The 144,179-nt window shown below is 43.7% G+C and overlaps 3 protein-coding genes across 8 annotated transcripts; 1 reads left to right on the forward strand and 2 right to left on the reverse strand.

The window, feature by feature from the left end:
• Positions 1-16,832: 16,832 nt before the first annotated feature.
• LOC138794834 (interleukin-22 receptor subunit alpha-1-like) lies at positions 16,833-33,957 on the reverse strand. 2 transcript variants are annotated; one of them, XM_069973736.1, is made up of 6 exons: positions 33,831-33,957; positions 30,886-31,070; positions 28,082-28,236; positions 24,747-24,885; positions 18,841-18,977; positions 16,833-18,378 (listed from the first exon to the last, which is right to left on the reverse strand). In XM_069973736.1, exons 1-6 carry the CDS (start codon positions 33,944-33,946, stop codon positions 17,887-17,889), a joined length of 1,224 nt encoding a protein of 407 aa, XP_069829837.1. In that variant the 5' UTR covers positions 33,947-33,957; the 3' UTR covers positions 16,833-17,886. The 2 variants fall into 2 exon arrangements, with proteins under 2 accessions (XP_069829837.1, XP_069829838.1); XM_069973737.1 differs by lacking the exon at positions 33,831-33,957 and adding an exon at positions 31,318-31,399.
• Positions 33,958-50,016: 16,059 nt separating this feature from the next.
• On the reverse strand, positions 50,017-75,060 carry IFNGR1 (interferon gamma receptor 1). Its single transcript, XM_069975008.1, has 7 exons — positions 74,822-75,060; positions 62,713-62,821; positions 60,933-61,102; positions 55,112-55,269; positions 54,270-54,426; positions 53,304-53,428; positions 50,017-50,843 (listed from the first exon to the last, which is right to left on the reverse strand). The coding sequence occupies exons 1-7, from the start codon at positions 74,913-74,915 to the stop codon at positions 50,457-50,459; spliced, it is 1,200 nt and encodes a 399-aa protein (XP_069831109.1). The 5' UTR covers positions 74,916-75,060; the 3' UTR covers positions 50,017-50,456.
• Positions 75,061-80,743: 5,683 nt separating this feature from the next.
• On the forward strand, positions 80,744-94,590 carry RSPH3 (radial spoke head 3). Of its 5 annotated transcripts, none has more exons than XM_069973741.1 (10): positions 80,868-80,889; positions 83,350-83,521; positions 85,687-85,774; positions 86,319-86,460; positions 86,820-86,965; positions 87,975-88,178; positions 88,264-88,426; positions 88,850-88,936; positions 90,483-90,572; positions 94,398-94,520. In XM_069973741.1, the coding sequence occupies exons 2-9, from the start codon at positions 83,409-83,411 to the stop codon at positions 90,557-90,559; spliced, it is 1,020 nt and encodes a 339-aa protein (XP_069829842.1). In that variant the 5' UTR covers positions 80,868-80,889; positions 83,350-83,408; the 3' UTR covers positions 90,560-90,572; positions 94,398-94,520. The 5 variants fall into 5 exon arrangements, with proteins under 5 accessions (XP_069829839.1, XP_069829842.1, XP_069829840.1 ...); XM_069973739.1 differs by lacking the exon at positions 80,868-80,889 and adding an exon at positions 81,227-81,316; XM_069973740.1 differs by lacking the exon at positions 80,868-80,889 and adding an exon at positions 81,232-81,321.
• Positions 94,591-144,179: the final 49,589 nt, after the last annotated feature.

Genomic DNA, 144,179 nt, shown 5'->3' on the forward strand with positions numbered 1-144,179 from the left:
CACCTCCTTCGTCCTCTGCGCGTCTCCTCTCCCGGCACCTCCTTCGTCCTCTGCGCGTCTCCTCTCCCGGCACCTCCTTCGTCCTCTGCGCGTCTCCTCTCCCGGCACATCCTTCGTCCTCTGCGCGTCTCCTCTCCCGGCACATCCTTCGTCCTCTGCGCGTCTCCTCTCCCGGCACCGCCTTCGTCCTCTGCGCGTCTCCTCTCCCGGCACCTCCTTCGTCCTCTGCGCGTCTCCTCTCCCGGCACCTCCTTCGTCCTCTGCGCGTCTCCTCTCCCGGCACCTCCTTCGTCCTCTGCGCGTCTCCTCTCCCGGCACCTCCTTCGTCCTCTGCGCGTCTCCTCTCCCGGCACCTCCTTCGTCCTCTGCGCGTCTCCTCTCCCGGCACATCCTTCGTCCTCTGCGCGTCTCCTCTCCCGGCACCTCCTTCGTCCTCTGCGCGTCTCCTCTCCCGACACCTCCTTCGTCCTCTGCGCGTCTCCTCTCCCGGCACCTCCTTCGTCCTCTGCGCGTCTCCTCTCCCGGCACCTCCTTCGTCCTCTGCGCGTCTCCTCTCCCAGCACCTCCTTCGTCCTCTGCGCGTCTCCTCTCCCGGCACCTCCTTCGTCCTCTGCGCGTCTCCTCTCCCGGCACCTCCTTCGTCCTCTGCGCGTCTCCTCTCCCGGCACCTCCTTCGTCCTCTGCGCGTCTCCTCTCCCGGCACCTCCTTCGTCCTCTGCGCGTCTCCTCTCCCGGCACCTCCTTCATCCTCTGCGCGTCTCCTCTCCCGGCACCTCCTTCATCCTCTGCGCGTCTCCTCTCCCGGCACCTCCTTCATCCTCTGCGCGTCTCCTCTCCCGGCACCTCCTTCGTCCTCTGCACACTCTCCTCCTTCTCCTTTCGGTGCAGGCAGTGTTGGACAAGGACATGGCCTGTGCCAAAAGATGAAGGGAGAACGAGGAGAGCACATCAGCTCCTCTGTGCCCCCAATTAGTTTTAGGCCTTCCTCTGTGTCCCCCAATCAGACTTGTGCCCTCCTTTGTGCCCCAATTAGTTTTTTTATGCACACACACCCTCTCTGTGACCCCCAATCAGTTTTAGGCTTTCCTCTGTACACCCCAGTCAGTTTTAGCCCCCCCAATCACTTTTAGCCCCCCCAGATATATGCCCCTCTGTGCCCCCAATTAGTTGTTTTATGCCCCCCCTCCTGTGCCCCCAATCAGATTTATGCCCTCCTCTGTGCCAGATATATTTTATTGGCCCCTGTGTCCCCAATTAGTTTAAAAAAACAAAAACAAACTTCAACTCACATGTCACCTGTTCCCTGGCAGCATTCTGGTGGCAGCGCGTGTCTCCTCCCCCGACACCTCCTTCATCCTCTCCGCGCTCTCCTCTCCCGGCACCTCCTTCGTCCTCTGCGCGCTCTCCTCTCCCGGCACCTCCTTCGTCCTCTGCGCGCTCTCCTCTCCCGGCACCTCCTTCGTCCTCTGCGCGCTCTCCTCTCCCGGCACCTCCTTCGTCCTCTGCGCGCTCTCCTCTCCCGGCACCTCCTTCGTCCTCTGCGCGCTCTCCTCTCCCGGCACCTCCTTCGTCCTCTGCGCGTCTCCTCTCCCGGCACCTCCTTCGTCCTCTGCGCGTCTCCTCTCCCGGCACCTCCTTCGTCCTCTGCGCGTCTCCTCTCCCGGCACCTCCTTCGTCCTCTGCGCGTCTCCTCTCCCGGCACCTCCTTCGTCCTCTGCGCGTCTCCTCTCCCGGCACCTCCTTCGTCCTCTGCGCGTCTCCTCTCCCGGCACCTCCTTCGTCCTCTGCGCGTCTCCTCTCCCGGCACCTCCTTCGTCCTCTGCGCGTCTCCTCTCCCGGCACATCCTTCGTCCTCTGCGCGTCTCCTCTCCCGGCACCGCCTTCGTCCTCTGCGCGTCTCCTCTCCCGGCACCGCCTTCGTCCTCTGCGCGTCTCCTCTCCCGGCACCTCCTTCGTCCTCTGCGCGTCTCCTCTCCCGGCACCTCCTTCGTCCTCTGCGCGTCTCCTCTCCCGGCACCTCCTTCGTCCTCTGCGCGTCTCCTCTCCCGGCACCTCCTTCGTCCTCTGCGCGTCTCCTCTCCCGGCACCTCCTTCGTCCTCTGCGCGTCTCCTCTCCCGGCACCTCCTTCGTCCTCTGCGCGTCTCCTCTCCCGGCACCTCCTTCGTCCTCTGCGCGTCTCCTCTCCCGACACCTCCTTCGTCCTCTGCGCGTCTCCTCTCCCGGCACCTCCTTCGTCCTCTGCGCGTCTCCTCTCCCGGCACCTCCTTCGTCCTCTGCGCGTCTCCTCTCCCGGCACCTCCTTCGTCCTCTGCGCGTCTCCTCTCCCGGCACCTCCTTCGTCCTCTGCGCGTCTCCTCTCCCGGCACCTCCTTCGTCCTCTGCGCGTCTCCTCTCCCGGCACCTCCTTCGTCCTCTGCGCGTCTCCTCTCCCGGCACCTCCTTCGTCCTCTGCGCGTCTCCTCTCCCGGCACATCCTTCGTCCTCTGCGCGTCTCCTCTCCCGGCACCTCCTTCGTCCTCTGCGCGTCTCCTCTCCCGGCACCTCCTTCGTCCTCTGCGCGTCTCCTCTCCCGGCACCTCCTTCGTCCTCTGCGCGTCTCCTCTCCCGGCACCTCCTTCGTCCTCTGCGCGTCTCCTCTCCCGGCACCTCCTTCGTCCTCTGCGCGTCTCCTCTCCCGGCACCTCCTTCATCCTCTGCGCGTCTCCTCTCCCGGCACCTCCTTCATCCTCTGCGCGTCTCCTCTCCCGGCACCTCCTTCATCCTCTGCGCGTCTCCTCTCCCGGCACCTCCTTCATCCTCTGCGCGTCTCCTCTCCCGGCACCTCCTTCATCCTCTGCGCGTCTCCTCTCCCGGCACCTCCTTCATCCTCTGCGCGTCTCCTCTCCCGGCACCTCCTTCATCCTCTGCGCGTCTCCTCTCCCGGCACCTCCTTCATCCTCTGCGCGTCTCCTCTCCCGGCACCTCCTTCGTCCTCTGCACACTCTCCTCCTTCTCCTTTCGGTGCAGGCAGTGTTGGACAAGGACATGGCCTGTGCCAAAAGATGAAGGGAGAACGAGGAGAGCACATCAGCTCATTCAGTAGAACTGGAGAGCGATAGGAGGTGGTGAGGGGGCATCCAGGCCTAGTCGTCTAATGTGGCCCCTATAGCTATGACACTGGCTCTCACAGATGGTGACTGCAGAACATCGCAGAACGCTCCCACACACCCCTGACCCTGCAGACCGTTGCATAACACCATTCCTACAGACCCCTGACCCTGCAGACCGTCGCATAACACCATTCCTACAGACCCCTGACCCTGCAGACCGTCGCATAACACCATTCCTACAGACCCCTGACCCTGCAGACTGTCGCATAACACCATTCCTACAGACACCTGACCCTGCAGACCATAGCATAACACCATTCCTACAGACCCCTAACCCTTCATAACATCCCATAACAATGCAGCCAAAGACCCCCTGACCCTCTATAACAGTGCAGTCATAGACCCCCTGACCCTCCATAACAGTGCAGCCACAGACCCCCTGATCCTCCATAACAGTGCAGCCACAGACCCCCTGACCCTCCATAACATCCCATAACAGTGCAGCCACAGACCCCCTGACCCTCCATAACATTCCATAACAGTGCAGCCACAGACCCCCTGACCCTCCATAACAGTGCAGCCACAGACCCCCTGACCCTCCATAACAGTGCAGCCCCAGACCCCCTGACCCTCCATAACATCCCATAACAGTGCAGCCACAAACCCCCTGACCCTCCATAACAGTGCAGCCCCAGACCCCCTGACCCTCCATAACATCCCATAACAGTGCAGCCACAAACCCCCTGACCCTCCATAACAGTGCAGCCACAGACCCCCTGACCTTCCATAACAGTGCAGCCACAGACCCCCCTGACCCTCCATAACATCCCATAACAGTGCAGCCACAGACCCCCTGACCCTCCATAACAGTGCAGCCACAGACCCCCTGACCCTCCATAACATCCCATAACAGTGCAGCCACAGACCCCCTGACCCTCCATAACATCCCATAACAGTGCAGCCACAGACCCCCTGACCCTCCATAACAGTGCAGCCACAGACCCCCTGACCCTCCATAACAGTGCAGCCACAGACCCCCTGACCCTCCATAACAGTGCAGCCACAGATCCCCTGACCCTCCATAACATCCCATAACAGTGCAGCCACAGACCCCCTGACCCTCCATAACAGTGCAGCCACAGACCCCCTGACCTTCCATAACATCCCATAACAGTGCAGCCACAGACCACCTGACCCTCCATAACATCCCATAACAGTGCAGCCACAGACCCCCTGACCCTCCATAACATCCCATAACAGAGCAGCCACAGACCCCCTGACCCTCCATAACAGTGCAGCCACAGACCCCCTGACCCTCCATAACATTCCATAACAGTGCAGCCACAGACCCCCTGACCCTCCATAACATCCCATAACAGTGCAGCCAGAGGGTGCTTACCTCATGTGTATCATATTTCACTGCACAGAAACTGAAAACACCTCATAAACAGCCCCATAGTGTGATAACACAACAGCCAGCCTGACAGGATCCTCTGTGGTGAGAAGAAAGCCCGGGAACTGCAGACTGAGATTAGCTCCTCCCACACAGGAGTCTGGTCACATGGGCATGATGACATCACAGGGCCTTTAGCCCACTTGGAAATAGCATCTACCATTCCTGCTGCTGTATGTAACAGTTACAGTGCAGGGCGGGCCGGCAGACAGGCAGGGGGCGAGCGGGGGGTAGGATGGATGGGTAAATAAATTACTTACCCATCCAGATGGCGCCCCCTGACGTTTGGCGCCCTAGGCCATCGCCTACCCCTGCCTACTCTTTGTCCCGGCCCTGGAAGTGATTACAGTGCAGTTACTAATGACTCACAAGTGACGTCTTCTCCGATTGCCGTCGCTCACTTTTTGCTTTCTTCTCCATCTGGCCAGACTTCTCCGACCACAACTCGTCTGCAGGTGGGCAGCTGGGGGTGACTGGGGTGGCAGGGAAGCAGCTGGGAAGCAGCAGGGAGGGGCAGCTAGGGTGGCAAAGGAGAAGATGGGGGGCAACAGGGGCAAGGGGAGCAGCTGGGGTGGCAGGGGTAGAAGATGGGGGGCAGGAGGAGCAGCTCGGGGGCAGCTGGGGTGACAGGGGGAGCAGCTGGAGTGATAGGGAGAAGCTGGGGGCAGGGGGAGCAGCTGGGGGGCAAGGGAGAAGCTGGGGGCAAATGAGAAGCTGGGGCAGGGGAGAAGCTGGGGGGCAGGGGAGAAGCAGGGGGTGCAGGGGGAGAGGCTGGGGGTCAGGGGAAGCAGTAGAGGGGCAGGGGAGCAGCTGGGGGGAAGGGGATAAGCTAGGGGGTGGGGGGAGCAGTAGGGGGGCAGGGGAGAAGCTGGGGGGCAGGGGGAACAGTAGGGGGGGCAGGGGTTAGCAGTAAGGGGGCAGGGAAGCAGCTGGGGGTCATGAGGTGAGGCTAGGGGTCAGGGGGATAGGCTGGGGGAGCAGTAGAGGGGCAAGGGGAGCAGTAGGGGGTCAGGGGAGCAGTAGAGGGGCAGGGGAGCAGCTGGGGGAGAAGTAGGAGGGGCAGGGGAGAAGCTGGGGTTCAGGGGGAGCAGTAGGGGGGCAGGGGTTAGCAGTAGGGGGGCAGGGGAGAATCTGGGGGGCAGGGGGAGCAGTAGAGGGGCAGGAGAGCATCTGGGGGGCAGGGGAGCATCTGGGGGGCAGGGGTCAGCAGTAGGGGGGCAGGGGGGAAGACGGAGCAGCCGGAGGGCAGGGGGAGCAGAGGCAGGCTGGGCAGGTCACGTCACCCCCTAATGCAGCTTTGGGGCCGGGTGAGCTTTCAGCACACACAGCCTGTATCACAGGCCGGAAGCTCATAGCTGCAGCCCCGTGGTCCCGGACTTCTCCCCTGCTCGAGGGCGCGCACATATGACCGTCATAGCCGAGCAGTGATGAGGCTCGGGCATCGCGGGGCTGCAGCTGTGAGCTTCCGGCCTGATACAGGCTGTCTGTGCCGGAAGCTCACCCCAGTCCCAATGCTGCACCCGGCGATCAACCCCCCCCCCCCCCCCCTCCCGGGGGCGGCGCGGACTTGGCACCCATTTCAGAGAAAAAAAAAAAAAAAAATTATATATATATATATATATATATACACGACTCTGTTTTTTCTGAGAAATGTGGTAGAATCACATCAAAGAAAAATACTAGAGCTGCACATGAAAGAGGCATTGGTTTGTCTGTTTTAGTCAAACTCCCACTAACATGTTTTCACTTCCTATGTCTGAGAGAAAGTGAGAAAACACATCTATTACCCACATCCTTTCTTCTAACCTCAACCTGTAAACAATAAAACATTTATTATATAGAATTTGTGTTAACATCTTAGGCTATGTTCAGACACCGTGAACAATCGGCCGTTCCGTGGTACTTAAGTATCGGCCGGATGATCTGTCATCCGGTCATCTGATCATCCGGCCGCAGAGCTCTAGTGCGGGCGCATCAGCACGCGCCCGCATCAGAGCTTCCCATAGCACACAGTGAAGCGAGCGGCTGGAGCCGCTCACTTCACTGTGTGAACTGACAGGGTTTCCTACGGCTGCAATTCATTGAATTGCGGCCTAAGAAAACTGACATGTCAGTTATTTTCGGCCCTGTGCCGGATCCCAGTCGTAGCGCATACGATGTGTATACGCTCCGGCCGGGATCCCATAGCTGAATAGGCTATGTTGCACTCCCCACAATGTGCGGCCATTGTAGCCTTATGGTGTATCTATCATCTACGTTTTCTAAATGAGCTATCCTGTGTGTACATGAGGAATAGTATTATATCTGACCATTAAATAACTTCCCCTGCTTACCTCAGTCTCAGCTTTCCCTGACCTCAGCTCTAAAGTGGATGGAGATTAGCCTCTATGATGGTTTCTAGCAATGCTCCGGGCCTATAATAAAGGTGTACTCCGGGCAGGAGGCCTTTCTTGAGTATCAATGTTTCTATTTAAATAAAATGCTTCCTGCCCAGACTATCCCTTTAAGAGAACCTCTTAGTAAATCCTGCGGAGTGATTGGGGATGGGGCTTAATTTAAGACCAGGGTACAAGTATTCCAGTCTTAAAAAAAGCCTTATAGACATTTTCGTGACAAGCAATATAATGTTTCCCAGTTGCGATTCTTAATAATAGAACAGGTTAAATTACCTAGGAGGGGTGTAGACTTGTCCTCTATTATGTAGGGAAGCGTGCTGGATTCACACCTTACAGACCTTGGGATCTAGGGGTCTTAACTGTGTCTGCTTTAATATGATTTACATTGCTCTTTTCTCTTTCAGACAGGGTAAACCATGTGAAGGGAACACTGAAAATTGGTATGGTGTTCTGTGTATACTAAGATGTGACGTGTTATGTCTTTAACATTCAGACAATATATTTATTGTTATTTTTACTGCACACTTTTTTCCATTATCCATTTAACACACTTTTTTCCATTATCTCTCCAAAAAAGGGTTAACAAAGGTCAATCAATTACAATAACAAAACGTTAATTTTGTCCCAACCAAAAACAGACCTCATAGGGCTATAACAGCAAAAACAAAAAAACAAAAGGGGGGGGGGGGTACGATAAAGTTAAGAAAATTGCTTGATTACTAGGGCTCAAAATAGGCCGGTCACTAGGGGACTAAATAATCCACAGTATTTGTGGCTGTAAGGTGTGGGGCCCTCTTGGGATAACCATTTAAAAAGTGTCATGTATGGAACATATTCTGTATAATACAACAAAACATTAGAAATTAAAGTGACACTGTCACCCCCTTTTGTGCATTCTGACATCTCTACACAGGTGTAAAGGGTAAATTTAGCAGTTTTCATACCTTATTTCATATCATATGTCATGGTGTTTGTTCAAGTAAAAAGTCATCTTTTATCAACAGCAGATTGTATTAAGTGGGCGTGGCCTCGTGGCATTAGCGCCACTTAACCCCGCCCACAACTGCACAGTTGGTGAGGGGGTGGGGCCAACTGTGGTGTTGTGGGCGGGGCTAAGTGGTGCTAATGCCGCAATGCCCCGCCCACTTAACACAAACTGCAGTTGATAAAAGATGACTTTTTACTTGAACAAGCACAATGACGTATGATATAAAATAAGGTTTGAAAACCGCTAAGTTTATTCTTTACACCTGTGTAGAGATGTCAGTATGCAAAAAGGAGGTGACAGTGTCACTTTAACTATCTTCCATTAAATGGTTAAATCTAGTATTGCTTATGTGCATTTGTCAGCTGTTCTTAACTTAACTCACCCTTTACACCAGGGGTGGGGAACCTCCGGCCCGCGGGCCGCATCCGGCCCCTGACACCTCCGGATGTGGCCCGCGGCTCCCCTGTGACATGCGCCGCTCTGGAGGAGAAGGAGCCGACACACACGGCATCCTCCTGTGTCTGTGACAGCTGCCAGGAGGATGCTGTGAGTGCTGGCTCCTTCCCCTCAGAGCGGTGCACATCTTCTGACTCCTGCCCTCCTGTGACGTGCGCCGCGCTGGTGAGGCAGGAGCTGGCACAGACACAGGAAGATGTGTTGTAATGCCGGCTCCTGCCTCACCAGCGCGGCGCAGAGCAGCGCACGTCTTCTGACTCCTGCGGGCCGCACGCGATGACGTCATTTCATCGCGCGCCGCCTGCAGGAGAAGACCGGCACAGAAGAGAGGAGGGAGAAGAGGACCTGGACAGCGTGGGAGCGGAGGAAAGGTGAGTGGGATGTTTATTTTTTTCATTTGGGGCAGACACTGTTAACTAGGCCACCAGGGACATGACTGGGGGGGGGGGGGCGGGGGTAACTAGGCTACCAGGGACATGACTGGGGGGTTAACTAGGCCACCAGGGACATGACTGGGGGGGGGGTAACTAGGCTACCAGGGACATGACTGGGGGGTTAACTAGGCCACCAGGGACATGACTGAGGGGTTAACTAGGCCACCAGGGACATGACTGAGGAGTTAACTAGGCTACCAGGGACATGACTGAGGAGTTAACTAGGCTACCAGGGACATGACTGAGGGGTTAACTAGGCCACCAGGGACATGACTGAGGAGTTAACTAGGCTACCAGGGACATGACTGAGGGGTTAACTAAGACCAGGGACATGACTGAGGAGTTAACTAGGCTACCAGGGACATGACTGGGGGGGTTAACTAGGCCACCAGGGACATGGCTGGGGGGTTAACTAGGCTACCAGGGGCATCACTAAGGATTCAAATCAGGTACAAGGGGCATCACAGAGGGTTAAATACAATAGCAGGGGCATTAGGGGAACAATACTTTGCCTTGTTCGGGTGCTGCAAACCCCCGCTACTAACTGCCGCGCACGGTATAACATTGAGTGCGGCCCTCGAATGATTTTATTAAGGCCCGACTGGCCCTCGACATGGAAAAGGTTCCCCACCCCTGCTTTGCACAGTCGATACCATAGTGTAAGTTAGGTTTTGGCCTGAGAACAAAACAAACAGGAAAGTAGAGAAGAGCGAACCTCGAGCACGATTCGGTTTGTGTGAACCTGAATGTGTGGGATTTGAATACCGGTGCCTGAAGAAGCTGGATGCAGCCCTAGGGAGGCCTGGAAAACGTGGATACAGCCTATTGCCTATGGCTTCTTCATCCAATGGTAATGAAATGCTGCATACTGGGGGTCGCTGATCTCTAAATTTAAGTAAATGAAAAATGGATCCTGCATCCAATAGTTTTTCATTTTTTTGGGTGGATTACACTTTTACCTTAAAACTGTCATTTACAGGAATATTAGGCTTTTACCTTAAAGGGGAACTATCAGCAAGTGTAACCTCAGTAGAGAGCGGCTAACAATCTGTGTTTTACTGCAGATGAGCCTTTCTTTTTTCTCTCCTTCTCAAAGGGGTGACTGTCCTGAGATAAGAAATCCATGGCGTAGGCAAGGGGGTTACTCCTGTAACTCCAGTTACCCCAGGGTTAGGTTCACCAGTACATGACTGCTGTAGTCTTTCACACTGAAAAACAGGTGTTATCTCTTCTCTAGCCAAAACAATACTCCTAGTCTCCTCTGCCCTGCTGGCAGGAACTAGACCCTCTGAACAGGAAGCCCCTTACTTATATAGGGCCGTGTTACAGGAGCTGTAAGTGTGAGAGAGTGTGTAACAGGCTAAGCCTTCCTTCATAACTGCAGCTGTGCACAGGGGGAGTGAGACACCTAGTGGCTGGAGTAGGGCACAGCAGCTACATAACCTAGCTGTGACACCTGACAGAAACACTTTTACCTGGGTGTGTGAAGAAAAAGAAAAGCTCTTAGTGGGACACTACACTATGGCCTTTTAAACATGAGGAGAAAAAAAACCAAAAGCGCGAAAGTGAAAATTGGCTCTGTCCTTAAGGGGTTTTAAATAACTAAAAAAAAAACTGTCATTTACGGGAATATGGAATGATTGACAGTCAGATTTCCACATATCAGTTGTCTGTGTGTTTGCGTATTTCTCCCTGCCGTATTGAAATAAGGGTAAAGCCAGAGCCAATCTATACTGGGTTATACAAGGATCAATGTATTGCCCCACAGTCTCATCAACACTTAATTATTAATTGTGCCTAAATATTTGTGCAGATTTTCTTCTATACACGTGACATTGCTTTACATTCATAAGGAAATAGCAGCCATACAAAGCTGACAGTAAATATGTAACCTACTCCAATAGGTCAGGAATAACCTGTTTGACTAGTTTTGTATTCACCAAATCACAGCATAATCTGTTTTGACATAACGTATAAGATAATCGTTTAGAACTTAATATGTCCTAGGTAAGATATTTACAAATATTGTAGCATTCCACTAAACGAGTAAACTAAGGAGTGTTAGGGTATGTGCCCACTACGGAATCCGGACAGAACACCCGTCACGGAATCTGCAGCTCGCACCCGCTTGAGAAATCTGAGGGCCACCCGCATCTCTGCTGCTACCATAGGCTTCATTCTATGGTTTCCCAGATTCCGCCGTCCACCCAAAGAACGAGGTGGTTCATTCTTTGGGCGGACGGCGGAATCTGGCAAACCATAGAATGAAGCCTATGGTAGCAGAGTCCACAAGCAGGTGTGAGCTGCGGAATCCACAACAGTTGTTCCGTCAGGATTCCGTAGTGTGCACATACCCTAAAAGGGGTGCCGAATAATTTTTTTTAAAAAGCATTGGTGGGCCCCCACTGATAAACTGCCATCCCAGTCCCAGACCTGTCTCTTCTCAGTACCCCTTTTGACAGTACATTCAAGGGTATACTAATGGAACTGGCTCAGTTGTCCCTCTGCTAGATCGGCGCTCGTTTACTGGGCCTATTCCACGGCCCCAATGATCGTTTAGCGAGGGCTGCAGAGACATCGTTACCGATGTCCTTGAAGCCCTTTCAGCAATACATTACCTGCAGGGCTTCTCCTGCGCTCCCTCTTCCTCCTCTGGTCCCGCGGCGTAGCATCAGCTTTGGTGCGGCCTGACTGAGCTGTCAGACCGCTCAGCCAATCACTGGCCTCTGCGTTTCCGGCCAGTGATTGGCTGAGCGTCTGACAGCTCAGTCAGGCCGCTCCGGAGCTGCTGCTGCACGCGGGACCTGGGGAGGAAGACGGACCGCAGGAGAAGCCCTGCAGGTAATGTATGCTGCTCTGCTTGAATCATCGGTCGCCCCCACGCACCGCTATTCCACCGTAGCGATGCGTGGGTGGCGAACGATGATTTTAGGTTTGAACCATCGGCTGATCGTTCTCTCTATTCCACCGAGCAATAATCGGCCGAATGGGGCCGATTATAGCTCCCGTGGAATAGGCCCCTAAGGCTATGTTCACACAATGTTTTACAGCCGTCTCTTTAGACAGCGTTATTTTGATGCCAAAAGATGACTGTCTTTTGAGAATTACAGCTGCAAATAATGATCCAAAAACACAGACTAAAAAAACAACAGTGTGTGAACATAGCCTAAATTACTTACATTATTATCATATTATCAAACACAATAAAAGGAATAACAAAAAAACACAAAACAGTAGAAGAACAGAATATGCAGTAGTGGTGTCAGAAGCTGACGCCTGCTGTCGCTCCCGGCTCCTGGCATCAACCACCAGCAGCAGCGGAGCGTGCCACTGGCTGCAAGGATGCGCCAACATCCTTAGTTACCAGCTCTGCTGGTCAATAGGAACACGCAGACAGCGCCCCTGGTTACCAGCACCGCAGCCGGGGCCAGGTCACTCCCTGGCCGTGGTGCTCAGCTGTCTCCTATGTGTATATTGCTGACTGGCAGTCACTACTCAGCTTTGGTTATCGAGCAAGGGGCTGGAGTCCCTGTCCCAATCAGGGCCTGGGGCCAGGACTTCAGCTCCTATACACTACTACCCCCACCATGTCTAGTTGCCTGCTTAAAATCCTTCTTTTAGGACAGCCTACACTGCTTCATCTTTAACCTGAGAGCCTGGACCTCGGTTTTGTTTATTGTTTATTCTCTGCTTTCTGACTTTGTACTTCATAGCCCAACTGTTGCCTACCTGGTTTGCTGACGTTGCCTTTATTGTGTATTGTGTGCAGGGCCGGGACAAGGAGTTTTGGTGCCCTAGGCACAGAGGGCAAATAGCGCCCCCCCCCCCACACACACACACACACACACACGTGCAAAAAAAGACATATATACACATTTTTAAATACAATAAGTTCAGGTTCACACAAACATAAAATCTCGATAATTGAATGCTGATGGTTGGAGAAGATAGATGCATAGGCTGCATCCATCTTCTCCAGCTACTAGGATTGTATTGTAGTATTAATTATGCAACTCTGTGCCACAGATAGTAGTTGGGCCAACCCCTGTGCTCCCCTATAAAGTCCCCACATAGTGTATAATCCCCACATAGTATAGCCCCCACACAGTGTATAGTGCCCACACATAGTGTACAATCCCCACACAGTATAGCCCCCACATAGTGTATAATCCCCACACAGTATAGCCCCCACATAGTGTATAATCCCCACACAGTATAGCCCCCACATAGTGTATAGTACCCACATAGTATAACCCCCACAGTGTACAGTGCCCCCACATAGTGTATAATCCCCACACAGTATAGCCCCCACACAGGGGCGTAGCTAATGTCTCCTGGGCCCTGGTGCGAGAGGCCAACTTGGGCCCCCCCCCTCCTTTCAAGACCAAGTGATGCTATTGGTGTGTGTATATATATATATATATATATATATATATATATATACATACACACACACCAAGACAGATATTACCACTAACACCAGCATATTGGAAGAGAAAGTATTATCACCCTACATATTATCGCCATACTGTTACCGACCAAATCCTGTATACTGAGACCTATATTACCAGTAATACCAGTATATAGGAAGGAAACATTACCGCCACACCACAACCACTACCATCACCACCATATTGTTACTGACCAAATCCAGTACACTAAATCACCTCATCCAGTCATATAGAGGTGGCCCCAGCTCTACACAGGCTCTATACACCATATACATTACAGTGCAGATATATCAGGTGACTCACAGGGGGACGTCTTCTCTGATCGGAGTTCTTCCCTTTTCATCTTCTTCTCCATTTGCCCTGGGCCGTTATGAGAACTTCTCCGAGCCACGAATCCACAGAATCTGCCAGACAAACATATTAGTCTCCTCACTCTGGCACCATCCTCATCTATATACACACTGCACATCTGTATTGTCCCCTTTACACACTCCTTTAGTGGGTAGCCTGACTCTATGTGACCCCCTAATAATATATGCCCCCCTCTGTGTATTCCCTCTCCCCCTATGTTGCCCCCCCCAAATAGATGGCCCCTCTCCCCCCATGTTGCCCTCCTTATAGATGGCCCCCTCTCCCCCCACCCTCCCTTATAGATGGCCTCCTCTCCCCCCTCCATATAGATGGCCCCCTTTACCCCCTCCCTTATAGATGGCCCCCTCTCTCTTTACCCTCCCTTATGGATGGCCCCCTCTCCCCCCACCCTCCCTTATAGATGGCCCCCTCTCCCCCCCTCCCTTATAGATGGTCCCCTTCCCCCCCCCCTCCCTTATAGATGGTCCCCTTCCCCCCCTCCCTTATAGATGGTCCCCTTCACCCCCCCTCCCTTATAGATGGTCCCCTTCACCCCCACTGCCTTATAGATGGTCCCCTTCACCCCCCCTCCCTTATAGATGGTCCCCTTCACCCCCCCTGCCTTATAGATGGTCCCCTTCACCCCCCCTCCCTTATAGATGGTCCCCTTCACCCCCCCTCCCTTATAAAATGGTCCCCTTACCCCCCCCCTCCCTTATAGATGGCCCCCTCTCCCCCCCTCCCTTATAGATGGTCCCCTTCACCTCCCCCCCTCTCTTATAGATGGTCCCCTTCACCCCCCCTCCCTTATAGATGGTCCCCTTCACCCCCCCCCCTCCCTTATAGATGGCCCCCTTCACCCCCCCTCCCTTATAGATGGCCCCCTTCACCCCCCCTCCCTTATAGATGGTCCCCTTCACCCCCCCTCCCTTATAGATGGTCCCCTTCACCCCCCCTTATAGATGGTCCCCTTCACCCCCCCCCCCTCCTCCCTTATAGATGGTCCCCTTCACCCCCCCTCCTCCCTTATAGATGGTCCCCTTCACCCCCCCTCCTCCCTTATAGATGGTCCCCTTTCCCCCCACCCTCATAGATGCCCCCCTCTTTCCCCCCACCCGTACAGGCTGATAAAAAACAAAACTTAACTCACCTGACAACGCGCTCCCACGTTGATCCTCACTCCTTCGGTCTGTCCCCGGCTGCTGCGCGGCTGCCGGGGGTGTCGCGTCTTATCCCCGGCAGCGCGCGCATCCCAGAGCTCCCTGCACGCCGGAACCGGAAGTCAGGGCCCAAGGCGCGCAGGGAGCTCTGGGATGCGTGCGCTGCCGGGGATAAGACGCGACATCCCCGGCAGCTGCGCAGCAGCCGGGGGAAGACAGAGTCGGACTCTTGTGACCGCAAGCAAAACAATGCTTGCGGTCACAAGAGTGATTGAAAGGGAGGGCCTTGCGGGGCCCTGAGGGCCCCGCGGGCCCCCCTTTGTGGCGGGCCCGGTCGCGGCAGCGACCCCCGCGACCACGGTGGCTACGCCACTGCCCCCACATAGTGTATAGTACCCACATAGTATAGCCCCCACAGTGTACAGTGCCCACACATAGTGTATAATCCCCACACAGTATAGCCCCCACATAGTGTATAATCCCCACACAGTATAGCCCCCACATAGTGTATAGTACCCACATAGTATAGCCCCCACAGTGTATAGTGCCCACACATAGTGTATAATCCCCACACAGTATAGCCCCATACAGTGTATAGTGCCCCCACAGTGTATAATCCCCACACAGTATAGCCCCCACATATTGTATAATCCCCACACAGTATAGCCCCCACATAGTGTATAGTACCCACATAGTATAGCCCCCACAGTGTACAGTGCCCACACATAGTGTATAATCCCCACACAGTATAGCCCCCATATATTGTATAGTGCCCACAAAGTATAGCCCCCACACAGTGAATATCCCCCCACATAGTGTAGCCCTCACAATGTATACCCCCACATAGTGTAGCCCTCACAATGTATACCCCCACATAGTGTAGCCCTCACAATGTATACCCCCCACATAGTATAGCCCTCACAATGTATACCCCCCACAGAGTGTAGCCCTCACAATGTATACCCCCCACATAGAGTATAACCCCCAAATAGAGTGTATAGCCCCCACATAGTGTGTAGCTGGGGTCCCCACACAGATACTGTATAGCTGCACCCACAATCAGCCGTATATGATGGAGCTGGGCAGGATGCTGCAGACTGGGGACTGAGGGAAAGGGGGCAGCTGCACTATAGTACAGTATAGGACTCCCCCATGCTCTTTCAGGTATCTGGGCATGACAATTAATCTTTCACTAAAAAAACTTGGAGGACTGGAGAAGAAGAGCATGCTGGGAGTACACAGTATGGAGGTGGGGGCGGAGCCTCATACTGCCGAGATGGGGCTGCTTTCTGCCAGGGACAGAGAGACCATAGACAATGTGCAGGTGATGTCCTGGTAGCTGTTAGAGCGGCTCCTGAGCTGCAGTCTGTGGGTTTCCTGTACAGACAGCAGCTCCAGGACCAGGCTCTCCTGTGTGCTCTGTGTCCTGGCTGCTCGGCCTCTGCGGTCTGCAGCCTCACTTCCTCCTCACAGACCGAGAGGAGGAGCGGAGCCTGACACTGTCCCCTAATATCCTGCTTGCGGCCTGCTCTCTGCACACACAGCATCAGATGAGACAGATGAGGAGGATCATATTCCTCATCTGTCTCTGTGGAGGGGATGGGGCATGTTGGCTGGGAGAGGCTGTGGGGGAGGGGATGGTGCCAGGCTGCAGGGACATGCAAGGAGCTTTCTCCTTGCTGTGTCACAGAGGCTGAGTGAGTGAACTGCGCCCCCTGTAATTAACCACCAGATGGCGCCCTAGGCCATCGCCTATCCCTGCCTACTCTTTGTCCTGGCCCTGATTGTTTGTCCTGTCCTTGTCTTGTGTGTCGCACCTAACTAGAGTAGTTGCAGTCTTCAGGTTGGGGCTGGCCTGTTAAGGAGTGGGCTTCCTCAAAAGGTAGGTAAAGTTGGTGGGTGCAGCATGGGGGTCTCCTGCTGTCCTTGTGTCTGTTTGTCTTTGACCAGTCATTACAAGAAGTGATATTTATGATATATGTAACCTTTTGCCACATCTTTCTCTGGGTATAAAATACAAGCACTGACTACAAAAAGAAAGTTTACGTATGTGAAATGTTTCAAAACAAGTATAATCTGTGAAGTCTTATTACTCAAATGACCGAAATTCTAGAATGATTGATAAATGTTGTTTGTATTGAACGTACAGCAATAAAACAAGACAAACACAATATTAAGAACAGTTTAAGGCTATGTTCACACACCGTCAAACTGATGGATGTCATTTAACAACAAATAAGGGTCAATATTTGAAAATAACCAATTATTATTATACCAGCTGTTAAATGACAGCCATCTAATAAAAACAGAGGTCATTTCAGCGCTGTGTGAACTTAGCCTTTACATGAGAAATACAAGTTATTAATAAAAAAAAAAACTAGATCAAAATAACAGTGTAACATTCCACCAAAAGCACCATCATGATTTGTTCCAATATAGTATACTATGGTTTTACATTTAATGCTTCTCTCGGTCTTCTGTATATAGTAGCTGACAATCATCGCAGTCTTTAGGCAGTGTAATTGTACCAATGATAATGAAATCTCTATGCTTACAGGTGGTTTCATAGTTTCACTCAGGATAATACCTAATCACATTGAGACCTTTCGATAATAGGTACCTGAATATATTTATAGGATTATGTGAGCGGATAACTAAGTTCAACAAAATATATTTTCCAAATATTAAGGTAAGGAGTCACTAAGGGCCAATTCATATCAGGCTTTCAGCTTTCCGTCTGATCTAGTGATGAGTCAACTTGCTGAACCTGAACACATGGCATTTGACTCCTGGTGGCTGAAGAAGTTGGATGCTATAGGCCATAGGCTATATCCATAAACATGGATAAAGCCTATGGCCTATGGCTGTATACATGTTTTCCAGGACTCCCTATGGCTGCATTCAACTTCTTCAGCAACCAGTATTCAAATACAGATTGATCGGACTCAGGCATGCTCCAGTAATTAATAAATGACAGCTGAAGCATATTTTCAAATAGGTCTGATCAGCTTTGTGACAGATGTAGAAATATACAGGATGTACTTTTGATATATAAGAACATAGAAAAACACATCTCGTTCTCAATCGGGAAGATGCCTACTTTCATTTCAAGAGGTGTTGCTATACAGAAGTTGCTGATCATTTATGTATGCATGATTTAAATTGTCAACCTGACATAAACATGAGTATCTTGAATGATGGCAAAATTCCCCACTGGTAATTGAGTTGTTATAATAGCCTATATCTTCAGATAAATGTGTACAATGTGCGCACATTTCTAGCTGGGTGTATCTCGCCTGAGATGTGATCAAAACATTTGGAGGTTTTTCTGAAAAAATTTTTGATCCATAAGTTGAGTTTCTTAGTTCCACCATTTTGTCTTGGAGAATGTTCTGATCAATGTCCTTCTGTCTACAGTTGACGTAGTCTTTTCTCGGAGTGTTAGTAGAGACATAGCGCTTGTTTTGTGGAAGTTCTTCAATATTTTTATCAGATGCAAGAATGTACTTAGAGGGCTCCCCACCTTCAGATTCTGAGGGGGCCATAAAGGTAACAACAGACTTGTAGTCACTTGGTTTTGTTTTCTTATTAGGTAAAATCTGTTTAAAGAAGAAGCAAAAAGATGTACAGTTATATATATTATACTTATCCTGTGTGGTGGTTGATCCTATGTGCATGGCTATTGGCTTTTTAATAACTTTTGAATCATGTACTTGATATAGCCTTTAAAGTGGTACATTTGCTTTAAGTCCGAACGCTCAGCATTTGATAACCAGGGGCTGAAGAAGTTGGATGCAGCCCAAAGAGTCCCGGAACACATGGATACTGCCTATGGCCTATGACTGTATCCATGTTTTCATTGACTCCCCAGAGCTACATCCAACTTCTTCAGCCACTGGTTATCAAATGTCGGATAATCGGACTCAAGCATGCTCCAGCTGCGCTCCTCTCTATTGTTCATATGGTCTAATAGAACATTTGTAAAGGGATTGACAAGATGAATGTTGTGTAATTTTGTTATCTTTACGTTTAACCCATTGCAGCATGTTCTTTCATCTTACCAGATTAGAGGGAAGAGGTGGCTTGGGATAAAACACATTTCTGTGCAGAGCAAGGTAAAGTGTCAGAATAACAACAGTCACCAGAGAAGCAACAACAGCCAAAATGGACCCTGTGATGACTTCTTTACTTACTATGCCTGTTGAACATAAAGTAATACAGTTAGTAATAGTATACATATATGGATTACAAATTGTTTAGACTGCAAACAATCACATCTAAAGGCCCCATACACATTATATTTGCACTGGCCCACAAGTATTGATACTATCCTCAAAGGTAAGTGGGAACCAGCTATCCCATGCGTTCTGCACCCCTGGACAATCCCCCCTTGACGGAACCTGTAGGGTTACTGGTCCCCACTTACCTTTGAGGACAGTATCTATACTTGTATACTTTTTACACATTGCTATATTTACACATAGTTTTTCATATTTACTTTTTTTTGTGTTGCACAGCTTTTGCACTTGCACTTTGAATTGGAATATAAAATAATTTTTGGGATGCTGTTGTGTTTGCACTATTCATATTGGTCTTTTACATGTATACTGACAAGCTGCACTGTTTCCTGTTCCTCTGTACCATATCATGGGTGTAAGCAGGGATTACTGGACCTTAAAGGGGTAGTGCGCCGCGCCGCCCCCCCCCCCCCCCCCAAAAAAAAACAACAACATAGACATACACAGAAAATATACTTACCATCCCACTGGTGATGATCGCCTCTCGAATTTTCCGCTGGTCGCGTCCAGTAAGCTCAGCCAATCAGGGCTGAGCAAGCTGGAAGCCATGTACAGCGCTCCAGCCAATGAAAAGTCTTTTCCTCTCCCGATCACTGCTGAGGAAGACATCGAAGAGATAGGAGACCAGGACTGCTCCCTGCTGTGACAACATTGACCCAAGATGGTGCCTGGAAGAAGAGGGCGGGGTCGACAGTGTCTTGGTATGTATACTTTATTTAACTTCAGGGGGGAGGGAAGCTTATTAAAGGAGTACTCCAGGCACCCCCTGTAAAATCTTAACTCCTCACACACTGGGGGATGGTTACTGGCTTCCTCTCTGTCACATTTCTTCCCACTCTGGGTGCTCTAGCTGCCCCCTGCACTGTTCTCTGTTGCTGCTGATTACATCTCCAGCTTCCTGTTTGGACCAGTGTCTGTGTGCTGCATATTCCTACAGTCCCCACAATGCCTTGTTCCCCTGGCCTGCCTCTGTAAACCTCCCACCTCCTCCTCCCACCAACAAACATGGCCACAACCCCGCCCCCCACCCCTAGCTCCTCTATTCCCCGACTCCCTCCATCTATTCCCCTCCCACTGCACAGCTTAGTCCACTACACAAGCAGTAATGGTAAATACTGACAGCCCAGCCCCCTTATTTGGGTGTCCAGTGAATAAAAACTGCAGCCATCATTGTCTACTTTTAATATGGCATGATGCTGAGGGTTGTGGTTGTGCAACCTGGAGTTGCACAGCTTTCAGAACTACTACCACCATCATTGTCTCTTGGACAAGATGCTGGTAGTAGTTCTGAAAGCTGTGTTACTCCAGCTTACACACATACAACCCCCACCATCATGCCATGCTGATACTTGATGATGGTGATTGTGCTTATGAAGCAGAGGGACCTCGGACACCAGATTCAGCTATAACACATAGTCAAGCAGCTGACAGCAAGCAGCAACATCTTTCAGGAGCTTTGAAACAAACCCTTTCAGCTCCAGAAAGATGTTGCTGCTTGCTGTAAGCTGCTGGACTATGAGTTATAGCTGAATCTGGTGTCCAAGGTCTCCTCTGCTTCTCAGTCATTCTGGAGGAGAATCCTGTAGCATCAGACACCAGTGATCTCCTAGCAGGTATCTGGCATTGAAAGGGTGCCAAATGCCTCCTATCAGATCTGTGACATCTGATGCTGCAAGCAGCTGCCCATCTCCAGGATGACTGAGAAGCAGAGGAGACTGAGATCTTGCAGAGGAGGGAGCCCGACAGATAATATAGTATGTATTGTAAAACTGGGCGGGCAGAGGAGGAGTAGGGCGGGCAGAGGATGTGTTGAGGGGCGGGTTTCCCTGTGACAGAGAGGAAATACATCACATCTCAATATGGCACCTGTGGAACAGCATTGAGTCGTGATGTGTTTCCTTCTTTCTGAACTACAGAACCTCCTGTGGGACTTTGATTCTTTAAAAAACGAGTAACATTACAGCTGTCCTAATGAGTGTAAATGGCAATGTTATATAACTTTCCTTTGTAAGTGCAGTGTTAAATTATGTAATTTGCCCGGAGTACCCCTTTAACACACATTACAAAGTTATATAACTTTGTAATGTGTGTTAATTAAGCAGAAAAAGAAAAACGCCACACTACCCCTTTAAAGGGACCAGTGAAAAGTTTATTGCTCATTTTTAAATGTTTATGCGGTGTAGTCTCTTTGTAATTTTAATAAAGATATTGTTATTTGTATTGGATGTGCAGCCCTTGTATCCCTTTTTTGCTTTTTCTTAGTTTTTTTTTTATATTCTGTTTTGAGCAGGAGGGATAGCACTCATTGCTTTATTTGTGGTGCTCACCTTTTCTTTGCATGTCAAAAGTTATTGATCACAGTGGTTCTCCTTGCTTAGACCCACTGTGATCAGGAGATATAGCAGGGAGAAATCACGACAGCAGCACAATCCACTCCCCAACCATATGTCCATAACGGCCAGTTCCGACAATGTAAGTCTATAAGGCTACATTGTCCCAATTAGCGAGCAGCCAGGGAGCAGATCACGCTGCTGAAGGCAGGCTCTCTCCCTGGTTATATCTCCTGATCACAGAGGGGCTTAGCCGTGATAACCGCTGTGATCAATAACTCTTGACATGCCTAATGACTTCAAATGCAAAAAATAGTCAGCACTCCAACACCTTAGTTAAAACTATGCAGTTTGCATGCCACTGTGCCTAAAATATAGACAAAAACAGAAAAGTGCAACAGCAACCTGCAAGTGCCAGCACTTACCGCACATACCCTCTTCAGAGTAAACAAAATAAAAGGCTGTTCTTAAGATTTTTAAAAATCTTTGCTAACTATTTGATCTTCAGTGGTTGACATTAAAAGAGGAGTCTGGCCAACACAAAAAATACATTGCAGATCAGGGGTGTGAAAACATAAAGTTTGTATACTTACCCATCCCAGTGCCCCTACAGTGCCGCCTCACCACCTCCCTGACTGTCGTTGGTCTCCAGTTGCTTCCAAGTCCCGTTGTCGTCACAACAGGAAGGGCCCTCTCAGCCAGACTGTAGCTGTGTTCCACTCCAGTCACTGACTGGCCGAGCTGTCATTCTCAATTTGTAAGATGGAGGAGGCTGAGGGGGGGGGTACTGGGAGCAGGGATGCGGCGCTGCGAGGGTACAGAGATGGGTAAGTATCCATTCTTTATTATGTTCCCACACCCCCTGCACTTTTCCTTTAACCCTAATAAGAAATAGGTTAGATGATCTTCTGGCAAGTTTAATAGAGGTGATAGTGGTCATAGTCCACGCGATTCAGCATTTTTTTCACTTAAAGATACGCCGTAAACCAGTACTCCAGCCCTCAGTTGGCGTAAGTTTTCGGCTGTGCGCACCAGAGCGCACGGAATTTATGTAGAGGCAGTCCGCCTCTACATAAATCTCTGTAGCGCCAGAGATGTGGGGACATTTTTAAGTCCGGCGTAAAAAACATCGGACTTAATAAATGTCCCCCTAAGAGTTCACATTAGGTATTCTGCATTGCAATCGTTCTGGAGATAGCAACCTTCCTATTCAAAATAAACAATCTCAGGGGTGTCAAAGAGGATTGATGAATCATGTTTAATTGCATCACTCTATTACTGTAAGCTTTTACTTAGACTAGACAATTTTTAAATGTGCCAAACGTATCAGGCTGTTTGATAAATCTGTTGCACTTAAAGACTGTCTAGTTTTTTTGGTGCAAAGTTTACACCATCTATTACTTGGCTTGAAGTCTTTCACAATTTTCAGCCAGATTCAAGTGTATTTTTTGGTGCAAAACAGACCACCGCACATTTTTTGCATAAGCCACAACGCTTTTTGTACCAGGTGGAAAAGTGTCTGAAAGTGGTGGAAAAGTGTTTAAAATGCATAATAAAAGTCCTGTGCGCCACTTTTTCAGCCAAAATTCTGGCGGAGACACATTAGTAAATCTGGGCCATTGTTCTGATATTTTGATTGAATTGTAGGAATGATTGACTTCCATTTGAGGCTCTGCTTATACGTGGCATTCTTGTTGCATTTTTGCCACAATTTTCCAGTTTATTTGCTGTAAATTGTGCAATTGCTGTGAATATTTTTGCTGAGACTTTGCCAAACCCCCTTCAAAAATGGCAATATTATCTTACTGTAATTGTGCAAATGCAAAAAAAAACCCCATGTGTAATCCCAGCCTGAGCACAGGTGATCACTAGCAATTACAGCGCAGGTAATGAGCAGCAGCGATACACACTACAGTGAAAAAAACAGCATTCTAATGCACTTCAGGCCTTGCAGACTTTTATCATAGTCATAGTAAGTATGAGTAGAATGCAGGGTCTGAAATGCGTTAGTCAGGATGTAATTTTTCCACTGTAAGTTATATTTCTGCATGGTTTTGCACTGGGGCCTACCGGCTTTAAGTTACCCCTCTGGATTTTAAAAAACTCAACAAAAGCTTTATGGTTGCAATTGACCTGCCAGGATATATAAATAGGAATCTGGTAGTGCTATACTTTCAGTAACTTTCACTAACTGTTCTGTCAGCAATTAAAGAGGTTATCCAGAAATAGAATAGATACTTTTTTGCAAAACAGCTCCACCCCTGTCCCCAGGTTGTGTGTGGTATTTCCACTCAGCTCTATTTACTTCAATAGCTCTGAGCTGCAAAACCCAAACTGAGGACAGGAGAGGTGCTTCTGGAAGAAAGTGGCCATGTTTTTCTAAGCCTGCAAAAACCCTTTAAAATGACTGTTTCATGAGCTACAGTACATCGCTTTAAACTAAACACAGGAATTCCGGACAGTACAGAGTGTCACGGTTCAATGTGTCCATCATTCACATGACTGACCTCTCTGAGCGCTCAGATGGCTTGGGAAACACTGGACTTCCTGTTTTTTGACTCTGAGAAAAAAAACTGTCAGAAAAAAGGAAGTGCATTGTTTTCCATGATAACTAATATTAAATATAATAAAATAACTTTATATCACATCTATTGTTTATTTAGTTTTGAAAATTATAATGACAGTGACACTTTAACTCTCTGCTAACTGAATACACCCTATTCATAAATCTCCCTCAATTAAAGGGGTATTCTCAGCTGCCAAAATTACCTCTTTACAGGCTTCTGGCCTGCTTTTCCTTCCTGCTTTGGGTGAAGGACGGGAACTTCCACATTCATTGGCTGCTCTGGCCAGCAGCACTGTGATCCCCTGCACCCTTCTATTCTGTATTGAGCTCTGCTATTCTGTGTACAGCTCTACTATGCCAGTTCCATCCTGAGAGCTCCACGGGGCTGGGAGCTGTCAGTGTGAAAATGGATTACTGCAGATAAGTTGGCCTGGCAGGGGAGCCAGACAACATAGAGCAGTGAGGGGTGGGTCATTAGCCCGGCCACCCCATAACACAATGAGGGGGTCGGGAACCTAGACAACAGCTGTAACATGACAGACAGCTCATAGGAGGGACAGACAGCTAATAAGTTAAATAGAATCAACTGAATTTTAATGACCTACTGTTTTAGATATATTAGTTGTGATGAGAATACCCCTTTAAATCAATGATTGAGAGACTTCTCTGAATGATTATGTATGTAACATGACACTCCTGCTGAGCGATCAGATGAGATAAATTGCATATTAGTAGTTTGCCCCCCCCCAGGTGCCTAGTGACCATCATAATACCTTTTATCTCCACACATTCATTTGGACTTGAGCTACTTGTGATTTCTCCAAACTTCATGTTTACATTAATACAGTAATTCCCAGGAACCAAATTTGTAATATTCCATGTTTTCTCTTCTGTGTATTCTGTCTTAATCAACTGGAACACATAAATATAACAATGCTTAACATTGCTTTGTTCTGATATCGTAGACATAATTTATTTAATATTTCAATGTATTTACATCATCATTATTATAATATTTGACCTTATATAATGACATTTTACTTATCCACCAAACACAATGGTAATATTCCTATTACGACCATTACTTTTCACAGTGGGGCATATTTATTAATACAATGTCACAGGTTTTCTGGTGAAAAGAATAGTATTTGTGCTCACAAAATTAATTAAACCCCTGTCCCTTTTTTCTGCCACTTACAGATTTTAAGTGCAGTGTCCTGGTACCTGTATCCCAGACAGTATAACCTTGTCATGTGGCAGAGGAACATCTTGCTAGGTATCTTAAAACCATAATACTGACAGTAAAAAAATGTTTTTATATTGCTGGAGATGCAAACGTTCTGTTATTTTGCTTGTCACATTGTGAAACTTTGATAAACCAGCAAATGTGGTATACTAAAAGTGTAAGGGTTAACATTGCTGTTTATTTACCACACTCAGTCGTAACATGCCAAGGAAGTAAAGAATTTGGTCACATGACCTTCCCACAGGCAGCTTCAGGGAGTAGTCTCTGAAGATCAACCCTTTCCAGGTTAGAACCAAACCTAAATACAATCATCTCTCCGCCCATGGAGATGGAACTTTTTGTTAGTCCAGGCATGACCTAGGGAGAGACTACACCAATCCATATCACCTCCTGTTTGCCATGCCAAGGCCCACACCAAGCCTTAGGCCTAGTCAATTTCAGGTTTAGGGAACCAGGAACTCCAAACCTTATCTTCCTGCCCTAAAACAATGGGTGTTATTTTGCAGTGCATCCTGTGTGTATGGGTGTACACTCTGTTCTCTCTTCTTCTGGTATATAGTCACATAGTAGTATACCTAGAGTGGCCACACCTATGTAATTTGGTGGTGCTCACTTTGTTCATTTTGGCTTGAGTTTCCAGTTTCCTGTAACCTGCTAAAAGCAAGAAACATTCTCTTCCAATTGCTACCTTAACCTAAGATAGATCTGGGCTGTTTACATAGCGTAGCAAATCCAACATGCAAAATCTTTCTTTTCATGGACATTTGAAGCCAGAGGGATTGGGAAGGGAAATAAAAAAAAACCAAACACTTATAACCACCCCTCCATTAGCCCCTGATCCATTTCTCTCAAGTCCCTGGTGGATATGCCCTGTTGACATCTTGCACCTGACTAATCCCAGGGGTCAGTAGTCAGGTGCGAGAAGAAGTGCAGGTGACCACTGAACCCAGCTTTTGAGCTACAGTGTACTGTGTACAGTGTATCTGTGGGGCTGGACCAGGAGTAGAAAAATGTGTATTTTTTGTTTTGAAGCCAGTGAAACCTCAATTAAATGGTTTACCTATAGCATTTCAGAATAAAACACTTGTGTCCAGTATAAACTGCATTGTATTAAAATCTGAGAAAAAAGCTTATAAAATACAGGCATCAGCTATGCTCTAATCCTTCCAGATTTAAAAACATCCAGGCTCAAACTCATTTAAACATACAGCTAATATTGTATATATAAGATCTGTGCGCCCTCTGTTGGTGAAAGTACTATAATGCAACGCAATAAAATCCAGAAACTATACAAAATATAAACAAGTAATCATGACCAAAATAAAGTTTGATACCATAATGAGCAAGCACCCAAGGGACAAGCTTTTCTGTTACCAGCTGACTATGTTCAAGCCATAGAAGTAAATGGGGTCAGTGCCATCCATGCACAGGGTGTCAATGTATCTGTTCCTTAAAAACTACAATCATGGTACGTATGTGCCCTAAGAAGTGTTTTCTCTTTGTGCTGAGTTTGTCTTTATAGGCTTTGTGCTTAAGAGGAATTAGAACTTTTAGCAAAAAATGCAATAAAAAGAAGAAAGCATTATTTGATGCGAAACGTTTGATACACCAGGTGTGCGCCTGCACTGATACTTTCCTCCCTCCCTGCAATGCTTTAAAAATAAATGCCAACCTGTCAGGAATGTGCTGTAGCCTGGTGTGAACTGGGCCTGGTTTTTGCTTCTGTGTGACACGCCTGATTACTTCTCAGCTTCTGGCAATGCAAGAGTTACCGCTGAACTCTCCCAGCCTTGATTGCCGCAGCTGAGCAAGTATGTTTGATTAATGTTCTTCTCTACCTGTCTGTACCTGGAGGATCAGAGCGCCCGTTCAATGGGAATCCGGACTGGGCTCTTGATCTTTATAAAAGAAAGCAGAGCCAGTCTCTCAGTGCTGGCTATTTAGGTTCATACCCTGATCCCAGCTCCCCCTGTCTATTCCTGCGATCCCCGTTCCTAATTCCTTTGCTTGCCTGACCTGTTATCTGACCTTCTGCCTGACCTCTGACTATCTGATTGTTTACTGATTTTGTACTGCGTTGCCCGTTTTGACTTTGGCTTGCTGACTATCCTTTGTGTTTGTTTGTCTGTCTTGTTCTGTGTTTCATTAAACACCAAAGCAGGGACCGCCTTCATGGTTGTCCGCGGCTACCTAGTGCCGTTTGAGGCAAGTAGGTAGAGACAGTGGGTGGGCTCAGCCTTAGGACTCACTGTCATGTCTTGTCCCTACCTCCCCGGTCCTGACAACCTCTGCAGGTACTTTTTGGGTGAATGCTTTCCTTTTTTATTTCTAATATTTGGGTTGTTCTCCGGTCCTCCTATCCTTGTGGTGTTTACCATTGGACTTGTATTGCGTCTTGCAAGTAAGTGGATGCAAAGTGCTGGTGCCGGTCATTAATGCTACAATAGACATCAGTCAATGGAATATCACTGTGTGGTTACAGAGGTTTTGATGCTGTGTGACAGGAGAGCTGACCATACAATGCGAGCATCCCCAGGATTCTCTGCTACTGAATGTGGACACACAGCAGCTGTACACATGGGCAGTGAAGGGAGACATCTAGTGGCCATATGTATAATATTTAATGTAAACATAGAAAACCCAACCCCTGTTGAATCCTTTAAAAAAAATTACAACAGTGCCTCTGTAACATTCTATGATTCTTTGATGCTTTGTAGTTCACCTTTCTGAGTGACTTTAGAAACTCTCATGAGTTTAGTTATATAAGTTTATGTAATTTTGTTGCAGACCTGAAAATCTTACATATGGAAGCACAGTCAACTCTCTCTATATATGTATATAATGTCATATGCCAGCCCTTACCTTTGATGAAGAAGACAGTTTAATAAAAAAAGACATTTTCTTCCAATAGTTGGTGTCGGCATATTTGATGTTATATAACAGCAGAGGGGCAGTGATATCCACGAATATAGTGTTTAATAAAGGTGTCAAAGTCACGGCCGGGGCACTAATGGTTGCTAAAAGAAATAAGATGTGCCCGATTAGTCAGACATTCAGAACAAATTCAGGGCACAACTAAAACATGGAATCTGACTGGATGCTAAGAACAAAAAAAAACTTAGGGAGGAATTTACTAAACTGGTGTAAAATAGAAATGGCTCAGTTGCCCCTAGCAACCAATCAGATTCCACTTTTCATTCCTCACAGACTCTTTGGAAAATGGAAGGTGGAATCTGATTGGTTGCTAGGGGCAACTGAGCCAATTCTATTTTACACCAGTTTAGTAAATTCCTCCCTAAGTTTTTTTTGTTCTTAGCATCCAGTCAGATTCCATGTTTTAGTTGAGTTTAATAAATCTCCCCCTTAGTATTTATATCACACTATGCTTGCCTATTTGTGGATGTATTGGAAATCTACCAGTATGGAAAGATTTCAAAGACTCACAACATGGCTGTGTATGTATTTATTTTGCTCCCATTTATTTCAATGAGAGTTGTATAAATATGTTTTCAAATATTCCAAACCAAGATTTTGTTCTGAACTTTGCAAAAAGTTTATGCAAAGTTCGGTATGAGTTCGTAAAGATGCCAGTCGCACATCTAAAAAAAATGGTATGCTCACCTGTCCGTGCTCTCCAGTGTCTCCAGCTGCCTCCAGCCTGCTCAGCCAATAGCTGATTGAGATAGGAAAGCATAGCAGCCAGTGATTGGCTGAAAAGAATGTCACTCTTGTCTCGAGATTACTATTCGTAATAGGTACTAAAATGACTACAAATAAAGCAATGTCAGAAAACTATTATTTGATGCTTCTTGCAGGAGCGCTTCTCTACAGACAAACACAACCCGCAATCCAGCTCTAGGACCCAGAGTCATCAAAGAAGAAAACTGTAAACTGTAATGCACTGTACAGGCATTGTTTATTAGGGGGCACTCTGATGGCAGTCCTAGTTATTGGACTCAATCTACTGAAAAGGTTTACATAGGACACACTATATATGTGAGACATTCAATTGGTACCAGTGTTTATGATGTACGTTATTTGTGGAAGTACATTTTCTGTTATGGGGTGAGGCCTGTACTTCCACATCGCATAGAGATTTATTAAGCTCATCATATAGTATTACTGTCTCTACTTATCTATGTTATCGGAATTACTCCTTAACACATCCATATCTAGACTGGAATATCAGAAGGAAAAGGATACTGGAAATGATTAACCAAACCAAGCTACACTTAGTAATAGTAGTGCTGATACACTACAGTGCAGTGTTTGCATAACATGTCATTTTATGGTACTTCCTCTGCTAACAGAAAAAGATACTGGAAGAGGTTCTTTTTTTTTAACGATTAATTTTTGTTTAGAATTCATGAACCAAAGAAGGTAAAATCAGATGTGTACCACATACATATATGTAAAGGAGAACAAAGTGAAGTGAAAACCAATCGTCAGCACTAGTAGCAAAAAGAAGCGTTCCAGCACGAAATCCATAAAAAGGTTGGCCTTTATTGTAGTAGAATCCAAATAAAATTACAGCATGGATAGTAGAAAAACATTCCCACTAGATGCGTTTCGGTGGTAGGCCTTGATCACAGCATACGCCTCTTAATGAATCCGGCAGGGTAATTGGGGGCGGGGCCTAATTTAATACCGGCATACCAATACGCCGGTCTTTATGAATATCCCCCAAGGTGTCTATTAAGTTGCTATGTAGCAGCTGGGACCCAAAAGTGTATAAGAAGAAAAATGTAAAAGAAGAAATGTTCACACACAGAAAAATAAAGCAAAATACAACAGGTATAGGTATAAAACGCAATGGTATTTTGAATCTCACAATGTGTTACACTAAAGGGTACAGAAAAAAGTCAGTCTGAGCTCACATTGTAAAACCAAAGACATTTTTTACAATGTGTACCCAGATGACTGTTTTTTCAATAGACTTTACAGTGGGACTCCAGCAAAAAAAAAAAAAAAAACATTTTTTTTTTTTTTAAATCAGCTGGTCTCAGAAAGTTATACAGATCTGAAGTTTTCTTCTATTTAAAAATATCCAGTCTTCCAGTACTTATCAGCTGCTGTATGTCCTGCAGGAAGTGGTGAATTCTTTCTAGTCTGACACAGTGCTCTCTGCTGCCACCTCTGTCCATGTCAGGAGCTGTCCAGAGCAGGAGAGGTTTTCTATGGAGATTTGCTACTGCTCTGGACAGTTCCTGACATGGACAGAGGTGGCAGCAGAGAGCACTGTGTCAGACTGGAAAGAATACACTTCCTGCAGCGCATATGAAGCTGAAAAGTACTGGAACAGTAGATATTTTTTTTTAAATAGAGTTAAATTACAAATCTATATAACTTTTTGGAAAAAAATATTTTTTGCTGTAGCACAATATTAGAGTCAAAATATGGCTGCGTTTAACACCTATATGTATTTCACTGTGTGTGAAAATAGCCTCATACTGACATGCTAATAGGAAGCTTTCTATTGACATGGATTATTTATTACTAATAGTTGTAGAAGTAAAATTCTCGGTTGAACTTTAAAAATAGTTTATTTCAAATTCCTTACTACCTTTTCCTATTATAGTCCAGGCTTGTAAGGTAACATAGTACGGAATGAATAAAATACCCGCTTTATATATCTTACGTAAACAATAAAGATTTCATGAACTCACTTTCTCGTAAGGTTTGGAATTCTTTACTCTTTTTCCATGAAGATGTAGCGTTGTTTGTCTTCGCTCTCACTCGGGCAAATATCTTCTCATCTACATGCTCTTTCTTCAATACTTCGGCTGTCATATTGCACAAGTTCTTACTTCTTTCACAGCCTGTTTTCTTTTGCCACTCACTTTCTCCATATCTTGAAAGTAATAAAAGAAACAGTATTTATAATCATGCATATTGTATATTTTGAGATATTTCTGTAAAACATGAATAAAGAGGCAGCATTTCATTCATTAAGTTCGCGGCTATACTAACAGCACCGTAAGGGATTGTTTAGATATAGTCTTTTAAAGGGAATCTGTCTCTAGTTTCATGCTGCCAGTGGTTCAACAGGGTTCCCTACTTTACCTATTCATTATTTAGGGTTTTTTACATATCCTCACATTTAACTCCTTCCCTCCTCAGCCACTTTATGTTTTTGCACTTTTGTTTTGTCCTCCTCATGCTTAAAAGGCCATAGCGCTTGCTTTTTTTCAACCTACAGACCCACATGAGCCCTTATTTTTTGCCACACCAGTTATATTTTGCAATGACCGACTTGCAATGAAAATTAAAACCTTTAAAAAAAAAAAAAAAAAATGAAATGTTTAAAATTGCTCTATTAGGTGTGGGTCTATGAGGTGTCACTTTTTGCGCAATTATCTGTACTTCCTATTGGTACTTTGTTGCATATGTGCAACTTTTTGATTACTTCTTTTATTTTTCCTGATTTGATGTGACCAAAAATCTATGATTTTGCACTCTTGAGGGTTTTCTCGTTTACGCCGTTTACCATGCTAGATCAGGAATGTGATCATTTAATAGTCCGGGCGATTACAGACGCAGCGAAAGCAAATATGTTTATTTATAAAATGGGAGAAGGGGGGGTGATGGGATTTTTTATGTATTAAAAACTTTTTTTCCTACAGTAGCTTGAAGTTATAACTGAACAGATCTCTTAAAGAGATTGATGCTGTACATATGTAGATGTACTGAGATTAGTGTTTTATTACAGTGGGCTGCTGGAGCCCATAGTTATCAAGTGCCGAGCCAGGATCAGCATAATTGCTGTGCTGAGACCTGGCCTGACAAGGATCGCCCCTCTGCAATCACGATCCCGCCACTAGACCCCAGGTGATGGCTGTTTCAGGTAATTTAAATGGTTAAATAGCCAGCACGGTGATCAGACCATGCTGGCTAATAGCCGCAGTGCCGTACAGAGACGGCTCACGTTGTGAGCCCTCTCTGTATCCCCCGTAACTAGGGATGGTCCGAACCCTCCGAGGTTCGGGTTCGTATGAACCCGAACGCTCGGCATCAGATCCCCGCTGTCTGCCCGCTCCGTGGAGCGGGTGGATACAGCAGGAGGACCTCCTGGAAAACTGGGATACAGCCTATGGGTATGGCTGTATCCCAGTTTTCCAGGCGGTCCTCCCGCTGGATCCGCCCGCTGCACGGAGCGGGCAGACAGCGGGAATCATTACCGAGAGTTCAGGTTTGTACGAACCTGAACCGAACTCGGTTCGGACCATCACTACCCGTAACCCATGAGGACATCTCCTGACATCAAAGTAGGTGAAGGGGTTAAAGTAAGAGAGCAACAAGCTTATCGCTTACCGAGCCTATTACACGGCTCAATGATCGGGAAGCAAGGGCTGTATACATATATATATCCTTAGCCATGTCCATGCAGCCCTTGCTGTATATAGTAAATAATAAAGTAATACTTAGAGAGCAATAAAGTAATACTTAGAGAGCAACGAGCTTATCGCTTACCGAGCCTAATACGCGGCTCGATGATCGGGAAGCAAGGGCTGTATACATATATATCCTTAGCCATGTCCATGCAGCCCTTGCTGTATATAGTAAATAATAAAGTAATACTTATCTCTCCAAGCTCCCCGGTGCCTTTCTAGCTTCTCCCTGATCATTGCAGCTACTGCTGACACTGCTCAAGCCGTCTATGAAGTGACAGGCTGCTCAGCCAATCACTGGCCAAGACAGAAAAGCACCACAGCTAGTGATTGGCCTGTCACCGCACAGGTGGCTTCAGACGTGCCAGCAGCGGCTGCAGTAAGCAGGGAGAAGCTACCACATCTGGTAGAAGTTTGTTCCAAGCATCTACTACTCTTTCAGTAAGGTAATATTTTATTACGTTGCTTCTGATCTTTCCCCCAACTAACCTCTCACTGTGTCCTCTTGTTCAGTCTATTTCTAAAAACACTTCCATCCTGAACCTTATTTAGTCCTTTAACATATTAAAAGTGTAACTATAAAATAATATATCAATTTAGTCTTAGTTAGCTTAGGCCATGATAAGAATGTTTTGCAATATACATCAATAATCTAATATTTTTTAAAACATTTTTTTAAAAGGTGAATGTCCTCTCAGCCCTGTGTCTGCCTCTGCCTTACTTTCTCCTGGAAATCCATACAGTGGCTAATTAGCGGCTTGCAGATAGCAGGCAGCCCTTACACTATATGTAAGCCCACAGTACAATAGCCTCCCCTCTTCCCCCTTCATGGACTTCACTGTGTGATACTGTATGCTGAGGCACTGTATCTAATCCCACTGTGTGTGATACCATCTGCTAGGGCTCTGTATCTAATCTCACTGTGTGATACTGTATGCTGAGGCACTGTATCTAATCCCACTGTGTGTGATACCATCTGCTAGGGCTCTGTATCTAATCACACTGTGTGTGATATCATCTGCTGGGGCTCTGTAACTAATCCTTCAGCCACCCACAAATCCACTGAACTATCCACTAACACTTCCAGTCTCAATCCATATTTTTCTGAATAGTCTGGACTCAATAGCAATAGACCTACTGGAAACATCTCCATAGTTCAGAGGAAAATAAAGTAAGCAATGCCTTTCCTTTGAGCCCAATATATATGTAAATGAGATCCATACATTTTGTACTCAATGTCATATCTACAGGTAGGTTGTCCATCACATGTTGTTTCCCAATGCAATATTGTGCAGAAGTCTAAAGAGCTGAAAAACACCCTCACAACTTCCAACTCCATGTGTACAGAAGTAAGATCTAAAAGGAAAATAACAAAAGAAGAGTTACAGAAACAGGTTCTTTTTATTACCAAGCCAATACTTATTAATGCTCGTATAGTCAGTTACATAACACAATGTAAGAGGTCTACAATATCCAGGATAAATATGCACAATACAAACAAAAGGATGCAATTAAGTGCTATGACATATCTATAGTTTCTCAATAAAAAAAAGTCTTCAAAGACATGTATTATATACAATTATTATGTGTATACCATACAAGAGATCAACCATAACATTAAAACCACTGACAGGGTAGGAAGCGATGTTATATATTAGGCTGTGAAAGATCAGTTTTTAAAGGGGTTATCGGGTACGGTACAATACACGTTGAATCATCACCCCTCCTAGAGATTAACAATTCGTTCCATCCTTGTTGATATTTTATTTTATTTCCTTCCACTAGTTCTGAGCTGCTGCTTTCTGCTAAAGACACAGAAAACTGTGTGTGAGCTGTTTACTCCATCTCTGATACATAATGCCAGAAGTTCCGATAATCCATTCCCTTGCACACCGTCTGTACTGTATATGCGAACTGTGCATGAAACTTGGGAATAAGACCTTACTCATCCTCAGTTTGGGTGTGGTGTTTCTCAGCTCAGCACTATTGAAGTGAATAGAGCTGAATTGCAATTCCATACAACCTGAGGACCGGGTGAGGCTGTTTGTGCAAAAAAGTAGCTTTTTTTTTTTAACCCTGAATAAGTCATAACATTAAAAAAACAGCCTGAGGAGCTTTATATTTTAGGCAGATTTATGCATCTGCTTCTCGATTTAGACAACAGTTTTGTAGTAAAGTATAACCTGAAATTAATTCAGAATGATGCCATTTTGCTTCCAATTATCCCTTAGCAATGTTTCCACATCTTTCTTCCACTCTTCCCTTTATCCATGTCTTATACCCAACAATAACATTTACAGCTTAGAAACAACCCTCTTTTTACTATTTATTACCACTAAATATTTAACCACTTCTGAAAAAGTTTGAAGACTACTTCCCAGATACATTCCCAGTACAATAGCTTGGCTTTAAACAATGATCAGGCAGTATAAATCTGGCAGACTCCCTCTAACTTTTTGACTTTACTGAGGACTTTTACCGAGGGAGCAGAATCTGCATATCCCCTTATTCCTATGCAGCTAGGCATGTAGCATTATAGCGACACACAGACCATCTCTGGGCAATGAATAAAGCAAAGCCAATCAAGATATACACACTTAAAAGAGTTTAAAGCCTCATTCTTATTAGATGAGAATTATTCTTATGTTCCCACCTGTCAAAATGATCATTGTTTTCATTGGACAGCAAATAATAGCCGTTATTTGTCATTAAATAATATCTGTCCGTCATTTTAGCAGCATGTGAACAAAGCATTAAAGGGTATATCCATCACTCCAAAATTTATTATACATAACAAACATGTTATCTTTGTGCTTCCCTGGTGTCCCATGGCGGTCCCCGGGGTCCCTCACTGTTTGTAGCCACTGTTAACTCCGAGACGAGCCTGTCTCGGCAGTGATGCCCACTCAACCAATCGCTGAATGAGACAAGACAATCACTGCCAGTGATTGGCTAAGCGGGCATCACTGCCGAAACAAGCTCGTCTTGAAAGTAACAGCGGCTACAGACAGCGGGAGGGACAGCGGTGACCGCATCAGGACTTTTGTGGAGTGTGGAGAGGTAAATATATAATGTTTGTTATGTATACTAATATGGCAGCAACATTTTTTTTGTTTAGGACTCAAAGGTTATTAGAGTACATCAATATCAGTCACACAAAATAAGGGCAGGCAATAACACCAAATAAAATATTGAGGTAGAATAAATCAATAATCCCCAGATTCGTGGTAGAATAAACTAACTTTTTTAGCAGACAAAATGATATTAAATAGATGAAAAGTAAAAAAAATACTTACAGCAACAGCTCCACATACACAGTTGTAAGAGCCGCACCATCTTGCTGGTAGCTGTATTCTGCTCTCAGGTGTTTTGCATGGCAATTTTACTTCTCTCTTAGTTAGCATAGGAAAATAACTTCTCCATTTTAACCACAGATGTTTTCTTCATAATTGTGCATTCTTATCTCTTAGGTGGGCAGGCCTTCCCTTTTTAAAGGGATTTTTTTCCCTAGAAGCACAGACTATGATATTAACTTTTTTTCATTGAAACTAGAGGGTACAATGAGGCTTGTGTTGCATGCTTACCATGTTACATTGCAAGTAGAGATGAGACAATTTACAATAATAACAAGGCAAATGGCTTTGTTAGCTCGCCAATCGGCTCATCAGCCTGCTGCCTTTTAACTCAATGCTGCTTCATGCATCAGGTGCCGGAAAAAGCAGATTCCAGTCCTGGGAAACTTCTCCCAGTTTCCCAGGACTGGATTCAGCTTTTCCATTCACCCGGGGAGGAGCAGCACTGAGTCAAAAGGCAGCAGGCTGATGAGCCGATTGGAGAGCTAACAAAGCGATTTGCTTTGTTATTATTGTAAATTGGCTCATCTCTACTTGCAATGTAACACTTTTGCAATTAATCAAAATGCAATTATAATTGAGCTGGCACTTTTTTCCTAGATAGTCATGTCCCCTGAATCATACCATAGTTAGTACATACACAAATAAAACCACAACATTACACCACCATAACATTACACCACCTGTCTAATATTGTGAAGGTCCTCCATATGCTGCTTTAAATAACGCTGATCTATTGAGGCATGGAGTCCATAAGACCTCTGGAGGTCTTCATGCTTCCTGTGGTCAATAGCACCAAGGTGTTAGCAGCATGCATATCAAAGCTTAGCTTTTTCTTAATAGGGATTGTTCATGGAACAGATGCTTAGAACATTTCCACCGGAACCAGAACTTCTGTCAGCAGCTGCGTCAGAAGTTTAGTAGACTGAACTATGACAGGTATGCTTTAACAGTGGCAGGCTAAATGTACCCTGGGCTGTCCAGCCTCCCTGCTTCCAACTCCCCCGCCTCGTGCAAGTGGGCTGACATGGTACCCTCGGTGCCTCATCCCTTGTGCAGTTCCTCTATAGTAGATGGCCCTCTGTGTTGTCCACCTTTAGTAGATCGCCCCCTGTGTAGTCCCACTATTGTAGATGGTTCCCTTTGTAGTCCCCCTCCAGTAGATGACCCTTGTGTAGGTCCCCTTTTAATAGATGGCCCCTTGTGTGTGCAGCCCATTGTATTTCTCTCCCGGCACGCGCTGTCCTCTTGTCTTCTGGCACAGGCAGTGGCTGTTACAGACAACATGCACTGACAGATGGGTGGGACTTCCACACGCAACGTGTAGCGCACACCGCCAGTGTCGGAAGATAGAAGAGGACCAGGAAAAAAGGATGTATGTAATAAGGGCAAAGGCACACCAGGGCAAAGTTCAAAATCAGTATAGAAATCTTTATTTAACAAACAATGAAAAATAAGCAAAAGAAACACTTAGAACAGTTAAAAACACTTAAAAGACAAAACAGGGAGCCATGATTGTAATCATGTTCGCAGGGCCTGTAGGGAAAAAAAAGATAGAAGAGGACAGCGCGTGCCAGAAGAGCTGCAGCAATGGGGAAGTATGTGGAAGTTGTTTTCTTTCTTTTTTTTTTATATTTTGATGTGGGCAGTTTAGACGGTCGTGGCTCCCACAGGAGCCTCTGGGCCCCAAGCGGCCAGCCAAAGCACCCACATAATAATCCACCTCTGTGCTTTAAAGTCTATTGACACCTGTGCACTGACTTTTTTTAATCATTTAAGTAACTTTTTAGTCTTCATTAGAAATTTTCTATCCTTTAACTGCTACTCAGATTAAAATAGATAAGTCTGTCAGACTTACTTTTTGCTTACTAAGTGTGAGAGATAGGAGGGAAAGTAGATATAAGGCAGTTTGCAAGAAAGAATCACATGAGCCTTGTACACATGTACACTGTGGAGGTTTTCAAAGAGAAACTAAGCACAATTTTTAATAAAGGCCATATGAAGGCCAGCGCATAAAATAAATTTTTTATTAACATTTTATTAACATTGCAATAAACATACTTAAAAAGTTCTTAAAAAACACACAGAGTCTGAATGTAGTGATTATACTTAAAAGCAACCAGACATGGAATGTACATATAAGCTGTACCTAGATGTCATACAGAAATACAACACAGGCAATGGCAGCTATTTGGTTAGCAAATATACTGTCTCTGGAGAACAATTTACCCTGCACAAAACCATAGCCACTTGTAAACCAAGCAAGGCTGACCAAGACATACACACACCAAAGATACTCCCATTCCTAAACTGCTGCCCCTTGATCCCCCCAACCACACTCAGCGAAGCACCAACCGGCATCAGTTGGGTGTGTGAGCTAGCCATTCAGATCATATCTTATCAAATTTCTTAAGGCAGTTTCTTTTAAGATATAAGGCTTTAAAATGTAACTGTCATTTAATTTTTTATTGCAGAAATCAATAGTTCAAACTCTGTAAGGCTCTGTTCACACGGAGCAAAACTAGCGGAATCCCACCAGCCTCTGTGTCATAATGAAAGTCTATGGGAGGCTCGCACGCTTCCTTTCTCTGCGCTGAAAAATGGAGGCACGGGATCTTCCTATAGACTGTCTTATGACACGGTGGAGAATTCCGCTGCGGAATTCCGCCAGTTTTGCTCCATGTGAATGGAGCCTAATAGGTTTTATTAGGCAAGAAAAGCCTCTTTCTGTATTAAAAAAGCTGTTTCCCAGCCTCCCCTACATACTTCTTTTCTGTGCATTATCAGGCAAAACTGTCTACATTACAGAGGAGCAAAGTGAAGACAGATTTGCTATGGAGGGGGGAGGGGTCGAGGGGGATGACTGAGCAGGAAGAGGACAGAGCCAGCTCTTGCAGTTTGCAGACTGTCTGAGCACATAAAACGCTGGATTCAGAGGTCAGAAAGGTTAGTGCTGGTCTGGAAACTTGGTGACAGAAGATTGGAGGGTGTTGTTTTGTATAGGGCTGACATTTCTCCTCTCTGTGTTCACTCATCCCCCTTGACCCCTCCCCACTCCATAGAACAACTCTTTTGCTTAATAAAACCTATCACAGAAGTTCTTAAAATTGCTTGCACTATTGATATTTATTGTTTTTTGAATTGAAATGAAATTTAAAGTGTATCTGTAGTTATAATTTTAAAAATCTAAATCAACAGTGGATGTGAAATGAAACAAGTTTGCAATTTACAATCTTTTTTTTTTTCATCATGCTGTAAAAATAAGCTGAGCTTACCAGAAATCCAGGCCTAGTCTCCTGAAGGCAGATTTTCTGACCAGGCCAGTACAGAGAGTCACGGCTCAATGTGTCCATCAATTACATGACTGCCTTCTCTCTGTAATGGCCTAGCAAACACAGGACTTCCTGTTTTCTGACTCCTGTTTTTTGAGAAAAAAAGAGTCAGAAAACAGGAAGTGTCGTGTTTTCCATGATAACTAGAAAAAAAAAATAATGAATGTAAATTGCAAACTTGTTTTATATCACATCTACTGCTGATTTAGATTTTGAAAGTTATAACAACAGTGACACTTTAAATGACAATTACACTTTAAAAAGAGAAATGTAGCTATTTACTAGTTTTTTCCATTGAGAAAATGTGGGAGTGGCGGGTTATTTCCTGGCACAATAGAAAAAAAAAAAGAGAAAAATTTCTTTTGTATGTTCAAAATATTAATGTGTCCATGATTCCCAAAAGACAGGCTTGAGGCGACAGTACTCTCGAAAAACTGAAGTGTTGATTAAGGAAGAGAAGCACTGAGAACCAGAAGACCCCTTAGCAGGCAATGACAGCATGCAAAAAACTGCCTCTCTGTTTGACAGCAGGAGCAGGTGTCAGTCGCTGACAGTCTCATGCGTTTTAGTCATGGTGGCGTAAAGTAAACAGGACTTTGTATTGGATAAGGATATCACGCATGCTAACTACAGTGGAAGAATAGCAATCAGTGACATCTTCATCCATCCTATAGGAGGACATAAATATTGGTCAGCGGTTTGTTCAAGTCCTCAGTGTGTAGCAGAAGGTCAAGGTAGAAGGAAGAAAGCATGACAGAAGTAGAACCAATCTCAGCCCGCACCACTTGACGCAATTGTAAATACCCGAAGAGCTGCATTGTAGGGAGATTTAGTTTAGCCTGTAAATGAGAGAACTAAATGAAGTGTGCAGGGTTTGCACACTTTGAGGCAGGAAAGGGCCCTAATAGTTCATCACCAAGTGGTCCCTAAGCCTTTGTAAAAGCAGCTTTTCCATAGGGGGGTGAGTATTGAAGCGTGGAACTGTAGACCCCCCCTCACTAACCAATGAATGGAGGTAGACTGTCTCACTATGGCTTCCAGGGATTATATGACAAGGCCAAAAAAGGAGGGGAAAAAAGGGCACGATTAAAATTTAAAGACATGTCCAATTAGGCTGTTACAATGGCAGATTTGGGGTCTTACAGAAGCCCCTTTTGCCAGTGTAACCCCACAATTATGTCATGGGTTGATGGACTAACAGAGTAACCCACCCCTCTGTCGAATACCTTAGCTGTTGTAGTCACTGTTGACCATAATGTGGGGGAAAATTCATCTCTTATCCTGGAGGTGGGGCAGGACTGTCAGTGCACCCTCAAGATCACAATAAAGATGTGGTGTGGGAGGTACCAACTGATTGTGACATACATCTTTGGTGCTGGTTGAGAATGTGTTAAAAAGGTTGTCTGGGATTAGATCATTGCACCTGTCCGCCAACAACTCAGCACATCCACTTTTAATTGCATCATAAACTTAGATGTTATCATAGCACACCCTCATACTGTTATCTTCAGCGGGAGGTTATTTATGAATTACGGAGATTTTTAGATGAGTAAATTACAAATCAATATAACTTTCTGACATCAGTTGATTTTTTTGCCAGGGTACCCCTTTAAAGAAAATGTACTCATCAATGGCTATATGATGAGATCTGTAAAAGTTTTTACTGACATAAATGTGAAATATATTACTGTTGTACAGTGAACTGGAGTAATATATAGGTGTTTTACATATGTCAAGAACCCCACACCTGCCTCACCTGATGAACACACAGCACATTGTTTCCATTGCAGAAAGAATTTATGCAAATATTATGCTTTTGTCTATTCATGACTCCCAGCACAATAGCATACTGTTTACAGCCATTAACTTCCTGTTATTACACGGAATTACAACAACATGGAAAATACTAATAGATAAATTATAAAAGCATGTCATTCCCTCCGTACAAAGAATTCTATGCAAACCTTCATGTTAATATGAACAACGGCTGCCTCAACTGGTCTTGTTATACTGGATTTTAGTAATGGTATGGAGTAGGGATGGTCCGAACCGAGTTCGGTTCGGGTTCGTACGAACCCGAACCCTCGGTAATGATTCCCGCTGTCTGCCCGCTCGGCAGGTTCGGACCATCCCTAGTATGGAGGTATCAGTCAATAGATGGCAGTCATGGTGATGGTCATGGCATGGTGATAATTTGTTTCTTATATACAAGTATTATTGGTAATATTGCTCTTAGTTTACTAGATTTGGTCAATAACAGTGTGACCTAAGGTGATAGTATGTTAACGATATATACATATATATATATTACTAGAAAATGTACCCAGCGCTGCCCAGGTATAAAGTGTCAGTGTGTTAATTAGATTTGTTCCAAGGTTGCCCAGGAGGCCAATCTATACCCTTGTTTTTTATTGTTTAAGGGGAAATCACCAGGAGCCCTATATATCCCTTTACACGATATATACCCCGACAGTTCTGCACTGTTTATGTAAATTGTAGGTTAGAAATAAACTAAAAACTTTAAACATCCTAAATTCCTAATAGCCAAACTGAGATGTCATGTGATCAGACTGTATACAGAGCCTGGTTATATACAACTTTGTCAGTGTTATATACAGCCTGGTTATATGCAACATTGGCAGTGTAATATACAGCCTGGTTATATGCAACATTGGCAGTGTTATACAGTATACAGCCTGGTTATATACAACATTGGCAGTGTTATACTGAGCCTAGTTGTATACAACATTGGCAGTGTTATGCTGAGCCTGGTTATATGCAACATTGGCAGTGTTATACAGTAAGGTGTAATCCTGCATCATCATAATCTGGCCCCACAGCTCTCTCCTCAAGGCTCTTGACATCCCCCCCGAAGCAAGCTGGAGCGGTGTGTGCAGCGTCCAGAGTCGTGAGGAGAGAGCTGTGCCCGGCAGCAGCAGCACGCGCTGAACACACTGGAGGGGAGCCTGCACCATCTAACAGCGGTCTGTGCGGGCGGGATGATGGGAGCCTCTGTCAGTGTAAGTTACGCTCCGGCCGCCAAGGGGGTTAATTTACATACTTGCAGCTGGATGTCAATCTCTCTGCGAGTATGTAGTGTTATAGGGTTGAATGACACTGGATCCGCAGAGGATTTCGCTGCGAATTTGCAGAGTGAAATCCGCTGTGGATCTGGTAGGTGTGAAGGCACCCTTACTGTATTTATTTCTGTGGAACTGTTCTGAGGAAGCTGGCCCTAGTAACCAATCAGATTCTAGCTCCCTGTGAAAATGAAAGTAGTAATCCTATCGGTTGCTAAGGCTTCCAATTGCCGTTTCTGCTGGAGACCTGCAGCACTAATTATATCACCTGTGTGTGCAGTGTGGAGATTCTCCCATTCATCTCTATGGGGCGCTCTTCCCTCTCCCCCTCCTCTCCTGTACATCTGGCAAGGACGGGACCTTCGGACCACCCTATGTATCTGTGGGCCAAATTTGGGGTCAAACGGTTCAGGCGTTTGGAAGTCTATACAGGACAGACTTTCATTTTTATGATTGTGTATATATATATATATATATATATATATACTTCACAAAAGGTTGGAGCCGCGGTACCACGATGTGGGATGCACAGTCCTCAGGGGATTCGACCCCTATCCCCAACGTATCCAAACAAAGCAAGTGAAGGACAGCATCTCCAATGCAAAAGTGCTCTTACTTTATTGTGCCAGTTTGCATAAAAATTACAACGTTTCAGCTCTCTACCTCGAGCCTTTTTCAAGCATAAAACATGTGGTATACATCGCCATTTTATATAACACAGACCCAATCACCATAAACTACCAATTAGAATCAGACCAATCATTACAAGGTGGGCGGATCATACCGGTCCGTAACCTATTACGGCCCATATCCATAGGTCATAATTCAATATTACAATTCACAATAAAGTATATATATGTTCAGACCTCATATCCAACCCCACTCAGGCATCCGATCCTTCCACGATAGAATCACAATCCATCCCGATCAGCGACACTGGACCCGGCACTCAGCGTGTAAACAAGTTCACGGAGGTTGCGCACTGCATGCAGCTTCATTGGAGAAGTCCCACCGTCACGTGTTCTCTAGGCAGCCCTCCCATATTGTCATAGCAACAAAGGACGCTTACTCCGCATCTCATTTCAAGCGGGGCGCCATCTTGGTTTCCGCACTAACAGACAGGAGTCATTCAGTGTATCGAACATTTCCACAATGTATTCCTCCAAATAAATACTTGTCACAATATGACTGATGTAAGTCCACTCGGCAATACTGTACCCGGCACTCAGCGTGTAACAGATTCACGGCAATTGCGCACTGCATGTAGCTTTATTAGAGAAGTCCCAGCGTCACGTGTTCTCCAAGCAGCCCTCTTACATTGTCATGGCAATCAGGGACGCTAACTCCGCATCTCATGTCAGAATAGGGCGCCATCTTAATTCCACAATGACAGATGGAAATCATTCAGTGTATCCAACACTTCCACGATGCATTCTTCCAAGTAAATATTTGTCACAATACGACCAATGTGCCTCATTAGCCTTAGTTAAAGTTCATATACTCTGGCAAATTACCGTGTACGCAGTGTCCATGGTAGCCGCTAGTACATACGCGTACCAATCCAGGTATCACCCCTGTTAATATAGATAGAGTTTTTCTCTTCACTCTCCTGTGTTTACCTCCGTTAGTTCGTCCAGCCCCCTCTCAAGGGACCCCAGGATGTGATACGGGTCATACGGTAAACAGTCATATTGGGTCCATGTTGTAGTGATAGTGATTTCTTCTTGAGTCTCTCTACTATCCTATATCTTGTCTTTCTACCTTTTCTTTGAATACATGGTTCCCTACTTACAAAGCTGTCCACTATATCCGCTATTTTAAATTGTGATTTTAATATGTCATTTTTATGTTTTTTTAGAATGGACCACACACGGAGCATTGGATTCCTAACCGGGTGGGATACATATCCAGACCGAATTAGATGCACTGTTGATTCCCGTGACACTCCAACTTTGATGTGCACGGGGTTGCAGCGGAATGTGTAAAAATGTCTTACAACTATCACTACAACATGGACCCAATATGACTGTTTACCGTATGACCCGTATCACATCCTGGGGTCCCTTGAGAGGGGGCTGGACGAACTAACGGAGGTAAACACAGGAGAGTGAAAAGAAAAACTCTATCTATATTAACAGGGGTGATACCTGGATTGGTACGCGTATGTACTAGCGGCTACCATGGACACTGCGTACACGGTAATTTGCCAGAGTATATGAACTTTAACTAAGGCTAATGAGGCACATTGGTCGTATTGTGACAAATATTTACTTGGAAGAATGCATCGTGGAAGTGTTGGATACACTGAATGATTTCCATCTGTCATTGTGGAATTAAGATGGCGCCCTATTCTGACATGAGATGCGGAGTTAGCGTCCCTGATTGCCATGACAATGTAAGAGGGCTGCTTGGAGAACACGTGACGCTGGGACTTCTCTAATAAAGCTACATGTGCAGTGCGCAATTGCCGTGAATCTGTTACACGCTGAGTGCCGGGTACAGTATTGCCGAGTGGACTTACATCAGTCATATTGTGACAAGTATTTATTTGGAGGAATGCATTGTGGAAATGTTCGATACACTGAATGACTCCTGTCTGTTAGTGCGGAAACCAAGATGGCGCCCCGCTTGAAATGAGATGCGGAGTAAGCGTCCTTTGTTGCTATGACAATATGGGAGGGCTGCCTAGAGAACACGTGACGGTGGGACTTCTCCAATGAAGCTGCATGCAGTGCGCAACCTCCGTGAACTTGTTTACACGCTGAGTGCCGGGTCCAGTGTCGCTGATCGGGATGGATTGTGATTCTATCGTGGAAGGATCGGATGCCTGAGTGGGGTTGGATATGAGGTCTGAACATATATATACTTTATTGTGAATTGTAATATTGAATTATGACCTATGGATATGGGCCGTAATAGGTTACGGACCGGTATGATCCGCCCACCTTGTAATGATTGGTCTGATTCTAATTGGTAGTTTATGGTGATTGGGTCTGTGTTATATAAAATGGCGATGTATACCACATGTTTTATGCTTGAAAAAGGCTCGAGGTAGAGAGCTGAAACGTTGTAATTTTTATGCAAACTGGCACAATAAAGTAAGAGCACTTTTGCATTGGAGATGCTGTCCTTCACTTGCTTTGTTTATATATATATATATATATATATATATATATATATATATATACATATACATACACACACGCACAGACATACAAATATATTAGGGATGGTCCGAACAGAGTTCGGTTCGGGTTCGTAAGAACCCGAACTCTCGGTAATGATTCCCGCTGTCTGCCCGCTCCGTGGAGAGGGTGGATACAGCGGGAGGACCGCCTGGAAAACTGTATATATATATATACACACACACACACACACACACACACACACACACACACACACACACAGTGGTGCCTTACAAGCATAAATCGTTTAGGGATCATACTTGTAATTTAAATCAGTCTTAAACCAAAGCAAATTTTCCCATAAGAAATCAATGAAATGCAGAAAATTGGTTCCACACCCTAAAAATAATGATTTTTTTTAATTCTGAATAACAAGTAAAACAAATGAAACAAACATTCAGAAACAGCTGAATATGTTACTGTACAGTATGGCAATCAGCATGTGGAGTATAATGTATAGTAAGTGCATAGACCTGAAAAAACTGCAGCAGTTTGTAGATTTATAAAAGGGTTATTAAACGGTTGTGCTCTCGCAAACTACAACTCCCAGCAAACCCTGAGGGCTTCATAAGTGTTGGGCCTCCAGAGATTTATATTAAAAGATTCAGGGAGTTGTGGACACAGATCAATCCAGGATAGAACTGGGTCAGCATGCCGGGAACAATCCTTTCTGGGATGCACAGCTATCTGACCCCTGTCCCTGGAGCTGAAGGCGCTGGATCTAACTTCTGATAACTTCTTTGTTTATAACTTTTGGACCACAAGAGATATTGCAAAATTGATTGCAAAAATCGACTTTTAAGACAATTGTCTTCTTTGATATGCTACATGACCATCTTCCCATTGGAAAATTTTCCCTCAATCCAATATGGCGGCTTTAAAGATGACGGCCATGTTCCGAACATTACTCTTTGGGGTATTCAGATATGTAATTATCCCTTTTGTCTCTGAAATAAAGTTTCCAATATATTGTTTGCAGCAGGACAGATGCTCAGATAATAGACCTAAAGGTCAGATGTATGCTTCACCCACGGAAGGCCTCCAGCAGTCTAACCTAGCATTTAGAAAAAGATCCACCTGTTTATTTATGGCAACATTTATAATAGACTATATTATTACAAGCACATACTATGCATAACAATCAGAATATAGGTTGTTTAATAATAATAATAATAATAATTAGGGATGAGCAAACTTGAACCACAAAGTACGAGATTGTGCACAAATCCTTGGTCCGTTGTTCAGCAATAATTTTTGTTGAATCAGCAAATATGTATCACCATTGCCCTGGCAATCCCATCCATGCCCCAACGGGTGATTGCTCAGGCTGGTTATTGTGAGGAGAGGTTGGGGCTGCAGGAAGTTTACTAGCTGCCCATTTCAGGGCACAACAGTGGGTTCATCTGTGCTGATGGGCTGGTGCGTGTCAGAATGTCAGCAAGGAGGGGGTGAATAAACATTTGCAGACTCAGAACACGCTGTTCACACTAGGGAAAGGTTTCTAACGTATGCAGGGATTGAAAGGACAGAAAAAGTTTCCTAAAATAGTGGAATTGTCTGTGCTGAAGAGATGGTGGCTGTGAGATCAGCAGTGAGGCAGGAGGAGAAGTCTTGTCAAGTGTATTTCCCCCAAAAAATGCTGCATGAGAGTAACTACAGTGGGGCAAATGGAAGAGAGTTTGGGTTTTGTTAAGTGTATTACAAAAAAAAGTCTACGCTGCATGAGAGTAACCACAGCTTCATTAATGTTTAAGAGTTACATGACTAGTATAGTCAAAACCTGGGTGAGATAGACCTTTACTGCATTGCTACTAGTTCAAAATCATGGATCTCATAGTTGTACGGTGTATTTAAAAAAAAAAAAAAAAAAAACAACATATATATATATATATATATCTATACACACACACACACACACACATACATATATATATATATGTTTGAACATCTAGTCATAAAGTGCAACATGGCCAAAAGTAGCAGTAAGGGACGAGGACGTGGGCCTAATGATACTGGGGCGGAATATGGCTGATGTGGTTTTAATAGCTTCAGAATATTCTTCATTCCATAAATAGTTTTTTAGTCTTTTGAAATATTTTCACAGACCACTAAACATGTTTCACTATTTTGTGGATCTATGGAGTCTTTTTGCCAAATTGCCATTTTTGACACACACCAAGAAGAAAGAGGGATCTGTGCTAACGTCACACACCAAATTGACGTGTTACATTTGTGGATTTTTGTCTTGTATTTTTATGTATACCGAAATTCCCTACGAGTTGTGTTCAAGTATTTTAAAGGAAATCAGGCATCAGATAATGTTACGCGACTGCAGTAAACAACTGGAGTGTCTATGCCACTTCTTGAAGGAGCTTACATGTTATCCACCCCCCATATTAGTTTCTCCTCTTGTTTCCGGCAGTATTACACGTGTGTAATGGCGGCTGATTGTTGTCTTCTATTACACGAGGCGATTATCGGCCGGTAATGGCCGATATTCGCTTTGTGTAATAGGGCCTTGAAGTCTTTCACCATCTACAGCTCCTTTCCCTTGGTCATAAGTATAGTGCAGTTTAATCTATTTTAGTGCTTGCAGCCTAGCACAAGATCGCCATTCAGGCAGGGACAGAGGAAGGCTGTGAGTAGATCAGGACTCAAACTAGCCCCCCATCTCCCTTCAAGTAACAGTACATTTGTATCTTGTCTACTCAATGAAGCAGTAAGGCTCCGTTCCCACTGAGCAAAGGTAGCGGAATTCCGCAACGGAATTGTCCGCCGCGGAATGCCGTTAGCCTCCCGCTCATAATGGGACTCTATGGGAGGCGCGCGCTCCTGCCCTGTCCGCGCTGAAGAATGAACATGTTCATTCTTCAGCGCGTACAGAGCAGCAGCGCGCGCCTCCCATAGACTCCCATTATGAGCGGGAGGCTAACGGCATTCCGCGGTGGACAATTCCGTCGCGGAATTCCGCTAGCTTTGCTCAGTGGGAACGGGGCCTAAGGTGGACAAGTCCTGGGAGGCTTCCACAGAGCCCTCACTCTCAAACCCAATGGGCGATACAACAGGGTGGGCACCCAGTGCATCTGATGAAGGGATAACAGTTTTTACACTTCATCTGTTGGGAGTAGCTGCGCCTTTTTATCCTGCTGGAATTGGGAGAGGAGGACTGCATCCCACACCACATTAAGGGCTGATATGGGTGCCACCCCACTGTGAGGACAGATCCGCATTTGCCCTATTCATCCAACACAGTCCCCTGGCTGGACAGGGGTGTATAGGATCATTGAAGGGACAACAACCCACCCCCCAACCCATTTTGTTATTAAAGAAAAAAAAAAAAAAGGTTTCAATGGCAGTGTCCTGCTGCACACTGAGAGGACCCGTCACCCCCCGTGCCGGGGTGACAGGCTCCCGGCCCCTATACTTACCTCATCGTGCCGGGTCCCGCTTCCTGAGCCGGTCAGGTGACTGAGATTTCAGCGCCCGAAGCCCGGCGCGCGCTCACAGGAAAGTCCGATGCCCATAGAGAATGACGGAGCATCGGACTCTCCATTCATTCTCTATGAACATCTGACTCTCCTGTGAGCGCGCGCGTCGGGCTTCGGGTGCTGAAATCTCAGTCACCTGACCGGCTCAGGAAGCGGGACCCGGCACGATGAGGTATGTATAGGGGGAACTAACAGGGAGTTGGGAGCCTGTCACCCCGGCACAGGGGGGTGACAGGTTTCCTTTAAAACACATATGAGTGGTGGGTGGGAAGTTAGGCTCCAGCACACAGGCGAGCAGCAGAATGAAAATACTTAAAATGCTTAATATGGCAGGCACTTTATGCAGCAGCTTTGCCATGTCAGCTCTGCACCACCAGGTTCAGCAAATGCGACAGGCAAAGGCGCAGTTGCGGTCTGTGTCTACAAGCATGACAGCCCCACTGACTTACATTATGTGGCTGTTTGGTTACATGACAGGGAGCTGGGAGAGAACGTGCTAAGCACGGACTTCTCCCAGCTCATTCTCCTATACACTTAGGCATTGACCAATAAAAATTTGATCGTACCTTTGTGGGTGCCTTCCTTCATCCAACTCTCATCACCATTTTTCTGCTATGTGAAGTTGCCACTTGCAGGTTTAATTTATCACTTTTTTTTTTTTTTTTTTTTTACTGTGCCAATCTAAAAATTTGATGAAAGGCCCTTTCACATAGTAGAGATTGTTTATTTTTGGCTGACCTTTTGAAAGCTACACATACACTATATACAGTAAGTGGCATTATGCTTATTTGTCCTGGTTGGCATGACAGCCACCTGACACTTTCTTCTAAGCCACTTTGTGCCATGGTTACTTTACACCAAAATAAAAGCACAAGCCACTAACAATTTTGGCACATTGTACGGCTGCTTCTTGCCAGGCACTTTTACAACTGTCTGGTGGAGTATAGAAGTATCTAAAACACACAATAGGCAAAAGTAAATCAGTTTTATATCCAGAATTCTAGTGCATTTTGCTTACTAAATCTCCCCCATAATTCTTTAACAAAAAAAATTTACTTGCAGGAAGAGCAAGGTGTAAGATGCATGTTAATGTTAAAAATATATTAAAAGAAAGGGGGGAGAAACATATTCGCCATAAGTCAACAATGTAAGTGCATACAACCAACCATTTTGAAGAAAAAAGGCAATATCAAGGGAATGGGCAAATGCGGTTAACCACTAATGTTATATAGGTGCAGTCTTCATTTTGTCCACATAATGATGCGGTGCCACTGAGGACTTGAAAGCTATTGTGGTTACATCAGAAGGGCTATGTATATTACTCCAAGCCCTGGGAAGCAGTGCATGTAAGGCATACCCAGATTTCTAGTTCTCCACATTCAGTTTGATGAAAGCTGAGGTCTTTTATAGTTTATAAAGGACAATGTGGCTTGTCATATCCAAAGGAGTTTGTTACTGGTTTAATGTCTTTGATTGGTTCCTGCTCGGTAACATCATTCCCTTTTAGACATACAAAGCTAGAATCACTATTTTCAGTGCGATAATAGTTGTTATTGCTGGTGCTTGACTCTTCTGTTCCAGTCTGGTCTTCGTCTGCTTTCTGTTCAGTTTCGCCCACAGAGCTATGGTATTCCTGATCACGGACTTTGAGGTCCAAATCATCACACACATTCAGGTCCTTCTCAGTCTCCTCTGGTGACATTTTCTGTTCAGGTGAACCGGGTGGAATCACACAGACTTCATCATACCCGTGCACTTGATTTGGCAAATGTGTAATCACAGCTCTTGCAATGCTATTCTGTAAAATTAAAAAAAGATTTATCCAATATCAGTATGTTTAGTAATGTGTGCAGTAGAATAGAGACGCTGCACATACTGTAACTGGGAACCTGAAACAAATAAGAGCCTCAATGCCTATTTATAGTTTATGTTCCTGGTAGATATGAAGATGCATCTCCTCTTTATAGAAATCTTTAAATGGGCACAGTCAAAAAAAACTAACAAACTTTTGATATGTCATTGGTTGCAGTCAGAAGAATGCTCCAGAGGAAGTTCCCGTGCTTCTTCCCACTAATTTTCCTGATTGGACAGGTCTCTAATACAATAAAAAGGTAGTTCAGCAAAAAAGCTTTTCTTTTAAATAAACTGGTGCCATAAATTTGTAATTTACTTCTATTAAAATATCTCAGATCTTGGAAGTACTTATCTGCTGTATGTCCTGCAGGAAGTGGTGTATTCTTTCCAGTATGACACTGTGCTCTCTGCTGCCACCTCTGTCCATGTCAGGAACTGTCCAAAGCAGGAGCAAATCACCACAGAAAACCTCTCCTGCTCTTTCCAGTCTGGAAAAAAATACACCAATTCCTGCAGGATATCCAGCAGCTGATAAGTACTAGAAGACTGCAGATTTTTCAGGAAGTAAATTACAAATCTCTAGCAGTTTCTGGCACCAGTTGATTTCAAAGATTTTTTTAAAATTTTTTCTACCCCTTTAGAGTCCATTCACACAGAAAGATTATCTGCCAAAGATTTGAAGCCAAAGCCAGGAATGGATTTGAAAAGAAGAAAAGTCTCAGGCTTTCCTTTATGACCTGATCTCTGTTTATAGTCTATTTCTGGCTTTGGCTTCAAAACTTCAGATAATATTCTGTCAGATAATCTTCCTGTGTAAATAAACCCTTAAAGGCGCAGATATCTACAAAATTTTTTGAGCAGGTAGTACTTTTATGGGCTGGAAAAATCTTATGATTGTTGTGCAAAAATCATTAGGCGCAAATGCCTTGATAACTAAATTTTTTAAGCAATTTTTGGGCTAAAAAAAGCATGTCAATTCTTTGCACGGAGCACAAGCCCTCTCATAGACAACCTATGGGACACGGAGGCAGGCGGCATTCCGCAGCGGAGAGATCCACCACATTTACTCAGTGTGAACACACCCATCGGGTAGAGGGAGTACTGCTGTGCAATTTGTTGCGCAAAAACTGAAAAATGAGGAATAATAAAGGCAAGAAGGGTGGGATGCTTAACCCCTTCAGGACCGAGCTGATTTTCATTTTTGCGCCTTCATTTTTTCCTCTCTGGGTTTAAAAGGCCATAGCACTGGCATTTTTTTTCACCTACAGACCCACATGAGCCCTTATTTTTAGCGACGCCAATTGTATACTTCATTTTTCCATAAGGTATGCCATGAAACCAGAAAAAAAAAAATTGTGAATTTTTTTTTACACCATTCATCCAATGGGGGATTTGAATTTTTTGCAATATTCTGCAATAAAATGAGCAGTTCTGCAACTGTTTTGGGTCAGAAACAGATAGGAGTGTTGGGGTGGAAGGACTGTTAGAAAGAGCTGAGGGCAAACAATGCATTCCAGGATGTGTATTACTGAGGAACCAGGAGGTACAGGTAAGAAATAATGAACTTAGACCCTCAAAACAAATGGATTTTTAATGGTTTCATAACTGGGACACGTAAATGCCCCACATTACCTCATACTCATATTTCCCCGAGCTAAAGATGTCAGAAACTGGGCCAGAAACAGGCAGTGGGGATTGACACCGATGTACTGCACATCAGGCCCAGTGACGACGTCAGAGCTCTGGGAAATATACGAACAGCCCCCACAGTGATGCTGCAGGTCCTGCACAGTGATTGCTGACAATTTCCTAGTTAACAGGTAATTAGCATATGGAACGGGAGAAAATAAAATTATGTTTTTGGGGGTTAGCTGGAAGGGTGAAACTTATGAAGGATGTAAGGACAGACTGACATGTTATTAGCCACCATTTCTAGCTTAACACCCCAAAACGCGCCCTACGGGAGTGACCTAGACTATGTATGCATTAGGCTGGCACAACCTCTCTGTCCCTCCTCCCCGCCCTCCTCATCTTTAGGAATGCTCCAGGCAGATTGCCTCCTATTCCTCACCTGTGTCAGCCCGGCACATGGGCTGGATCGTTAAGGCACCTGTGCAATGTTCAGCATGGAGAAAATGTTCCAGTGGCATTCCTAATGATGAAGAGGGTGGGGAGGAGGGACGGAGGAGGAGGTGCAAAGTTAGGGCACAGATATTCTAAGCCACGCCTGTTGGGCACGGGGCTGCAAGGTCAAAAGTTGTTTTTTAGGACAATAACTGCATCACCTGCCGAACAGACCCAGGACAGATCTTGGATTAATAGCAGCTATCCGGTTTGGTGGTTGGGGGGGGGGGGGTCAGATTGTGGGAACAGAGTCGCTTTAATACAAAAAATACAAACTTACCAATGGTGGTGGAAGCATGGATTTGGCTGATAGTTTTTTCTTTATGATAAAGAGAAATAAAGCAAGTAGAATAATCACCACAACTGCAATGGGAACAACTATGGCAAATATTCTGTTAGAAACACCTAGGGGGGAAAAAAATAAGATTACCTTTCAGACATTGTTCAGGATTTCTATAACTATGCAGCATATTAGCAGTTTTTCGTCATATATATTAAGATAGATAGATAGAATAGATATTTTAAGCTGCACACAGACCAGAAGATGCCTGTGCATAATGTTTTATTAGTATATAAATTAAGGTTAGAGTATATGCAGGCAGAAAGTCCTAACTTTAAAGGGGTACTTTTTTTTCCCCGTTCAAATCAACTGGTGTTGATAGATTTGGAATTTGCTTCTATTTAATAATCTCCTGTCTTTTATTACTTATTAGCTGCTGTATGTCCTGCAGGAAGTGGTGTATTCTTTCCAGTCTGACACAGTGCTCGCTGCTGTGATTTTCTATGGGGATTTGCTACTGCTCTGGACAGTTCATGTCATGGACAGAGGTGGCAGCAGAGAGCACTGTGTCAGACTGGAGAGAATACACCACTTCCTGCAGCTGGTAAGTACTGGAAGGATAGATAGATTTATAAACATAACTTCCCAGCTGATTGGAAAGAAAAAAAAATCTCTGGAGCCCCCTTTAATGTATTCACAGCAAGATGCATTATTTCAGTCTTAGCACTCCCATACTCCTCTGACTTGCAGAGAGCTGTGGTATCCAAATCTGCTCTTCAGGGTCTACCAACACTCTACACTGTTGTATTAATAAGTAAACTATGTGAGAACAGCATGCATGGCCTAAGCTGTGAGTCTGACTGGTTCCCCTGCACGCACATTATGGTTGGAAGACTGATGAACACTCATTTATCGACATGTAATATTACAGTGTAATAAAAACAGCAATACATATTCATATCTTACCATTAGATGGAGGTTCAATATCTATGCAGATTTCTTCTGATTTAAGTATAGTCATAGGGAAGTCGTCAGATTTACCTTGCGCTGAAAAACAATATGTATTTTGGTTTGAAATTAAAATCTGGGCACTGCATCCAATCATATCACATTCATCTGTTTCCTGGAGTAAAAAAAAAAAAATGAAAGACAAATTTTTTCTTCCTGTCTGTAATAGACAAAGGCATAGTATACATGAATGTAACATTTCTGGGACAGCTTGTTACGTCCCTCACTAGCACCAGGCCCCCCATTTTCTCCTAAAGCCGTGAGCTGGAACAAGTCATTGTCATTTATTCTGCATTAGTCACAATAATTGCAGTGTATTTTTCATTACAAATTATGTAAATCAGAGAGGAAGTTTTTAATCAGCTGACTACTCCAAACCTTCTCTCTGTAATTTTTAGATCACAAAGCAGCTGCTGCATGTCCTGCAGGAAGTGGTGTATTCTCTCCAGTCTGACACAGTGCTCTCTGCTGCCACCTCTGTCCATATCAGGAACTGTCTATAGTAGGAGAGGTTTTCTATGAGGATATGCTACTGCTCTGGGCAGTTCCTGACATGGACAGAGGTGGCAGCAGAGAGCACTGTGTCAGACTGGAAAGAATACACCTCTTCCTGCAGGACATACAAATCCGACTGATCATGTGACACAGAGCCTGGAGAGGACCACGCTTAGCGTAGTCTTCTCCCGGCTCTCCCTCCCGATCTATCAGACCTGGAGTGATCAACACTTTTGACTTTTCCAAAGTTTTGTGTAACAACAGTGACGCTTTAAATGTATCTCCCAATTGTGATTTGTTAATACCGTTGTTTTATTTCCATAAGATATGTCATATAAAAGGTCTCCCAAATAGTCTCCTACGTTCTTTTTCCCATCAACTTCAGGCACGTGTGGGAAAGAGACATCGATCAATAGAAACTTTCCTTTAACAGATGCATTTAGTTTAGGAGGCCCAATAATACCTGAAAAAAAACAAAGAAAAAAAGGATATTTGTATAATTTGAAATTCCTTTTTCACCAGTGCCCAGTGCGAATCCTATCCCGCCAGTCCCAGTCTTTGTAGTAAAAAAAATTATGAATAAATAAGCATTCTTCCCAAATGTCATGTGACCCCCCCCAAACAAACAAATAAACACACACTGAATGGCTACAAACAGAGACTGGCTGTAGCAGTCACATAATCATGTAAAAAGGCAGGGAAAGCGTCAGAATAAAAGCAGCATGACAGCCCTACAACATCCTTGGCTATTTTTCTTTTTAAAGTTTACATATTTCCTTAAATCAACAAATCTAAGCAAGGTGAATGAAGAAAAAACCTGTAATCCTGCTTATATATTGGCCAGAAACACCAGATATTTTCCATGGAGAACCCCTCTGCTGCCATCTAGTTGCTGTTAAACATCACTACATTGCTCCTCGTTGATTGCATGTTTTGAGCTGACCTCTAAAATCAATGTTAATCGTTCAAGTCTTTCAGTGTAAACTCTCATCGTCAGAGTATATAGATATGAATGCAATTACAAATATTTACAGAACATGTATGAACGAATTGCGATCACATTAATAACTTTTCATATGGCTTTATCCTCTTGTTTAAAACAAGAAAAAAAAAATCACTTGTTTGCTAAACAAGTGATTTATCTGTACGTGTAAAAAGACCCTAAGGGAAGCTTCACACAACGCATTTGCAGCGGATTTGACGCTAAGAATTTGCAGCGAAATCCGATTGCAGATCAGATTGCCATGTATTTTCTATGGTGGAGACACCGGGACATCCCGCTGCGAGTTATGTATTCTCATAGAAAATACATGGTAATGGATCCACAGCGGATTTCACTGCGAATTCGGAGTGTGAACTCCACTGTGGATCAGTTATGTGTGAAGCCCAACACAACATAAGTAGCACCACCTTTTTTCACCCCCCCTTCTTAACCCACAGTAAGACAACATGTAAATAACGTACTCTTATCATCTGTCTCTACTGGCAGTTTTTTTGCTTGAGAGGTATGGGGAAAACCTCCAAAGACAAAAACACAAAGACAACCGAGATCAGTCTATGGACACTATTGCATGGGGCAATTATCTGCCCAATCAGGCAGATAATAAAGACAATAAACAGCTGGGGAGTTCATCATCGGCTGATGACGATCTTGCAGTAAGTGTGAAAATGGGCCACCAGCCACACAACACTGCGCGGCCAGCGGCTAATACGGCAATCTCTTTTTTGTCCCCATCCTGTTAGTTTCCAGCTAAATCGAGTTTGCCCGGGCAATCATCAGACAGAGCGACGGCAGCAGATCGATGCCATTTCAGTGTGTTGACTGATCGTCGGCTGATCGTTGTCCTCTATTACACAAAACAATTACCGGCCGTAACGGGCGATAATCACTTCCTGTAATAGGGTCTTAACACTGTTTTTTGACACACTATAACAATTAGGTGACAGACACTACACCAGTGATGGCTAACCTTGACACTCCAGCTGTTGCAAAACTACAATTCCCATCATACCTGGGCAGCCAAAGCCATATCTTTGATAGTTCAGTCATGATGGTAATTGTAGTTTCGCAACAGCTGGAGTGTCTAGGTTAGCCATCACTGCTCTACACTCTACTACAGACACTACACTAAGCTCACAAAAGCTACATAAACATCTGCACTCCCTCTTGGAGCAAATTTCCTCTTTGTAAATGCTACACAAGAGAACACATGCAGATCTATACCTACAGGACTTCACCCTCCTGATGAAAGAGTTAAATGGGCACTGTCATTACCAATAAATAATGTTAAATCAACAGGGAAAGTGATATCACTACATCTTGGCAATTTTTTTTTTTTGCCTGTTTTCTATATGAAATACAATCCTATAAAAACAGCCACTAGGTGTCTCACTTGCAGTTGAGGCTCCATCACTAAGGCCATTTAGTCTCATGTATCAGCAGAAAAAAAAAAAAAAAGACCAAGTGCAGGAAGTGATGTCAGCTGTCCATTTGTTCTGCACAGGCTGGTCCAGTAAAGGTGAATGTTGATTGGCCAGCAGCCGTGCACGCCCCTGTACACTTCTGCGGCTGAGTAAACAAACTGATCTAAGGGCCCTATTAACCCTTTGAGGACCAGGCCCAAAATGACCCAGTGGACCGGGCAAATTTTGATCTTAGTGTTTTCGTTTTTCCCTCCTCCCCTTCTAAGAGCTCTAGCACTCTCAGTTTTCTATCTACAAGCCATGTAAGTGCTTGTTTTTTACAGGAATAGTTGTACTGTGTAATGGCGTCATTCATTTTACCATAACATGTACGATGGAATTCCATATATATTATTTATGAAGATATAAATAGGTGAAATCGTAAAAAAGAATGCAATATGGTAATGTTTGGGGGGTTCCTGTGTCTACGTAATGCACTATATGGTAACAGCGACATGACACTATTATTCTATAGGTCAGTCCGAACACAACCATATGCAGGTTACACAGATTCTCTAATGTTATATATATATTTTTTTATGAAATCCTTTTTTTTGCCAATTAAATATTAATAAAATGGGCTTATTGTGACGCTTATAACGGTTTTATTTTTTCACCGACGGGGCTGTATGTGGTGTCATTTTTTCCGCCATGATCTCTAGTTTTTATTAATACCATATTTGTGAAGATCGGACATTTTGATCACTTTTTATTGATTTTTTTTAATATATAATGTAACATAAAATCGGTAATCTGCGCACTTTTTCCCCTCTTTTCGTGTACGCCGTTTACCGGTCACAATGACGCTTGTTATATTTTAATAGATCGGACAATTCCGCACGCTACGGTATATTATATGTTTATCTATTTATTAATTTTTATATGTTTTATTTATATAATGGGAAAGGGGGGTGATTTAGACTTTTATTGGGGGAGGGGCTTTGGGGTAGTGTGTTAGTGTTTTGAACTTTTTTTTTTTACACTTTTGAAGTCCCTTTGGGGGACTTGTACATACATTACTTTGATTTATACACTGATGAATGCTATGCCATAGGCATAGCATTGATCAGTGTTATCGGCGATCTGCTCATTGAGCCTGCCTGTGCAGGCTCAGTGTAGCAGATCGCCGATCGGACCGCACGGAGGCAGGTGAGAGACCTCCGGCAGTCCGTTTCAACGATCGGGACCCCCGCAGTCGCACTGCGGGGGTCCCGATCGGTAAGTGACAGGGGACTCCCCCTGTCACTTACACTTAAACGCCGCGGTCGCGCCGTGATCGCGGCGTTTAAGGGGTTAATGACACGCGGCAGCGCGATCGCTGCAGCGTGTCATTGCCGGTGAGGTCCCGGCTGCACGCTTCATAGCGGGAGAAACACCCAGGACGTAAGGACGTAAGCGTGTCATTGCCGGTGAGGTCCCGGCAGCACGCTTCATAGCGGGAGAAACACCCAGGACGTAAGGTTACGTCATGGGTCGTCTGGGGACAGACTTCCATGACGTAACCCTACGTCCAGGGTCGTCTAAGGGTTAAACACACAGATTTATCTGAAAGATCATTGAAGCCAAAGCCAGGAACAGACTATAAACGAGGAACAGGTCATAAAGGAAACACTGAGATTTCTCTTTTTAAATCCATACCTGGCTTTGGTCTCAAAAATCTGTCAATCTCTGTGTGGGTGTGTGAGAGAGATAGGGTCTAAAGGCAAATGTCATTTATAATCAAGGCTCCTCCCACTGGCCCAGAGTAAAATGCAGAAGCATGAGCAGCACAACGGGGGCACAAAAATATGGGTCCTACTCTGGGATACCAAAATAGCTGACATTTTTAATGTCTATAGGATATGCCATAAAACATTGTAGCCTCAAAGTGGCTGCTACTTACCTAGTTTTGGGTATATTTTAGTTTAAAGGACAACTCCGGCCAAAAGTATTATTTAATATGTTATTACTTAAAGGGGTTATCCAGTGCTACAAAAACATAGCCACTTTCTTTCAGAGACAACACGTCTCCAGTTCAGGTGCGCTTTGCATTTAAGCTCCATTCACTTCAATGGAACAGAGCAGCAAAAACCCGCCCAAGCTAGAGACAAGAGTGGGGCTGTCTCTGGAAGAAAGCGGCCATGTTTCTGTAGCGCTGGATAACCCCTTTAAAGGAAAGTTAGACAAATTCCTAATGTACATCATTTATGGGAAATGCACATATAGTGCTATTTCCCTTAATTTAGTAGATCAGGGAGGCTTCAAATTCCTTAAAAAACTGTGAAGTCACGAATCAGTTGTAATTCCTATGAAGTGTCCAGCAGGGGGCGAACTATATGTAGAAGTCTATTGCACTGTATTGTGTAAGGAAAAGTATGTAATGTAATGTAAACTACCCTTTATTGATGGATTGTTAATGGAATAATTTGGGAGTAAGTACACGGTCCGTTCCCCATCACCAACCCCCCCAGCTCAACCCCCCCCCCCCCAACACAGCACGCCCATTCACTTCCCTGCTGTCCCGGACCGCCAGCTCACTGCCGCCCCCACGTCCTGCTGACTCGATCTGAATGATGAGAGCTGCCGGGGGTGATATCAGGGACCGAGTCGGCAGGACACGGGGTTGGCAGTCCGGGACAGCAGGGAAATGAACGGGCGTGCGGTGGTGGGAGGGGCAGGGGGCTTGAAGATGGGGGATCTCCCTGGTATTACTCCCCCATCCTCTGCTCATACTATGAACAGATGATGAGAGGAGTAGTAGTAGTGTGTATCTGTCCCACTGCACTGAGCAGAAAGGGAGGGGGAGGTAGTTAGATGCACGGGCACCTCTCTTCCTTCCTGCTCAGTGCCAAGTGTTCTTGCTCCCCAAATTTTTCCATAAACATAGTCCATCAATAAAGGGTAGTTTACATTACATTCTTTTCCATAGACAATACAGTGCCATAGACTTCTACATATAGTGCGCCCCTGCTGGACACTACATAGGAATTACAACTGATTCGTGAAGTCACAGTTTTTAGGCAATTTGAAGCCTCCCTGATCTACTAAATTAAGGGAAATAGCCCTATAGGTGCATTTGCCACAATTAATGTACATTAGGAATTTGTCTAACGTTCCATAAGTAATAACATATTAAAGACGACTTTTGGCTGAACTTCTCCTTTAAGAGTCCATTTACACAGAAACATTATCAGACAGATTATCTGTCAAAGATTTGAAGCCAAAGCCAGAAACAGACTATAAACAGAGACTGTTTATAGTCTGTTTCTGGCTTTGGCTTTAAGTCTTTGGCAGATAATCTTTCTGTGTAAATGGACCCTAAGGGTACAAGTGGCTGACCATTGTGGTATATATCACCAGGATGCATTGCTTTCCCTCAGCTGTTCAATACAGCCCTCCCACCCTGCCTACTTCCCTCTCTAACTCTCCTTCCAGTTCCCCACCCCAAGCTGTTGCATAACGACTTATTACACTGCAGACTATTGCATATCAGTAAGGTTGTAGCACCAATATCTTTATTAATTTACCAGCAGGTGAAAAGCTTGATCTGTTACTTTACATCGAACCTCAGTGAGAAAATACTACTACTAATAGTAATACTAATAACAATACACACAACGCACATATTATATATAAAATTTTCATTCATTTTTCATTTAGTTGTATGTATATTTAGTTACTTACCATCATCTATTAAGTAGAATTCAGTTGTTGCATATTCACTCATTTCAGATCCCACTATAGCTTTCACTTGAACACCATAATAATCATAAGGATCGACAATAATTTTGGAGAGATTACAGTAATTATGTGAAATTCTCTCACAGGTCTCTACAATTGTCCAGGCATCGTTTCTGAAATATAAAAGAAATGTTTGAATATACTACATTTCAAAATAGATTATTCTTCACAGTCAATATGGTAGTTGTTTTGTAACATACATAGGGCGTTCAGTACAGAACTGTATTTTTCCTCTTTGGTAAATTTTGCAGTCAGAAGCAGTCATCAAATTCTGAGAAGCATCTGCAGATTCTATTTTGGATTTGTTGCAGTATTAGAAGAGGATGTAAAACCCCACACGTGAATATCTTGAAGTCGTCCAGTCACTAGATTTCTTTTAATAAACTTGTCAACTCAGAAAAGCCCCAAATTCTGCCAGATTGGTAAGCAAGCAGGGCCCTCACTCATGTTTGACTTGGTTACAGGTGTATCTCCAATTTCTGATTTTGTCTATGCATGTACTGTGTTTTTCTGAAAATAGGACCTAGCTTCAATTGCCTAGCTTCCGGCAGTATGCTTAAAATATAAACCCTGCTTAAAAAATAAGCATCAGCCAATCAGTGCCAGAATTGTTATGCCCCACTGCCACCTGCTCAACACAAGCTGCAGGGGAGGCAGGAGTGGTAAGAAGGTAGGGGACACGGACAATATGTGGGCCAACTACTGAAAGGTATAAAATATGTTGACTACCTGCAAAAAAAAAAAAAAAGGGGGGGGGGGGGTGTATTCAGTATGGGACTACTTGCAGAGGGGAGCGATGATTACAGTATGGAGGCCTTAAATCTAGAAGAACTTACAGAAGGGACAGTGGGACATACAGTATGGCAGCTAACTACTGTATAGAGGGAGGGGGTCCCTGTGTAGTGGCACACTATTTTCAAAAAAAACAAACAAAAAAAAAAAAACATACATTATATATATATATATATATATATATATATATATATATATATATATATATATATATATATATATATATATATATATAAAGACCCTGTCTCATTTTCGGAGAAACACAGTGATTCACTGGCTGAGAGGCTAGTAAAGCTTCTTATACACACATACAACAATATAGATAACATTTTCTGTGTACAGATAACCCCTTTTATCCTCCTATCCTTGGGACCCAGCACCCTGGATGATGACCATCTGTTCAGAGAGGGTGTCACAGCCAGATCTACGCAGTAGGGTTGGAAGTAGTTGGCTGTATTGGCTTTAGTGACCATGCAGCTCCCGTATCTATTAACCATGGAGCAGAACTGCCACATGACTGCCTCTGACTAGAAAGGATATAGTTATATCATGCACTACATTTGCCCTGTAGAGATTAGCGCAACTCAAGCATGCTCATGTCCGATCGTTCGCCAATTGAATACTGGTGGCTGAAGCAGTTGGATGCAGCCCTAGGGAGTCCAAGAAAACATGGATATATCCAAGTTTTCCAGGACTCCCTAGGGTTGCATCCAACTGCTTCAACCACCAGTAATCAAATGCCGAACGATCAGACTCAAGCATGTTCGAAGTTCAGTCATCTCTATTGCCCTGTGTTTGATCTGCTAGAGAAGTGAACAGTTCCTCACACATTATAAATGATTAAAGGAAGTCTCGGCAGCAGGATGTACTCGGCTTGATGCCACCAAACTTGTTTTAGCCCCCAAAAAATTCCTTTATGTTTATGTCTTACTTTTTGTATTCCACTTGAAAATAAGGGGTGATAGAGTTTATGTTGTAATGCCAGTACAATAGAGAGTTAAAATTATAAGATTCCTTCTTCAAGTTAAATGGTTTTGGAACTGGAGAAAGAAAAGAGAACAATGTTACAAAGATATAGAAATTGTATAAGTCACCAAAACTGATATCAAGTTAAAGAAGAGACAACCTAACATAGCCAAATCAGTTCCAGACAGACACAATAATTCAGTATTTCAGTTTGCCCCAAGCTCCAGCTTGGTATGACCAGTGTAGTTTTCCAATTATTAAAAGGGGTACTCCAGTGGGGAAAAATTTTTTGAAACTGGTGGCAGAAAGTTATACAGATTTGTAATTTACTTCTATAAAAAATAAAATAAAATTAACTTCAATTTCAAAATCTCCAGTACTTATCAGTTGCTGTATGCCCTGTAGGAAGTGGTGTATTCTTTCTAGTCTGACACCTCTGTCCATGTCAGGAACAGAGGGAGCCATACGCTCAGCGCGGGGGTTGCAGGGTCATTCCATGGCCTCCCTTCCCTGCATGTGCACGCTTTGTGGGGTTGGCGGTCGCTGACAGACACAGTGTGGAGTTAGCGTAAATACCCCTGTGAACCAGGGAACCTGCACGTGGTACACGGGGCAATATGGTTTGATCAAATTATATACCAACATCCTGGCGTTGGCTTTAAAAATAGGCCTAGCGGCATTAGTATCAGCGATAGGTGGGATGTGCAGCCGCTCCTTTCTCTCCATGTCGTAATGATATTGTTGTATTGTGGGCTTGTTGCCAATGTTTTATGGTGCAGGTTTATTGCACAACTTAGTGTGTTGGTATACTTGAAATTTTTTTTTTGCAGAAATCAATAGTACAGGTGATTTTAAGAAACTTTGTAATTGGGTTTATTAGCCAAAAATGCATTTTTATCATGAAAAAGCGGTTAGAAGCTCTCCCCCCTGTCTTCATTGTTCTCTATGGAGAGGGGAGGGGTGGAGGGAGATGAGGCACAAAAACAGGACAACAAAGAGGTAATTTACAGCTACATCACCAGGCTCTCTCCTCTGACAGTCAGCACTGACCTCTCTGATCTCTGAATGCCGGCTTTCACACAGGTCCTGCTGTGTAATACTTTGTTCTCTGCAGCCAACTAATCTCCCCCCCCCCTCCATAGAGCAGACAGGGTCCAACTAAAAGTGATGAACAGTGAATGATAGAGGACGAAAGGGGGGACCTGGGGAAAGTCTTTTTGAGTGCAGATAATGCCATGTTTGCCTTATAAATTAAATTACAAAGTTTCTTAAAATCTTAAAAGCGATCAAAAATTTGCATATGCGCAATCAAGGTACCGATAGAACAAAAATGACACCTCACACAGCCCCATAGACCAAAGGATAAAAGTGCTATAAGCATGGGAATAGAGCGATTTTAAGGAACATATATTTTTTTAAAAAAAGGTTTTAATTTTTTAAAAGCCATCCAATAAAATAAAAGTTATACAAGTTACATATTGTTGTAATCGTACCGACTTGAGGAACATATATAACAAGTCAGTTTTACCCCAGGGAGAACAGCGTAAAAACAAAACCCCTCCAAATTAAAAAATAAAAAAGTGTTTTGTTTTTTTTTCTTTTCAATTTCACCACACATTTAATTTTTTTCCTGGTTTCGCAGTGTACTTCAGCCTGTCATTGCAAAGTACAATTAGTGACGCAAAAAATAACGTCTCATCTGGGTTTCTAGGTGAAAAAATGCAAGTGCTATGGCCTTTTAAGCACAAGGAAGAAAAAAAGAAAATGCAAAAAATGAAAATTGGTCCGGTCTTTAAGGGGTTAAAAGTTACATTTTATATTTTGGGGCCTATTCTGTGATTATGCATTTCTAATTTGTCCATTTTGTTACTAGTCTGGGCACTTTGATTAGTTCTGTGATTATGTCATGTCAGGAACTGTCCAGAGCAGTAGCAAATCCCCACAGAAAACCTGGTCAGTTCCTGACACTAACAGAGAAGGCAGCAGAGAGCACTGAGGAAAAGGCGAGAAATTGAAGAGGAATGCGCCCTTAGGGCCAGTTCACATGGAGTAAAACTGGCGGAATCCCACTAGCCTCCATGTCATACTGGCAGTCTATGGGAGGCTCCCATAGACTGCCAGAATTACACGGAGGCTGGCGGGATTCCGTGGCAGAGAATTCTGCCAGTTTTACTCCTTGTGAACTCAGCCTTGATTTCCACTTAAAATTCCTCCCGTAAAATATGAACAATGAGTAATGTCCCATTGTGTTTAATGTAATTTCCGCTCTGCTGTTCATACTGCAGAATTTCAAAGCAGAATTTTCGGCCACAGATCCGCTTTCCACCCAAAGAATTGACATTCTGAATCCTATAGAAGTCAATAGGGGCTTAAATTGCGCTCGAGCTGAATAGGCGAGGAATTTCAAGCAGAAAACATCCCTCTTCAATTCCTTGCTGAATTCTTGCCTATTCCTCAGTGTGAACATCTCAAACTGGAAAGAGTACACCACTTTGTGCAAGACATACAGCAGCTGATAAGTACTGGAAGACTGGAGATTTTAAAAAATAAATATATATAGAAAGAGATAGAAATATATATAGATGATATATCTCTTTCTAACACCAGTTGATTTTAATTCAATTTGAGAACCCTTTTAAAGCATGCAATGTACGTATATGCTGCTTTTTCCCCCAAATCTGTGCGTAATCGCTGTTACAGCCGGAAGGGTGCATCACATGAAACCTCAAAATTCTGCTGGTACACTAACCAACAACACCTCTTCACAGCAAGGTATTACTTGTGGTTATCACTTGTGGCCAGTGAGAAATTTTTCAGCCACAGTGCATAGATATTGAATAAATGTACAAAAGGTGAAAAGAAAAAAAAGAAAAGAAAAGTGAAACAGTAGGCGGTTATTGTCACTGCTGTGGGTTTTGGTGTGAAAGCCATAAGCTTTGAAGCAAAGCTAAACCTAGAAATGGAGAATTAAAGTCCACAGTAAAGTAGGCTCATCTCCAGCACATCAGTCTGTAGGGTTATCGGCATGCCCAAAAACTTTCTAAGCAATAGAGAAGCATAGAAGGTCCCAGCAGAAGGCGTCTGGGATAGGGATACCCTTCAAATGAGCCAAGTACAGGTGTACACGTAAGGTAGAACAGTGCATTGGAGTGAGTGCATTGTCACCAATTACTAACACACTATCTGAACTGGGACCAAAAAATAAAAATCTCTCTTTTATTAGGACAATGCATTCTGGCACTGTATTAAGTTAGAGCCTTCCTCAGGCATACAATAGCTATTAGACCTGACCCTCTTAAATATACCAGTGACCCTCAGTAGCACAAAGCACTTCTGGGTCACCGGACAACCATACACACAATCGATACAAATAAATAATTCTTATAACTGAAGTTCACATACCAATAGTGTAAAAATAAAAAACATTAGCTACATCCGTTTAGTCCCAACTCTGGAGTTTTTCCTACCATATTTGACAAAAGAAAAGGGCCAAATAAAGTGGACACGTTTATGTGCATCTCTCTATGGTAAATGGGTTGGTACAATAAAACCAGGGCTGTGGAGTCGGTAAGCAGCAGCTCCGACTCCTGAATTTTATCAGGACCGACTCCAACTCCTGCTCCTTCATAAATGGCCGGTCATATACCGGGGGAGTTATTTATCACACTGGCTCAGCAGCTTCTCCCTAATGTCCTACATGATCCTGGGGCGACTTCTGAGGGAATAAAGGAATACTGTATATAAAGCAGATTCTCCTGTGTGTGCAGTGGATGCAGCCAGTCTCCAGCCTCCATGTCCTGGACTACTCACAACTAGACTAGATGGAGCAGGTGATCTTTTCCTGCTGACAGTCTATGTTTCTAACTAAATATTCACCATACTTAAATACTGCTAACAATGCCAGATACCTGTGATATAGGAGGTCAGCCATAGTGATATACAGGGGGCCACACATAGTGATATAGAGAGGGGTCACACAGTGATATAGAAGGTCACTGTGGGGGCACGCAATAGCACACACAGCTTGCTACAGCCATAGCACACACACACACACAGCCTGCTGCAGCCATAGCACACACACACACACACACACACACACACACAGCCTGCTGCAGCCATAGCATACACACACACACACACACACACACACAGCTGCAGCCATAAAACACTGAAGAAAAACACACAATCTTCTCCCAGAGAGAAAACACCACATTTAGTACAGAGGTTACTGCTACACTTCTTATGTCTTCTCCTCCTCCTCTATATTACACAGGATATCTTCATATTACACTGCTGCTCATATACAGTCATCCAGCATCCAGGAAGAGACCAGCACAGATCTCCCCCCACACAATGGACTCTTCCAGCTCAGAAACAAACTGCCAAATAGTGACCGACAACTTTTCCATGACCCCCTTATGTAATAGGGCCAGTGTCCTATTACTGATATATTCCCCGACCACCCTTATGTAATAGGGACAGTGTCCTATTAGAATGTTGCTCATAATATATATTCATGAGCAAAACTTGTAAAGTTCATATCAAAATTCAATTCTACATTTTTTAAAGTTTTTTTTTTAAAGCTGGAGTCTGAACATTTTTTCCGACTCCAGCCAAAACTAGCTCAGACTCCACAGCCCTGAATAAAACACTCCCTTATGACATCTCATGGATGTCAGTCCTATGCAAAAAAAACCAGCAGTTTGCATGCTCCATTCTATTGACAGACTTTGGATCGGTGTTCCTAAGACCCCCATCTGTTGTTGGTGGGACATGGAAATAGGAGAACCTAAACATATGTGGTGGTATACAGAAATATCCCAAAAACTATAGCACCAGATCACATCCTGTTTCTCTAACCAGAACTTCCTGATTTGGACATTTTTCAAACATGTCAAACGTAATAGCAGAGAGCACAGGGGACTTCACAGGAAATTACACCCGTATCTAACTGTTCTAGGTTACATGGTTAGCAGGGCTGAGGGGGAAAAAAGTTCAACCAAAAAATGTCAGGGTTAAAGGGAAGGGAAGGGGATGGATGATGTGCACATTCTATACGTATGCATTTGTTGTTTTGGTGTAAGCACTTGTCTCTCTTGTAGTGAACCCTTCACTGTTTTTGCTGTTCCAGGTGGGTTGATCCAGCCACTATACCACCACTGATGTAAATGGTTAATTAGCCAGCGCGACAATCAGGCTTATAGCAGCCAACGGCGTTGTATAGAGAGGGCTCCCGTTATGAGCCCTCTCTGTATATCCCTGGATGTCAAAATGGGTTAAGGGGTTAATATCACTTAAAATACAGATATAATCAATCCCTTCCTGCAGACTCCATCCATTTTGCTTGAGTTCTGGCATTTTTGAACATACATTAAGAGGAAGACATTAAGACTAGTGTACTTGTACGTTGGTCTTAAAGCCCCAACCCCATTTTCCAAGCAAGATTTACTGAGAGGGGCATGTTTTAGTACAGCCTCCCGTCCCTGAATCTACTGCAGGACTCCAGTATAGGTGTAGATTTTTGCATGGTTTATGCCTGTTTCCATGATAAATTAGGCGCAGGAGGCGACTACTGCTCCTCCCCGTGTTGCCCCACCCCCTGCCTGCCCATCAGGCGTACACCATGGAGAGGGTAAGAATTTGCACCTTCTCTGTGGAGTATGACCTCTTGCCGGCTGATTGCATTTTTTGTGCAGCCTTATAAATAATCGTTTAATCGCCGCACATCTGTCTGTATAAACAGAAGATGTGCAGCTGACAATAATATATTTAAATGGACGCTCAATTAATTGTGGCGTTTAAAGGCACTGCAAGGGAACATTGATCTCGCAGATGGGCGCTCATTTGCAGGCGCAGTGGCCGAAGATCTGCAAGTACAAAAGGACCCTAAGACAGCATGATGAACCTCCCATCAACAGACTTCTATAGGTTACCCTTGTGTCTTTGCACTCGTTATCTTCCTTACAATTGTCTGGAAATGTTAGACCTGTCACATGTCAACACGGTTTTACTTCTTGATTTGAAGATCCCCAGCATACCCACAACTGGTTGCTGATTCTTTTCTGCAGCCTATTCTATTTGTATTGTAGTGTACTGAACTGCAGCTTTTGGTGTGGCCTGTCATAGATGAACATGGTGGTAACCCCCTCTTTCGCCTGTCAGTCACAGGAGGAGCACTCACTCAACAGACCAGACTAATTATGTCCTTTTACACGGAATTATTATCGTTCGAATTTGCACAATAATGATCAAATTCGAACGATAATCGTACGTGTAAACACAGCGAACGATCAAACGACGAGCGAGAAATCATTCATTTTGATCTTTCAACAAGTTCTCAAATCATTGTTGGTCGCTCGCAAAAAATTCGCAGATGGTTCCGTGTAAACAGTCTTTCACCGATTTAACCTATGTGCAAGATAGGCTTAAACGATCGCAAAACGATTTTTCCGTACGATATATCGTTCCGTCTAAACGCTGATCGTTCTAAAAAAAAAAAAAAAAAAAAAAAATTGTTACTTCAAAATCGTTAAACGTGCGATTGGGCGAATTATCGATCCATGTAAAAGTACCATAAGCTACCCTTCTATTATCTACTGAGGGCTGTATTACACGGCCCAACCCCTGACAGTAAGTTAGATTAGGGCTTGCTTACTGAGCCCACACATTGCTTGATAATTGTGCGGCAGGGGCTATATATATTATTAGTAGTAGTGATAACTGCGCAGTCTTTATTTTTACATGAAAGTAAAAAAAGATTTACCTATTCCCCCCCCCCTTCCTTTTGAGATGGCTGATGTAATAAAGTCCTTGGCCGGCTTTATCTGCAACACTGTAGCTTCTTTGTAATGCTGTGAGGGATAATCACAACATTTATCAAGCGTCCCCCAGGGAGAAGGAGCAGGATGGGGAGGAGGCATAGCCTCCTTCCGCACCTCATTTATGGAGGCAAGTGTAGATTTAGTAGGCAGGTTTGGGAGTCCGGATTCACTATGAGGCGTGCGCCTCTTAGTGAATCCTGTCAGGGAAAAAAGGGTGGGGCCTTATACGGTCTTCATAAATCCCCTCCTATGATTTCATTAGCAATTTAACCTAAGAATAACCCTCCCAGCATTACCAAGAGGCTACAAAGTTGCAGATAAAGCCAGTCAGGAACATTTTTACTTCAGCCATTTCAGAAGGGAGGGGAGAGGGATACAGAGAGAAAGGCTTACACACAGTATTTTGTGCCTTCAGCAGAAGGCAGCAGCTCAGAACTGGGGGAAGGAGACTGAATGGAATGAATTGTTAATCTCGCCATGGGCAGCAACATATCAAAAGTTAGGTTTGAGTGGAATACCTCTTGATTCTGTGCCAATATATACTTTCTTATTCATGTACATGACATACTGAAGCACACCACCACTTTGTGATGCAGCTGTGAATGGTTTGTTTGTTCATTCCTTCCTTGAGCTTTTTATAGTTAAGATTTTTTTTTTTACTGTGCAACCTAAGTAATGCTTTACTTCCCCATTGTTAAGTAGATGTTGGCTGACAAATCAGGTGACTGGTTTCTAGGGCCTTGCTGCTTCCTTGTTCTTAAAGGAGTATTCCCATCTCATCTAAAATAGGTAATCTGGGAGGACATGTAACGTTGAATACTTTTGCTATAATATATATCTATACACACACACATATATACATATACACACACACACACATATACATATACACACACACACACACACACACACACACACACGAGGTTGTAGCACCTGCTGCTTCATCCAGCACAAGGCAGCATATTGTAATCACACCTTACTTTCCCTAAAAGCCCCCATACACCTCAGATCATGGGTGTCAAACTCAGGCCCTCTAGCTGTTACAAAACTACAGTTCCCATGATGCCTGGACAGGGAACAGTTTTGTAACAGCTGGAGGGCCTGAGTTTGACACCCATACCTTAGATTATAACTTGCTGAGCCACCTCTCATGGCGGATTCAGCCATCAGCCTAGCATGTATAGGGCTGTCTAGAACCCTAGACGGATGATGTTGGTGGTAATAGTGGTCAGGCATGATGGAAAATCACCGCTGACCCCTTTGTTTTTTGCACATCTGACCAGGGCTGTGGAGTCGGAGTCGTGGAGTCGGAGCTAGTTTTGTCTGGGGAAAAAATGTACCGACTCCAACTCCAGCTTTAAAAAAAATCTTTAAAAAATTTAGAATTGAATTTTGATATGAATTTTACAAGTTTTGCTCATGAATATATATTATGAGCAACATTCTAATAGGACACTGTCCCTATTACATAAGGGTGGTCGGGGAATATATCAGTAATAGGACACTGGCCCTATTACATAAGGGTGGTCGAGGAAAAGTTGTCGGTCACTATTTGGCAGTTTGTTTCTGAGCTGGACGAGTCCATTGTGTGGGGGGAGATCTGTGCTCTTCCTGTATATGAGCAGCAGTGTAATATGAAGATATCCTGTGTAATATAGAGGAGGAGGAGAAGACATAAGTAGTGTAGCAGTAACCTCTGTCCTCAGTGTGGTGTTTTCTCTCTGGGAGAAGATTGTGTGTTTTTCTTCAGTATTCTATGGCTGCAGGTGTGGGTGTGTGTGTGTGTGTGTGTGTGTGCTCTATGGCTGCAGTAGGTTGTGTGTGTGCTATGGCTGCAGCAGGCTGTGTGTATGTGTGCTATGGCTGCAGCAAGCTGTGTGTGTGTGTGTGCTATGGCCGCAGCAAACCGAGTGTGTGGTGTGCGCTATGGCTGCAGCAAGCTGTGTGTGTGTGTGCTATGGCCGCAGCAAACCGAGTGTGTGGTGTGCGCTATGGCTGCAGCAAGTTTTGTGTGTGTGTGTATGCTATGGCTGCAGCAGGCTGTATGTGTGTGTGTGTATGCTAAGGCTGCAGCAGGGTGTGTGTGTGTGTGTGTGTCTTTGTGTGCTATTGCATGCCCCCACAGTGACCTTGTATATCACTGTGTGACCCCACTCTTTCTCACTATGTGTGACCTCTATATTACAGGGATCTGGCACTGTTACTTTAAGTATGGTGAATATTTACAGTGAGTCCAAGTAGTATTTGATCCCTTGCTGATTTTCTTTGTTTGCCCACTAATAAAGACACTATCATTCAGCACTTTTAATGGTAGATGTATTCTAACATGGAGAGACAGAATATCAAGAAAAAAATCCAGAATATAATTTTAAAGAATATATTTTAATTAATTTGTATTTCAATGAGGAAAATAAGTATTTGATCCCTCTTGCCAAACACACTCAATACTTAGTGGCAAAGCCTTTGTTTGCAAGCACAGCGGTGAGACGTTTGTTGTAGTTAACCAGAAGTTTAGCACACACACCAGGGGGAATTTTGGCCCACTCTTCTTTGCAGATTCTCTCTAAATCATGAAGGTTGGTGGGCTGTCGCTTGGCAACTCTGACCTTCAGCTCCCTCCATAGTTTTTCGATCGGATTGAGGTCTGGCGACTGGCTGGGCCACTCCATGACCTTAATGTGATTTTTCTTGAGCCAATCCTTTGTTGCCTTTGCTGTATATTTAGGGTCGTTATCATGTTGGAAGACCCAACCACGGCCCATTTTCAGAACCCTGGCAGAGGGGAGGAGGTTGTCCCTCAGGATTGTGCAGTACATGGCTCCATCCATCTTCCCAGTGATGCGGTGAAGTAGCACTGTACCCTTGGCAGAGAAACACCCGCAAAACATTATGCTTCCACCTCCATGCTTGACGGTGGGCACAGTGTTCTTGGGGTCATAGGCAGCATTTTTCTTCCTCCACACATGGCGGGTGGAGTTGAGGCCAAAAAGTTCAATTTTGGTCTCATCTGACCACAAAACCTTCTCCCAATAACTTGGTTCATCTTTCTAATTATCATTGGCATACTTGAGGTGCGCCTCCACATGTGCTCTCTTCAGCAGGGGTACCTTTCGGGCACTGCAGGATGTGAATCCATTGTTGCGCAAAGTGTTGCCAATTGTTTCCTTGCAAACTGTGGTCCCAGCTGCCTTCAGGTCATTTGCTAACTCCTGCCGAGTGGTTGCAGGACGATTTCTGACTGTTCTCAGCATCATTGCCACCCCACGAGGCGAAATCTTCTTTGGAGCACCGGGCCGAGGTCTGTTGATTGTCATGTTATACTCTTTAAACTTTCTGATAATTGCACCAATAGTTGTTACTTTCACATCCAACACCTTACTAATCTTTTTGTAGCCCATTCCAGCTTTGTGAAGGTCAACAATTCTGACTCTGAGGTCCTGTGACAGCTCTTTGGTTTTACCCATGTTGGAGACTTGAAATCTGTGTGATCTGTCTGATTCTGTGGACAGTTGTTTTTCACACTAGTGATTAGTGAGAACAGGTGGCTTCAGGTCAGGTAACAAGTTGATTGGGAGTGTAACTGGTCTGTAAAAGCCAGAACTGCTAATGAATACTAAGTGATCAAATACTTATTTCACTCCATGAAATACAAATCAATTAATATATATTCCTTAGATTTATTTTCTGGATTTTCTTTTTAATATTCTGTCTCTCCATGTAAGAATACATCTACCATTAAAAGTATAGAATGATCATGTCTTTATTAGTGGGCAAACAAAGAAAATCAGCAAGGGATCAAATACTTCTTGGACTCACTGTAGTTAGAAACATAGAAGACTGTCAGCAGGAAAAGACCACCTGCTCTATCTAGTCTAGTTGTGAGTTGTTCAGGACATGGAGGCTGGAGACTGGCTGCATCCACTGCACACACAGGCGAATCTGCTTTATATACAGTATTCCTTTATTCACTCAGAAGTCGCCCCAGGATCATGTAGGACATTAGGGAGAAGCTGCTGAGCCAGTGTGATAAATAACTCCCCTGGTATATGACCGGCCATTTATGAAGGAGCAGGAGTTGAAAGTCGGTCCTGATAAAATTCAGGAGTCGGAGCTGTGGCTTACTGATTCCACAGCCCTGCATCTGACCCTAGTATATATCGTTCAATGTGTATGTATTGTCTTATTCAGTGCGCCAATAAGGCAATTAAATATTCCATTTAATATTGTAATATATCAGCGCACATACATGACGAGGGTACGTATATACACCATACTGTAATATATCAGCGCACATACATGACGAGGGTACGTATATACACCATACTGTTATATACACATCATGGCACATCCATGGAGAGGATATCCATCTACACCATACTGTTATACATCATGGCACATCCATGGAGAGGATATCCATCTACACCATACTGTTATATACACATCATGGCACATCCATGGAGAGGATATCCATCTACACCATACTGTTATACATCATGGCACATCCATGGAGAGGATATCCATCTACACCATACTGTTATACATCATGGCACATCCATGGAGAGGATATCCATCTACACCATACTGTTATATACACATCATGGCACATCCATGGAGAGGATATCCATCTACACACCATACTGTTATATACACATCATGGCACATCCATGGAGAGGATATCCATCTACACACCATACTGTTATACATCATGGCACATCCATGGAGAGGATATCCATCTACACCATACTGTTCTATACACATCATGGCACATCCATGGAGAGGATATCCATCTACACCATACTGTTCTATACACATCATGGCACATCCATGGAGAGGATATCCATCTACACCATACTGTTATATACACATCATGGCACATCCATGGAGAGGATATCCATCTACACCATACTGTTATACATCATGGCACATCCATGGAGAGGATATCCATCTACACCATACTGTTATATACACATCATGGCACATCCATGGAGAGGATATCCATCTACACCATACTGTTATACATCATGGCACATCCATGGAGAGGATATCCATCTACACCATACTGTTATACATCATGGCACATACATGAATATATGAAGTTGACCTTTCACACCATACACGTCCCTGCCCCCCTCTCAGTAATAGGGCCGTATACACACAGTGCGTCTGCTCTCTGGCCTGTGAACGCATGTTGGTACTACACTGCAGGAGGTCCCAGGAGGCCTGTCCGCAGGTGCCGCAGTGTGTGAACATTACCTTTCACCGGTCCGCTGGTCGGGGTGGGCCCAGCACCTGCCGCCCATACAGACAGCAGCAGGAGAGCGAGGGTCCTGCTTAGTACGGTTTCCATGTCTGGCAGCGGCTTTATAGCTTATGACCAGAGGAGCACGTCGCCACACAGCAGGCCGGAATCTCCCTCAGCTCGGGCACAGAGGAGTGCGGCGCCGCTGGTGTCAGTGCTGGGAAGACCCTCCCGCCTCCAGGCCGCACGATGACGTCACCGCTGGAGCGTTCCCGGAGTGGTTGCTGTGCAGGCCGGGAGCTGTGCTGCGGCTGCGCGCTCTGGGCTCCGCTCCACTGCCGGGGTCGCACGTACAGGTGTGCGCTCTGCTGCAGGTAGCGGCCCTCCGGCACCGGGTCCTGGGAGAGGGCACCCCGATACTGCTGGGAGGATTCCGCTCTGTAGCTACAGGGGGTTCCCCTTTATTAAAGGGGTCCGGGTCCCGGAAAATATAACAGATTGCTAGTGACCTGCCATTCCTGGTAGTGTCACTACATGCAGGCAATGCCAGCTAGGCCGATCACAGGGCATGCTAGTTGCACCAGTGACATTTGGCGATCCAAAGGGGCCCTCTATGAGTCCTGAGCGCCCCAGCAGCCGCCTGCCCAGTTGGAGAGAGGGCCCTGGTACATACTGGTACTGGGGCAATACTACCGTGTTTCCCCGAAAGTAAGACCCTGTCTTACATTAATTTTACTCCCAAAAGTCCCACCCTGCCTTACTTTCGGGGGAGGCCTTACATTGGGAAATTCCTCTACTGTTTTTCCTCCTAGTCATTCCCCTTCCTTTTTTCTGTCATTCCTCCTCATTCCCCCTGTACTTCTCATGCTTCCTCTCGCTCCTCCATATTCCTCTCCTGTATACATCCCCATTCATTTCCCCCTTATTCCTCTTTGATCCTTTGGATTTCTCATGCTTCCTCCCACTCCTCCTTATTCCTTTCCTATCCTTCTTCTTATTCATTCCCCTCCATTTCCCCTGTTCCTTCTCATTCCACAGACACACATACACACCTTACCTTTCTTCTGTCTCAACGCGATTCCTCTGCGGTACCGGGCTGACGAGGTGACGTTCGGCCAATCAGCTGCGAGCCGGCTGACTGGCCAATCGCAGCTCGAGCTGACTGGCCAATCGCAGCTCGAGCAGCAGGATGCGCCGCAGGCCATTTACTGAAGGCGGAATACGGGCGGCTCCTGGATGGAGCGAGGTACCGTAGCAGTTCCTGTACTTTCCCCAGGGACCCCACCCATATGCGGCCTTACATTCCCCCCTCCCAGCTACCCTGCTCTACAATCGGGGGGTGCCCTACATTGGCGGACCCCCCCGAAACCCTCACCCTGCCTTACTTTCGGGGGGGTCCTACTTTCGGGGAAACACGGTATTAGACGTCTGAGCCCATGCTGCTGGTTATTTCAGTAACAAAGGCTCATACCCTGTGAGCTCTCTGAGGCTGAAGCACGGCTTGTATCCCTGGGTACACCATGCGTTTTTTTCATCCGTTTCATTGTAACGCACAGAAAAAAGTGCTCAGACACAAGCAAATTTCATGAAAATGTCCGAATTCATAACTACTCTGAACCCGAACTCTTGGCATTTCACGCCGTGTGTTTGGAGAAGGTGGATGCAGCCCGCAGCCGGCCTATGGCTGTATCCATGTTTTCCAGGACTCCCTAGGGGGGCATCCAACACAGGGAGGAAAATGCAGAGAGTTCAGGTGCAGAGAAGCTGAGAAAAAAGGAACCCATATATGAGATGGCCCCATGCATGACCATTGTGGCAATAACATTATCTCAGGATTAAAGCGACCCTGTACCCACAATCTGACTACGTCTTGCGCCCGCAAGAGGTGTTCAGAGCGGGGCCGCACAGCGACCCCTCTCTGAACCTCCGCGGTCTCGCAGCTATTAGCCGAAAGCATCCGAGTGCCGATCTCAATGATCTTTGCTGTATAAGTATACAGCAAAGATCTCAATGAGAGATCAGTGCACTTATACTAGAAGTCCCCCAGGGAGAATAACCCTAACCCCAGGGGGGCTTCTAGTATAAGTGTAAAAAAAAAAAAAGTGTTATTAGTAAAAAGCCCCCTCCCCTAATAAAAGTTTGAATCACCCCCCTTTTCCCACGTTTAAAATAAAAGTAAATAAATAAATAAACATGTTTGCTATCACCACGTGTGTAATCGCCCGAACTATTAATTAATCACATTCCTGATCTCGTACGGTAAACAACGTAAGCGCAAAAAAATCCCAAAGTGCAAAATTGCATCAAATCCAGAAAAAATGTAATAAAAAGCAATCAAAAAGTCGTATATGCGCAATCAAGGTACCGATAGAAAGAACATGTCATGGCGCAAAAAATTACACCTCACCCAGCCCCATAGACCAAAGGATAAAAGCGTTATAAGCCTGGGAATGGAGCGATTTTAAGGAACATATATTTGTTAACAATGGTTTGCATTTTTTACAAGCCACCAAATAAAATAAAAGTTATACATGTTACATATCGTTGTAATCGTAACGACTTGAGGAACATAAATAACAAGTCAGTTTTACCCCAGGGCGAATGGCGTAGAAACAAAAAACCCCTAAATAAAAATAAATGCGTTTTTTTTGTTCAATTTCACCACACATTGAATTTCTTTTCTGGTTTCGCAGTGTCCTTTATGCAAAAATTCAGCCTGTCATTGCAAAGTACAATTAGTGACGCAAAAAATAAAATAATAAGGGGGATTAGAGAGGGCTCCCAGCGTGAGCCCTCTCTGCAGCCTGTGGTCCCCGGTTGCTATGTGTAGGCAGGGACCACGGGTATTAGCCGCCGCGGCTGGCGGTTGACAGCTGCATTTGAATAGTGGTGGTGGTCCATGAAGACAAACTGCTTTCTCATGATAAAAATGCATTTTTCGAGGCTAGGTTCACACTGCGTTTTTAGCATCCGTTTAACGGATCCGTTTTTTTTAACGTCCAGAAAAATAGGGTCAGCAACGTTTTTTGGTCCGTTTTGGTCCGCCAAAAAAAACGGATCCGTTTTTTTTTATAATGGAAGTCAATGGAAAAACGGATGCACACAAATGAATCCGTTTTTTGCAATCCGTTTTTCATGCGTTTTTTGCAAAAAACGGATGCGTTAAACGGATGCTGAAAAACCCAATTATCCCAAGGGGGATTAGAGAGGGCTCCCGGCTGTATTGTCCTGTCTAAGCGTGTTTATATTTCAATAAAGGTGATAAAGATTCACGGTGAGTGCCACTGAAGATTATTTATCTTCAAACAAAGATACGCATGGACTACTTTTAGTAGAGCACCACCTACACCTGTTGAAGAGGGAGTGTCAGCTTGTATCGAGACCTATATGCTGGGACTTGTAGTGCCGGTCATCCCCTAGTGTTGGAATAGGCTTCTTATTACTGTTAGTGGAAAAAAAAAAAAAGTGTTTTTATTAATAAAAAAAAATCCCCTCCCCTAATAAAAGTTTAAATCACCCCACTTTTCCCATTTTATAAATAAATAAAAATAAATAAATAAACATATTTGGTATCGCCGCGTGTGTAATCACTCGAACTATGACAGGATTACATTCCTGATCTCGTACGGTAAACGGTGTAAGCGCAAAAACCTGCCAAAGTGCAAAATTGCGCATTTTTGTTTACATTAAATCCAGAAAAATGTAATAAAAATGATCTAAAAGTCGCATATACGCAAACAAGGTACCAAAAGAAAGAACAGATCGCGGTGCAAAAAGTGACACCTCACACAGCCCCATAGACCAAACAATAAAAGTGTATAAGGATGGGAACTAAACACATTTAGTTTTCCTTAAAAGGTTTAAATATTTTTAAAGCCATCAAATAATATAAAAGTTATGCAAGTTACATATCGTTGTAATCGTACTAACTTGAGGAACATAGATAGATAACAAGTCAGTTTTACCACAGGGCGAACGGCGTAAATACGAAACCCCTCAAAATAAAAGGAATTGCACCTTTTTTTAAAAATTTTTTACTGCACATATAATTTTTTTCTGTTTTTTTTCAGCATATTTTATAGAAAAATTAAGTCTGTATTTGCAAAGTATAATTGGTGTCGCCAAAAATTAGGGCTCATGTGAGTCTGTAGGGGGAAATATACAAGCCCAGTGGCCTTTTAAACATGAGGAGGAAAATAAACGAAAGCGCAAAAATGAAAACTGGCTCCTTCCTTAAAGGTTTAAAATCGCCTGTACTATTGATTTCTGCAAAAAAAAAAAAAAATTAAATGATAGTGACACTTTAAAATTATGACTGGATTTTGATATTTTTTCGTTGTGTGAACATAGCCTAAGGGCCCTATTCCACCGGACGATCTCAAACGACCGCTATTGCGAAAGACCTGAAAACGTTTACTCATTTCCATGGAGCGATAATCGTTACTTATGATCGTAATTGCGATAGTTTTTTCTTCGCTATTTATTCGCTATTGCGTTCGTATCTATTGCAGACGACTGAACGATGTCTTATTCAATGCAAACGATTTGCGAACGAGCAATGGTAAAAATAGGTCCAGGTCTTATTAATCGATCAACGATTTCTTGTTCAGTCGTTAATTGTTAACTGCATTTCAACTGAACGATTATCGTTTAGATTCGAACGATTTAACGATAATCTCAACGATAATCGTCCGGTGGAATAAGGCCCTAAAAGTTGGAAAACTAACATTGTTTTTGACCAAATGGTCACAAACATATTGAACAAAAAAAATCATAGAGGAAAGAATGAAAGAGAAAGAAAAAACATGAGAGGGAACTAAGAAAAAAAGCGGTTACACTGGAGAGGAGAGAACAATTGTCAAAAATGGTCATAGGAATAAAAAAGAACAAGGCCCAGTTCACACATCCGTACTGCTGTTGTTGGTTTTTGTGGAGCCGCACCTACGGACAGCAGTACAGATGTGCAGCTGCAGCCATCAGCAATTATAAAGACCCATTCATAGATGTGTATCCATGTTTTCCAGGACTCCCTAGGGCAGCATCCAACTTCTGCAGCCACCGGGAGTCAAATGTTGAGCAGTCAGGAGGAGTTTGGGATGTCAAAATAATAGTATGAGAGGTATCTAGAGATGTGGAAAGAAAATGTGTAAAACATGTCCATAGATCCCAAGTAACATACAGCATTTTAAAAGGAAACCAACTTGAGTCAGAAAGTTACAGGTTTTCTATAGGGATTTGCTACTGCTCTGGACAGTTCCTGACATGGACAGAGGAGGCAGCAGAAAGCACTGTGCCAGACTGGAAAGAATACACCACTTCCTGCAGGACATACAGCAGCTGATAAGTACTGGAAGACTGGAGATTACGGGAAGATTTAAATAGATGTAAATTACAAATCGTCTTAAATTTTTGACAAAAGCTGTTTTGATAGATTTTTTTTAGCCAGAGTATTCCTCTGAGCTCTTGACTATGCATAATAACTAGTTTTTGTCTATTTGACATTAGGCTATCTTCTCCCAATATTCTACCCATCACCTTGACAGCTTTTACATGGGGAATGTGGGAGTGAAGTGGAGCCACATCCAAAGTAACTAAATCTCCTCCCATACTATATCTTTTAATAATGTTAAAAGATGCCCTGAGTCTTATCAGGTAGGAATGGAGAGGAATAACACTTTTCTTTATAGCTAGATCATTCCCGTTATCATAGGAAGACATCATGGTGGCCTGGACCCAATAGAGAAGAAAGGGGGGAGAGGGCAGCTGCAGTGAGAGAACATGCTGCCAGACACGTGACCGTACTTGTGCGCCGCCGTGCTGGGGGAGGTAGCGGCCCCTTGTGGCTGAAAGTATAATGCTGACAGGGTTGGGAGCCAATGGCACAATGACAGCGCCATATTTCACTGTAGGAACTCCTGAACAAGGGCCAGCATCAGCACGTGCATCCGGAGATGGCCATAATTCAGGACAAACCTATAGGGCTCTATACACGGACACCTTTCAGGAAAATTCCTGAAGAGTACCTGTGCCCAATACTACGCTATGGGTCTGGAAATTTACCCGGATTTCCTTATAAATCCAGGTAAATTTACTGAATGTGTGAAGGGGCAATGCATGTAACTATACAGTAACCGCTCATGAGGCAATGATATCACCCTGTGGTATCACTAAGGCGCATGTAATTCTGTATCAGTATGGAGACAAGGTTATATCTCCCCCTGACCTGTTCTTACTATATAACAATATACATATAGCCCGCCATGCCCTTACATGACGCCCCAATACAGCTGGCATCACTATAACCGCACACACCCTCCCCCTCCCTCCTGCTCTGTGTGTACTACGTGCGCCCGCCCTTTCACGCCGTCACGTGACGCCTACTGGAGCGTGGCGCTGCGGTCGCTATGGAGACGCGGTGTCCTAGGAAACTTTTCACTACAGACCATAGGAGTCCGTGTCCCAGCGCAGCGGAGCACAGGCCGGGACCCTGACGCCGTACGTGAGGAGAGGTGAGGTGCGCGGCTCCCCAATAACACACACCGACAACCCCAGCCTCCCATGCTGTGCTGATGAAGGGGGGACCCATAGAAATGGCTGCATGTTGGGTTGAGTGGTCTCCCTGGTCTGAGGAGCAGTGATGGGCACACGTTAGATTCTGTATATAATAGACATACGTCATGTTCTTCTATATATGATCTATTTTTTATCTGGTGCTAATAGCACAGACCAGGGGGTTGGCGGTCTCCTCAGCTGGCCCCCCATAGTTGTTCTATGGCTGATATGAGCAGGTGACAGGACCCCCGGCTCCTCCCTTGTTTCCGTATACAGGACGAGAGCGGCTATGAGCCTGTTGTGATAAAATATCATAAAGTAATTTAATTTACTATAATATGTTCTTTTTTTATTAAAGGAGTTATCCAGCGGAAAAAAAATTCAAATCCACTGGTGTCAGAAAGTTATATAGATTTGTAATTTACTTCTATATAAAAATCTCCAGTCTTCCAGTATTTATCAGCTGCTGTATGTCCTGCCTTATCAGGCAGAGCACTACATTAAGATTGTGCGGGAAATGACACTGAGGATGAAGGTAAGAAATATACCTTCATCCTCAGAGCCCTGTGTGCAATTATCTGTGTGCAAGAATTATCTAACCTACTAATGGTTCCCCTTTAAACTGTCTCTGTCATTACAAAAAACTTTTGACGTGTCAGTTTGGTCTGGGTCTATGTGTTACGACCCTGACTGATCATGAGAAGGATCAGGAAGAGGACTGTGCTGCTGTGCGCTTTGCTGCCTGCTCTGTGTCACTGAGGAATGACGGCCCCATAGATTTTCATTATGAGTTTGACTCATCACGTGACACAGAGCCGGGAGAGGACCGCGCTGAGCATGGACTTCTCCTGACTCCTCCTCTGACATGTCTCTCTGACATGGTAAAAGTTTTTTTTTAATGACAGTGACATTTTAACCCCTTCTTAACCTGCAGATTTCTCACGTCATTTTTTTTCTCCTTACCCTTTAAGAACCATAGCATTTTTATTTTTCCATCCACATAGCTGTATGAGGCTTATTTTCTGCAGAACAATTGTACCTTTTACTGGAGCTCTTCATTTTGCCGTATAATGTACTGCAGAACTAGCAAAAAAGTTGTGGGTTAAAAAATAATCCTGCTGTTCAGCAGACTTATTGGCATTACAGTCAGGGCTGTATTAACAGCTGCTGCTGCCCTAGGCACTAAACCTGAAGACGCCCCATCCTCACGCACCTATTGGCGATATCAGACCTGACCAATACCACCATACCCCCCACCCCCCTGGAAAAGACACCAGATTTACTGGCAAGTCTGAATGGGAGGAGGGAAACTAAAAAAATAAAACAAAAAAAATATTTTTTTCTGTCCCCCTGCTCCCTGGTGCTGCCCCCCTGCAAGGTGCTGCCCTAGGCACCGGACCACGGGTGCCTAGTGGTAAATACGGCCCTGATTACAGTAGCGGGAACATTTAAACAGTTTTGGAGCTCCCGGCATCATAATGGTACATGATACCAGGAACTCTGGACTCCATTCCATAGCGTATTATCCCTGTATATACAGAATGTAGGAATAAGCCCTTATAGTTTAGTTATTTCCACACATTGATGTCCAATATGTTAAGTTGGGTTTTATTTATATTTAAAATTGAAAAGGGGGATGAGTTAAATGTTTTAATATTTTTACATGATTTACACCTTATTTCATCCACTATACGATGTGTCAGCTTTGATTGACAGGTACTGTATTTCTCTACATGCAGATAGGTCCAGGTAAAGGCTCGAGGGGTCATCCCAACAGAAGCACAAAAACCTATATGCGGCTGATGTGGCTGTAATTCAAAAGTTTTCCCAGCTCTATCAGGCCACACACTAGCAAGTGATACATTACACTGCATGTAAACCACTTTCACATAATTTCTACAGGCGTTCTAGACTGGACTTGGTCTATATGAATGCTTTTTTTATTTCTTAAAGTGGTTTTAATATAATGTCAAATTTTCTGTTGCTTCAGTTTCTTTCCAGAGGGAGCAACATCAGATTCTCTTCAAGTAAAGACCAAAACCTGCAGCCATGACGTCTGTTTTACCAAGCCAGAAAGAAATGGGAAGTGGAACATATACATTCTCGAGTCAACCCAGAGTTGTCCAGAACCGCAAGAAGTACAGAGGAACACAGCCACCCATGTGAGTATAATATCTATGCGTCCTGTAGCAGTGCAGCCACTAGAGGGCAGATTTATTTTATTATTATAATATCCCTTCTCCTCCATCCAGCTGTTGGAAAACTAAAATTCTCATAGCTTCAGCTTTGGCTCTCCAGGCAGCTTGTAACAGCTGGAGGGTCTGAGTTTGACACCTGTGCGTTAGTTTCTGAAAACCTGGAGAAAGGAGCTGGCTGCTGGGTGGGTAGTAAGTAGTGCAGGCTCCGCAATTTTTTTTAGGACAGTCAAAAGTTCCGGGTGTCTATCCAATGGTATTAGCTAAAAGTTGTCAGGTTTCCATTAACCCTTTAAGGACGCAGCCATTGTTTGTTTTTATGTTTTTTTCCCAGAAACATCTGGTTCCCCTACTGATCAACAATTATTCTTGCTTCTGAGACAAGATGTCACTTCAGCCAGTTGCAGGCCCAGACTGTACCTTAAAAATACTTTGCATCCTCTAATTTTCTACCCTGTATCAAAAAATGTTTTTCTCATTACGTCACTCAGTATAAATATTATTTTTAATAGCTGGTATATTTCTGCATGCAATAAAACCAATGTAAATATTTATTTTGTAATGTAAATTTTTTATGAAAAAAATATCATTTTTTTTTCATTAAGGATTTCATTTTTGTTTAATTAAATACATTCTTGGCCTTCTAACTATATATATCTGGAGCTTGGGAAATCTAGGTGTTTCCTCTTTGAAAACTAGGTAACATGGCTGATATATATGCATGCACAGTATATGGTTTAGGGTGAATATTGAGGTCTTCTCAGTGCTCTTGATTTGCATATTTATTGTAAAAATGCCAACAGCATCACTTGTCTGGCAGAAAACTAGAAACTGTTGCATTTTTACAATGCATGTGTATGTACTCCAGGAGCCTGGAAAACCTGTCTGCTTTCAGGAACACTTTATTCACCATTAATCTTTGGGGATTGATATAATGATTCCTACATATATAAGCACTTATGATCTCAGTGATCCTCCCTGTCTCTTTCTCTGACGGCCATGCTCTCCGGCATTGTTATAAATTTAGATAGCTCTGTCAGAGCCCTCTCCTCCCCCTCCCCTCTCTGGTTGGACCAGGTCACAGCCAGACTCTCTATTGTGCTGATCACAGCACACAGAGAGGAAGTTAGACTCACAGACCAGGAAGGGATCTGTATGAAGGAACGTCAAAAACCCAAACAATATTTAAAAATAAGTGTTACTGTGATACATAGTTTGTCTACGCAATGCTATATACAGCAAAAGGGACATGATACCATTATTCTATAGGTCAGTCCAAACACAACCATATGTAGGTTTACACAGATTTTCTAATGTTTTATAAATTTTTTTAATTAATTTTTTTTTTTTTTTTTTTTTTGCAATGGGGTACTCCGGCCCTGCAGTATAATCTGTGTACGGCCGGGGAGTGGGTTGAAATAGAAGCCGGTGGTGACTTACCTCCCCAGTTCCAGCAGCGGCTCCCAGATCGCGCCGGCCTGTACCTCCGTCCCGCGGCCGCTTCCTGGTTAGAGCAGCGGCTTGAGACGTCATAGCATTGATCAGTGTAATCGGCGCTCTGCTCATTGAGCCTGCCTGTGGCAGACTGAATAAGCAGAGCGCAGATTGGACCGCACGGAGGAAGGTAAGAGGCCTCCGGCAGTCCAGCACAGCGATTGGTCCCAATCGATAAGTGACAGGAGCGGCTCCTGTCACATTTAAACGCTGCAACGTTTGCAGAGTTTAAGGGGTTAATGACAGACTGCAGCACGATTGGTGCATCCTGTCAATAACTGTGATGGCCCAGCTGCTGATTGCATCTGGCCCCCACCTGCTATGAAGCGTGCTCGGCTACGGAGCGCTCTTTATAGCACATTAGACACCCAGGGCATACATGTACGCCCATGGTCGTCTGGTGACAGGCGGCCAGGGCATGCATGTAAAAAAAATTCAAAATATAAAATTGACTGTATTGTCCCTTTTAATGTTTTAGTTGTTGGTGAGTTAACTGCCTGGAGTTACAGCTGGCACCAAACACGAAGTGTGCCAGCTGTATATTGATGTGAGCTCCCGCTGAGTATAGTGCGGCTCAGCCTCTCATTCTCAAAGTTTGCGTTTTACATGTTATGAGTTTTGTTTTTCTTTTGCTTTAGGACAGAAGAGATCTACAATTATGGAAATATTATGTATGATCGAAGGGTTGTGCGAGGCAATACTTATGCTCAACAATTATTACCTTTGGTGAGCAGGACATCCTGGATTCTCTCAGTATTACTGAAATGATTTCTGCCTTCATAAGAGATACGTGCAGAACAAATGCCTTGTTATATTTCCTACCATATGCTTATTCATTGTAAATTTCCATTACTGTCCACTCCCTTAGGCTTATAGGAATAATAAAAGAACAAATTTATGTTGTTTCTTCAGATAGATGAACAATTTCCTGTTTTATGAGTTTTATACAATTGTTATGAGTAGAGATGAGCAAATTTACAGTAAAAGTGAATCGCTTTGTTATCTCTGCAATCTACTCATAAGGCTGGTGCTTTGTAACTCATTTCTGGTCTGAGCCACGCCTCCCTGGGTGCTGGGAAAAGATGGGAGAAGTTTCCCAGGACTGGATCCAGCTTTTTCAGGCACCCGGCATGGAGCGGTAGTGAGGTACAAGACAACAGGCGGATGAGCAGATTGCAGAGATAAAGCGATTTGTTTCTTTGTTACTGTAAATTTGCTCATCTCTTGTTATGAGTACAGAACTTATAGTAGCTCCTGTTTTCCCATTTAGTCTGCACAGCCAGATCCGGTAGAGATTCAGAGGAATCAGGAAGCCCGCAGAAGAGCACTTGCAAAGAAACGTGCAAAAGAACTGCTAAGATCTAGGTCACCTGAACCTGTGGAAGGCAGGAAACACATTGATGTGCAGACAGGTAGGAAGGATATTCTTATTTTCTAATAATATATACTAATATTATATACTATTGTAGGAAGCCCTAGTGGCTGTTTTGCTTCTAATTGATTAAATAAGTCAAAAGTATGTGAATAATCCATGCAGGTGTTTTACATATCTGAACAACAATATCACTATACTATGTCACTAAACCTTAACCTGTAACAAATATGTCTTCAAATGACCAGAAGTAATCATTCAAAATGAATTAATACAGCTGAGGCTGAAGTGCTGTCCATCAGCTATCAAAATTCCACCGTAGTTATTACCTTTAATTAAAGCTAGTTATAAAATGGATGCACATGTTGTTAACTCTATTTTGTGCGGTCTTTGTTGCAGAGCTGTACTTAGAAGAGCTCAGTGACCGTGTTGAGGAGAAGGACATGGAATGCCAGACGGATGCTTTCTTGGACAGACCTCCCACACCCCTTTTCATCCCAGCTAAGACTGGAGTTGATATTTCAACACAGATCCTGGAAGGAGAAGTAAATATCTATAACCAGTTTAGTGGTGTGTCAGGCAAGCCATGTATGCTTCAGCAAGCAAGAGGGACATTTTGCACTCCTTTCAGATTTCGTTGGAAAAGCTGGTGCTGACTTAGATGCCAGATAACTTTATACTAATGTTTTAGCATACCAAACCAAGCACATGGTCCTCCAGTGCTGGAAAACAACAACTCTTTAAATATCAATTAATAACTGATTGGATTAAAAAGCCCAGGGGGCGTTCCCATGCATGCAAGAGCCAAGCTTAGAACAACCTAACAACTTCAAAATGCTGGCTGCATGACTGACAGACACTAGGCTGCCTTTGCTAACCCACCTCTCACCTGTTTGTGGTTGTTAATTATGTGCGCAGGGGTACTTACAGAGTTGCTGGTATGATGATCTGGGGAGCGATTTCATATGTCAGTTGATTAACCCCTAGTAGTGATATGAGGAACACCAATGGCTCAGCAATATGCAGGACATCCTGCTGCCACATGTGTTCCTTCTTCTGGCAGGGCTTTTAATTTGTGATTTCCACAGGATAATACTCATCCACACCACCACACAGAAAGGTTTCCCCAGATTACAACACTTTTCTTGGCCAGCCTTCCTTGATCACTAAAGGAGATGGAAGCCTCAGATATACAGCATAGGCATCCAGTGACAATGTCAAACATTGACTCCCATTGTAATAACAATACAAACATATACCTCACCTATTTTTACTGTGTCCTTCTGCATTTAAAAGTGTAGCAAAAAGTGCATTTCTGTATTGTAGAATTAAAAGATTTGGCAACGCTTACAGTACTAGTGCATATCAAATAGACAATCTATTGGCACATCCTGGGGCTTATTGACACATATTATTGGCGGTATACTGGCAATACTCTCGATCACTGTCTCTGAGAGCCTTCATGAAGTAAAATGATGATATTGCTGCCCATTGTTTTGGATTATTCTGAAAAAATATACATTCCCTCTTATGTTGTTGATGCTATCGTTACAGCTATTTGACTTTGATCTGGAAGTAAAGCCAATCCTGGAAGTGTTGATTGGGAAGACAATTGAGCAGGCTCTCCTGGAAGTAATGGAAGAAGAGGAACTGGCAAACTTAAGGGCACAGCAGCGTGCTTTTGAGGAACTGCGTAATGCTGAGCTTGCTGAGGCACAACGACTTGAAGAACAGGAGAGACGGCATAGAGAGGAAAAGGTACAATTCTAACAGGATTCTAATAAAATACAATAGCTTCAACAAAGGAATCTCTAAATACAGGTTACGCTTCTATTCTTCGCAGGAACGGCGAAAGCTGCAACAAAGGGAAATGCTTCTGAAAGAAAAGGAGACTGCAGAGAAAGTGGCAGCTAGAGCTTTTGCCCAGCAGTACCTGGCTGATCTTATTCCTTCTGTATTTAGCAGCTTGAGGGACAATGGATACTTCTATGATCCTGTAGAAAGAGGTTTGTATAAAATATATATTGATTGTTAAATAAAACTGATAGTCCATGAGGGAAATGTTAGAATTTATTGTATGCTAGGATATGATCCCTAAAATTGATGGGGCTAATGTCCAGTGTTGTGCTGCTGGAACATATCCCAGTTCATGAGCATACAGTGGGAAATTTCACCCATACAGATTACTTCTGTTCTGTATAGCTCTCAAGATTTTGTTTTTTACCGCCTTGAGATGCTTTAGGACTGTTGTATATTTGAGCAACTGGGGTTTCTCTGGGCTGGGCTCTGGTTGGCTCCAGTGCTGCCCATGGCTGTTACTGAGCAAAACACTTCACATGCAATTATTTTACCTGTGTGAATGTAGCTTTATATGATGTCCAGTTGTGTTTTTTTTTTTGCTTATTTAATAAATTATTTATGTTCAACAGATGTTGAGACTGGATTAATGCCATGGCTAATGGGTGAAGTGAGGAGTGCACTAGAAAGGAATGAACTGGGCAGGACAGTGCTGGACAGTAAGTATTTTTTTGCTTTATGTCAGAACAAATGTATTTTAAATATGTTACAAAGTGTCCTTGAAAGAAGGACTCTCTAAAGGGAATATGGATATAATAGAGTTTCTTGTGGTACACCTGCACATAGTGTTACCCATTTTATGGACAGACCCTTGATTTCGAAACTTTTAAGAGTACTTTTCCAAATTACTCCCTTCCACGCTGCAATCATGATAGTTTACAGCGTTTAAGGGGTTAATGCTAGGTAGCAGCCAGCAACGTGTCTATACATTCCTATTCCTATGCGTGCGGGGTAAGTATATAGCCGTATGCCTGGCGTGAGGGGGTTAAAGAGTATTTATATAGTTAGCACCGCAAGTGCCACATGTTGTAATCCCTTGTTAAAACTAAAATTCCTCTTTGCTTTTGAAACTATAATAGAATAGTACAATCCTACAATAAGTATAAACAGAATTTGGTACTGCAGTTATGTCCTGGGTGTAGCTCTGGCCTTCACTGTCTACTTCACTCTCCGGACTTCACTGTCCGAAGGACCACAGCATTGCCACTTAACTCCCCTGAATGACTGAGCAGGAGCCGTAAAATGTAGACCAAGCTGGACCTGTGGCTGTATAGCCATGGGCCCAGTTCAAAGGTAAGAGATGTGCCATTCTGCTCTTAAATAGGAAATACAGAGAGTCTGGGCTCCTGTACAGTAAGCGGCGGTGCGCTGTGTGAACTGCAAAAATTCTACATGTGAACAAAGCCCAGCAGTGCTCTTACTATTGTGCAAACTAATGAGAACAGACTACCATGTCTGTGGTAATAAAGTCTTAAGCTTTTTGGATTTTTGGAAAATCTTTGGGTCTGTCTTTCATGTAATAGCACTGCATATTTGATACCCAAAACAATGAAGATCAGCTAGTGGTGGTCACATATCGGTTTGCAATACACCTTTAGGCTATGTTCACACTACGTAAAACTACGGCCGTAGTTCTCGCCGCAGAACTACGGCTGTAGTTTTGCGGTGTGTGACATAGTTTTATGTTAAATGGGATATCGGCCGGAGCGTACACGCATCGTATACGCTCCGGCCTGGGAGCCCATGCGGCGCCGGAAAAAACTGACAGGTCAGTTTTCTGCGGCCGGAATTCAGTGAATTCCGGCCGCAGAAAGACCTGTCAGTGCACACAGTGAAGCAAGCGGCTCCGGCTGCTCGCTTCACTGTGGACTATGGGAAGCTCTGATGCAGGCGCACGCTGATGCGCCCACATCAGAGCTCCGCGGCCGGACGGATCATCCGGCCGGTACTTAAGTACCGGCCGCGATGATCCGGGCACAGACCGGCCGTTCCGTGACCTGGCCGGGGTCACGGAACGGCCGGTCTGATACGCCGTGTGAACGTAGCCTTATATTGTCATGAAATAACCTAGTTCCTGAGTTTAGATTAGCTGTCAAGCTACAAAGCTCATGGAGCCACTATAAATAATTAGACCTGCATGGTAAAACACATTTGTATTTTCTTAAAATGTTTATTAATTAATTTTTTTTTATTACTTGCTTCTAGTATTAATTCGTGAAGTAGTGGAAAGACGGATTGATGATTACAGCAAGTTGGAGGTAGCGGAGACATCCAGCATATAAAGGGAATTTAAAGGTGCACAATAATAATAATAATAATAATTTGTATAGCATCAACAGATTCCGCAGGGCTTATTATGCACAGTTGTGATGTGTGTGTTTTTGAAATATGCAAATTAGTTTGTCTGGTGCACTGGGGGCGGGCCCAGCTCCCCCAGTGCAACGTTTTTCCTTCCCATCCATGACTCCACCTAATGATAGGCAACAAGGTGAAGCAGTGATTTTGACCCTGGCCTCTTAAAACCCCATATCTCTTTCGGGTGCATAGAATAGTAAAACTGATTACAAATGGACTGGATAAAAACAGCACAACTGATGCAAAATGATCTAAGTAACAACCTATTGAAATAAATGGGGATTTTGAAGAAAAGGGGTACTATGGCATCTAGTGTAAAAAAGAAAAGTCCCCTGAAACAAAGTTCAGGCCACTCAGTTTCTGTGCCTGTGCATCTTCAGCACGCCACTGTCGGACTTTGTTTCCCTGTAGTCTTCATGGCACACAGTCGGAACAGCTAGCATGGCAGTATGGGTCATGTGACACAGTTATGTCACGCTACGGGCCTGGACTCCAGTGGTGATGTATGTATGGGGAAGAGCAGACACACAGACCTCACATTCAACATATATTATCAAGGGGGACATTTTCACAAGTCGGAAACTAGTAGCAATTAAGACCCCCTATTACATCGGGTCAATGTTGGCCAAACAAGCCAATATCGTTCTGAGTAATAGTGCTAGGGATCAGCTGGTGCTCGTTGGTTTGTCAGGCTGTTCTATTTAACTAAAAATCACCTCCTGTTCCCACCGAGCATCTTTCTGTGTAATGGTGGATGTGCAGCCAAGGGCTATTTGCAGGAACAGGCTACAATGCCCGGGGAATAAAAGCATTACAAGCACGGTCATAGAGCAATTTTAAGGAACGTTTATTTTCTGCAAAAGGTTTGATTTTTTTGAAAAACCATCAAATAATATAAAAATCATTTTAATCGTACTGACTTGAGGAACATATATAACACATTTTTCACTGCGCATATAATTTTTTTATGGTTTTGCAGTGTTTCTTATGCAAAAATTAAGTTTGCCATTGCAAAGTAAAATAAGTGTCGCAAAAAATAAGGGCTCATGTGGCAAGTGCTATGGCCTTTTACGTGTAATCTGATTTTATTGGCAACCATGCAAAAATAACAGATACAAATCAAATAACGTGCAATAATCTGCGACCTGCAAGTCGCATGGCGTCCGGTTTTCTATTATAATAAAAGAACATGAGTATAGAAGCTAACAATTATACCATAATGCCGCTAGAGGTGTCTAAAGACACCAAAAGAAGCAATATCAACAATAGAAATGTGAAATCCAGGCATAAAAGCGACGTTAAAGAAGGACAAGAGGGAGAAGAGCCAGAATTAGAGAGAAGAGAGAGGCGGATGACGGGGGAAGGGGGGGGGGGACGAACACCACAGCCAGTCTGACTTGTCAGCCAAAGAAACTCAGTCCCCGGATGTCAGAGGCTCGCGAATAAGAGCGAGAAACTCCTCGGAATCCATGAACAAACGCCAAGGAAACCACACTTTCTCAAATTTGTCAGATCTATCATGGGCCTCAGCCACAAGTTCCTCCATTCTACCAAGGTCTCTGAGTTCACCCATCCATTCTGCCAGGGTAGGTACCAAGGGAGTTTTCCAGTGTCGGGGGATGACCATGCGGGCAGCTGTCAGAAAGTGCCGCAAAAGTCCCTTTTTGGTCTTAGAAAGGGAACCTGGTAGGTTAGACAATAAAGCTAATTGGGGAGAGTTGACGACAGTCTGTCCGGAATATGCATGGTATATTTCTAAAACCTTATCCCAAAAATCACGAATTCCCGGACAAGCCCACCAAATGTGTAGCATGTCACCAGCATCCGTCAGGCATCTCCAGCTATGGCCTTTTAAACACAAGGAAAAAACAAAAACGCAAAAACGAAAATTGGCTCCGTCATTAAGGGGTTAAAAGAGTTATCCAGCTTTAGAAAAACACGGCCAATTTCTTCCAGAGACAGCACCACTCTTGTCCCCAGTTTTGGTGAGGTTTATTAGTATTAGTATTGTATTGCTCCCCAAAAGTTACACGAATCACCAATATAAACTTATTACGGGAAATGCTTATAAAGTGCTTTTTTTCCCTGCACTTACTACTGCATCAAGGCTTCACTTCCTGGATAAAATGGTGATGTCACAACCCGAATCCCAGAGCTGTGCGGGCTGTGGCTGCTGGAGAGGATGATGGCAGAGGGATGCTCAGTGTCCCTCCAGTGCCCTGTGTCCCTCACTGTCTCCCTGCCATCATCCTCTCCAGCAGCCACAGCCTGCACAGCTCTGGGAGTCGGGTCAGGACATCATCATGTTATCCAGGAAGTGAAGCCTTGATGCAGTAATGCAGGGAAAAGAAAACACTTTATAAGCATTTCCCATAATAAGTGTATATTGGAGATTTGTATAACTTGGGGGGCAATACAATACTTTAATAAAAAATTTTGAAGGACTTCTTTAATTGCAAACCACACCTAAACTAGAGACAAGAGTGGTGTTGTCTCTGGAAGAAAGTGAACATTTTCCTAACGCTGGATAACCCCTTTAACCCCTTTCCTCCGCAGGACGTACCGTCACGTCCTGCAGGGAGGTGGGGTGGTTCAGAGAGGGGCCGCGCCTATTCGCGGCTATTAGCGAGTGCCGCCGCTGATGGATTGGTGCTATATTATATACACAGCTGGGGGCCTAATTACTGTGAGTGAAAATAAAAAAAAGTGTTTTTAATAATAAAAAATCCCCTCCCCTTATAAAAGTTTAAATCACCCCCCTTTTCCCATTTTTAAATAAAAATAAATAAATAAACAAACATATTGACATTGCCGCCTGCGTAATCACCTGAAATATTAAATTATCACATTCCTGATCTCGCACGGTAAACGGTGTAAGCGCAAAAAAATCCTAAAGTGCAAAATTGCGCATTTTTGGTCGCATCAAATTCAGAAATATTGTGATAAAAAGTGATCAAAAAGTTGCATATACACAAGTAAAGTACCGATAGAAGGAACACATCATGGCGCAAAAAATGACACCTAACACAGCCCCATAGACCAAAGGATAAATTTGCTATAAACGTGAGAATGGAGCGATTTTAAGGAACATTTAATTTTTTTGAAAGGTTTTGATTTTTTTTATAAGCCATCAAATAATATAAAAGTTATACATGCTACATATCGTTGTAATCGTAACAACTTGAGGAACATGCATAACAAGTCGGTTTTACCATATGGCGCATGGCGTAAACACAAAACCACCCCAAATAAAAAATATTGCGTTCTATTTTTAATTTCACTGTGCATATAATTTTTTTTTCTGGTTTCGCAATATATTTTATGCAAAAATCTGCTATTTGAAAGTTCAATTAGTTGCACAAAAAATAAGGGCTCATTTGGGTCTGTAGGTTAAAAAATGCAACTGCTATGGCCTTTTAAACCCGAGGAGGAAAAAACACAAAAACAAAAATATGCCCAAGAGGGAAGGGGTTAAGGGTGTCCATATTGTTTAACACACTCTTATATTTAGAATGCACTTGTACAAGCCTGATGCACAAAATTTGGTTTATGGATACAAAATAAATTTATAGACATGCTCTATACATCAGAATTTCTAACATTTGTCCACAGCCTTGTGTAATAAAGAGTTCATGAATGAGATGTTATGTGTTATAATCACTGCACAAAAACTGTATTCCTGACGCTTTGAAGTTATACAGTATATGTACAAATGACAATGAAGGGATTTAAATGCACATTTAATAGTATTGTTTTTTTTTGCAGGAGCACTTCAGCTTTATATTTAGAACATCAAACAAGCCACAATGTGTGCAGAGAAGTAAGAAGAATATTGAATAACACCAGCAATCAATCTAATAAAATTATATTACTTTATGTTAAAAGGTACTGAGTGGTTTTCTAAAATTTGTGTATGCTGTAGAATTTTAAATATGTGAAATAAAAGTCTTCCATAGTATACCAGGATGACCAGACTCTACACTGCGTTACTGTAAAATGTAATGTTATGTTACAAGCAAGTAAGAACAATAATCATTTAATGTAATAGGGCCTTTAGTTGTGTTTTTGCCTAGTTTCTTTGTTTACATAACCAAAACCTAATCTGACTGTCTGGGCTGCAATGTGATGAGCATCACCTGGTGCGTCAGATTGTTTATAATAAAGAAACACTGGTGCTAAATCCTGTTTCGCCAGCTGCTGTGTTGAGGAAACAACATAGAGTATAAAGATTAGGAACATTCATATACTATCATCTTCTCCTGGATGCAGGTTTTGCAACTCAGTTCCTTTGAAGTGAATAGAGGTTAATTGCAAGCCACACCTGAACTGACGACAACAGACGTGTTGTCTTTGGAAAAAAGTAGCCATGTTTTTTTAATGCTGGATAACCCTTTAACTTCAAAAAAGGCTCAAGAGAGTACACCAGAATTATTATACATAAAGACAGGAAAATAAGGGGCACATTTCGAGGAGAAAATACATAGTGATTGAAAATAGCGCCCCTTTAAGAGAAACTGTCTTTTTATCAAGGGTGTACTTTGCGGGCAGTGCGGTCCTTAGCTGTTTTTACAGATAATTCAGTACCGGCCCTTTAAGAGCAACTTTGGTGCCAGCCCTTTATGAGTGAATTTGATAATGGCCCTTTAAGAGTGAATTCTGTACTGGCCCTTTAAAGCGGCACCATTGGCGGTTGCTGGCCAGTGAACCTGCTGTTATCTGCCAGCAGCTTTTTACCTTATGACTGCCCTTCTGTTCTTATTTCTGCTGATAGTGCTTTAAGGGTGACTTTAAGGGCCCTATTACACCTACAGATTATCTGACAGATTTTTTTAAGTTAAAGCCAGGAATGGATTTAAAAAAGAGGAGAAATCTCAGTCTTTCCTCTATTACCTGTTCTCTGTCTATAGTCCATTCCTGGCTTTGGCTCAAAAAAAATCTGTCAGATAATCTGTTGGTGTAATAGGGCCTTAAGAGTGACTTTGGTATTTAAAGGGAACCAATCACCAAACTATGCAGCTATTCATACATCATTATAAAGCCCCTTGCACGGTTTCTGAACGTATAATTGATTGCTATCGGCTTCCCTCATAGCCCCCGAAAAAACATTGAAAATTTCCTGCGCCATATGTAAATGATCTTTATGTAGTCAAGTGGGCGGTCTTCAGTGGCGAAGTAGTCATAGCTGGCACAAAAAATCTTCTCTAATCACGCCTCTCTGGGGGTGGAGGGGGTGCAGCGTCACAGAGGGGCCATTCTGTAATTTACTCTGAACACCACCATCATTGCTGGGCCGGACATGCTCAGTACATGAAACACTGAGCGGGGATTGGATGCCAATTTACTGTGCAAGTACGGCCCAGTGATGATATGGCCGCACAGGGCACATTACAGAAAGGCCCTTCGGTGTTGCTGTAGAGAAGATTTTATGCGCCAGCCACATGACTATGGGCCATCCACATGACTACATAACAGTAATTTACGTATGGCATGAGAAAATTTTAACGCTTTGTTTTGGTTGCTATGAGGGAAGCTGATATTGATTTGTTTGGAGACAATACAAGGGGCTTTACAACAATACAAGTCTAGCTTCATAGCCGTTTTACTAGTGATTGGTTCCCTTTAAAACTGAATTCAGTATTGTCCCTTTAAGCGCAAATTTAGTAATGGTCCTTTAAGCACTAATGCTGTACTGGCCCTTTAAGAGCTAATTCAGTAACAGCCCTGTAGGAATGAATGCAGTATGGTCCTTAAAGAGCAGCTTTGATAGTGATTCTTTAACAGTGGCATCCACAGCGGCCTCAATTTATGTCAGTGAGGCAAAATTGTAAGTATCTGCCATCTGAGTAAAGGACCTTTGAGTTTCTATTGGCTGCTACATTTCAGCTATTTGCATGTGTGCTGTGGTTGGCTGTTAGTGCTCTGCTGTGTGAGATTTGAATTTTTGAACATTGTACAATTTATTTCTATGGAGAAATTTTTGGTAAATTTCTTAAAAAAGACAAATCTGATTGAATTAAAAAAATACTCAGCACACCTGTCACTGCTGAGGGCTTCGAAATGGATTAAACGGAGTCTGTGTGCATAGTGGTTTGGGCTGTATTGCAGAAAATCGGGAGAAGAATAGAGAGTTGGGATTACAATGTAGGGATTTTTCAAGCACTATAATATACTATTATATACATGCATAAAGAATGAAATATGTATACATCTGTGTAGGAACCTTAAAGGGAACCAAGCAGCATGATTGCGCTGATATGGTTCCCAGCAGCACAGTATACATCTACTGTGCAGCTCCCCGAGACTACCAGCCACGGCTGCAGCAGTATATCTATACCCATTAGTGGCCCCTCTGCCTGTCAGTCATCCCCACAGAGTGCGCTGACAGGCAGAGAGCTGTGACCAGTAACAGACCCAGATGACTAGTTGCCACCCCTCGCCCTGCCTTGCGCCGTAATAAAACATCTATTTCTCCTTTGTAAAGCCACTGCTGCAGCCACGGCTGGTATGCTCTGCGAGCTGCACAGTAGCTCTATATTGCTTTGCTGGGAACATATCAGCACAATCATGCTAAATACTGGGGGCTTGCTTGAGGGTGGGGTGGGGATTATCTATATAGGGATGCCTACATGGGTGGTACTTCCTACTAGAGTGTGATCACATGACACTGATGTTATGCATCGATTGCGCTACCCCTTCTCAAAAGTGTGGCAAAAGTGAGTGTGAATATGTCTGTGTTAATGGGGTAAACTTAACTTTTGATATGTTTCTGCCCATGGTGAGACTTATAATTTATTCCATACTTGTTATCATCTATTCAGTCTTCTCACAGTTCTCAGGTGCTGCTTTCTACTGAAGACACAGAAAACAGTGTGTGAGCCTTTCTCTCTGTCTCCCCCTCCTCCCCCTTCCTTCTGAGACCTTCTGATGTCCCTGACTGGCTTTTTCTGCAACATCGTATCGTAGCATCTTTGTAATGCTGGGAGGATTATTCTGAGGTCAAGTTGCTAATGAGCTCACTGTGATTATCCCTCCAAGCATTAGAAAGAAGCTACAATGTTGCAGATAAAGTCAGTCAGGGATTTGTTTACATCGGCTGTCTCAGAAGGGAGAGGAGGGGGAGACGGAGAGAACAGCTCACACAAAGATTTTTGTATTTTCAGCAGAAAGCAGCACCTCAGAACTGGAGGAAGGAGACTAAATAGATAATAACAAGTATGGAGTAAATTGTTAGTCTCACCATGGACAGCAACATATCAAAAGTTATGTTTGAGTGCAATACCCCTTCAAGGCCCTTTTACAAGGGCCGATTATTAGGAGAATGAGCATTTCTCTACCTGACAGCCAGCCCGTGCAAAACAGCCAGCAATCAGTTCATCAGCTGAAATTTTGTTTTTGGCTGCACATCAAACTGTGTAAGCTGGATGTGTAGCTGATGGTTTTGAAGGGTCACATGACTGATTGCGCTTTGTAAAGGTTCTGTAAACAAGCAGCGATCAGTGAGAGGTGAGAATGGGTGCATCTGTGTAGGTTATTTTTTATATTTATAAACCCCTCTTTCTCAGGATTGGTGAGAAATACATATTTAGCTTTGGTGTCTGACCTATGAGGTTATATAATATAGGGGCCTACTCTGGGGTCTGATTTATTATGGTGGTTTGGTTCAGGAGAAGTTGGGTTATATCGTTGGTGAAGACCATGAAATGTTATTGTCACAGCAGCTGATCTGTGCTGTATACTCCTGTATTGAGATCAGTGTGAGGTTAAAATCAGCAGACTGCTTATATAGATCTAGTATTTACCACTATTCACCCTATACATTCAGTGTACGTTGGTATTATTGATTACATTGGTGCTTGTATCATGGTAGCTAATACTTTTCCCTGACTGAAAAAGCAACTACACCTCTATTCTGAACACATGACTGCTTTTTAAAAAATGGGAGGAGGGGGTGTTGCAATTTGCCAACCTGCCTAGGGGACCAAAATACCTTGTCCAAGCCCTGTTTGTGTCCCCCACTATTTCCTCATAGACAGTAAGTTTTTGTGAGCAGGGCCCTCACATTGAACTTGTTGCTAAGTTGTGTCTGTGCCATTTTCATCATTATATAAATAAATATTATTATTATTATTAGTAGTAGTAGTAGTAATAAGATCAGAAATTCATTTTAATTGCCAAAGTTATGTGATTAGAAATGTAATGTAATATTGTTATTGTCCACTAGATGGTGCTACAGCATTGATCAGTACACAGTGTTGTGAGTGCAGACAGATGGCTACTTCAAAAGCCACTGACATTGCCACAAAAGGAATATTGAAAACAGCCTTTTTTGTTAAAGGTATTTAAAGGTAATTGCATTCTTTCTCCTTTGGGGACCTAGACAACCGCTTACTACTTCTACCACTCATTGCAGCCCAGCTAGTGGAAATTATCAGTGCTGTATGGAGGTATCATACAATGGCACCTGTAGTGGCTCCTTGTGCTACCGAACAATTTCTGGTCACAGGACACTGCAGTGACAAGGAGCCTTTGAACCAATAGGTTTTTTTTATGTTCTTTTTTTAACAGTTTATTTTAAAGTTTTTCCATGTAAATATATAACAAAACCATAACATATACAGAGTAAAGTCTGCACACACTGCAATGTATATCGTATATGATCCTCAAGAAGATACACAATCTGGGGTATACGGCAAGGAAGATTCCAGCACCTAGTCGTCCAGTTCTGATTCTTTTATTGTAGCATGGCAGAAAAAAACAACAAACAATAAAAACCTGACACGCTGACACGTTTTGGTCTATATCTGACACACTATATCGGACACAATCTGGGGTATAGTACAAATAGAAATCTGTTTACACCCGAGTTTAAAAACCATACATAGTTCTCTTGTTACAAACCTTGAATGTGAAATTGAGGATGACTACAGTGCTCTCTGCTGCCACCGCTGTCCCTGTCAGGAACTATCCAGAGCAGGAGAGGTTTTTTATGAGTTCCTGACATGGACAAAGGTGGCAGCAGAGAGCACTGTGTCAGACTGGAAAGAATACACCCCTTTCTGCAAGACATACAGCAGCTGATAAGTACTGGATGTTCTTAAATAAAAGTAAATTACAAATTTATATAACTTTCTGAAACCAGTTAATTTGAAAGAAAAATCTTTTTGGTGGCATCCCCCTTTAAAGGAAACCTGTATTCAGTTCAATGCGGCTCTAACCATGTGAAGCATAAAACACTGACAGACGTTATTACAAGAATCTATGGTTCAGTCTGAATCGGGGTCCTCCTGCACTGATTGTTAGATCTCACCCTATGGACCACCCCAATTCCTGCCAAAGATACAACTATGAATAATCTGAGATGGTGCAACCATTCAGGGTCGTAGATCCTTGTGATAAGGTCAGGGTTTCATGCTCCTCATGAATCATGAATGCATCATGAAACTACTCACAGGTTCCGTTTAATAGAAACTTAAGGGGAAATTATCTCTGTCTCTCTCTCTGGCTAACAAAATGGTGTTGTACATGGTCGATGCAACAGACATGTACATCCATACAGGGGAAACAGATGTAGAATGAGCTGGCCACATTGCATTAAAATGATGCTACAGTCGCAATTGGTAAACTACTTATAAGATCATTCCTCATTATTTGTTCCACTATTTCCTTTTTTTGTCATTTATTATGGAATGCCAAATGGTCATAGTGAGATTTAGTATTATCCTGGCATAATAAATGCCTGATTAGGACTCTGTTCAAGTACATTCTCTGCTGAAGTTATACAGTGTGCGCTGTGAAGCAGAAAACATGACCCCATCCAAAGTCTGGGCTGGGCAGACTTTAGATAATAGCTGGGTACTAAGTGAGTACAGAACCGTGCCAAGCAGCACATAAATAGCAATGGTTACAATTGTTGCAGAAATTTTAAATTCTAATAAAAAATAATTTTATTCTTTAGGAAATGTCTAGATATGAGTGTAACTGGAGCATGCCTGATGCCCTAGTCTGATCGTTTGGCGTTTGATTACACAGGCCAACAAAAAACAACTTTTTTTATGTTTCTTTGATGAAAATATGCAAAAATTACTAATTTTGGGTCGAGAAACTCAAATATACCCACAGAATCGTTTCATTAGCTCTCGTTTTTCAGATACAGGTCATGGAAGTATGTGCTGTAGGTAGCGAGAAGCATTCATTACAAGAGTATAAATTGCACACAAATGTCATGTTCAAACTTGAAATATTTCACGGAGAATGTTTAAAATAGCACAAAATAGCAAGAACACAATACATTAATTGAACACAACAGTTCAGACAAGACCTATTCACGAGAACGCTTTCTTTTTGCTTGTTTATTGAAGTGTACTTCTGGTACATCTCTGATTAATGTCCAACAGTAGTCTGCAAGCATGGAAGCATTCCACTTGCCCTGATATCTTCGTTCCATATTTAAAATATCTTGGTGGAATCGCTCACCATGCTCATCGCTTACTGCACCACAATTGTCCGGGAAGAAATCCAGATGAGAGTCAAGAAAGTGTATTTTAATGACATGTTGCAGCCTGAGGTTGCGTTCACACTACGTATATTTCAGTCAGTATATTTCAGTCAGTATTGTGGTCCTCATACTGCAACTTAAACCAGGAGTGGATTAAAAACACAGAAAGGATCTGTTCACACAATGTTGAAATTGAGTGGATGGCCGCCATTTAATGGCAAATATTTGCTGTTATTTTAGAACAACGGCTGTTATATTGAAATAATGGCCATTATTTACTGTTATTTGGCGGCCATCCACTCAATTTCAACATTGTGTGAACAGAGCCTTTCTGTGTTTTTAATCCACTCCTGGTTTTGGTTGCAATACTGACTGAAATATACGTAGTGTGAACGCAGCCTAATTTATGATACTTCGTAAGAAGGTTATTCACAATATCAACATTGTTATCAACTCGTCTGTTTCCCAAGAAGCCACGTACAACATCTCTGAAGGCTTGCTATGCCGCCTTCTCATTGCCTTGTAGGATTTCGTCAAAGTTTCCATCCCTAAGTAGGTCAAGAATTAAAAATTTCCCTGATAATTCCTGCATAATCATATATGACCTGTATCTCAGAAACAAGAGCTAAAATTATTTTTAAGTAACATTTTCGTTTTTTAGGATGCTAAAATTATTACAAACCAGCTATTTTCATTTCAGAAACATTTTCACTGTTGGCCAGTGTTACTGGTAAATAAAGAAGTTGGATGCACCCCTAGGGAGTCCTGGAACACATGGATACAGCCTATGGCCTATGGCTGTATATATGTTTACCAGGTAGCCTTTAGTGCTTCCTCTTTAGCTACCAGTATACAAATCCCGAAAGATCAGACCTGAGCATGCTCCAGTTACCCTTATATCTAGAAATGACAACTGCATACAATTTCTTTTTATACTTATGTACTCAGGGGCACAGTATAGAAAAACTAATGGAACTAAGGGGGAAAGTTTATATGAAAACTAAAGGAGCCTAATATATCACTCTGTAACTTATGCATGGGACTATGACAAATGTGGCAGCATTATATTACAAGGGCACAGTCTGTGGCAGCAATAAATTCAGGGGGCACAGTGTGTGGCAGTATCAGGTTAAGAGGAAGCAGTGTTTGGCATTATTATAGCCATAGGACACAGTAAGAATAGGAGAGAAGGAAGAGGTTGCGGGTGGTCTGACCTCCGTGCCCCCCCAGCGATCTCCAAATCGCACCCCAGCTCCTTTGTTTTGAAAAGACCCATGGGTTGGCATGTGACCTGCAGCTCTATTCATTCTCTATGTAGCCACTGTTGGCTCCATACAGAATAAATAGAGATGAGGGTAACGTGCCGACCATTCAAAACAAAGGAGCCGGGCACCCATCTGGGGATCGCTGGGGGTGGGTGGGAGTGCTGACAGGTAAGTTTCCCTCCTGCTTTAGGGCAGCCTAGATGTACCAGGTGGTCTTTTTCTGCCAATGATCTTTTATGCTTCTAGGTACAATATGTGGAGCCATTGATGTCTGTGTGTCCATGTACACATCTGTTTTTTTATGGATCCAGATCACTTATAAGGTCTGTATTTTCGCCACGGAGATGTCCAAAAAAGTCAATGGGCACATGAAAAACACGGATGTCATACAGTCAGGGCCAGCATAAGGGGGGGGGAGGGCAATCTGGGCAATTGATCCCCCATGGGCCCCCATAGCTCCTCCCTTCATTAGTGAAGCAGAGAAGCACAAGCAGCTCCCCTGCTCCACCTTTGAAGCAAAGAGCTGAGCCTTGAGGACCGCAGGAGAAGAGGGACTGCCCCCTCTTGCAGGACTGATTGTGCCCTGGAGAAGAGTAGGACCGCCTACTCTGGTAAGACCAGGTAAAGGCAGGGTGGTGTTGGTGGGGTGTATGGAGGTAGGGGGTCTCAGAGGCTGGGGGCGGGGCTTGAAACAAAGGGGGTGGGGCATGTGGTCATGGGTGGGCAGAGCTTCGGGTGGTCTTTATTATACAGTAACCCCCTCCCCATATACTTTTCAGAGCCTAGTGAGCAGTATACAGAAAGGGGGCAGGGGGTCCTATATGATTCACCCCCCCCCCTTCCACCATATTCTGGTCAGGGCCTGGTGCCCATACAGAACCCCTCCTCCCTCTATATCCATGGGCACCAGGCCCTGAGCAGTACATGATAGAGGTGGGTGCTGTATCACACAGGATCCCCTCCCCCACTCTAGGCCTAGTGAACAGTACATGGGAAGGGGATGCTGTAAGATACAGTACCCCCTATATCCTCTACATGAGGGAGGGGGAACTCACAGTGGGGAGGCCTACATGTTGTGGGGGAAGGGGGCGGGGGGATCAGAGGAGATGCTATCTGCTGGGGAAGGAGGGGAGGTAACTATAAGGGGAGATTCTATCTGCTGGGGAAGGAGGGGGGTTACTATCAGGGGAAAGGATATCTGCTGGAGAAGGAGGGGGTAACCATCAGGGGAACCCGCCAGGGGTGCCGCGGGATCCCGGTGGGAAATGTGCGCTGTCTCTTTAAGCATCCTGAGAAGCTGCGGTCACGCAGCTTCTCAGGATGCAAGGATTACTTTCTGTGAGCGGGCACAACATTAAAGCGAGCAGAATGTAGAAGCAGGAAGTGTCAGCTCCTGCATTCACTCCCATAGGCCGCTGGCACTTCATGCCAGCAGCCTATGGGACGCCGGGACGTGACCTCTCCGACAGGCGTGATGATGTTACTCCATCACGCCTGCCGGAGGTTCCGTCCCCGCGGCTCACAAGATGGAGCCAGAAGAAAGAAGAGCATCTCCCTGTGGCCACAGCTGGATTAGGTGAGTAGGATGTTTTTTAGTTTTTTTTACTGGGGGCACAGCATGGGGGACATTACTGGGGGCAGCACAGCATGGGGGACATTACTGGGAGGGACAGCATGGGGGATATTACTGGGGGGGACAGCATGGGGGACATTACGGGGGGGGGACAGCATGGGGGACATTACTGGGGGCAGCACAGTATGGGGGACATTACTGGGGGCAGCACAGCATGGGGGACATTACTGGGGGGAAGTACAGCATGGGGACATTACTGGGGGCAGCACAGCATGGGGGACATTAATGGGGGCATAGCAGGAGCCATATTATGGGGGACATTACTGGGGGCAGCACAGCATGGGGGACATTACTGGGGGCACGGCATGGGGGACATTACTGGGGGGGACAGCATAGGGGACATTACTGGGGGCAGCACAGCCTGGGGGACAGCATGGGGAATATTACTGGGGGCAACACAGCATGGGGGACATTACTGGGGGCAGCGCAGCATGGGGGACATAACTGGGAGCAGCACAGCATAGGGGACATTACTGGGGGCAGCACAGCATGGGGGACATTACTGGGGGCAGCACAGCATGGGGGACAGCATGGGGGACATTACTGGGGGCATAGCAGGATCCATATTATGGGGGACATTACTGGGGGCATAGCAGGAGCCATATCTTGGGGGACATTACTAGGATCATAGCAGGCGGCATTATTGTATGGGGTACACAGCATTGTTAGTATAAGGGGGCATTGTTACTATGTGGGGGCACAGTAGGGGATGCTAGATATGGAGGCAACCCACATTCCTATTCGCCTTACTGCACATAACACCAAAGAGCGCATTTGCAACTGTATGGGAGCCTATAGGAGGGAGAAAGGGAAGAACGATGCTAGAAAAGTGCGGAGCCTAACATGTTTGTCCCGCAGGTTCTGAAGACATGAATTGCAGCTGGAAGAAATCATCATGGTGTTCTGGGCCGGATGGAGAGGAAAAGGGAAAGAGAACAACTCAGATCAAAGAAGACGTCACCTGTGAGTCACTGAATGCCCCGAGCTAATTTTTTTTTTTCCGAGGTAGGAAAGGTTGGCAAGCACTGTGCTATGTGCTGGGGGGTAACTATCAGGGTAGATGCTATGTGCTGGGGAGTAACTATCAGGGGAGATGCTATCTGCTCTGTTCCCAGTTTTCCAGGCGGTCCTCCGGCTGTATCCACCCTCTTCTTGGAGGCGGCAGAGAGAGGGAATCAGACGCCGAGAGTTCAGGTTCATATGAACCCGAACCTCGGCAGGTTCGCTCATCTCTAGTAACCATCTGGGGAGATGCTATGTGCTGGGGTGTAACTATCAGGGGAGATGCTATGTGCTGGGGGGTAACTATCAGGGGAGATGCTATCTGCTGGGGGGTAACTATCAGGGGAGATGCTAAGTGCTGGGGGGTAACTATCAGGGGAGATGCTATGTGCTGGGGGGTAACTATCAGGGGAGATGCTATCTGCTGGGGGGTAACTATCAGGGGATATGCTTTGTGCTAGGGGGGTTAACTATCAGGGGAGATGCTATCTGCTGGGGGGGGGTAACTATCAGGGGAGATGCTGGACATGTCAGTTTTCTGCAGCCACTATTCAATGAATAGCGGCCACAGAAAACCCTGTCAGTGCACACTATGAAGCAAGCGGCTCCGCCCGTACGCTGCATAGTGTGCAGTGGAGAGTTGCGGGCGCATCCGTGTGCGGATCAGAACTCAGCGGCGCAAAAGATCATCTGGCCGACTGGACCGTCTCTTACAAGGTCTGAACATAACCTAAAGGCTGCCATACACCTTTATTAACCACTGGCTGAATAGTCCATCGGCTGCCAGTTATCTCTCCCCTCCATTCTCTCCATATACACTGATGTTTGGCACAGCCGAGCCTTCCTGTGTTCTTCCAGCTTATCTCCCTGAGAACAAAGAGGTTGGACGTCGATGTTGCATCATGCCTGACCCCCTATGTCAAACAACATCTGTCCACAGAGCCCCATACATGTAATCAGGGCCGGAGTAAGGTTGGTGGAGGCCCTGGGCAAAAATTTTGTTGGGGGCCCCCCCATTTTTTTTTTTCCAAATATATCCCATACAGCGATCTATACAGGTGGCTACTTACTGTAGCAGACTTAGCACCTACCCCTCCTCACTCCTGGCTGTGTGGCTCAGCATCCTCCTCTGTTTTGCATGTGATGGTCACTACAGGCTGCAGTCCAGAGGAAGATGCCAGGCCCTAGAGACAGGATGGGGAGGGGTGTATTCCCACTCGGGGTGTGTTCCCACTTTGTGTTTATGTTAATAATGTAATGCGAGAACACAGCACTTCAGTACTTTCTGTGCTCTCTTGCCCCCTGTGTTAGCCCCCACAGCAGCATATGCAGATGTGAATCGCTGAAGGAACCTGGACTTGCAAGTCTAAGTCCCATCTGCAGTTCCCAACCATGTACACTACCTGAAGCAGTAAGGAGCAACCAGAAAGTACTTAAAGGCTGTGTAGAATATATAGCGGATATGGTACATGTGAACGTACCCTAAGGATTAAAATACACAGCTGTGTGCAGCCCATGATATGGCATATATAGCCTGTGTGCAGCATATGACATACATAGGATATACACCATATGCTGCACACAGGCTATATATCATCCACTGCTCTCAGGCTATACTGTATATCATATGCTGCACACAGACTATATACAGTATATACCATATGCTGCACACAGGCTATATGGCATATGCTGCACACAGAATATATACAGTATATACCATATGCTGCACACAGGCTATATCTCATACACTGCTCACAGACTATATATCATCCACTGCTCTCAGGCTATATATCATACACTGCACACAGACTATATACAGTATATACCATATGCTGCACACAGACTATATACATTATATACCATATGCTGCACACAGGATATATACAGTATATACTATATGCTGCACACAGACTATACACAGTATATACCATATGCTGCACACAGACTATATACAGTATATACCATACACTGCACACAGGCTATATACAGTACATACCACATGCTGCACACAGACTATATACAGTATATACCATATGCTGCACACAGGATATATACAGTATATACCACATGCTGCACACAGACTATATACAGTATTTACCACATGCTGCACACAGACTATATATAGTATATACCACATGCTGCACACAGACTATATACAGTATATACCACATGCTGCACACAGACTATATACAGTATATACCACATGCTGCACACAGACTATATACAGTATATACCATATGCTGCACACAGACTATATACAGTACATACCATATGCTGCACACAGACTATATACAGTATATACCATATGCTGCACACAGGATATATACAGTATATACCATATGCTGCACACAGGATATATACAGTATATACTATATGCTGCACACAGACTATACACAGTTTATACCATATGCTGCACACAGGCTATATACAGTATATACCATATGCTGCACACAGGCTATATATCATCCACTGCTCTCAGGCTATACTGTATATCATATGCTGCACACAGACTATATACAGTATATACCATATGCTGCACACAGGCTATATGTCATATGCTGCACACAGAATATATACAGTATATACCATATGCTGCACACAGACTATATACAGTATATACCATATGCTGCATACAGGCTATATCTCATACACTGCTCACAGACTATATATCATCCACTGCTCTCAGGCTATATATCATACACTGCACACAGACTATATACAGTATATACCATATGCTGCACACAGACTATATACAGTATATACCATATGCTGCACACAGGATATATACAGTATATACTATATGCTGCACACAGACTATATACAGTATATACCATATGCTGCACACAGACTATATACAGTATATACCATACACTGCACACAGGCTATATACAGTACATACCACATGCTGCACACAGACTATATACAGTATATACCATATGCTGCACACAGGATATATACAGTATATACCACATGCTGCACACAGACTATATACAGTATATACCACATGCTGCACACAGACTATATACAGTATATACCACATGCTGCACACAGACTATATACAGTATATACCACATGCTGCACACAGACTATATACAGTATATACCACATGCTGCACACAGACTATATACAGTACATACCACATGCTGCACACAGACTATATACAGTATATACCATATGCTGCACACAGACTATATACAGTATATACCATATGCTGCACACAGGATATATACAGTATATACCATATGCTGCACACAGGATATATACAGTATATACCATATGCTGCACACAGACTATACACAGTATATACCATATGCTGCACACAGGCTATATACAGTATATACCATATGCTGCACACAGGCTATATACAGTATATACCACATGCTGCACACAGACTATATACAGTACATACCATATGCTGCACACAGACTATATACAGTATATACCACATGCTGCACACAGACTATATACAGTACATACCACATGTTGCACACAAACTATATACAGTATATACTATATGCTGCACACAGACTATATACAGTATATACCACATGCTACACACAGACTATATACAGTATATACCATATGCTGCACACAGACTATATACAGTACATACCATATGCTGCACACAGACTATATACAGTATATACCATATGCTGCACACAGACTATATACAGTATACACCATATGCTGCACACAGACTATATACAGTATATACCATATGCTGCACACAGGCTATATACAGTATATACCACATGCTGCACACAGGCTATATACAGTATATACCACATGCTGCACACAGACTATATACAGTATATACCATATGCTGCACACAGGCTATATACAGTACATACCATATGCTGCACACAGACTATATACAGTATATACTATATACTGCACACAGACTATATACAGTATATACCATACACTGCACACAGGCTATATATCATACACTGCACACAGACTATATACAGTATATACCATATGCTGCACACAGACTACAGAATTATTATTTCATGCAGTTTTGCCACAATTTCAGCTGATGCAGTAAAACTCTGCTATTAAAAAGCAGCGTGTGTATTATGGCAAAGAGCAATATTTCCCTTTTCACTTCAGGGTTCCCTACCAAATAGTTTTCTACAAAAAAAAACAAAGAAAAAACATGTAATTCAGTGACTCACTGAATGTAGGTATGACTGTATGTAGGATCCTCTGCTGTGCTCCCATATAGTAATAATGTCCCCTGTGCCCACATATAGTAATAATATCTCCTGTTGTGCCTCCATATAGTAATAAAGTCCTCATATTGTGCCCACCTATAGTAATATTGCCCCCTGCTGTGCCATCATATAGTAATAATGTCCAGCCTGCTGTGCCCCCTGCTGTAATGTGCCCCCATAGTATATACCCCCTGCTCTAATGTGCCTCCATAGTATATGGCCCATGCTCTGATATGTGTCCCCATACATAGTATATACCCCTGCTCTGATATGTGTCCCCATACATAGTATATACCCCATGCTGTAATGTCCTCCATAGTATATATACCCCTGCTGTAATGTCCTCCATAGTATATACCCCTGCTGTAATGTCCCCCATGGTATATATACCCCTGCTGTAATGTCCTCCATAGTAAATATACCCCATTCACTCATACTCACCTGATCTGGGCGGGGGATGGGTCTTCTCTCTTCTCTCCTGGTTCTTTCAGCCTGGCAGCCGCTGTGTCAGATCGTCCAGCAGGCTCTGTGACGTCACCTCTCTGCTGCAGCTGGAGAAATCAGGTTTCCTACCACTTGAGGTCCCGTCGGCGCGCTGTCCTCTCCTCAGTGCCCCCTTCCCCTCGGCACTGACAGGTTACCTGCATGGTGTATACTGAGTGCTGGGTGCTGGAGGCCGGCACTCCAGCAACCAGTACTACTGAGCGGCACCCCCCGCCTGGCAGTAGTACTAGGTACTGGGGTGCCGCTTTGCTTGATGCCCGCTCTTCTCATCAAACAGACGTGATGGAGGAAGGAAGGAGGCCGGGGACCTAATTTGGGGACCGCTTCTGTCCAGTGTCGGACTGGGGCACCTGGGGCCCACCAGTATAGAACCAGTGAAATGTGACATGCTGACCCGCTCCTTTCCTGGATTCATCTGTATCTGTGACAAATCCCTTGTAAATAACATTTTCAGTCGAACTAAAACTCGGTATGCTGGGAGTTGTAGTCTCTGAATAAATCACTGTGTGCAGAGTGTCCTGGTGGCTGCAGTCTGTGGGTGACTACCATCAGCCCTGAAGGTCCAGCAATACATCTGTCTACAGTTATGAGAGGATTGTACTGCTGTACTACAACTCCCAGCATATCCTGAGGGCTGCAGACTGTCAGTACATGCTGGGAGTTGTAGTGCCTGCAGCTGTTGTAGTTGGGTCCTATACACTGGATGCTTTGTGGCAGATCAGAATACATAGATCTGTGGGGGCTCAGTGTAGGGAAGTGACCCCAGAACAGCACTAATAGGGGATAGAACAAAAACATCTCCCCCTATCCCCTATTAGTGATGTTCTAGGGTCACTTCCCTACACTGAGCCCCCACAGATCTATGTATACTTATATGCCACAAAGCATCCAGTGTATAATGCACCCAGGACCCAACTACAACAGCTGCAGGCACTACAACTCCCAGCATTTACTGACCTCAGCATACTCTGGGAGCTGTAGTGCCTGCAGCTCTTGTAGTTGGGTCCTAGTTTAAAAATTTGCGCTAGTGTACTGTAGTGACCCCGGGGCTGTGTCAGTACACTACCGCAAACGATACACTGACCCATTAAGACCCCAATGATACACAGGCTCTGCACACTATAGAAGTGATTATAGTGCAGTTACTAATGACTCACAGGTGACGTCTTCTCCTATTGCCGTCGCTCACACTTCGCTTTCTTCTCCATCTGGAGCAGCCATCATGAAGACTTCTCCGACCACAACTCATCTGCAGGCTGGCAGCTGGGGGTGACTGGGGAAGGGAGGCAGCTGAGGGTGACTGGGGAAGGGAGGCAGCTGGGGGTGACTGGGGAAGGGAGGCAGCTGGGGGTGACTGGGGAAGGGAGGCAGCTGGGGGTGACTGGGGAAGGGAGGCAGAGATAGCAGCTGGGGCAACAGGGGGAGGGGAAGAAGCTGGGGGGCAGGGAGAACAGCTGGGGCGACCGGGGGAGGGGGAGAACCTGGGGAACAGGGGGAGCAGCTGGGGTGACAGGGGGAGAAGATGGGAGGGCAGCTGGGGTTGCAGGGGGAGGGGGAGAAGCTGGGGTGACAGGAGGAGAAGATGGGAGGGCGGCTGGGGTTGCAGGGAGAGAAGATGGGAGGGCAGCTGGGGTTGCAGGGGGAGAAGATGGGGGGCGGCTGGGGTTGCAGGGGGAGAAGATGGGGGGCGGCTGGGGTTGCAGGGGGAGAAGATGGGGGGCGGCTGGGGTTGCAGGGGGAGAAGATGGGAGGGCAGCTGTGGTTGCAGGGGGAAAAGATGGGGGGCGGCTGGGGTTGCAGGGGAAGAATATGGGGGGCGGCTGGGGTTGCAGGGGGAGAAGATGGGAGGGCAGCTGGGGTTGCAGGGGGAGAAGATGGGAGGGCAGCTGGGATTGCAGGGTGAGAAGATGGGAGGGCGGCTGGGGTTGCAGGGGGAGAAGATGGGAGTTCAGCTGGGGTTGCAGGGGGAGAAGATGGGAGGGCGGCTGGGGTTGCAGGGGGAGAAGATGGGGGTGGCTGGGGTTGCAGGGTGGAGAAGATGGGGGCGGCTGGGGTTGCAGGGGGGAGAAGTTGGGGGCGGCTGGGGTTGCAGGGGGGAGAAGATGGGGGCGGCTGGGGTTGCAGGGGGAGAAGATGGGAGGGCGGCTGGGGTTGCAGGGGGAGAAGATGGGAGGACGGCTGGGGTTGCAGGGGCAGAAGATCGGGGGGCTGGGGGAGAAGATTGGGGTAAGCTGGGGTGGCAGGGGGAGAGAATGGGTGGGGGCAGCTGAGGTGACAGGCAGGGAGGGAAGAGGGAGCGGTCGGGGGGCTGAGGGATCAGCTGGGTGACAGGGGGACTAGCCGGGGGTCCGGGGGATTAGCCGGCTGGCAGTGGGACCAGCCGGGGGATCAGCAGGGCGGCAGGTACAGAGGCAGGCTGGAAAGGTCTCCCCCATGCAGGGTCGGCGTGAGCTTCTGGTACAGACAGGCCGGAAGCTCACAGTGCAGCCCCGCGATGCCCGAACTTCTTCCCTGCTCAGCAGCGTGCGTGTGACGTCATCACGCCGCTGCCAAACAGGAGAGAGGTTCGGGCATCGCGGGGCTGCACTGTGAGCTTCCGGCCTGTCTGTACCGGAAGCTCACGCCGGCCCTGCATGGGGGAGACCTTTCCAGCCTGCCTCTGTACCTGCCTAATCCCCCGGCCGACCCATCGCCCCCCCAAACCGCCCGGGCGCGGAGGTTGGCGCCGGGGCGGCGGAGGGGTTTAAAAAAAAAAAAAAAGCTACGGAACTCCCCTTCCGGGTTTCAGCTGGTGGGGGCCCCCTAGTGGTGGAGGCCCAGGGGCACGTGCCCCTTGTGCCCCCCCTTTAATCCGGCCGTGCATGTAATACTGACGATCACCCCACCTCGCTGACAAAAGTGTAAAGTGTATGGGAACCTTAAATTGCTGTTACAATGTTTTAGCAATTGGGGCCTCACCTTCAACTTTGCCCAGGGCCACAGTTAGTCTAAAACCGGCCCTGCATACAGATGACTATTCGTATGCCATGTAAATTTGTGGTTCTGTTACCTTGCAAGTTGGTGACATATTTTCCAGCCTTGTCCCTTTTTTAGGCACCTTCTTTTTGCTTTTTAAAGGATGACATACCGATGTCATGCAGATGCATGGATCCTGCAAAAAAAAAAAAAAGAGATGTGTGCATGAGGTCTTATCCCTGTATGTGGCATTGTAGTCTCTCTGTCCCTCATCCCTTGCATGTGTCTGTGTGATGTGTGAATCCTTATTCAGTCTGTCCTGTATAGGGTTGCCATCTTTCCAAGCAAGACTTCTGGATAAGTTTACAAAGACTCTGCGTCACACTACCTAGTTACATGACTCTGTTACAAGTGAATGGGGTTACGTTGTGGATGGATCTGTGAGTTGAGAGACGTGGCCATTTGTGAGTCATAATCCGGCAGGGGTGGTTCCTGGTCGCCTTAGATTCTGAGCCCCAGTGGAGACAAGGCCCAAAGCCAATCTCAGTAAATAAATAAATAAATGAATGCAATAAATAAATTGCCTGGGTGAATTGTAATTTATCACAATTGTTGCTTTATCACAGTACTTGACACTAAAAGGTCTTCAAGCATTAAAACTTTTTTTATGATATGTCTTTGGTTATCCATCCCAACCAGATGACAGCCTTCATTCTTCTAGTGCAGGTCTGAAAATGAAGACAGCCATCTGTTTCCTATTAGCAGCACACACTTTGTTCGAACCATTTATGCGGGATGCTTAGAGCATTTTATTCATATCCCAATTACTGTAAAATGACTGTAGAGCTTATAAAAGAGTCAGACATTGCTTCTGAAGATGCCATTATCAACCAGATTTATCATGATCAAAGGATGAGGCTTTGAAATCGTAACACAGGTGCAGGGTAAGGAGTCGTTGATTAAGTGGTGTTTCCCATGGCCATGACACCACAGCCCATTCTAGCATATTCCAAGTACCATACTGATGTATAAGAAGCAGGTTTTGAATGGTAACACATGATTGCTGAATTGTATCCAGTATCATTACTCGGAGGGGCACTGCCCTACCAGAGGATTTACAGCAATAAGTGCCCCCTACTGTGGCCAGTAGAGATGAGCGGAACTGGAGCATGCTCGAGACTGATCATTCGGCATTTGAATACCGGTGGTTGAAAAAGTTCTATGCAGCCCTATGGAGTCCAGGAAAACATGAATACAGCCTATGACCTATGGTTGTATCCATATTTTCCCAATCTCCCTAGGGTTGAATCCACCTTCTTCAGCCACTGGTAATCAAATGCCAAATGATTGGATTCGAGCATTCTTCAGTTGTGTTCATCTGTAGTAGCTAACTATTCAGCAAACTCAGAAAGTTGTTGCTGTTCATCCCTCCTGCTGATGGCATAGCCATTGCTGCTCCCCTTATCTTTTCCTCCTTGGTTATGCTGAAGGTGATGGTGCTTCCACTGTGGTGGCTGGTCTCAATTGCTTTAACAGCAGCCACTGTTGTGCAAGGTTGGGCTTCAGGTAACTCCCTACTGCTTGATGGGGAACAGCTCTTACCCTCCAATTGCCAATCATCTTCCCCCCTCAACATTGGTGTATGGCGTCTCTTATGTGAGCTGCCGCTATACATCCAGGGACAGAGCAGACGTCTGACACAGTTACTGCTTAGGTTATTGGCTATGGCTCAATCTTAGACACGCCTTGCTGTTGTTATTTATTACCTGGGAAGTTGCAATGCGCTTTACCGTGTTTTTATGTATGCTAACACAATATAAGTCAATGGAAAACTGATCAAAACGGATGGCCAGGAATGTTCTTGTGTCACTCAGCACACTTTTAATACACTTTGGCACACTTTGTTTGTTGGTACTCAGCACCAAACACCTTACATGGTGGAAAATCACTTTATGATTTATGCAAGCATGGGGCCTAAAATCATGTTCTTCTCACACTTACCATTAACCTCTACCTACAAGGCTCCCAATGCTAGCCAATCCTCACAAAAGTCTAATACATAATAACATAAGTACTAATGCCTATACTTCACATCTGTAACAGAAGTCATTTAGTTAGCATTAAACATAAAATTAAAATCCACTTTCTGAAAACTTTAGGGGAACCCAGTTTAATTCCTAGACAGTTCTATCTATACCCCATTTTCGCCCTACTTACGAGTCTATGTAGACATAAATAATCCTTAAACATGTGCTTATGTCCTACAGTGTGGATGTTAAATAGGTGCTGTTTATTCCTGCATGATATATTAGGTCAGGAGTATATCCTAAAAACAACACAAAAAAGTACAATGCTGTCATTGCCTAACATGCTTCTCTATTGAAAGTTACTTGTTATGGAGGGTTTCTCACTGCAATGTAAAAATGACGTTATACAAGTGAATATTTAGGCACTGATTATCCCCCCCCCCCCCCAAACAACTAGTACCATTGCATTGCTGGCTGAGATCCAAGTCCGGTCCATCTCCATCTTCTCGTCTGGTGACGGTACTTGTGTAAAAAAGAACTTTTATTCTAGTGGCACAGTATCAACAAGCATCTGTGCCCTAGGCCTCTTCTTCAGCAGCTCAAGGTAATCCATCCTAGGGGTGTGGCTAAGAAATAAAAGGCGGGGAAGAAGAGGAGAGAGGTGCTGCAGGCCTAGGACACGAATGCTCTTTGACACTGCGCCACTGGAATTTTATACAAAAGTATTGGCACCAAGAGAGAAGCGGACCTGGGACCGGACATGGAATACAGCTGGCAACGGAATGGTACCAGTTGTTTGAGGGATGGGGCACCAGTGCCTACAGATTCGCTTTATTGAGTAAAAAAAGACACAGCTATGGCTGTTTTGTGTCTTGTGTCTTGTGTCTGTGGCAGCCATTGTTTGAGAAGGGAAAACAAAAATTGCAGCCATCAAGGATGTAATTTTTTAATGGGTTTTTGAGATGCTGATAGTAAATTGTGGGTTTTTGGCTCTTGCTTAGTATTTCTGATTAGGACCAAAAAGAAAAAAGATGGCTAAGAAAAATAGTATTAAGTCGACATTTAAACGACACTTAAAAAACAGACAACAAACATTTGTGGATTACATGTCAGGGCCTTCACTGTGGAACACCCCTGGCTGCGGACGTGTCTCTGCTCAGCCCTGAGGGTTCCTGATCTCCTGCTCTCAAAGGAGCCGTGTTGCGTCATTGAGGGGCAGGGGTTTCCTCCCACTGGGGTCTGGCTGGCCCGCCTTCAGTACTTCAGCCCTGGCCTCTGTCCAGTATTAAACCAGCGCAGTTTAAAAAAAGGACCGCAGCACCAGCTTCCCTGTGCTGTTGCTGTTCTATTGATATATAAAACTGAGTTTCCCTAAGATTTTCAGAAAGTGGAGTAGTGCCAAAAATCAAACATTAACAGGGAAAGTATAATAGATATATTTGCACTTCTTTCATGTGAACCCATTCCTGGTTTTGGCTTACAAATACTGATGCAAAATACTAAGCAGAATGCAGTCATGTAAAAGCCCTAGAATACCCCATAGCTTTCTATAAAGCAAAGTTGGATATTGTAGGCAGAGTAAGTAAACCAGGTCATTTGTAGTGTTGAGTGAGCACTAAAATACTCAAGTGCTTGTTACTTGAGTCACACATTTTTTGATACTAGAGTGCTCGGTTCCAGTAACGAGCTCCATTGAAATCAATGGGAGATTTGAGCATTTAACCATGTGCCCTCTGCTCAGCAGAGTGAAGGGTACCTGTTTAAGCTATTGCACTTTTTCATTTCAATTTTTTTGACACGAACAATACAAAAATTAGAATGAAAAAATGCCATAGGTGTCTGCAAGAAACATTAGAACTCCAGCCTTGTTTTCCAGCAATTGACTGCCGGGTTCACACTACGTAAAAAACGCGGTTGTTATTTATAACAGCGCCCGTAATTGTGCAAACAACGGCCGTTATTTCAATAGACTTAGAACCAAAAATGCAATAGATTTCTGCAAGACACATTAGAACTATGGCGGGATGCAGTTATTTGCCAGCATACCGCCAGAGTTCTAATGTGTCTTGCAGAAATATTTTGTAAAATGTGTCTTGCTCAGTATCTTAGGTTTTACAACATGCAGCTAATATAGTAAAAAATAAAGCAGCCATACTTACCTGTCAGCACTCTTCCTGGTGGCCTCCGGTGCTGATCCCCCGCTCAGTGACAGCTTATTTAGCCAATCACTAAGCTGTCCCACTGCAGCCAGTAATTGGCTGATTGGAGGGACCAGAGCCAATGCTGGAGGGCATCAGGAGAAGTGCAGACAGGTAAGTATGTCTAGTGTATTGTTTTTTCACTATACGTTAACAGTTTTAAAGCTCCCGACATCATCATGAAGCTCGATTAAGAACCCAATGCCTGATAGAGAACTATGCTCAGCCAAGCATACTCGCTCAACACCAGTCATTTGTAACTGTACTTGTACTAAAAACAATAGTATATGCTGTACATGTCAGCCCCTTATTATGCAGAACGGGGGCCTGTTTTTGAATATATACAACTTGTTTTGCTGCAAGGTTCTGTAAAGCATTTACGTTTTGTTTTCCGAGCCCGATGCTGTAAATATGCTATAATCCTAAAGATTTATATAGAAGCGACTTAATTGTATTGGCAAAGAAAATAACTTACAGCATAATCTTTCAGGTTCCATAAACGCCTTGCTACATTTTATTCCGAGCAAAAAAAGTCAGCTTTCTGTTTTATGCCGCATGTTATGGTAGAAGTAGTAGCTCATAGTTGTTGATCAGTAATAAAAGAAAATATATGAAGCAGTAGGTACACGGACATAGAAGTACATAAAAATGCTTTGTGTCCTGACCATGACATTACTTAAAAAAAAGTTACAATCTTGCAATTGTTCATTCCTACTATAAGGAAGATAGTAACATTCATTTTAAAAGGGCAGATCAACCATAATTCAGTTTATAAACTGAGAAGCTGGTTGTGAGTGTCTAGATGAATATTCATTAGAATCTCTTAATCTGCCATCGACTGTGATTCATTAGGCATATGTAAATATCACTCACTTTAATTACCCCTAAACTGACTTAACATAATGTTGTCATTAGCAAATTATTAGTTATTTGTGTAACTAATGGTACATTATGGTGTGCACGTTAAATTGTCAGATATATGATTGCAATTATGACGATGCTTTATGCTAGGTGCCTTTAAACTGTTCGATGAAATATAATGGAGACAAATCAAATCTTGCATGCTAATAATGCAGTTCTTGAAACTCTTAGGAATTTGCCGCTTGCTATTATACTGTAGAATTTGAAGCTGTGCTAGAAAGTACTGAAATACATTGCTATGAAAAAGTATTTACCCCTTTTAAAAATCCCATCATTGCATAATAGTCTCATTGAATGGTTTGCAATTCTCACAGAAGTTATAACATTGGACCAAGGACCCTGACTAAGCACACAAAAATGGGGGAACTCCAGAAATACAGTTAAAAATGCACAAAAAGCATACAGGTGCACTCACCTATCCCCCGCCGATTGTTTGACACCTTTTCCACTTGTCTACGCTTCTCTTAGCCCCAGATTCAAACTTTTATAAATCCCAGTTTTATATCATGGCACCTGGCTGGGAAATGGCATCCCAGCATGCATTGCACCTCAGAACTAACTGACGGGTACCCGCCCCTGTCTTGTCGTATCTGCCTACCACTGGCTCCATCTACTTTTGCTTTGCACAGTATACACGGTATCTATCTATCTATCTATCTATCTATCTATCTATCTATCTATCTTTTTCCCTATTCTACTTAGGAAAGACTGTTGTTTCCCTGCCCTTGGCCAGGTGATCACTATGTGATGTCAGTGATGGTGGTGGTGGGGTTTACAGATCAGGTGTTTTTACCTTGTCTGGCAACAGAAGAGATAGAGATCACATGACCTCTGTCTCAGAAGGGAGGGGGAGGACAGATTAGTGGAGACAGAGTGGAGCAGGCAGTGAGGATTTTCAGCAGCTTCAGGCTGCAGGCAATCTGCCCAATTCATTTAATAGAAACCTATTACACACAATCTTAGATTATGGGTGGGTTAAATCTTTCTTAACTGAGTTCCCCTTTAACTATTAAAAAAAATTATTTAACACCAGTATGGTATAACGTGGAAAGTAACTAGCCCCTTGAATGCTTCCGACTGTATGAGTGAGTAGATGACTCCTGTTTGACTCCTGACTCCTGTTTCATTGCAGATTTAAGATCCACAGCATGAGCTATGGAGTCTGACACCCACCAATCACCAGAGCGGGTTTCTAATGCCCCCCGCTGCTCCATTCAAGTGTACGAGACTGATCAGGATAGTCAAGTCTGTTAGTGTGCTGGAGAGCAGCCGGCATGCCCAACCACTGCTCCATGTTTCTATTACTTTTGACAACGCCAAAAATACTGCAGTATGCAGTACCATTCAAAATGACAGGAAGTTTGACAGAACCAGCAGAGTATCTTGACTTGTCAAAAGCAGTTTACCTGTTTTAATCAATTTAATCAAATGTTGATTTAAGTCACTGTTTACACAGTGCTTTCTCCAACTCCTTTTTTGGATTAACTCTAGCACTAGTGGCGGCTGTCAGTGCTGCATCTAAGAGCAGCCTAAGGGCCATGTTACACAGCCCAATTTGCAATGTAAGCAAGCGCCGATCTGCTACCGTGTTTAAGGATTGGCTGAGTGGGCCAATTTGCACTGGCAGGGGATCAGCAGCAGGTGAGTACATTTTTTTCTGTTATTTGTAACAACAACAATTTAAAATAAAAACTTTTTTTGGATAACAAAGTTGCACTTATTTTTTTGGATACTTAGTTGCTCTATAATACAAAGCTTGTCAATTGTGAATGTTTCTATTCTGTAGAAATTACTGCAATGTCCAGATGTTACATTGTTGTGAACTGGTTCTCCTGAAATCCCATTGAAGCTGATGACCATATGGATTTTCTGTGGCTTTCAGTAGCTCATCTATATATAAAGACATTCATATGGCAGCCACTTGTAAGTTCTTTAGAAGATTTGTTAATAAAGTTTAGTTATAGAGTACTGTAATTGACAGTAGACATAGATTTCTAAACAACTAAATTCCAAGTTGTTATTACAGTATATAAGGTTACATTAACCCCTTCCCACTCCAGGACATACTTGTATGTGCTAGCGATCTGGTTAGCTCAGAGGAAGAACCCGATCAGCTGCGGAAGCTGGATGTAGAAAACAGCCACGGTCATGCTGCACCTTCCAGACTGGTGCCGGTTGCGGTTTTAGCCTGTAGATGCATGTAGATTATGCTATTAATCCCAAAGAAAAAAAAAAGCCAGAATTGTTGAATAAAACCTATTCCACAAAAAACAAGCCCGCATACAAAAATAATAAAATACTATGGCTTTTAGAATATGGCGATTCAAAAAAAAATTTTTTTTTTAAATAGATTTTATAGTTCAAAATTAGTAAAACATAAAAAAAATCTATAAACCTACTGAAAAAACTGAGCATGTCATTTAAATAAAATCTTATCTACAAGTCATATGTACCACAAAATGCATCAGCAAACAGCAAACTACAGCAAAAAAAAAGCCTTTACACACATACACCAATTGAAAACCCTGGTTCAGTTAATGACCAAATGAGAGTGGGGTCCAAACACTCAATACACCCCTAGATGAATTATCTAAGGGGTGTAGTTTCAAAAATAGGGTTTTCCCCTTTACTTGTGGGGATTTCCATGGGGGGCACTAGAAATGCATATGCCTATTTGCTGTTCCAGCTAAATCTGTGCTGAGTATACAAAATGGCATTCCTTCTCTTCTGAGCTCTGCATAATGCCCATACAGTAGTTTTTGACCATATATGATGTACTTCTGAAATTGGATAATACATGTCAGGGCAGGGGTGTAGCTAGGATTCATGGGGTCCCATGAACCCTGCACGCCCCTTACCCCCTAACCCTGACCTGGCGCAGTCCTGCAGCTTCCACTCTCCCAGATTCCCAGTGGACGAGTTACATGGAAGCAGGGAGAGCGGAATGCTGCAGGACTGCGCCAGGTTATGTATATTTGGGGGGGGGGGGGGGGGCTCTTGTGCTGGAGGCACCATGCTGCCTCCTGCCACAAGGGAGACTGGCAAGGAGCTCTGCCAGTGAGTGCTGTGAGCCATAGATTCCTTGAAGGCAGACCACATTTTGCTGCACAGATGCCTCTCCGTCCCTCCTCACCACCCTTCTCCTATCTGAACACTGCACATGTGCTGGATCGTTAAGGCAAATGATTAGGAGAGATCCTACCCAGGGGCGTACCAAATGATGAAGAGGGCAGGGAGAAGGAACAGAGAGGCATCTCAGGCCTAGGGCACGGACACTCTAGGCCACGCCAATTGGACACAGTGCTGCATGTTTAAAAGTAGTTTTTTTAGGAGAATAACTGCCTCACCTGCTGAACGGACCCCAGGACAGAACTTGGTTTTAAAGCAGCTATCCGAAGGTACAAGTGGTTTGGAGAGACAGATTGTGGGTACAGAGTCACTTTAAGTTGGGTTTTTCTGTTAATCCCTGCTTAATTTAGTGTAATGAAGCAGAATATTTGTGCACACTGCAGTCACTTGTATTCTGCTTTGATACGAAGAACTGCATCACATGTGAGGAGATGTTTCTTTTAGGTACCCTGTAGCTTCCCACTCTAGGACTCAACAATAGTTCCACCCCTTGTATTGACGTGTAAATCAGCACATGGAACATCACACTTTTGCTGCCTAAATTCCACTACAGGAAATTTCTTTTGTGCACTGACTGTTGAGATGGTAAACAAGTGCTATAAATATGTTTCTGCCCAAGTGTTACTCTTTTATGTAATGTTAAGGTTGTAAATAAAACTTATATCCCTCTATTTTCATTTTCTTTATATTTGTTATATTTTTCTTTATTTCTTTTATATTCTTTTTTTTCACTTTTTTCTATGTTCCCAATGACAACCGTCATTTTAACACCAAAATATGTCCATCTATTGATAATGACTGACGGAAAAAGTTTCAATAACACAAAGACGGCCGTCACTTTCTCATAGCCTATAAATTTATACTATGTTTATTTCTACACAATGATTGGCATCCTGGCTGGAGTTAGTTGAAAGACAAAGTATATAAAAAAGCCTAAAATATTTTTATGCTCAAGATACTAAGCAGCACTTCTCATATGTTTTCAAGTAGTAGTGGTGCCAGCAGAGAGTCCCGTCAACAGACTTTCACAGAGATTTCAACTATATTCTGCAGCACTCAAATCAGGTGCAAAAAAAAAAAAAAAAAGTATTTATTCCATCAAACGTGCATAACAGTAAAAATCTCAGTGCGGCATATAAAAAGAGGCGACGTTTCGCTGCCCTCTTGCCATCTTTTTCAAGCTTTTTAGCTGTTTCCATTTATTTTTATTATTTTTATTTTTTTTTTTCCATTTGACTTTACTTTTATAATGGAAAAAGGGAAAGTATAAAATACAGGTAAAATAATGTCAAATACAATGCATTGAGAGGTTTTCTATAAAGGTAACTATAGGAAAATGATGTGTGTGGATGCTACTGTGTTACATTCAGCCATTATTATTATAGATATTACTAATGACTATTTTATTATAGCTGTAGTATGCTTTTCACCACTCACTATGTTCCTATGTTTAGTGCCTCCCCTGACTGTACAGCACAGTATAAATAAAGGTTACCTCTAGTTCTTAGTTAATCCACGTATGCTAGACTATGCACGCTGTGTGTGTTCTCGTAACATCTGCAAGGTTCCATGCTCGCCATCTAACAGCTTTTCTCCTATCGGTGTAGAAATGGTGTGGGCAGTTGAGAGGTTCAGACAACTCGCACTTTCCCATTGCTTAGTATTATAATTGCCGCTGATTAATTCAGCAGGGAATTTAACAGCGGGCCAATAGATGACCTTTAGATGGAAGTGCACTAGCTCAATTGTTAGGGACTTGTTACAAATACCTAGTGCTATTAAGCTAAAGGACGACGCATCTCTGATATGCAAATTTTTACAGCACACCCATAATGCAGCTTAGAATTTTATGACAACATTCTGGGCTGTATTACAACAGCTACCGCGGAAAAAGGAACCATTAAAGGAGGGGTGATGGATGGTGTGAGTCCCAGTGGAAATATACCATGTAATCTTAGGAAGACAATACATTATGGATAGCTTTGTGACGGTTGTGGTTAATCATCTCCCTCTCTGACCGACCCAATCTCCCCTGCTTCTGCTAGTCAGACGAAAACTACATGGCAGCCACATTGTGGGGACACGAGCCTTGGATGCAGATGGGAACACACAACCATTACAATCTGCTGCGTGCAAGAAGGGCAGTGAAAAGGGGGCTTGCAAGTAGGCAGCTTGTCAGCAGGGGACAGGACTGGGGGCCATATGCCTCTCTTCTATTCCCTTCTGTTGCCAAGTCTGCTGCCTCATCCTTCTGTCAGGGGACACTTCAATGACGAACAGTTTTAAAAACGGTTTTGTTTGCTGTGAAGCAGCCTTTCAATGGATTTGTGATCATCAGATCCCTTTATCATTTTTCCTACATCATTCACTCTTTGATCCAGATTTCAGTGTAGTACAGTTCTGACACACTCCGCGCACACGACTGCAAACTGCTATTAAAGGCTTAAAACATTGCAGTCTTAGGGCTCTTATCGGTGTTATTTAAGAATCATAACGGCTCCGACATTAGATTTATCCATACCGTGGATCAAAGAATTGCGTAAATGTCAAATTACCTCATAAACCAACCCGGTAACTCACATAGAGAGTATCATCTACGCTTTTCTGTTTACTGTTTATTAACTCTTTTAGCTCTGTATAATAGATTTTCCTACCTATAAACAACTGTTTCAAAAAGAAATGCAGTGTGCAGATATAATCCCCCCTGCCCAAAATCACCTTTGAATCTACCATAAAATGTATGATGGAACCCCAAAAATATTATTTATGGGTTGAAATGGGAATTTTTTTAAAAAAAAGTTATGGGGATTCCCGTGTCTACGTAATGCAGTTACATAGTTTTTCTAATTTAATTTATTTATTGTTTGCAGTTGTGACTCTTAACGGTTTTATTTTTTTCACCTACGGGACAGTATAGGGTGCTATTTTTTGCACCACGATCTCTAGATTTTTTTTTTAGTATCTTTTTTTGTGTAGATCGGACTGATCACTGTTTATCATTTCTTAAAATATATAATGTTTTAAAAAATTTGTGTAGATCGGACAGTCTGATCACCTTTTATCATTTTATCAAAAATCTGTAATCCCGTTTTTTTTCCCCTCTTTTTTTTTACGCCATTCACTGTATGGAAACACTATTGTTATATTTTAGTAGATCAGACAATTACACTCGCTATATGTAGCTTTGCAGCGCTGGGGTCCTTGGTTCAAATCCCAGCAAGGGCAACATCTGCAAAGAGTTTGTATGTTCTCTCTGTGTTTGCGCCGGTTTCCTCCGGGCACTCCGGTTTCCTCCCACACCCAAAACATACAGATAGGTGAAGTGCTGCGGAATCTGTGTGCGCAATACAAATAAACCATTATTATTATTATATAACATGTTAATTTAGTTATTTTTACGTTTTATTTATATAATTGTAAAGGAAGGGAAATGTGAAAATTTTTGGCGAGAGGCTATGTCATGTTTTTAAAAACTTTTTTTTTTTCCGCTTTTTAAATCCCCTGGGTGACTTTTACATGCAATCAATAGATTGCATACACTATTCAATGCTATACCATAACATACCATTGATCAGTGTAATCTGCGATCTTCTCATAAAGCCTGACAGAGTCAGACTCTATGAGAAAACCAAAAATCAGACTACACGGAGGGAAGAGGAATACCTCTGGCAGTCTAGAAAAGTGATTGGGACCCCTACAATCATGATGCGATGGTTCCGATTGGTAAGTGAGAGGAGAAGCTCCTGTCACTTACACTTAAATGCATTGATCGCGATGTTTAAGGTGTTAATGAGAGGCTGCAGCACTTCACCTGCTATGAAGTGAGCCCTGCTCCAGAGTTCGCTTCATTGCATAATAGCAACCCAGGACGTACAGGTACATCCAGGGTCATCTGGTGACGTCCTGGGTCGTCTAGGCCTGGGGTTGAGGTTCCATTCACAAATATAGGATCTGCAGCAGATTTGATGCTGTGTTCAATCATTTAGTTACAGTGATATCTGCAGCATTAAATCTACTGCAGATACCATATGTGTGAATGAACCATAAATTAGGAAATTGCTTAAGGCTGGTTTCACACTACGTTTTTGCAATCCGTTTTTTGCAGAACTGATGGAAAAAAAAACGGATGCAATTGTGTTCATCCGTTTTGATCCGTTTTTCCATTGGCCTCCATTATAAAAAAAAAAACCAATCGTTTTTTTCAACGAACACAAAAATGAAGTTGACCACGTTTTTGTGTACGCTAAAAAAACGGATCCATTTTTTTAAAATGGGAAGTCAATGGAAAAACGGATCAAAACGGATGCACACAGTTGCATCCTTTTTTTTCATTAGTTTTTCATCTGTTTTTTTGCAAAAAAAAAAAAAAAAAAAAATGGATTGCAAAAACGTAGTGTGAACCCAGCCTTACTGATTTAACTAGAAATTAGACCAATGGCCACTGTGTCAGGTGGCCAGTGAGCGGGAAATGAGGAGCTGACAGCGCTCGCTTGCTCCTCTATGTCATCCCGTGTAATAGAGACTTTAGTCCTTTAACATATTTAAGGGTTTGATGATGTTCCTGCCTTTCATTTCTTTCCTGCAGACTATATGGATTTAGATCCTTAAAAGGTTTTTTTCCTCAAACATAACTTTTCATATGTTGCTGCCCATGGTGAGACTAACGATTCCTTCCATACTTCTCGTTATCTATATACTCCTTCCCCCATTTCTGAGCTGCTGCTTTTTGCTAAAGACATAAAAAAAACTGTATGTGAGCTTTTCCCTCTGTCTCCCCTCCTCCCCTTCCCTTCTGAGACAGCTGATGTAAACAAGTTCCTGGCAGGTTTTATATGCAACTTTGTAGCTTCTTTGTAATGCTGAGAGGATTATTGTGAGGCCACGGTGCTGATGAACTCACTGTAAATTAATCCTCCCAGCATAACAAAGTTGCAGATAGAGACTTGTTTACATCAGCTGTCTCAGAAGGGAGGGGGAGACAGAGAGGAAGGCTCACACACAGATTTTTGTGCCTTCAGCAGAAAGCAGCAGCTCAAACTGTGACAAGGAGACTGAATAGAAAATATCGAGCATGGAATTAATTGTTAGTCTCACCATGGGCAGCAACATATGAAAATTTATGTTTGAGTGGAATAACCCTTTAAAGGACAACTCCCACGTCCGAGAAAAAAAAAAAACATAATTAGACACAGACCCTATACTCACCATCCCTCCTCAGTCAATCGCCAGGAAGCCGCTTGCTTCACTGTGTGAACTGACAGGTCTTTCTGCAGCCGGAATTTACTGAATTCCAGCCGCAGAAAACTGGCATGTCAGTTTTTTCCGGCGCCGCATGGGATCCCGGCTGGAGCGTATACTATGTGTGTACGCTCCGGCCGGGATGCCATTGAAAATAAGGCTATGTGACACACCGCAAAACTACGGCCGTAGTTCTGCGGCGAGAACTACGGCCGTAGTTTTACGTAGTGTGAACATAGCCTAAAGGGGTATTCCAGTATAAGGGCTCTTTTACACCAACAGATGTCTGACAGATTACCTGACAGATTTTTGCAGCCAAAGCCAGGAACAGACTATAAACAGAGAACAGGTCACAAAGGAAAGACTGGATATTTCCTCTTTTCAAATCCATTCCTGGCTTTGGCTGCAAAAATCTGTCAGATATCTGTTGGTGTAATAGGGCTCTAAGTATCAGCCCAGTAAAACTATCACCACAAGACGTACATCTTTCTAAAATAGCATAATCAATAGAGATGAGCGCAACTCGAACATGCTTGAGTCCATTCATTCAGCATTTGAATACGGGTGGCTAAAGAAGTTGAATGCAGCCCTGGGGAGTCCTGGAAAACATGGATACGACCATAGGCCATAGGCTGTATCCATGTTTTCCTGGTCGACCTAGGGTTGCATACAACTTCTTCAGCCACAAGTTTTCAAATGCTGAATGAACGGACTCAAACATGTTCGAGTTGTACTCATTTCTTATAATCACTAATAGTACTGGCTTCAGCGTGGTTTTATGTGATTGAGGAAATGGAAAACAGCAGAATTACAAAAATTGTATCATTTACAGCTCCCCAGATTCTCTACATAGACAATATATCATCCTCTGATGTCACTGGATATATATATGGTTTATGTCTCTGAGCTCTAGCCTCCCCTCTGACCAGCCATTCAGCCTACATCAGGGTGAACACAGCCTTAAAGAGAGTGAGGCGTAATAGCAACATGCTGCCTTACACTGAGCTTACACTGATGCAAAAGTCTGCACTGAAGTGAGATATTCTGCAACAGCTTTGGGTGAAGAATTGGCAGGTGTGCTGGGGGAGGGGGTAGGCAGGGTGGGAGTACTGTGATAAACCACTGGGAAAAAGCAATGCATCTTGGGATTTGTACTAAGCAGCTGCTCAACCAGGAAGTACAAGAACAAAATATAGATCTAAGGGTATGTTCACATCGCGTTTTTCTTTACAGGTTGGGCTACACGTCAGGAATCAGAGAAAAAAGATGCTGCCGTGCAGCCCGACGTGCGGCTGACGGCTACATGACGGCCACATTGACCTAACTGAGCAGGACGGAGTCATTGTGACTGTGTTCTGCTTATTTGCGAGACGTACACGGCTTTTGTGCAGGACTCAAAAGCGTAGTCGACCACGCTTTTGAGTCCTGCACAAAAGTTGTGTACGTTCCGCAAATGAGCAAAACACAGTCACATAATGACTCCGTCCTCCTTATTTAAGTCAATGTGCCCGTCGGCCGCACGTCGAACTGCACGGCAGCATCCTTTTTTCACTGATTCCTGACGTGCAGCCCGACGTGGGACCGAAAACGAGTTGTGAACGTACCCTAAGGAGGACATTTATCAAGACTGGCATACTTGTACAGCAGTCTTAAATTAAGCCCCACCACCATTTGCACAAACAGATTTACTAGGGGGCACACACAGTTTTCTTAAGTCAGCAGTCCCATTAGAAACTAGGCATTAAATGTCAGCACTCCTTAGTGTGCTGACACTGAGTACTTTGTCCAAAGTGCCAGCCAAATCATCCAGAGAGGATGCCAAGATCTGTATTTTTCAACTGCAGTACACAGTATTCAATGTGAACAATATGCGATGCTAACTTGTTGGAAGAGAAAACCCAGCAATTTAAAAGAAAGACCTCCAAAACATTGTAGCAATACAGTAACAGTATGCCACTATGCTGGAGCTAAGCAGCCAGAGAGAATTATACATTACTAGAGAAATCCCCATTTGTGTGCTCAATGGACTTCTCCCATGGGTGCCTAGGAGGCAAATCCATCCTTGGATTATATATGTATGTGCTGTTCAGGCTTTTAGACACCTACACAGGACAAGATGTAATAATTGCTAATAACAGAGCTCAATACTTGTGTGGCTGGGCTGCACAGACATTGTTAGTGATGTCCGTGCAACCCTTGCTGTAATAAGCCCTTGACCGCACATCACCTATCGCACAGATTATTTTTAAACTTGTTTAAAAACAGCGATCAGCTTATGACCTCCTCCTCGGCTTATAGCTGTTTCTTCGGCAGATAATTGCTCTGTGTAATAGGGCCCTTAGCAAGTGCTATATACATTCAGCAAGGTCAAGACCTTCATTTTTGCATTTTCATTTTTTCCTCCTTGTTTTCTAGGAGCTATAGCACTTTTACTTTTCCACCTACAGGACTGCTTGGAATGTAATTTTTTGTGACACGATCTCTAGTTTTTATTATTATAATATTTGTATAGATGGGAGATTCTGGTCACTTTTTATCAATATTTTTCTGATAAATATTAAATATGTTTATTTATTTATACATGTTTTATTTTTAAACTGGTAAAGGGGGTGATTTAAACTTTGGGAGAGGGGCTTTGTCATATTTTTAAAAAGATTGCTTCCTTTTTTTAAACCACTTTTTAAGTTCCCCCCAGGGGACTATTACAAGCAATCAATAAAGGGAACCAATCAGCCCAATTGGGCTGATATGGTTCCCTAAACTGTTGTATACAGCTCCTGCAGCATCCGCGGCAGGTACCGGCCGTGGCTGCAGCAGTAGTTGTATACCTGAAAAAAAGGACTTTAATCTCCTGCGCGCTCGGAGGGATGATTGAGAGGCAGAGAGGCCATTAAAGGACCTCTCTGCCTGTCATTAATCCTCTCCGAACGCAATGACAGGCAGAGAGCGGTGACTAGATACGGGTGGGGAGTCGCCCAGATGACTACTTCTCCGCCGCTGCCTGTCACACGCCTATTTGATTAAAGTCCTTTTTTTCGGGTATACGGGGTGCGGCTGCTGCAGGAGTATGTATACAGCAGTTCAGGGAACCATATCAGCCGGATTGAGCTGATTGGTTCCCTTTAAATATCTAACGTTTGTCAATGCTATGCCATTGCATAGCAAAGATCAGTGTTTTCCCCATTTACATGACAGCACCAGGGGTGCTGTCATGTACTCAGGGAAACTATGTTACCGGTGAGTAACTACGGTTATCTGTGATCTTCTCATAGGGTCTGCCTAAGGTAGACTCTGGAAGAAGATCATGTATCTGACTGCACGGAGGTAAGTATGAGACCTCCAGCAGTCAAGCAAAGCGATCTGGACCCCCACAGTCACACTGCGGAGGTCCTGATTGGACAGTTACAGGAGTCGCTCCTGTCACTGGGAACCTGTCATCACTTTCAAGCTGCGTGAACCATGGGGTAATCAGGGTGGTTCCTCACGGCTGCTCCCTATCATACAAGTCTTATTTGATGGAGGTCTTCCTGTTTGAGTATAAGGAGAAACCTATCAGGGGTTATCTGGTTAGGTAAAATATATGTTGAATCATCCTGCCTCCTTTTCTGTCTCCTTCCTTCAGTTCTGAGCATGCTGCTTGGTGCTGAAGACACAGAAAACTGTATGTAAGCTGTGCATTCCATCTCGGCTCTCAACTCTCTCCTTCCCCCTACCTTCGAAAGATGATTTATGTATAAAGCTCCCTGGGCAACTGTATCTGCACTCTTTCTTCTCTCTGTAAGGCCCTATTACACAGAACAATTAGCGGCCAATATCGGCCGTTATGGCAACAATCAGCCAACATAAAAGATGTTGGCTGATGGTTGCTGTCGTTTGCCTTTCAACATGTTGAAAGAAAAACAACTGTGATAGCAGTGGTCTCCTGCCATTGCTCCGCGAAACAGGAGTGGCGGCAGCAGACCGCCGACATCCTTTAAGGGGTCCCCGGATGATCTAGCGATCACCCGGGCAGTCCCCGCGGCCTCCCCTGCACTTACCCCCTTGCTGCTGCATGCAGTAGCGCTGATAGCGCTCTTTTGCACCTCCAGTTGCCCTGTGTAATAGGGGCTTTAATCATAGTAAGGTCACAAATAACTTGACCCCAGATTACCCTCCAGGCTTCACATAATTTATAAACAGCCAGCCAGGGATGTTGTTTAAATGAGCCATCTCGGAAGGGAGGGGGGAGGAGAGGAAGATGGACTGAACAGCTTATATACAGTTTTTATTTCCTTTAGCAGAATGCAGCAGGCTTAGAACCGGGGGAAGGGGACAGACTAGTATGGAATAAATTGTTAGTCTCCAGGAGGGGGAATGATTAAACATGTATTTTACCTAACTGGATAACCCCTTTAAGGCTGGTGGTACATGCAGATGCAGCCATTGCAATCAATGACAAAGGACGAAGAATCTTTCTGGGAAAAATCTCAGAATATTCTTTCCAAAAGATTGTTTGTAAGATTATAATCTTTCATGAACATATGATTTTTTGTTAAATGATTTTTTGTTGATTGTACTGTCTAAAAATTTACAAGACAGTCAGTTTCTTTTCAGACAATAGCAGTCTGAATATTTGTTAATAAATTTCAGCCGATGAACGATCGATTTGGTTGAAATGGTCCACTTTCATCAGCCTTAATCTAAAGCATATGGGCACCTCAATCAGAAGTCGATTGTCTAATATGTATGGGGGCATCCTGAAAATGAAAATAGAATAAAAAATAGAAAATAACGAAATAGAAAATGAAGGATAGAGCATGTTTGATTCCAACCAACCCTTTTGTTCTCTGAGTGATAAGCCACTGCCAGAGCTGCCATGCAGGAGCTCATGCCTCCTCCCTCTATTCACAACACATGAATGTCTAGTAAACGTGTATATCAGGAGCAGGTCTGGCCTTAGAGTAGATGGCGCCCTGTGCAGAATATTCTTTTGGCGTTCCCTCCCCCCCAGGCTGATTGCCAGCCCAATCCCCAGCCTATCTCTTGGAGACACACTCTGTATATACTGCTTACACAGACACATACAGGCAAACAGTATATACAGTGGTACCTTGGTTTAAGAGTAACTTGGTTTAAGAGCGTTTTGCAAGAAGAGCTCACAGTTTTTCAAAATTGTGACTTGGTTTAAGAGCATTGCTTTGGTTTAAGAGCTCCTGGTATTGGGTGGGAGCGTGAGTGGGGGAGGGGCATGGCCTGCATAGCGGGGTCTACAGCCCTGTACTCTGACCCAGGAAGTCTCTCTCACCTTCCAATTTATAGCAGATCCAGTTCAGGCTGGGGCTTGCATCAGGGGACAGGACTGTGTGGGTAATCTCTTTTTAGCTGTAACCCCTCTCTCCCCGGACAGAGAGTGCTGCTATACTGTGTCCACATCTGCCCTGCTCATTCCTTCATACTCCCTGCAGTCTCTGTCAGTCCTTGTGTTTCCCATCCTCTCCATTCCTGCTATAATGTTCCTGCACTCACACTTAGCTATACACACTGCTGCTATAATGTGCTTGCACTCACACTCAGCTATACACACTGCTGCTATAATGATTATAAAATGATTTTTGGGGTGTGGAACCAATTGTCTACATTTCAATGATTTCTTATGGGAAAATTTGCTTTGGTATAAGAGTGGATTTGGATTACAAGCACAGTCCCGGAACAAATTATGCTCGTAATCCAAGGCACCACTGTATATCCTGCTAACACAGACACACATACAGTCACATATAAAAATACAAGTAGGCACATATATGCCATAGACCAGGGGTCCCCAAACTTCTTACACAGGGGGCCAGTGCACTGTCCCTTAGATGGGTGGAGGGCCGGACTATATGCTGCTGCTATATCTGGTCCGTGAGGAGCTGTTGCAGCTGGAGGATGACACTGTCTCTGCCCATGAGGAGGAGGTGAAGTGGAGGATCATACTGCTCCTCTGTCTCTGGTCCGGGGGAGGAGCATTGGGGGTGGCTTAGGATGATAGAGTTGTAGTACTACCACAGCTACACAGGATCATGCTGGGAGTTGTAGTTCTACTGCAGCCACACAGGGGCATACTGGGAGTTTTTGTTCTACCACCGCCACACAGGGGCATGCTGGGAGTTGTTTTTCTATCACAGCCACACAGGAGCATGCTGGGAGTTGTTGTTGTCCTACCACAGCCACACAGGAGCATGCTGGGAGTTGTTGTTGTCCTACCACAGCTACACAGGAGCATGCTGGGAGTTGTTGTTGTCCTACCACTGCCACACAGAAGCATGCTGGGAGTTGTTGTTGCCCTACCACAGCCACACAGGAGCATGCTGGGAGTTGTTGTTGTTGTCCTACCACAGCTACACAGGAGCATGCTGGGAGTTGTTGTTGCCCTACCACAGCCACACAGGAGCATGCTGGCAGTTGGCCTACCACAGCCACACTAGAGCATGCTGGGAGTTGTTGTTCTACCACAGCCACACAGGAGCATGCTGGAAATTATTGTCCTACCTCAGCCACACAGAACACTAACGCACACACACACACACACAGATACATACATATACTCACCCACACAGAAGTAGCAGTGGAGGATGTCTCTGCCCATGAGGAGGAGGAGGTAGAGCGGAGGATCACACAGCTCATATGTCTCCGGGTGGGGGGCGGGGTTAGGGGCATCTGTGAGCTGGGAGATGGTGTGGGGGCTGAGGATGGGGCCGGGCTGCAGTCACATGCAGGGGGAGAAGAGCTTTCTCCTGGCTGTCAAGGCTGCTGTGCCCAGACAGGGCCAGATATATGGGCTCAGGGGGCTGCAGGTGGTGCCCCCTTCCTGCTGGGAGTGCACAGCGCCTTGTGTGGCCGCACTGTTCGTACACCCAGATCAGGAGATAGAAGATCAGGAGAGATGGCTGCTGTCTCACAGCTATAGAAGGTGTAGGTGAAACCAGAATCAAACTTGCTCATCAACTTTTGTCAGTAGTAAGCTAAGCATGCAGACTAGAAGGTCTATTCCTCTTTAGTGGTGTTAAATGAGTACTGCAGTGAAAATCATTTCCTTTTAAATTAACTGGTTATATAGTTAAGTTATAATGATTTGTAATTTATTCTATCCAAAAATCTCCAATGTTCCAGTACTTATCAGCTGCTGTATGTCCTGCAGGAAGTGGTGTATTCTTTCCAGTCTAACACAGTGCTCTCTGCTGCCATCTCTGTCCATGTCAGGAACTGTCTAGAACAGGAGAGATTTTCTGTGGGGATTTGCTACTGCTCTGGACAGTTCCTGATATGGACAGAGTTGGCAGCAAAGAGCACTATATTAGCTTGGAAAGAATACAGAACTTCCTTCAGGACATACAGCAGCTGATAAGCACCGGAAGACGAGATTTTTTTTACATAGTAATTACAAATAAATAAATAAATTATATATATATATATATATATATATATATATATATATATATATATAAAACTTTCTGACACCTGTTCATTTGAAAGAAAAAAAAATTCTCTGGAGAACCTCTTTAATGAAGACACACAGGATGTAACAACAGATTCAACCGAGTATGGTCATACATTTACAAAGGTGTGCCAACGATGTATGCCAGGGAGGAGCCGCAGATTTTTAACTTCTTCCTGTCGTATGGCTGCCGTATCCCCTGCTTGCCCAATGGGGTAGTGTGACAAGGCGGAGAGGAGGCATGGCCTTTCTCCTGTTCCTGCGTAAATCATGGTACAAATGTACACCTGCTGGAAGCAGTAAATCTGGCGGCAAAATGGGGACGGGGGCTTTATTTAAGACTAGAGTACTTGTACACTGGTCTTCATAAATATCCCCCATGGGGTCTACATTCACAGACATAAACCCCAACACGTGTCCAGTTGTGAATAACTGTCAAGACTGGAATCATTACAGATACCTGCCAGGCCTATGCAGGGCTACTTCCCTCTCCACACAACCAGCTGAATTAACTGCAATTAAGAACTATCTTTGTCATATTTAAACAATCTGTTTGATCTTTAGCTAAAAGTTTACCTCTTTCCATGGACGAATTAATTTTTGTTCACAAGTTCCACTCAGATTTTGTTGCTAATAAAAAGAAGGATGTAAATACTATTAAGTAGAAAACAGCCTGCTGCCTAATTGTTTCCAAGCAATTACGGATTATATTGAGCCATTCATTGTGCACAAACCAGTTTTTCTAAGACACCAGTTCCCTTTACCTTGAAATTTTATTGGCCTAAGAATTTCATGTACCATATGTTGTGATGGGAGACTAGCTTGCAGTTCGGCAAACAACTTTCTGATATACAAGTGAATGATCACCTGATTTTAAATGTGTTTATCTAATGAGACAGTAACAATAATTTACTGGGCACATAAAAAATCCCACTGTTACTCATCGTGCACCTTTGGCTAAAAAAGGTTGATGCACTGAAATATGCTAATGAATATCATCTTGGTTTTTAGCAAGTCAGTAATAAAATTTGCATTTGATATTGTGCACAGTAAACTGGGTTATTAGCCTTGAAAATGAGTCTCATAAAATTTAAATATAGGCTTAAATCATATTAACTGTCTTGTAGATTTTCCAAGAGGCTTTAAAGCATTGTGTTGTGTTTCCATAGTGTTGAGAATGCAGATGTCATTTCGCCTTCAGGGGGTGGCCGAGAATGATCCATGAGAGAAAACAGGGTTTCTTGGGCTTTTTTGGAGACCGGTCTTGTTTCCGCGAATGGGATTATAATTCAAAAAACAAGACATCTAGATGTTGTAGCTAAATATTTAACAAACATGTTGACTCTTCTGCTCTTCATGTGGTGCATAGGGAGTTTTCCATCTGTGATATGCGTTAACTGTTTCAATGCAAAGTAAATATACATTGCTTTAAAAGAGAACAATCTGCAAGTGGTTGGATATTTCCATATAAAAGGCGTTGCAGCCATGAATTAAATATAAGCTAGATGGATACACATGACTGTAAAGGCTCCACTGTAGCTTATTAAGAAGCATATAGCCATAGTTTCTATATCTGGCACTGAAGAGCACTAACAACAAACAGCTTTGGGTTTAGGAAGGAAATGAGCTATGTTCCACAGAGCCATATAAGATGGAATATTTTAGATGGAATATAAGACTTTCATAAAAAAAACACTAATACTTTTGTACTATTAAAGGGGTAATCCGGGAAAAAAAATTCAAATCAACTAGTGTCAGAAAGTTATATAAATTTGTAATTTATTTCTATTTACCAATCTAACATAGTGCTCTCTGATGCCACCTCTGTCTGTGTCAGGAACTGTCCAGAGCAGTAGCAAATCCCCATAGAAAAGCTCTCCTGCTCTGCACAGTTCCTGTCATGGACAGAGGTGGCAGCAGAGAGCACTGTGTCAGACTGGAAAGAATACATCACTTCCTGCAGGACATACAGCGGCTGATAGGTATTGGATAAGTTGACATTTTTAAATAGAAGCCATTTACAAATCTATATAACTTTTTGACACCAGTCGTTTTGTAAAAAAAAAATATTCCTCTGGAGTACCACTTTTAAGTGTATCATGTTTCTTTTAGCTAAAGAAGCACTCCGCTTTTTTATTTTGCATACAGTATATGGCTATGTTCACACAATGTATGTTTTGCATAAATCACGGGCGTTGTTGCAATTTGCAACAACGCCCGTGATTTATACAAAACATATGTTGTATTGGAATGAATGGAATCCCGGTGGATACACATAGTATACGCTCCAGCCTGGATTCCATCCGGCCGCACGAGAAACTGATATGTCAGTTTTCTGCCGCCACTATTCATTAAATAGTGACCACACAGAACATGTCAGTTCACACTCTGGCCGCATGCTCCATTGTGTGCAGCCAGAAGTGAAGATCATCCAGCCGGTACTGATCTTCAGTAACATCGGTTGTTCTGTGTTATACGTAGTGTGAACCCTGCTTATAAGTGTATATAAGTGTATATAAAGATTCAGATTCAGTGCCTCCATGACATGTTATTTCTTTGAGCAGAGAGAGGCTGTAGCGAAGGAGCATGCGCCCTCTCCTTCACTCAAAGCAGCACACTGAGCACGGTGGGATTCCGCTCTCTGCTGCGGAATTCCGATGTTCTTACTCAGTGTGAACGGGGCCATTGAAGTAACATGTCACTTCTTTGGGCGGAAAGCGGATCCGCAATGTAAAATTTACAGACGGAAATTCTGCAGTGTAAAAATCACAGTCCAAAGCCCATTGAAAACGGGCCTTGCTTAATTTAAATGTGCAGATTTTTGAGTGGAATTTCACGCGGAATCCGCTTGAAAATCCGCTTCTTTTGCTCTGTGTGCAGGGCTGTTTTAATACATTGGTGGGCCCGGTGCACAGCCCTCAAGAGTGGGCCTTTTTGGTTGGGGGGGCCCAACCCAGCATTATCATAATCGGAGCTCCACACACAGTATAATGCCCTGAATGTGCCCCCACACTGTATTAAGAGCCCCAATACATACGGTATTTACCTTATAACCTTATAAAGATATCATCAATGATACCATTACATAATACCGCCACACCATGACCACTATCACTACAGACCCTATAAGAGAGTGCAGTTACATCCATTTACTCACAGGGGCTGTCTTCTCTGATCAGAGTCTTTCACCTTTTCTTTCATTCCATCCAGCGTGGGGCATCTTGAAGTCTTTCCCCGGCTGTGAATCCTTTCTCCAGAATCTGCCAGAGAAACATTTTAGGCTCCAACACATACAGTAGTTCTCCACCTCCTTGCCCCTATATAGTAGTTACCCCCCATCTGTGCCCCCATATACTAGTTACACCCCTCTGAGCCCCCACTTGATAATTAGGTATGCTCTGTTCCCCAATATAGTAGCAAGGTCCTTATATAATATAGGCCCCTCTGTGCTGCACCAGTGTAGTATATAGACCCCCTATGTGCTGCCCCCCAGTAGTATAGACCCCTTGTGTGCTCCCCCAGTAGTATAGACAGCTGTGTGCTGCCCCCAGTAGTATAGACCCTGTGTGCTGCCCCCAGTACTATAGACCCCTGTGTGCTCCCCCAGTAGTATATACCCCTTGTGTGCTGCCCCCAGTACTATAGACCACTACATGCTGCCCCCTTGTGCGCTGCCCCCAGTAGTATATAGACTTCATTGTGCTTCCCCCAGTAGTATATAGACCCCTGTGTGCTCCCCCAGTAGTATATAGCCCCCCTGTGTGCTCCCCCAGTAGTATATAGCCCCCTTGTGTGCTCCCCCAGTTGTATATAGCCCCCCTTTGTGCTGCCCCTAGAAGTATATAGACCCCTGTGTACTGCCCCCAGTAGTATATAGACCCCTGTGTGCTCGCTGAGTAGTAAATAGCCCCTCTGTGCGCTCCCCCAGAAGTATATAGCCCCCATGTGCTCCCCCAGTGGTATATAGCCCCCTTTGCGCTCCCCCACTTGTATATAGCCCCCTGTGTGCTCCCCCACTTGTATACAGCTCCCCCTGTGCTCCCCCATTGTATAGACCCCCTGTGCTCCCCCTCCCATATAGCATATAACACAAAAAAACCAAACACTTATACTCAACTTGGTGCTGGCGTCTCCTCTTCCCTGCACTCTTGTGGCCGCAGCCCTGTCAGTGTGCATGAGGTCTGTAATCTTAAAAAGGTTATCCAGTGCTACAAAAACATGGCCACGTTTCTCTTGTCTCCAGGCCAGGTGTGGTTTGCAATTAAGCTCCATTTACTTCAATGGAACTGAGTTCAAAACCCCACCCAATCTGGAGACAAGAGAGGGGGAAAAGTGGCCATGTTTTTGTAGCGCTGGATAACCCCTTTAAGTTTCCCCAGTGTTCCTGCAGCATCTTTCTGAAGGTACCGCAGAGTGGCCTTAAATGGTACCATGAGTTGCTTAATTTCTGATGTTGACAAAAAAAAAACCTTTTGTCAACTGTTCCTTTATTCTGAGAACTTCCAGTTGATCACAATGCATATATCTTTTAACCTGTACCACCACATCGTCAGGAGAGAGCATATACGGCACCAACCAATATGCCAAGAGACGTCTGCGGAATATGAAACAGAAGAAGCATGGTATCTAGGGACAAAGTGACCTTCAGCTTGTTAGCTATGACCTCCTTAATCTTGACCCAAGATCTGGTTAAGGAGCAAAAAACCAGGCCATGAACTATTACAATTCGGGCAGGCCTCAATGTTCTCCTTAGAGTATTATTTTATGATATGAAGTCTGCCCTAGTTTACTGTTTATCAGATGTTTTGGTATTGGTATGTCTGTCTTACCCTTCCCTCTTTGTTGTTGTTTTTTTTTTTATTTTATGTTTTATGTTATGTTTATGATCATTAATTCCGGTGGTTTAGCATTAACCAATGGCCACTGTACGTTGTTTGTATGTAGTGGGAACATAGCCTTACCCAGAACTCATTTGTGTTTCAGTGCAATGCACTATATAAAGCCTGTGTCTCGTGAACATCGAGATTACACATCTGATGAGTCTACTAATAATGATCTAAAGCTTACAAGCTGTTCAAATTATGGTTCATTGTACGTTTTTTTGTATTTTTGTATAGATTTAGTGCATAATTCTGCATTATCCTGGGACTAGTTCTAGTTGCTCCTAAAGTAAATAGGTTGTCCTAAAGAAAAAAGAGGTTTTAAGCATATTCTTTGATCAAATAGAGTGTAGCATCCCACAACGATAAAGCGACCTCAGAAAGGGATGAACCCTACACTATAGACTTGACTCTTCTGGGTCAAAGTTAAGCTTACATATTCTGTGAATGTAAGTTCGAGCTTTTTGCTGCTTACAACACGCATGGGCGATGGGTGGAGGGCATGATCCAAGATGCTGTCAAAACAGATAGAGACATTTAAACAGTAGCACCGAACATGGTGGTATAGGGGTCCAATTGGCTCCCCACTGAGGCAGCCTGTACCAGCAGAGCACTAATAGCAATGCATTGAATTAAATAAGCAATCAAAGGACTGCTTATAATAGTCCCATAGGGGGACTTAAAGGCTATGTTCACATGACGTTTGTTGCTTTCTATTTATTGATTTTTTTTTTTAAATGGCGTAATTTTGAGTTTAAAATGACAACAGTTATTTCGTGTTTTGCATGCCCTTCATTACAATGACTGCTGGTACATTATTCTAGTTCAGGTGGACTGATTGCCTTTTGGGTGTGTCTTTACTTGAAAAGTCCATTGAATTTAAAAGTAAGGCTATGTTCACACAATATCAAAAATAGAGAAAAGGCGCCCGATTTTGATATTTAAAAAAACGTCTGTTTTTGCCGCGATTTAGCTGACTGCAATGGCAATGCACTGAAGTCAATGGAAAGAAGGACGTCCAATGCACACAATGCATTGAATAACGGACGTTTTTACCGCGGACATCAAAATAATGAACATGATCATTATTTTCGGACGTCATTTGCAAACAGCGGACGTTTGTCATTAGTTGTTCACACACAGTTTTTCTTTTTCCACCACTCTATCTCCGTTTTTACTATTGAATTCAATGAACTTTTCAATTAAGCCGCATCCAAAGGGCAATTAGTAACCCCAAACTAAAATATTGTGCAAACACCCGTCATTGCACCAAGGGGAGGCAAGGCTACTAAATAACGTCCGTTATTTTAGACTCAAAATAACGGATGTCATATTAAACTGAGCTGAAAAACATTGTGTGAACATAGCCTATAGGTGGTGAAAGGACAGTGAAAAAGAACTGTGTGAACAACTAAAAAATAACGTCCAAGATATCCACAAATAATTGTCATGATCATTATTTTGACGCTTGCACAAACAACATCTGTTATTTTATAGACCACGTGCATTGGGCGTTTGTCATTTCATTGAGGAAAATTAAAATGCGTCAATAACAGACGTCATTCTAAAAAGAAAAAGTGGATGCCTTTTCTCTCTTTTTTTTACTTTGTGTGAACTAAATATATATATTTTCTATGGGTCAGATTAGAGCACTTTTAAAATAAAACAAAAACTGTTTACCTTGGGAATCATTGCAATTATCTTGGTTTTAGCATAACTCACATGAAATAAAAAGAAACTCCCTTAAAATTTTTAAAACTGTGTAGCTTATTTTTTCATACAAATTATTTGTTTCTGCATTCTCCATACATTTATGGTGCAATGAAAGGTGAAAGTAAACAGGTCCTGCATAATGAAAGCCTCTGATATGTCTTTGATATGCCTCTGATATGTCTTTGATATGCCTCTGATATGTCTCTGTTATGTCTCATATATGCCTCTAATACAGTATGTCTCCAATATGTCTCTAATATGCCTCCATTATGGCTCTGATATGCCTCTGATATGTCTCTGTTATGTCTCATATATGCCTCTAATATGTCTTTAATATGTCTCTGATATTTTTCCTATATCTATCTGATATGTCTCTGTTATGTCTCCGATATGTCTCTAATATGCCTCTGATATGGCTCTGATATACCTCTGTTATGTCTCTGATATGTCCCTGACATGTCTCTGATATGCCTCTGTTATAGCTTTGATATGTCTCTGATATGTCCCTGATATGTCTATGTGTATGGAAAAATAAAAATTTTATGGCTTTTATAAGGTGGGGAGGAGAAATGCAAAAAAGAAAATTGGGAGAAGTGAAAGAGTTTAGTTGTAGATTTAGGGGCACATGCACCATGATTTGCGCTATTATTTCGACTTATACTGAGTTTATGCGCATGTCGTATAAAATTGTTCTGAATTTATAAAGGCCTTTAAGTCTGAGCAGTTTTTATCATTTTGTACGCTCGGAGGGGACGGGGTTTCTTATCAGCTACTCTGTTTGTGAGGTTTATCATGTGCGATTTTTCCGTTTTTGCACAAAAAAATTGTGCATCAGTAGTCCACTCCTACCCTAGCATGTTTTTTTTTAACCAAAATTGTGCAAGATTTATTAAGGCACCTGTGCTTAATAATAATTTTAGTGCTACAACTGTATATTTCGCACAGTCTGCTCAAAATAATTCAGCGGATGGTACATTGGGCCTTAAGTTTACAAGAATTTTGTAATAAACTAACGAGTCTCACAAATGTAATTGTTACTGAAAAGATAAATAATTTTTAAAAAATTCCTAGCGCTATATTTATTCTCCTGCAGCGTATTTAGGAGATGTGCAGTGTGCATGAAAATCTGATAGAAGAGCTATCTGTGCATTTCATCCATATTTTTGAAAAGACACAAGTTGTTACTGTTGAAAATCTAGTCAGCGAGCGGGAGGCTTAGCTATACTGCCTGCCACTGTTGGACCATTAGTATGGAAATGAGGCATGTGTGTGACAGGTGGCCTTACAACCAACACAATTAACTTTCTCTATTACCCTGCGTGCTGACAAAACAGATGCAGCATCAATAAGCAAAAAATCCACAAACACTGAATAAGAATGACAAGTTGCACACCCCTATTATTTTCCAAGGAGGAGAAACATAAATCCTACAATTAAATGTGTAAAGTTCCCTCAAAACATAGTTTCCAGGATCTGAGGCCTGAGATGAATGGCACATTTTTGATAGTATTTACAAAGCAGTTGTGACCAAATTGTTATGGGCTTCATGTTGTTTGTCGGATAAGACAATATTTTCATGTATTGTGATCATTCCGACATTGACTGAAGTCACTGAGAAATCCAAACAATTACATCAGTGCCTTAAGCATATGTCCATATTTTATGGATATTTTACATAAGTTTTTCTCAATTACGCTTTGTTTAGCTATAACTTTGTCGCTCTAGAAGGATAGGCTGTTTGAAGATTTGAAAATTTGAAGATTTACAAGTATCACAGAGGTCTATGGGACCGTCCGTAACGTCCACAAATCCATAAAGATGCAAATGAATAATCATTTTAAACCTTTCCCACTTATTTAACTATCACCCTCCCCTTCTTAGCTGATCTGCAAAAAAATATGGATTACGGATGCAATATGGATGCATTACAGATGAATTATTTGTGGATTGTGGATGATTGCAGACATCTTATTCAGCCCTGAAAAACTACTGAATGTGTGAATGGAGCCTAAGTGACTGTTGAACATTGTTAAATTTTGAAAAACAACAAAACAAGTTATCTAAACTAGTTCAGATGACCTTTACTCATGTATGTAGCCAGCTTAAGATGTAGGTTCTGCATTCGATCCATGAAATTATCAGATGTCTACATTTATGCTGTGTGTCATTATGTGGTGAGATACAGTTACTAAATCTATCTGTAATGTTTCCAACTTCTTATACACCGAACATCCACAAAGCAGGGACTGGAAAATCAATTTTTTTTAAATTTCCTTTCCGACTTGCTCCCTGACTCTCTTGACATTATGCTTCAGGTGGGAGTTTGGCAGAAACTGCAAGCTGGAGTTACCATTAACATGCTGGATTGCTCGAGTAACAAACCCTTATTGAAATCAATAGGAGAATCTGCTAGGCAGAGTGGAAGGTGCTTGGTTCAGATTCAAGTAACCTATTGCCTTTTTTCGTTTTAATTTTTGTATATATCATGCCTTAAAGAGATGTGTAAATGTAATGTACAAAAAATTGGATTGAAAAAATGCAGTAGGTTTTGCAAGACACATAATAACTCTGGCGGTATGCCGTCAATTGCCAGCATACTGCCAGAGTTCTAATGTGTCTCACAGAAACCTATAGCATTTTTTCATTCTAATTTGGGTATTGCGCTGGCCACCATGTACACAGAAGGAACAGTTTTACTCTCATTTCCTGGCTATATTCCCTTGACACCTGTATAGTGGTTCAGGAAGGTCTTCAGACAGAAATTTCCCAGATGCTCTCCTTTACTTTGATCTGATGGTTGAATTAGCATGTAATGAATGAATATGTAACCAGAAGAATTTAATGATTTCATAAAAAGTATAAAGGAACTTTTCTTGTGTGCAAATGAACACAGCATCAAATCTGCTGCTAATCCTGTACTTGTGAATAGGCTAAAAAAAAAGAAAAGAAATTAGGTTGCAGTGCAGTAACATTGCCGTTTTTAATGGCATCAGATAATGGATCACCTAAGAATCAACAATTTAATTGATCCAAACCAACATGGCTTTACTGCGGGCAGATCATGTCAGACTAATCTCATTGATTTCTTTGATTGTGTCACATAAATGCTGGATGAAGGTAGCGCCGTGGGTATCGCCTGTATGGACTTAAGCAAAGACTGATACAGTTCCCCATAAAGAGCTGATAAAGTTCCAAAAAATTTGACTTAATCCCTGGATAGTTCAGTGGATTTGTGGTTGGTGAAGGATAGCTATCAGAGGTTTGTTGTTAATGTTGTATATTCCAAGCAGAGACTGGTTACAAGTAGTGGCCACAAGGGTCTGTTTTAGATCCTATTCTTTTTAATATGTTTGTAAGTGACATATGGGAAGGTTTGGTAGGTAAGGAAAGTGACATAGGAGAAGGTTTAGTAGGTAAGGATAGTGACATAGGAGAAGGTTTGGTAGGTAAGGATAGTGACATAGGAGATGGTTTGGTAGGTAAGGATAGTGACATAGGAGATGGTTTGGTAGGTAAGAATAGTGACATAGGGGAAGGTTTGGTAGGTAAGGATAGTGACATAGGAGATGGTTTGGTAGGTAAGAATAGTGACATAGGAGAAGGTTTGGTAGGTAAGGATAGTGACATAGGAGAAGGTCTGGTAGGTAAGGATAGTTACATAGGAGAAGGTCTGGTAGGTAAGGATAGTGACATAGGAGAAGGTTTGGTAGGTAAGGATAGTGACATAGGAGAAGGTCTGGTAGGTATAGGAGAAGGTTTGGTAGATAAGGTTAGTGACATAGGAGGAGGTTTGGTAGTTAAGGATAGTGACATAGGAGAAGGTTTGGTAGGTAAGGTTTGTGAAGTAGGAGAAGGTTTGGTAGGTAAGGTTAGTCATATAGGAGAAGGTTTGGTAGGTAAAGTTAGTGACATAG

Source organism: Dendropsophus ebraccatus, chromosome 6 (genome assembly GCF_027789765.1).
Source record: "Dendropsophus ebraccatus isolate aDenEbr1 chromosome 6, aDenEbr1.pat, whole genome shotgun sequence".
In the NCBI taxonomy this organism is placed as follows: domain Eukaryota; kingdom Metazoa; phylum Chordata; class Amphibia; order Anura; family Hylidae; genus Dendropsophus; species Dendropsophus ebraccatus.

What these genes read in the sequence shown, in the direction of transcription:
- LOC138794834 (XM_069973736.1), bottom strand. Translation starts at nt 33,946, where the DNA reads ATGGAGTTGGAAGTTGTGAGGGTGTTTTTCAGCTCTTTAGACTTCTGC. An exon ending in AACTGTCTTCTTCATCAAAG is followed by an intron (nt 24,886 to 28,081) that starts GTAAGGGCTGGC and finishes TATGTGTTCCAG; the next exon opens with TTGATTAAGACAGAATACAC. An exon ending in TGAATGTGTGGAGATAAAAG is followed by an intron (nt 18,978 to 24,746) that starts GTATTATGATGG and finishes TATGTTCAACAG; the next exon opens with GCATAGTAAGTAAAGAAGTC.
- RSPH3 (XM_069973738.1), top strand. Translation starts at nt 80,759, where the DNA reads ATGGCCATAATTCAGGACAAACCTATAGGGCTCTATACACGGACACCT. An exon ending in GGATTTCCTTATAAATCCAG is followed by an intron (nt 80,890 to 83,349) that starts GTAAATTTACTG and finishes CTGTTGCTTCAG; the next exon opens with TTTCTTTCCAGAGGGAGCAA. An exon ending in ACACATTGATGTGCAGACAG is followed by an intron (nt 86,461 to 86,819) that starts GTAGGAAGGATA and finishes TCTTTGTTGCAG; the next exon opens with AGCTGTACTTAGAAGAGCTC.
- IFNGR1 (XM_069975008.1), bottom strand. Translation starts at nt 74,915, where the DNA reads ATGGAAACCGTACTAAGCAGGACCCTCGCTCTCCTGCTGCTGTCTGTA. An exon ending in GACCAGCGGACCGGTGAAAG is followed by an intron (nt 62,822 to 74,821) that starts GTAATGTTCACA and finishes TTCTTTCTCCAG; the next exon opens with TTCCAAAACCATTTAACTTG. An exon ending in CCATGCTTCCACCACCATTG is followed by an intron (nt 50,844 to 53,303) that starts GTAAGTTTGTAT and finishes TTAATTTTACAG; the next exon opens with AATAGCATTGCAAGAGCTGT.